Consider the following 144,179-nt stretch of genomic DNA (forward strand, 5'->3'; position numbering starts at 1 on the left):
CCGAGCTCACTGGGAAGTCAGAGGGAAGGGGGTTTGGGGATGGGTAGGTTCAGGGGATTAGCCCAGGACAAGCTGCCAGCCAGCTGCCCATCGCCTTAGAGTTTAGGAGACACGTGCCTGCGGGAAAATATGTGGGGAAAGGAGAGGGAAATGGATTGGCGAGGGCTGCTCCCCAGAGGGAGAGCACTGGGTCCTCTGTTTCTCTCTCTCTTTTTTAAATTGTTATTCTATTACAGTTGTCCCAATCTTCCCCCCTTTTCCCTCCTCCACCCAGCCCACCCCCTGCTCCCACAGTCCACCCTCACACCATTGTCCATGTTCATGGGTCGTTCATACATGTTCCTTGACTAATCCCTTCCTCTTCCTTCCACCATTGCCCCCTCCCCTCAGCATGTGATCTCACCTATGAGAGGAATCTAATGAACAAAATAAGCTAACAAGCAAAACAGAACTGGAGACATGGAAACAGGGAACAGACCGATAGCTGCCAGAGGAATGGGTCCTTTGTCTGGAGGCTTCTCTCTGATCCTGCAGGCAGGAATCCTAAGGGAGGTCTCAGGGGAGAGTTCAGTAGAATAGTCATGAGTTCTCCAGGTGTGCCCTTTCAGGTCACGGTCTCCACTGGTTGGTCCGTGACAGGGCAGCGGGTATTTAGTCACTGCAGTTGGTTCTGGCATCACCCACCTGGTTTTGCTGATTTTCTGGGCCTGGAGCTGAAGCACAACTGAGGCCTGGATGTTCTCTCCACGGAGGAAAGCCAGAGGAGATGTTGCCATGGGGGTGAGGTCCCTGTGGTCTCAGTTGTGCCCCCTGCCAGGCACTCAGGGTCTTCGCCTTGGTGGTCCTCTGCACTTGGCTGTAAATTGCTTAGCTGCTGTGTTCAACTCCTGGGTCTCAGTTTCCGTATTCCACTTGCCAAGGATTTTCCCTAGCGCCTCGCTATCCTGTCTCCCACCCGTGTATGCACCTAGGTTTGCCACTAATACTTGCCTGGGGCAGAGACAATGGGAAGGATGCAAGTTCTCGGTTCTCATCCAGGGTCTTCACTGACAGGGAAAGGATTCAGTGTGAGAGAACGCGCATCCCCTAGATGGTAAGGCTTGGAGGGGGCGTCAGCAGGGTTTCAGAGCTTTTTGTGAAAGTTGAGTTCAGGAATATGGAAGAACTTTTAGAAAACGATAAACTTCTTGGCCTCAGGGCAGTGGAGGGAGAGCTGACATGAACTTTGATGAAACGAAATTGGAGCTGAGTTCCCTGCAGTCCCGTGTCTAAGCCAGGGAGTCAAAAGTCTAGGCAAGAGGGAGACCAAGACGTGGAGAAAACAATAACTTTTCTTCATGGGAATTGTAAAGAATCCTGCTTTCCAGCATTGGAAAGGTCATTGGTGACTGAACAAATGATCCCCCATGTGTCTTATCAGCACAGATTATTTCTGAAAGGCACGAACTCCCCTGCCAGAGCCTGGGGCATCCCTTGCCAGCAGGTGCTAAGTGAGCCTTGGAAATCTGGCCCCAGGTCAGGATCCTCAGTGGTTGTGTGGTATGTGGCCTGCACCCTCCCTCAAGCTCAGGGCTTGTCCTCAGTGACTGCTTTCTCCCTGTCATACACAAGGGCTTTGCTTTGGGATAACTGGGTATGTCTTTCCTTTCCTGTCCAGGAGCTGCCTGGCAGAGCACCACTTCTGTCACAGCCACAGCCAAATCATCCCTGACATTTGCATAATTGCTTTGTAGTTCACGAAGTGCTTGCTCTGTACCATCTCATCAGCTCCCATAGCAGCCCTGAGCAAAAGGGTGAGGGTTAGTCCTGCAGCTGATATGCACAGGAATGAAGAAAGGACTGCACAGGGCCAGGCCCAGCTAACTGCAGCGTTTCCATTGACAACAGCTCCCAGCCAAGGTCCTGGCCTGCAGTGGGCGCTCAGTAAATGAGCGTATCGATAAGAGCTGCCAGTGGGGCATTTATGTTCTCCCTGTGCAGAAGAAGTGGGGGCAGAGAAGTAATTTGAGAACAAGACTAGACCAGCTTGTAGATGGGTACCAGCTCAGGCAGAGTGAATGCAAGCCTTTGTGCCTCCAAACCCCTCCCTTCCCATCTCTACAGGCCTCTTGTCAAGAGCCTATAAGAATGAAGGGCCTCGGGCAGTATGGTTGCAGAGGCTTCATCCTCTCCATCCTCTCCCTGGTATTAGCTCCAGCAAAGCAGGCCTGAGGCACCTGTGTGTCTGGGAAGCCAATACTGTGTACTAGGAACCTCCCAGGAACTCTGAGCCTCTTCCCAGAACAGTACACCTGAGACACTGCTTCCCAGGCCAGAGCTATCTGCCTGGGCGATGCAGCTGGCTGGCAGGCCCAGAGATGCCTGGGCTTGCTTTTCCCTCAAGAAGCAGCTGCCCATCCTTGAAGGTCCTTAGTCCCTGGGGACACTCACAGAGCAGGGAGGGTGTGTCTTGGGGATGCTTCTCCAGGGGATGATCAGCAGACCATACACAGATCTCCCTTGCTCTGACAGCTTTCTGGGGAAGGCGCCTGGCCTGCTGGCTGGCTGCAGAGTTGCCTGGCCCAGCTGTCTGTTTGTGAGAAGCTCTGCAGAGGAGTCCTGAAGGAAGGGGATGTGGTGACTCATGGAGACATGTCCCGACAAATGGGCCGGTGGGCCTGGCACAGGCTGGGCTTCCTGCTGACCCAGCAGAGGCACCCAGCTCAGGCTGGCTATGGCTCGTGAGAGGATAGAGGTGCAGGATCCTTGTAGGTGGACACTCCTGGGATCTCTACTCTTCTCTCCACCCAGGAGGGGAACCAACTAGTTGGGGACTGATCAGACAGGTACCTACCCCTCCTGCTGTAGTGGTTGGAGGGGAGGCAAAGCACAGAGCAAAGTGATGGAAGTGCTGAGCTGGAGGGACAGAGAACCAGTGCCTGAAAGGTCTGCAGTAGTGCTGTCCCTGACAGAGGACACATGATGCAGTGCAAGGAGCAACTGAGTCCATAGACCTGGGGTGGGGGAATCCTCGATGTCCCTGCTGGGCCATTTGACATAAAGCAAGTTTCCACATTGCTCTGAAATGTAGACCTCATGTGTGTGTGGGGTGTGCTTTTTCCTTCCCTTCTCTTCCTTCCCCTTGGCCCTGGGTGAGTCCAGGAGTGTAGCACAGTGACCTTGTTGTGTTATAGTTCAGATTTGGAGGATAAGGTAGGGGTTTTCCCCTCACTTCCCACAGCCTTCCCAGCTCCCCCAGATCACCTCGTAATGCAGCCTCTGTGAATACTGACAGGAGCCCCCAGCACTCATCTGGGCACAGGCAGACAGACTCCCAAAAGAGACCAGGATGACGGACACTTCCGAAAGCAAATAAGCCAAACTGGGGGGTGCCCTTCTCCTATGACCTCCCTCGGCCCCAGGAGAACAGGATTTACTGAGCTATTTCCTCTGTTGACTGACCTTCCTTCTAAAGGTTTCTGAGATGTTGGCCACCCTGATGCTAAGAAAAAAACTCTCAAAAAAGTGTTGGTGGGGTGGGCGGTAGGGGAAATGAGGAAGATTCCTGTGTGAGAAAGTCAGGGGTCTAGGTTCAAGAAGCACAAACTGCCAGTTATTACATTAGACACGGAGATGTAAAGTACAGCATAGGGAATGGAGTCAATAATAGTGTAATAACGGTGTATAGAGCCAGGTGGGCATGATACGTATCATGGGGATCACTTCTCGTAAGGCATATAAATGTCTAATCACCATGCTGTACACCTGAAACTAATATAATATTGTGTCTCAACTTAATTTGTTTTTTAGAAAAGAATCTGTTTCTTGGAAACAGCATGCACTGCTTGCAGGAGATTGTAGAAGACAGTGAGGTGTGTAACACTACAAAACAAGACGTCAGCAGCCATGTCTGTGGGTGAAGATGGGAAAGATTGGGTGTGAAGTAATTAAGCACACAGAGCCCTTGTACTGCAAGGAGGATTGCACAATTGCACAACCATTTTCAAGTGAAATGGGGGCGGCACCAGCTTTTATAGCGATTACTGTGCCTTTCTCTTTTGTTCTGCTGAGATGAGACCTGGATGCAAGTTCTGTGCTGTCCAATATAGTAGCCACCTGGCAGAGGCGGCTTTAAGTTTAAATTAATGAAATTAAATAGATTCACAAGTCAGTTTCTCAGGCCCACTGGCCGCACATTTCAAGTGCCCTGGAGCCACATCTGGCCAGTGGCTTCTGTTCGAAGAGCACAGATGTGGAGCATTTCCATCATTGCACAACGTCCTTTTGGACCGCACATCTCTAATCTGCCAAACATTCCTGTTTGGGGATGGGAGGCCACAGAGGAAATGAGAAAAGTTGTTTAAGAAATGCGAAGAGGAAAAACAACTTCATATTCAGCTGTTGACATTCAAAATCTGATCCTTCAATGATAAAATAGCAGTGCAAGTTGGGCTGTTGTCTTTAAAAACAAACTGCCACATCTTTTTACCTCCCCTTTTACCTTTCAGCAGCTGAGCCTGCACAGCTCAGCTTGGAGGGTCCCTGCAGCACAGAGGAGAGCCAGGCTTAGATGGAGTTGGGGAGAGGGAGTGAGTGGGGAGAAGCAAGCTGCAAATTACAGCTTGTGTTTTGTGAAGTACAGGCAGAGTATGCTCTGTCTGAAGCATGTGGACAGGAGAAGACATGAAGTGAGAACTGGGACAGAGCTTGGCCTTTGCTAGCTGAACTGTCCTTTCCAGGTTTGGGCTGGTGAAGCCTGGGGATGGGGAGGTAGGGGTTGGGAATGGGTGGGGGGTACAGGAGGTGGGCCACACGGAAAACAGAGCTTGTCACAGATCAGCCTGGTGCACAGACACATTAAAGTCAACCTGTGGCACAGAGTGGGCTCGCCTTCTCAAGGTACCTTTGGTCAGCATGTGGTGTGGACCCTGAGCTGATAGCCAGGGGTCTGCCATGGCATCCACAATGGCAGGTAGAGATGGTCCACCACAGTGGAGACTGGCATTGGATTTGCAGAGCGCTGAACTAGATGGTGGATGGGCAAAGATGCAGTGTCTGTCACTAGGGACAGCTAAGGTGACGTTGGGCAATCTGAGGTGGGTGCTAGATTCTGACCAAAATAAGCAAGACCTGAGAGACATGCACTCTGTAGACTTCTCCTGGGTAGACAAAGGATAGCATCCAGATGCTAGAGGAGGCTGAGAATACCAAAGCCAAGCCCTGTGATCCATTTGCGCTGACGTAAGGGTGAGCAAGGCCCCTTTCCCTCATGCACCCAGAGACCATCTTCTGAAAAGAAGCAGGAGGAGGGGAAGTCCTGTGCTAGCAACTGAGAATTTTTATCCAAATGAGTCTGTGTATTTCCTAAAAAAAGGCTGTATGCTTGATTGGATCAGAGTAAGTTTAAACTGGGTTTAGTTAATATTTTCTTGCTAACCATTGGGTGGAGACCCCAGAGGGGAAAAATCGGGTCAGATGTTGCTCAACTAGAAGCATTACATATTCTATGTCTCTATGGGTCATGGTGGGAATTGAATCTAGAGACCCCAGTGTATAAGCAAAGACTGAATTAACGCTCAAGAATCAATACCCTGCAGAAGATCAGACCAAGTAGGACAAGAGCAACATGAGGCCCAGCAGAAGGGGCCTAAATGGATATGATCAAAAGGGACCACACTAATTCAGAATCATCTCCTCTGTCCTAGTGAGGAAGAAATGGAGCCTGATGTCAGAACCTATTGGATAAGTCATCACACATGTCCTTTATGGTGGGTTGCATCATACCATATCAATTGAGATACTGCACAGAAAACCCAATTCAAATGAGCAAATTTACTGCTCTATGGGACTGAAAGTCCAGTAACATTCTGTTCCAGCTTCAGCTATGTTTATATGCAGGGCCCAAATGATGCCCTCAGGTCTCATTCTGTTACCAGACAGGGGCCTGGCCCTGGGGTGGTCTGCCCAGGGCCAGCTGTAGTGTGCGGGTTCTTGACTTCCTGTAGGAAAGATTTCACAGCATGAGTCTAGGTGGCTATGAGGATTCATTTATTAAAACTGGGATCAGTGAAAGAAGGAAGGGCTCAGTGTAGAGGAGCAGCAGGAGAGCCTGGGCTGGGCTGCCCGAGCTCACTGGGAAGTCAGAGGGAAGGGGGCTTTGGGGACAGGTAGGTTCACGGGATTAGCCTGGGACAAACTGCCAACTGCCTATTGCCTTAGAGTTTAGGAGATGCCTGCCAGTGGGAAAAGAAGTGGGAGAAGAAGGAAAAGGAACTGGTGCGGGCTGCTTCCTAGAGGGAGAGTGCTCACTCTGGGTTCTTTGTCTTGAGGCTTTCATCTCTCTCGCAGGCAGGAATCTTAGGTGAGATCTCAGTAGAATAGTCATCAGTTCTCCAGGCGTGCCCTTTCAGGGTATTGGTGTTCACTGATTGGTCAGCGACAGGGTAGGGCTTCTTTAGTCACTGTGTTAAGTAGATTATACAGCAAACCAAGGCAGAGAGGAGGAGACATGTCTCACCTACTGACCCAGGAGTCCTAGGCCTGGTCTGATAAGATTGCCAGGTGTTCCAACATCACAAGAAACTCCATGCTAATAGGAGGAGGGCGGTCCTTGAAATTCTATATGTACCATTTCCATTATCTGGGAGAGAAAGCTTTTGAAATTGTGTTTTTATCCCAAGGTCTGAAAGGCCAGTAAAGGGCCCACCCCCAAAGGAAAAAGCCCATTAACACCTTTTGGGTAGTCACTTCCCCCACTCCAAAGCTGTCACCACCTTTACCTGTGAATCAATATGTAACTTCTTCACCCCCATTGTGCCAACTATATAAGTCCTCAGAACAAAAGACTCCTCTTGGCTTTCTCTGGCCGCCCAGCCTCAGGCCACCAAGGGCTTTTGCTCTTGTCACTGCTGTCCTTGCCACCCTTGCTCTTGCCTTTCTCCCTCACCTCAGCAAGGCCTGTTCTCTTCCATGAGAACATATCATGAATAAACCCTGCTTGCATGTTAATAGACTTGCTGATCTGTAATTCTTTACTGTGTCAGCAAGAAGAACTGAGTTTCTGGGAGTTTCTCTGGTAACAATTACAGTTGTTTCTGAAATCACCCACCTGGTTGGCTGTTTTTCTGGGCCGGGAGCTGAAGCACAACTGAGGCCTGGATGTTATCTCCGGGGAAGGAAGGCCAGGGGAGGAGAAGTTAGCCTGGGGCTGAGGTCCTTGGTGTTTCCAGCTCTGCTCCCTGGTGGCCATCTGCACCTGGCTGTGAATTGCCTGGCCACTGTGTTCAGCTATCTGCCTCATTTACCATATTCCACTTGCCAAAGACTTTTCCTAGCTCCTCACTATCCTGTCTTGATTCTACATTCTTTTCTCAGCTGTGCTGTTCTTCACGTTGGCTTCTTTGCAAGGTAACTCTATGGTGGCAATATGGCAGCTTGCAGCTCCACAAACCCAACTGGAACAGCTCATGCTTTGCTCCTGAAAGTCCCATAAACTGTCACCTTGTTTGTCATTGTTCCTGTGTCTGACAACCATCTTCCACCCAATTTCTGTTTCCTGGAGAATTCAGTGCACAAATTGACCGGATTCAGTTCACATGTCTGTCAGGAGGCAGGGGATGGGGGGCAGTTAACCCCACCTGCCATCCATGGGCTAATGGAGGAGGGAGAGAGGATGCTCAGCGGTACAAAAATCTTGTGAGGTAAACTGTATGTGGTAGTTATTATACAGGGCGTGGATTTAATTATTCTTAAAAATTATTTTATTATCATGAAAAGGACTTTGTTTTAGTTTTTGGTAGTTGCAGGTAAAGGTCTACCTGAACTGACTTGACTTTTTTCAGTATCGTGGTCAAGATTCTGATGCCTGAAGTAGACTGAAGGGTGCTCCCGCTCACAGGGCGGGTCAGAGCACAGGGCGTGTGATGGAGGTGGGCTTCGCAGTGCCTGTTTTCCTGAGTCTGTGGGAAATACTGTGGCCAAAGCGGCCATTAATGTCTAACCTCCTGTTTTATTTTTGTTGTAATTCGAAAGCCCAGACCACTGGTGTCCCCTGGAATTTGCCCTTGGGTCACAGCAAACTCGAAGATATTGTGGAAGTGCATATTTGCATATACTTTCAAGGTGAAATATTTTTAGTGTTTTTGTGTGTGTGTGTGTGTGTGTGTGTCTGCCATTTGATTTTTTTTCTTTCTTTTCGTTACCATTGATTCGAAGCCCTTAAATCTGAAGAGGGCATAGGACCAAAGAAACCCCAAAACTTGGGGAAATGCAGTAGTGGAGACCTAGGGAGAAGTCCAGAGCTGTGGTCATAGGATATCAGATGACTTCAAGGTCCCCATTATTATGTCCCTCAGACTTCGTTTATAGGAGAGGTTGTGGTCTGCATATTGTCTCTCAAAATTCATGTCCACCTAGAACCTTAGAACATGACTTTATTTGGATATAGAGTTTTGCAGATATAATTAGTGAAGATGAGGTCATACTGGATTAGGGTGGGCCCTAAACTCAATGACTAGTGTCCTCCTAACAAGAGGCGAGGTCACAGAGAGACATGTGTGGTGCAGAAGGCCATGAAGCCAGAGGCAGAGATTGATACTATAAGCAGTCTTGGCAGCTATAAGCTAGGGAACAGCCAAGGAATGCCGGGAGCCACCAGAAGCTGGAGAGATAAGGAAGGATTCTTCCCAAGGGCCTTCAGAGGGACCACGGCCCCATCGACTGTTGATTGCAGACTTCTGGCCTCCAGACTGAGAGTACACATTTCTGTTGTTTTAACCTGCCCAGTTTGTGGTGCTTTGTTACACTCACCCCAGGAAACAAATACCAAAGCTTTTAAAGAAATCTAAGATTGGAAATGTTGACAAAGAGGTCCCCTTGGTGATTCTTTGACAGGGCGTGTTTGAAGGGTTAATTTCTGCTTTGAGACCAAGTTGGCTTTCCTGTGCCACATTCTTTTACAAGGCCACTGCGTTTGGTTCTGCAGGTTGCACAGCCCAGGGGTGAGAAGCCCTGCAAGCCTGTCTGGGCTCTATCGGCAAAGCCTGGGGTGCTGATGAAAGCCGCACTCTCCTAGAAGAAGGGGTTTTCTTTCCTTCCCTGCTGTGTCACTTCCTTAAGCTGCATGCTGTGGGGCTGAGGTTGCCCAGAGGGGGTGCACCATTGGCCGATTCACATGAAAGCAGCTTATAAACCCACGGTGGTCCTGATGTGGCCATACACGGCCCCAAACGAGGCCAAAACTCGGAGTCATTCTTTCCATAAGTGTGTGCACTCACACACACTTTCAGTATTTGGTGGATACTTGTTATTTGCAGATCCTGTGTTTGTGAATCTATATACTTGCTAAAATGTATTTGTAAAGCAAAATGAGTACTTGTGTAGATGGACATTTGTGGACATTCATGGACATGCCATTGAAAAATTTGGATTGTTTGCTCTTCCCAGCTGAGGTCAAGCAAGGTGATCCTCTGCCTTCTTGTCTGATACTGGAAACAGATGTCCTTTCTGTGATCTTTTCGGTGCCACATTTTTTTTTGCATTTTTGTGATTTTCATTTGTGATTTTGCTGTTTAAAACGGCCCCCAAGTGCAGAGCTGAAGTGCTATCCATCGTTCCCCCGCACACGGAGGCTGTGATGAGCCTTCTGGAGAAGAAACACATCAGATCAGCTTCACTCAGGGTGAGTTGCCGTGCCGTTGGCCAGGAGTTAAGTCGATGAATCAGCGATAAGTGTTTAACAAGTCACGTCTCAGTTGATCAGCCTGGAAAATGTATTTAAACTGAAACAGACATACAATGAGGTTATGTATTAGTTTGTTGATGAAAATGTTGTGACCAGAGCTTGCAGGAATCTAACCCCATATTTCCCTCGGGGAGCAAGGGTTCAGTAGTCGGTGATTTCGTGTTTGACCTTATAGATCACAGCTACCATGAACAGCGAGAACTGGCTATGTGCATATCTGGGCTCTGTGAAGGGAATAGCAATGAACTCATCGGCATCCCTATCCCCAAGTGCCTCTTTATAGTACAAAACGAAGAAAGCCCTAGAGCACTGAAGCTCTAGAAAATTCTAGCTTCACAACTGTGAAGACCATTGCTCTCATTTAGCAAACCTCTTCAGAATACCCAGGACCTGGGAAAAGGCAGTGCCAGTGTGAGGCGGGGGTTTGCCCTGGAGAACCGAGCGTTTTCTCTGCGGTAGTGATTTATTCAGCCCACATCCCTGCCCCCCCTGAAAACCCCAAAATGAAACAAATAAAACTAAAAATCTACTCACAAATAGGAAACAGAAATCGGCAAGCATAAATAATAAAAATGAAACTCTGCTTAGCATTAGGCATCTCATGGGAAACAATTATTTGCCATTGGCCCAGTTCAATTATATCAGCACAGTGTGGAGAAATTTCAGAAAAGAAGTCATAACGAAATTCATTCACTTTTCTCTTAAATATGTATTGGATTCACTTTAATTCTTTTGATCCTTATTAAAAACAAAACAAAACAAAACAAAACAGCAAGAACAAAAACCAAAGAAAAAGGGGGAAATGAAAAAGTATCTCCCTGTTCATCATACCAACTCACTGAAGGGCTTTACAAAACATGCTTCAGAGCAACTGTGAAAATTGTAGGGCTGGGAACTCTGGCACAGGTGAGCTGGCTTAAAGGAACGTACAGTAATTCACCGACCAATAATTCTCACTTTGAATAATTTTAAGGGGATCAAGGCTGAAGTTTAACCTGAAGCTTACCTGAAAAAATTTAACCTTAAGAAATGACTCATAATGCAAATTAATTTTGGAAAATTATTTACTTAAGGGGAATGTTAAAACTATGAAGGAGAACAAATTTAAAATTAGCCGCAGGCAACTGGGGACCAACCAACACATATTTATGGTATTTTTAGTGCCTTCACATGCAAAGTACTCTGTAGTTTCTCAACTTAAAACCAACTTTTGGCACTAAGTAACCTCGGGTGAGTTACTTCAAACTATCTTTGAGCCCCAGTTTCTTTACATGAAAACTTCTAAGTCACAGGGTCCTTGCGAAGGTCAAATGACAATTTACGGAAATTATAAAAGGCCATGCAAATGGTAGTGATTACCGTTATTGGAGCCACCTGAGTGTGACCCCAGGCTCGCTTCCCACTCGCTCTGCGCTGGCCCTGCGTTCCAGGCGAGCCCCCCCACCAGATGTTCCAGATGTTTCTCTCTGCCCTGGCTCCGCCGTTTCTCTTCTTTCTCTGTGTATCCAAATGCTACCATTTTCTCAAGACCCACTTCATATTTTATTGCAGTTACGGAGACGTCTTTTGATCCCTCCAGCTGGATGAACGCGCTCTCTCTCTGCGAACTTCCGCAGCGTGCTGTCTACACTTGGTTTGCGCCCCGTGCCACCTTACGCCCTATGTGGCAGCCATGGTGTGTGGAGTTTCAGTCTTTATTGGCCTGCAGGCCCCTTGACTGTGTCTTACGGATGCCTCCCTCCCACACGTTCCTTAGTCCGGCGACTTCCACGAGGCGAGTAGAACGCGGCGTTATACATTTCCAGGCTGCTCAGCCCAGCCAGCCTCCTTTGCCGGGGCTCTAGCTTCCCAGGGTTCTCTGAGAAGTACCATTGCTTCAGGATGCTCAGCCCTGCAGACGCGGCCTGACTGCGTGTTTCGGGAAGGCTCCCACAGCGTCCGAGTGCAGGCTGCAGCCAGGATGGGCTGAAGACAAGGGCAGGGCTGTAGCTCTCACGGATTTGGGCTAAAAAGGGTCAGAACCAGTGTGGAAGACACCAGGAAAGTACTTAAGGGGACGATTCTTGTAAGAAAGGAGGTGTCCAAAATTGTGTCTTTGTAAGTATTGTAATTATCAAAAATTGTTGGTTGGCTGTAGAATGGATAAATAATATTCATTCCCTTTCACCCACCGACAATCATTTTTGTGTTGCTTCTGAAGGAGAGAAATGTATGGAGAAAGAAGCAACCCCCTCCACCATCTAACCCACCCAGGCCCCCCAAAAATGTGGAGGGTGGATTTGTTGTTAGGGAATCTGTTCCCTGTCAGGCTTGTGCAGCCAGTTTAATCTTTACGGATGGGGGACTGGAGGTTAGTGCCAGTGGCCGATAGAAATACTGGAGAGCTTAGGAGACTGTGCTCAGACTGAGCTGCTTAGGGCGAGCCCACAGCAGGGTTGCTGGCTCTTCTCCTGCCATCCAGGGACCAGGCTTCCAGGGAGAGGAATTCTTGGGAGAAACTGCAGTTGCCCAGACAGAGACAAAGGGCAGGGGTGAGGCAAACCTACTCTAAGAGGCTTTCTTGGGGGCAGCACAGGCAGGTGGGAGGACCAGTGGGAGCAGAAGGGTGGGCAGAGGTTGCAGAGATGCGGACTGGGTTTGATGGCACCGGGAAGCTGCCCCCCAGGGCTTTCAGAAATGACGAGGCACTTCGGGGCACTGAGTTCCTGCTACTGCTCGTGGGGTAACTGTGCAGCTGGCGAGTATCTGGGGGCCATCTGACTTCCAAAAGGAATTTAGTGGGGCTCAGGATCACAATGAAAGTGTCACTTATCATCAACAATTGGGGCAGTTGATTACAATGTTTTATTTAGTTTGGTGATCAAAATTCAAATGGTACAAAAATGACACACAGTGAAAAATCGGCATGTAACCCCTCTTTGCAAGACACCCAGTTTTCTTCACCCCAGGTAATCAAGGTTGAGTTTCTTGTGTGTCCTTAGAGTTATTCTATGCATATAAAAGTATCTGTGTATATCCCTGCCCTCCTTGTGGGCACAGATGACAACACAGTGTGTTCTATCCTGCACTTTGCTGTTTTTCATTTAACCCTATGTCCTTAATAGCACATAAAACGTTTCCCTAAGAATTCCCTCCGCTGAGCCCTGACTGGCGTAGCTCAGTGGATTGAGCTCGGGCTGCAAACCAAAGTGTTGCAGGTTCGATTCCCAGTCAGGGTACATGCCTGGGTTGCAGGCCATGACCCCCAGCAACCGCACATTGATGTTTCTCTCTCTCTCTATCCGCTTCCCTTCCTTCTCTAAAAATAAATAAATAAAATCTTAAAAAAAAGAATCCCCCCTCTTTTTTATAGCTGCATACATAGTATTCCATTACGTGGATGTACCACAATTTACTTAAGCAATGATCCTTGTTGATAAACATTTAGGGTTTTTTCCCCAATTCCTTACTATTATAACCAGCGCTATAAAGAATAATCTTATACATATATTATCTCATGTGTATATGAGAATGTATGTATTAGACAATTTTTTATGAGTGGAGTTGCCAGGTCAAAGCTGCGTAGAGTTGTAAGTTCTATGAATATTGCCCAATTACACATTAGAGAGGTTGACACCAATTTATATCCCTCCCACCAGCTTATGAACTTGCCTTTTCCCACCCGCTTGTTCACAAAGTTGCCAACAAGGTATGTCGATCCAAGTTTCTTATGTGTGTCCATCTAAAAGGTTAAACATTTTACATTGCTTTTCCATTATTATGAATGGGGTTAAGCCCACTTTCCTGTATTTAAGATCCACTTCTATTTCCTTCCCTGTGACCTGTCTGTTCCTATCCCTTTCCTGTTTTTCTGTTGTGGTTCGATCTTTTAATTTTGCAATGCTTTTTGTATATTAGGAAAATCTGAACTGCAAATTTTCCCATTAATTCATTGGTTGTTTTATATCATTCTAAATAACTTAGCAAAACATAGTACTGACCTAATTTAGCTACTTTATTTACTTGAAAATTATCTATTTACATTCCTGAAATAAAATACTGCACAAATTAAACATTCATGACTGCGGAGACGTCCTTTTTCAGATGCAGAGTGTCCCATTAAATACTGATGAAAACAGTCCAGAAACACAGAGCACCTGTGTTTAGCACTCTGAGAGACACAAACAAGTAGATTTCAAAACCCACGATTGAGTCAGAAGGGATGGACCAGTAAAACGATGGGAACCGGGGGTGCGGTGTGGGCAGGGCGAGTCTGGGCAGAGAGAGGACAGAGGTGAGAATCCCTTTTGCCGCCTGGAGGAGAACAGGCCACGGAGCAGTGAGTGTTCGGGAGTCCCTGGGAGGACAGGACAGTGCAGTGATCTGGGGGCCGTGCCAGCTGCAAGGCAACGCCTTCCAGAGGCCAGCTGGCAGCCAGTGTGCTGGGTGCTAACAAAGGAATTAAGGCCCCCTCAATTGGCTTCCTCAACAGCAAACTTTCTTTGTCTCTTCTGTGGCCGGAGCCACAGATAAATTTGTAACCTCTTTCCCTGCTAATACCAGTTCAAACCATTGCCTGGAGCCCCCAGACTAGGCTTCTAGAAGCCCCAGCCAGTGCCTAAGTTGCAGGTCTAAGCCAGCTTGGGGGTAGATGGTGTAACTTCAGGCTGCCCCCCACTCCCTCTTCAGCTCCTGCTTTGGGTGGTCGTCCTCTGTTACAACACTAAGAGAAAGGAAAGAAGAAACAAATGAATTTGTTTTTCTCTAAAGGGTAAGACTGACTGGCAGAGCTCAGGCCTGCTAGGCATTAGGCGTGGTGGGATCAGACACCAACAGAGCTTAAGGAGGCCAGTGCCAAAGGTAAAACTAAGATGTGTTGTCTGAAGCTGTAGCAATCAACCAACGATTTTTGATAGCTGTTAGACTTATAACTCAGTAAATACTTTATTGTTGATTCGCTTGGTTAACTCATTTGGCCCATTCATATTCTAGCCCTGAAGAATTTCTGGGGTCAGTTCTAAAATGTTGGACATCTGCCTCTTTTATGGTCTAGGAATACATCCTTCCATGTTCTCACTGTCTGTATTTCCTATGCTCCTTGTCTAACTTGCACAGATTTGGATACAAATGCAGGTCAAATTCCAGCTTGGATGTGTAGAGTATTAGAATAGTCAAAGTCATCTTCAAGTGTGGCATCAAGATCATTAATATACAAGTTGTTTCCATAACAATGTGATGATGGCCTACTGATGGCCTACTTGTGCCAAACACTGCGTATAATCTCCCTAAGTCTCCCAATTGTCCAAGCAAGGTATGACACTCTCTGTTTCATACATGAAGCCACCCTAACTGAGAAAGGTTAAGTAATTGCTTCAGATCATACAGCTAGTTGGTAAGTGACAGAACTGGGATTTGAACCTGGCGGTATCTAAACCCAAAGCCTGAACACTTACTACTACCCTCTGCCCCATCAGATTTAGAGCTCTATAACACCTCAGGATTACTCCAATTCTCTAAACCAGGTCTTGATCGAAATAATAAACATTGTTCTAAAGATGCTGGTGACCCCACAAAAGAGAATAATTACCTGCTCAATGCAACTGAAAAGCAATTAAACACACACACACACACACAACTGCTGAACGGTAGGCTATATACTTGGCAAGTATGTTAGAAGCTTAGATATGAGGTGCATTTACTACCACGAACCGAAATCACAGAGGAGAACTTTGTGAAGGAGAAATGTTCTGTTTTAGACTTCCATAGGTGATCAGGATTTTAAGAAGCTGAAAAGAAAGAGGAGGCTAAGTTTAGCATCTGGCAATTAGATAGACTAGGTGTCCTAGAAAACCTCCCCACTCAATACAGCTAAACCTGCTGGACACAGGATTCCTTTAAAATGCATCCCTGAGCTTGCAAAAAGGTGAGAGTCATTGCCAGAGGCTTAAAACAAAGAGAGTTGCTGGTGCTTTTGGTCATCCTGGTTGTCTAAAGCAGGGGTTAACATGCACTTTCTGTAAAGGGTCAGCTAGCAAATATTTTTCGCTTTATGAGTCCATATGGGTCTTTGTTGCAGCTACTCAGAAGTGCAGCCATAGGTAATACATAAACAAAAGGGTGCAGGAGGATTCGATTTGCAGTAGACTTGAATTTGCCAATCTCTGACCTTGGAGTTTAATGTCTTTTATAAATCTTCTGATGCTGGGCCCACACGCAGTGAGAACATAGAATGGAGACAGTCCTCACACACATAAAACAGGATCCCCAGGGAAAGTGTGGACTGGGAGGATGTGGCCTCTGGCAAAGGAGAGTGGTCAGGGAAACTTGCTTTATCAGGTTGGGCTCTAAATGAAAAAAGAAAACTGTCTCCCCTGTGAATCTGTTACTGTAGCTAGGTCTACTTACATGGGACTGGAGTTTAAATTTATATTATTTGTATTGATTGTACAGGAAACTTCAAACTAGAAAATTAACTTAAACTGGTTCTTGATTGGTAGTGCCTTATGGCATCTTACCAAATACACGATTTGTTAATTATCCAGAATTACAAACCACACGAGGAGGCCAGCCATTGCGAGAAAGAGTCAGCAGAAGCAACTACAAATGGCAGAGCATTCTCTCCAGGATTTGACGTATCACTGTTATTGGTTATAGGAAATGACTGTAGAAGTAAAAAGAAGAATAAGAAAAAAAAAGAGAACAGAATATTTCAGGGAGGAAAAGAGAAGCAAAGGTTCAACAGTGGGGATGAGAGTGTGTTGAGGGGCAAGGAGGTAAACGCCCCAGATAGGGTTCACGTGAGGGTGTTATTGAATGAATTCATTAAATATGGACTCAACTCCTGGAGTGCACCCCTCAGGGAGATTCCAGTCTAGGAGAATCAGGGAAATAAATAAATGCCACAAAATGTGATTGGTATTTTCATTTAAAAAGGTACAAAACATAGCAGAGATAAAGGAAGAAACTATCCATTCCACCCAGGGGAGTCAGGAGACAGGAGGACCTTACGCTTGAGCCAAGCTCTGAAGCATCATCCGTTGGAGTTCGGACTTTGTCCTGGAGGTGATAGTTATTGAATAGTTTTAAGGAGGGAAGTAAAATGATCCAACTTACAGTTAAAAAAATAATTATGGCCCAGTAGAATGAACAGAATGGAGAGTGAAGAAATGGGAGATGGGAGGACCGAGTGTAACATTGTTTGGATGGTCATGAAAAGAAGAGGAGAAGTGCAGGTGGATTTGAGAGAGATTTTAGAATTTTGTTCATTTGGGGGTAACAAATAGGAATGACCCAAATTTAATGGCAGTGCTCCCCTGATCACCCCGTGACCCTACCCCACCTCCTCTCCAGTGTTTCTGAGAGTTCCCAGATGGTCTCCCAAGTGCTCATGCGTGAGTGCACCCCTGCATGATTCTTCTTACCCTACAGGCCGAACCCTAGGCTGTGACCTGGGCAAGGTGGGGGTGGCGCATCTCTTCCTTTTGCTTTGGTGTTAAGTGTGTTGGAAAAGTGCTGCTTGTTCCCTAATTACTACCCAGCTTTCGTGAAATGGTTCTTTGAATTGTTATTTACAGGTTCCCTACTCTCCAGGAGCTGCAGGGGAGGGCAATGGGGGAGAAATTCGACTGCCAGAGCCCACCCTCACAGTGCCCCTTGCTTCTGACTACCCAGCCTGCTGTGCCTGGCTACCTCTTCCCCGAGAAGATGCTGCAGGAGCTAAGCAGGGATGTGAGGGAGGGGATGGTTTTGGTTCTCCCAGGGTGTTGCTTTGCTCCCATGAATGGTTTCATTGAGCCTTCTCTGTCATTTTGCCAGAAATGCCTGTCCTGAAACCCAAGTGGGTGGCCATTGTGCGGTATGGAACCTAGAGCTCAGAGTCACCAGTCCGCTGGGGGCAGTGAGGAGGCTGGAAAGGTTTTCTGGGCTAATGGGAAAGACCACTGAAAAGATCAGGCAAGGTCTACAATGCTACCTAATGAGTCCATTTCCCCCACAAGTTAGTGTTTCTCCGAGAGCAGACTGGTTTATATCAGCGTCTGCAGTACATGGGGAGTTGGCTCAAAATTTCAGTTTTGGGGTTCTATCCGAATCAGAAGCCCTGGTGAGTGGAGGATGGGAAACCTGCAGTTTTAACAAGTGTTCCCTCCGTGACAGTTTGAAAATCCACACACATTTCTGTAATTGGGTTCATATGTCACTTCCTTTGGTAAATTAAAGGCTCCTGGTGCAGGTGCCGTGTCTACAGTTTTTCTTGCCTTCCCACACGCACAGGCACATGGTCAAAACGCAGATACATTCACTGAAGTTGAGCGAAAGGATGTGAGACTGGACGTAGAATGACCATGCTTATAAATGACCATTCCAACAGACGTTTGACACTTGTTTCTCTATTACCCTTTTATTCTGTAAATGCTTATGGTGCTATCTCTAGGCCATGCTCTATGCTGGGTGCTGAGTCCCAAGAGAGTTAAAGTGACAGAGAGGCAAGGGCCCTGGAGAAGGAAGCAAGGGAAATGCAATGATGGGGTGAGACTTCTCAGAGGAAAAAGCTACCCCCAGAGCAGGGAAAGTGAAAATACTAGGATTGCTTTGTGAGGCTTTCCTTGGGAGTTATAATTTTGGCATTGTGCTGTCTCCCCAAATGAAGAAAGACACCTCAATGCCTTCCTAATTCCCCAGCTTCGGGGCATGGCGGGCAGTCTGAAGATTCTTGGAGTCAGGAGATAAAGGAAAGCATTATGTTTCATTGGGTCCCGTTTGATCTTTATACCATCAACACAGGGGCTCCGAGCTCCCCTGTTTCCCTTTTCCTCCAAGTTCACCCAGAAGGCCATGGGCTCTTTGATGTTCAAAGATAGTTTGAACGATGTGCCTGGTCCTTTGTGCCCGAGCGTGCTGCTGGCAGACACTTCTGACTCAAGTCAGGGCAGATGAGAATTCCTCATCTCTTTTGGAGGCAGATCCCCATGCTGTTGGGAGGAGGAAGAGCATGTTCTTTCATAAATTCCCCTTTCTCTGGGTCTCACATGAAGTTTTTGACCTTCACTCATCTCCGTTCTCTCAATCTTATTCCTGAGCAGAAAACCCTCTCCTCAATTTTGGCTTTCTCAAAGTAGCAAGGAAGGCTCAGGGGGCAAGCAGACCTTCAAGAACAGCTATGCACTCAAGCAAAACTCAGGAAGCAGCACTAAGCATGTATCTCTGAAGCCTACAGCTTCAGGGACCTCCAAGGATCAGATGCCCACAATCGCAGAACGAAACAAAAAGCAAAACGCAGAACCGCTTATCCCTTTTCCATTAGTTAAGTCTTTTAGCACTGTTTTGAGGCTGCCTCTGTGTTGTATGAAAATGCCAGGCACCTGCACCTTCAGCAGTTGTGACTAGAGCTCTCCTCTTGGGTGCTGGAGAGGCCTCAGGACACTGCTGGCTCAGGAGAAATGCTTGGGCATCTCCCCTGGCCAGGTTACAGTAGGGTCAGGAGCCGACTTTGCAGTCTCTTGACCCAAGAAAAACACCATGTAAGGGAAAGAGGATGTGTTAATTTGCCTTCTTTGGTCACTGGGTGACTGAGGATATAGAGCAAGGATACGTATGCAATAAGGGAGACAGGAATGTCACGGTATCCCTGGAGAGGGCCACAGAGCTGGCCTCAAAGACATGGGAACATAGTTTGGTAACTGGAAAGATGCAGTTCCAGTCACTAGGTTATCTTCTCCCTCCTTCTCCTCCCCAGCCTGGGCCCTTATTGGTGCCCTACAATTATGGCGACTCAATCTCTGTTTCTAGCACTCAGGTGACTACCAATCATCTATCTCATCCTCTACTCTTTGTGCATGTTTGCTTCTGTGGACTCAGATCTTTGACTTACTCCCTGATTCTGCTAACTCTTGGACTTCCATGGCTTGTCTTCTTCCTGTGTTGCCTTTCTGTGCCCTTTTCAAGTACCCTCCCTTTCTCCCCAAAACTAGCTATTGATCCTCTTTCCCTATACCTCCTGTTAAAATGCAAGAGAAAGAGAATTTGATTGGCTCAGGTGAATCCTCACTCTCCTTTCTGGGTAGGTTTTTTTTTTTTTGGTCTGAGAGAGTCAATATGCCACTTTTCAGCTTATAGACTGGCCAACCTGGCCAGAGGTACCAACAACCTGTTCACAGCAGGGTGACACATGCAAGAAAGCATCGAAGGTTTATTCCTTATGTGGGTGCAGTGGATTGAGCAGTTTTCTCAAGGAGGGATGATGAGTATTTATTCTGAAGATTAGTGTGCTTAGTGCAATGAGTTTTGGGGGGAAATAAACCTGGGTTTGGATTGTAATTCTGAGTACCTTTGTGACCTTGGGTAAGTTACTTAATCTTTCTAAGCTCATTTCCTCACCTGTGAAGATGGGGATGGAGATACTATACTGTGGTGATGTATGAATTAGAGAGAGATTATCTAAGGTGCCTAAAAATGGTGGGTGCTCGGGTTCACCATAAAGAGCTCTTATTATGGCAATGCTGCCTTGGTCTGTCTGATTCTGGATTTTGCATGTCACTGGCTTTGACATAACTTTGGTGTCAGGAGCCCATATCAACTCATATCCCATAGTTTCTACAATGACAACATTGGTGGTAAAAATGAGAATAAAATAGGTACAGGAGCATCATTAAGGAGAATTCAGAATACATTTTTAAGGGAGATTTTTACATGTCACTCATATATCCTTTTTTGTTCTTCCTTTTTTTTAATCCTCACCCTAGGATGTGCTTATTGATTTTTTAGAGAAAGGGGAAGGGAGGGAGAAAGGAAGGGAAAGAAACATCAATGTGAGAAGGAAACATCAATTGGTTGACTCTTGTATGGGTCCCAAACCAAATTGGCAACAGACATGTGTCCGGACCAGGAACTGAACCTGTGACCTTTTGGTTTGCAGGTCGATGCCCAACCAACAGCCACACCAGCCAGGGCCCAGAATGTATTCTTGATTGTGTTGTAAAGTGTCATCTAAGTCTGACTGGAACTAATAGGCAATATCTGAGATGTTTTCTCTTTAATAATTCAACAAGAATGACAGCAGTTTTTAAATCTGAAATAAGAAACCAGATGCATTTTCTTAAGCTAGTCCCCTTCAACAATTCATCAGAGGATATCTGCAATGCCTTTGTAGTAAGATGATTTGAGCAAAGACTTTAAAAAACAATGGCGATAGTTCAGGGATACATCTGTAAGATAAATGCAGATCCGGTCAGAAACCACAATGTCTTGTTGTCACTGGCTTAGCGATTGATACAGCAGGAGCTATACTCAACCACAATCAGGAGCTGTCTGCCAGAGAAGCAGATCAAAACCAAGACTTTCTTCCCCACTTCTGATCCCTGAGAAAGAAATAGAAGTGATTGCCCCAGGCTTCTTGATCACTTCCCTTGGCTAGTTTGGTTCAAACTCCACTCTCCTGCCTTCTCAATTTCAGGATTAAATCCTGGCCACCAGACAGAGCTTCTCACCAATTCTTTCATGTGAAGAATTCCTGGATAAGCTGCATATAGCATAGCCCAGCCTTCTGAATATCAATGTAATTCCCTGTAGAAGGAATCCTTTGTAGGCAAATAGCTCATGTTGATCACTTCTGAAAGGTTTGCATTTCATCAGGCAGCTTCTGTCTGCACCCAGTTGGAGACACCGGGACCAGGGATTCCATGCAGCTGACTGCAGTGGCTTATCCTGAAGGGTTGGGTCAGGGAGGTCTTCTAGCATCAATGTCCTCGCTGAAGTTTTCTGGTTGTGAGTTGGGATCTGTAGTGCCGCATGGCCAGCTCTCAGGATCTCACTCCATTCATTCAGGCTTGTTGACAGATATGGCCACAGAAGTACGGGCACTTGACGCCATAGTTAATAATATATAACCAGGTTAAATTTTAGAAAATGTGGTTAGTTTGGTGAAGGTATGTTTTGGTGAAAAATCTGTTTTGGGAGGAATTATTTTTGTCCAGAAGGCTGCAAAGACTATTTTTGGTAGAAATAAAGTAAGGCAGAAAAATGAGTAGCTGCAAGAAAGTTTCTTTTCACTTTGCAGTAGAAGAGATAAATCACAAACTACTAGACCTTAAGGAGGTAAATTCCAGATTAGACTGGCCTAAGAGACAACACTGGAAGTTCTATCAAAAGTTCTTTTTTTCCCATTTAGGTTTCTGATGGATGGAGGTACGTGAGAATGACTTTCTGCAAATTTGTCCATTTTTACATTGATGTATTGATTCAACAAATATTTACTGAACAATACTATGTGCCAGTTACTATTCTAGGTATTGACTTTATTAGCAAATAAGACAGATTTCTTGGAAATTTAGACTATTTCCAGTTTTTCCAATTACAAATAGTGCTGTTAGAAATGTTTTGCACTTCCTTTGATCACACAGAGAAACCTGTGTGACAGTTTTTCTAAGATATATCCTTAGAAATGGAAGGACTGGGATGCAGAGTACACACACCTTCAACTTGACTATGTATTGTTAGGTCAAGCTATAAAGTGGTTGTTCAAATTAAACTCCTGAAAGCAAGATATTGCTCCATAATGTTGCCAGTTCATCATATTATCAGTCATCAATTTTCATGATCTTCTAAGTATGCAAGTATTCCATTATGGTTTTCATTTTTATTCCTTTGACTATAGGTGTGTGGGGCATTTTCATATATTTGTTGGCCGTTTGTATTTTCCTTTTCTCAGATTCTTCATGACTTTGGCTTATCTTGTTTAACCTTTCCTATGTTCTGAGGACTGAACACTCTGTCCCAGAACAAGTTTCCGTGGCTGTCTGGGGCTGCCTCCGCACTCTCCAATCTCGTCTACACTTATCTGTTCCTGTGCCAGCACTTCTCTTTCTTAATTAACATAGTTTAAAATAAATTTTCAAAACTGTAGGGCAACCCCCATCTTCACTTTGTTCTTTAAAATTTCCTCAACTATCTTGACTGCTAGTTCTCCCATATAGTACTTAGAATTAACTTTTTAAGTCCATTAAAACAACCTATTAATACTTAGACTGGTATTTCATCAACTCTATAAAATAATTTGGGTTGAATTAGCATGTTTAATACATTGATGTTATGAGCCATCATCATGGTGAAATGTTCTTATACTTTCCTTTAATTCTTTAGATATAGTGTCTTTTGTTTTTTTAAAGACATATTTATAATAGCTGATTTAAAGTCTTTGTCTGTGAAGTTCCAGTTTCTATTAACTGCTTTTTTTATTTCCTGTGTGTGGACTGTCCACTTCTGTTCACTGGCATGTCTTGTGTTCTGTTGTTGAAAACAGAATATTTAAAATAATGTAACATAGTAACTCCGGAATTCAGATTCACTCCCCTTCCAGTGCTTTATCATTATTGGCATTTGCTTTGTGACTTTTCCGAACCAATTCTGTAAAGCCTGTATCCTGCATTGTGTGTGGCCACTGGATTCCTGGCATGGTTGTTTAGGGGCCAGCTGATGACTGGGCAGAGATTTTCTGAAAAGCCACGGGCCAGTGTGACCCCCATCTTGTTGTGGGATTCTAGGCGTATGTGTCTGAGCAAATTTCAGTGCTCCAGTCGGCAGTTCACAACTCTGCCTTAGCCTTTTCTTCCTGCTCGCACAGAGCTTTCAGGTCAACCAGACGAAGGCCTCCGGCCATTCTTGGGCTAGTGCACAGACCTCTGTATGCCTGGGGCCTTCTACATTCCAGGAGTTATTGGAGTTTTTTTAAAGCCCCCTATGGACAACTAACTCTTCAATTTTTCCTTTAAGATTTTTTGTTTGCCTCTTATTACAAGTGTAACACTGCCCCAGGCAGCTGCAATTTTAAATAATTGCCACTGATTGTTTTTACAAATGGCCTGGATAAGGCTGTTCAAACAGAGGGGGCTCCAATCCAATCAAATAAAGACAATCTCTGAGAATGGAGCTTTTCAGTAAGCTGCCAGACATGTCAAACTGTGACAGTTCTCTGGGGGCGGGACAGTTGAGGAGCTCCAGACTCATTCTGCCCCAAGTATTAGCTGCCAGGCTGATGGTGTTCCCAGCTACCATAGTGTGAGACTACGGTTTTCAAGCCTGTAGCAGAGCTGGGAGAAGAGAATGGGGTCAGGGTAAATTAAAATGGCATAAAACAGAAGGTTTTTCTTACTGAGTTTCAATTGTTTTTCTTGAATTAAAAGTTCCTCTGATTATGCAAGCCTTAGTTAATTTACAGAGTTCTAAAAAGATTGATTTTGACATTTTTCCAGTGTTCTCATGGAGAACCAGGTTTCAGAGGTTATTATCCACCATTCTGGAAGTGCTTCTAGTCTCTCCCTCTCTTTCTCTGCCTCTTGTCATATATATATATATCTATATATATATATATAGATATATATATATATGGATACATATATATCTATATATCTATACATATATATATCTCCATCCATCCAATTTCCTAGATAATATATATGTATATATTATGTATTCTTTAGCAGTCCAATTAGCTCTTCTGTAATTGTCTTAGACAAAATTTTAAAATCCCTAGGAAATGTCACTCAACAAAATTGTCTCAGAAAGAAATATAAAACCTGACTATGCCTGTAACCTTTATAAAAGTTGAGTCACTATTTTTTAAAAATTACTCTCTTTCACCACATGCTCCAACACACACACACACACACACACACACACACTCACACACACACTTACCAGGCTCAGTGACTTTATAGGTGAATTCTACTGAATGTTATTTAAATTTCTCCATAAAATAGAAAAACAGAATGACCCTCTGCTCATTTTATTGAGATTCCTTCATTTTTAATATCAAAACAATATAAAAACAATATAATAAAGGAAATTTGGGACAATCTTACATGGGAACATAGATGTAAAAATTCTAAGTTAAATGCACTAAATATATATTCTAAATAACTTTGGTCTATCCTAGGAATATAAGCATGGATTAACATCTCACAATCCATTAATGGACTAATGGATATTCACATGTAATTTACATCAACAGATAAAATGTGAAAAGCAGTATGTATTAGTCCACTAGGGCTGCCTAAACAGAATACCACCGACAGGGTGGCTTAAGCAACAGAAATGTATTTTCTCACAGTTCTGAAAGCCAGAAGTCCAAGATCAAAGTGTGAGCAGGTTTGGTTTCCCCTGAGGCCTCTCTCCTTGGCTTGGAGATGGCCCCCTTCTCATTGCCCCTTCGCGTGGTCGGCTCTCTCTATGTGTGCATCCCTGGTGTTTGCTCTTCTTATAAAAACACCAGAGTAGATGAATGGCCTCATTTTAATGTAATCGTCTCTGGCTATCTTTGCATCAAGCTCAGGCTTATGGACCAAAAGAGGAAGGGTTTAGCCACCACTATACGCTGACCTATCCCACCTAGGATGCCTCTGCTCCTCCCTTCCATCCATCCACAGCCCAGCTTAAATCCATCCCATCCTCTTCAGGGTACTGTGGACCAGTGATGCTACCTTCTTTCTCTAAAGTCCTTGAAAATTTCTGGTCTGCATTATTCCTTTACTTTTACATATATGTTTCCTGTGTCATGTCTTGTATTGTTAATTTAGCATGTTCTAATTATAGGTTTTCTGTTTTCATTAGGTAGTAAGTTTAGTAAGTTTTTCCAGAGTAGGGACCGGATCTTTATATTGTCTATAGTATGTGTTCATAGTAATTACTCAATAAATACCACTTAAATATATTTATGAATAAATTTATCAATGAACAAATGAATAAATGACTGGAATACAAGAAGACTGAGCACACTCTAGGTTTTGGGTGCCTCTTTGTGATGATTCGGTACTAGGGCAGGAAGAAATACCTAGCCCCAAGGACACATCATGGCAGCCCTGCAGATGAAGCCCCTTTTCTCCCAGCCCTCTAGGGCTTAGTCTACTAAGGCATCTGTCATGTCATTAACTCCAACTCTTTTCCAAGGACAAGTGTTGCCCCTGATGACCAGGGTCCCGGTGACCCCTGGTTCAGTTGCCGAGCACAGCTCCATGTTTACTCAGATCCCGTCTCCAAGTAGCCAGTAGTGAGGTGCTGATTAACAACTCTTACTATACATGGCAACAGTACTTAATCACTTCCACATGCTCCTGAACTTCATGTTATATTGTTTCAGCCGCTAATTTTCAAAATCCCAGAGAAAAGACCTCTGCCTGGAAACATGTGCTTCGGAGCTGTTTCTTTCTGTCGTGCTCTTCCAGAAAGCTCACATGTGGTTTAAGTCAGCAGTGGGACTGAAGGGGAGACACGTTCATAATTTTTCTCCTGCTTTTCCTCCTTTGAGTCCTGTTTCTGCCAAAGCCCTTGGCCAGGATTCAGAAATGGCACATTCAATAATACCCAATGTGTTTGGGTAATATTTCATAATTACATTGTTGTTGGGGAAATTGTTGCCTTGAGAATAATTGCTATGCATAAACAGAAAGTCTAAGACCCACGTGCCCCGTCACACCCCCCCACCCCACCCCCCACTAAGGAGAGAGGGAGGCGTGAAGGTAGAAGAGAAGAAAGGAAGGAAAAAAGGAAGGAGAGGGGACTATGAAATGTGTCTGTTTGGCTTTAGTAAGAGGACACATTAGAGAAGATTTATAAAATAGTGAAGGATGAGTATTAACAGCTTTTAGGAACCCTGCCAATTCTATTCTTGGAACTGATTTTCTTCAGAGGGTAAATAGAAAACCCACATCCAGGTTTCCAGAAGATGGAAGGATGGAGGGTGATGCGGCCTGGAAGCTTAGCCGGCCCTGCTGCCCGCACCTCCTCCTTGCCACCTCCTCCACAAGTGAGCCCCTGCAGACAGCTGTTCCCTCAGACAGCCACTCTTTCTGGGCTCGGCAGCCCAGGGTTCTGAGACTCAAAGGGGATGCACTGGGAGGCTCCCTTCTGGTGGGTGAAGGGAAGGAAGGAAGGCTAGTGCTAATGGTGGCTTAGGTTGGGAGGCCCACAAAATGGCAGCGTCTTAGTCTCAAGAGTCTGCACAGGCCAGGGCTGTCCCTGAAGCAGCTGCCCCCCGGGCTGGGGAGGAAACACGAGGGGCGGTGTTCAGCGGGCTTCAGTCTGCACACCTTAGCACAAGGAGCTGCACTGAACTTCAGGAACTAGCGAACTTGTGAGGAAGGAGATCGTGCAGATACACCCTCCAAGGGGTCATCTCTTGGTGTGAGGTGCCAGGGCACAGCTCAGTCCCCAGGGAAATGCCATCACCCCCCAAAGAGACATCTGTCCAGGGCAGTCACCCAGACGAATGCTCCATGAGGACCACGGCAGAGCCTGGCAACGGAGAAGCAAGCACAGGCGGTGCGTGCGGCGTCAGAGGTCACTGGCAGGTTACTCTTGAGCTCTGACTTGAACTGGTGACAGCAGCTTATGTGCTCATCTTCCTGACATTTCCAAACAGTTCGGAGACATCGTTAGAGCAATTTCAGCCAAGAGGAGCTTTTAGTTACAGTCCAAGATGTCATTTATTAGGAGCAAAACAAGTAAAATTCACGTTTTAAAAGAACTATACCCGCAACCACCATCTTCAGATGCCAGTCTTCCAAGACGATAAAAAAAAAATCAAATCCCTCCAACCAAAGAAGCCACCACATACAATGCAGCATCTCCTGGCATGCTCCGGAGATCTCTGCTTCTCACCACCCCCCGGCACTGCTGCCTCCCGGGCTGACTCTAAGCTCCAGGAGGACAGGAGCTTAGAGTCAGCCCGGATCTGGCAGATTTTGCTCTCCGTTGAATTCCCAGCACCTAACACAGAAGTTGGAATATAAATAGCTCCTGAAAAACTTCTGAATGAATGAGTAAATTAATGCATGAAAAAATAATAAATTAGAAAAGAGACCAACCAAACAAGAAAACAAAAAAACACCAGGAAATAAGATCTAAAAGAGCATTTTCATCTTCATTCAAACAACAGTGGTTGGCTGGGTTGAGTATTCATTCTGCTTTTAAGCACGTGGCCATTGAATCTATGTGTGGGCCCCACTTAAATCTGGGAATATTCCTAAACTGTAATATCATTTCCTTTCGCTGATCTTAGCTGTTTCAGGTGATTCCTGGGGCAACAGGTGTTCAACGATTGTCAGTTGCCTGGCCCTTACCTGTGGTGAGTTAAAAGAAACAATCCATATTTGTTTAAATAAAGTTTTACATTTGCATTCAGAAGGCCTTTACAGATACAAATTTGAAGTTCTCTTTGTCTTCAAATTATGTCTTTGTCTTCCATTAGCCAGAGCTGTGGGCTGAAGGCTGTTGCCACCATTTGTTATTTTCCATCATGGCTGCTCATGAAGATCTTGGGTCTTCCTGAGAGAGAACAGAGAGCCTGCCTACCCTGCCGAGGCCTAGAGCTTCCCTAGTGAAAGCCAGAGGGTAGATGTTGATCGACCCAATTTATAAGCAGTAAGGCTGGGTGGGACTCTCGGTGACTTCTCCTTGCATCTGACCAAAAGCAAACTCACTAGACGATGCTTCGATGCTTTGTGTCCCAGACCCTGCCTCACTTTAAGCCTTGATAAGGTGCCTTTCTCTCTGTGTCCCCTCCCCAGTTCTCTGTTGTCACCCCCTACTTGACGGTTTAGGGAAGCCGGCGGGCTGGTCTGTGAATGGAGACTTGAGACCGAGTCACAGCAGCAGGCTGCTGAGCTGGGTAAAATACTAAGTGTGACTTAATGTACAGGAACTTGGGAGGCCCCCTGACAGAGCGAATCCACTCCCTTTAATTGAACTGGCTGGAATTTTTGCCACAGAGATTACAAAACTGGGAGCAATTAACTGCAGATATTAATAGATTCTGTCATGTAAAGTATTTGTAACAAAGCCTTCAGTGGAATTCCAAGCTGAGAATTTTTACTCCTGGAGCCAAAGAGGCCTTTGTTCTGGGGTCGACGTCATGCAACTATTTTTAGAGTCCAAGTCTTCTGCTCTGGCTGGGGTGGGGGGAGTGGCCTGAGGGTTCACTGTCCTCCCCTCTGGCCTTCAGAGCCAATGCCCCCCCCAACCCAGTTTCTTTTCTCCCAGAGCTGGGCACCTGATCCAGGTGTGACCAGAGAGGGAGGAAGGCTTCTAGGGGGTCAACCCAAAAGGGCTGCTGTCTCTGAGTGGCTCCTGAGGAGTGGGGACAAGGATCATCACTAGACCGAACCCAGAGAGACAAACTGACCCTTGGGGAAACCATGGTTGGAAGTTTGGGAAGACTGAAGGAGGTCATCTATCCACTCCTGTCAAGCGGAAACAGAAGACATTGGGTTTTGTGTCCACACGAGTGCCTGTGACTCCCTGGCTTCCTCGGGATGCCCACGCTCTCTGTGCGGGACGGGTTACAGGAGCAGGTGCGAGGGAAAGGGGAGGGGGGGCCCGGCTGCGGCAGGGCTCCTGTTCCCTTCTCGTTTGCCTTCCTGCTGTGTGTGCATGATTTTCATGTCCCCTTTATCGGTCTCAGTAAGTGCATCCTCTAGTTACTCAAAACAAGACTTGGTATTCCAGTGATGGGGAAACCGAGCACCAGAGAAGAGAAATTATGTATTTTTCTCATTTAAAGGTCATTTAAAAAGACAACAATCCAGGTTTCTCCACTCCTGTTTCTGAGTTGTGTGTGAGTGTGTGTGTTTTTCCAGTAAGCTGAGCACGTTGGCCCAACTGTAGAAGAGGTTTCCGGGAAGGGACTGTCCCCAGGGAGAAGTGTCCTGCTTTGGCCCCGCTTGACCCACCACAGAGATGGCTGAGCCAGGCCCCAGCCTTCAAGTACGCTGGCCGCCCTCCATCCTGCCGGGCTGCGGGAGGACGGCTCCTGGGGCGCCCGGGCCTCTTCCCATCTCTCTCTTCCGCTTGGGTCCCCTGTGCTGAGTGTAAATGTCACAGAGCTCGGAGCAGTACCTCCAAGCAGTGACTGACCTTGTCTAGGTGCGTCAGGTGCTGACACCCGAGGGGCATACAGACCTCTGGGTCCAGGGCTGTCCCAGTCTCCAGGCAAAGGCTGTCCCTCAGCAGGGCGCAGGGCTTGGGGAAGGGGCCCTGATTTACACGGGCCTCCCCGGCTCCCCCAGTCAGCGCCTTTGTGTGATGACCAGGAGGGGACTACAGCTGGGATCTCATGTGTTCGCCCACTCCCCCCAGGGCACAGGGAGTCGGGGAGATCACTGCTGGGAAGGAGGAGGCTGTTCCCCTACACAGGGCTCACCCATGCAGCCTGACCTGAGGAATTCATTCCCTCTTTCCCCTCCTCCCCCCCACTCCCCTATCCAGGCTGTAGGAGCCTTCCAAAAGAATAAGCGGTATTCCCCACCTCCTCTCCAGGACAGCCGGGCTCTATGCTATGTGGGGCTGGACTTCCCTGGCCCCAGGTTCTTGAAGCTCTCTTCTTGGTTTGGAGGCAGAGGGCCCAGACCAGCAGAGGCCCCAGTCTTAAAGAGGGTCACACTGGCTTGGACATTGAGCATCCAAGAGGGGACTACCGGGCGCTGAAGACAAGAGGCCCTTCCCCATTTCCTGGATTATGTAAATCCCAGGAATTTTTTTTTTCCCTTTTGGGACCCAAAAGGAATTGAAACTCTCTTGGAAGCATGAGTTAGGTATAAGCTCATTTAGAAAAATTTAAAAGTGTGTTGTTTTTTGAGCTCAAGATTTGTGGAGTAAATTCATACCGTGTCCAAGTCTGAGGCGAGGCCAGCCCTTCACCTCCAGTCAGTGCACGACCCTCCCGGCCAGGACCACCAGACGCATCATGTAGGATGGCCTCTCACCTTCACTTGCACTTGCTCCAGCCCCAGCAGAACATAGTGGGCCGTCCTTTTGGAAAGTACTTCTTTTTCAAAGCAACCACATTAAAAAAGTTGAAACCTGATTTCACCTGTAAAGTGTGTGTGGGGGTGCAGGGAAGCTCACAGAGAGATTGGTTCTCTCAGCTCCTGGGAAACCTGCTTGTATCTCTGGTTGCTGAGATGCAAAGTCTCTCACGGGCTTCTCCAGAGTTTTGAGTAATTCTAGAATAATGAGAAAATTGTCGGGCTTGATGAGAGTGGAAAACGAGGCTTGTCTCCCTCTGAAAGTCAGGGGGGCAGAGTCTGGGAAGGCGGTCCCCCTGAGAATCGTGCCTGTAAATGTCCTGTCTTGTCCTCACGTCTTTCTTATCACACCCTCGTCTTCTGGGCGATATTTCAGGGCTCCTCTGCAGCCTCACTCCTCAGCTGACGGCGTGGAGCTGGGGTCTCTGCCTCCCCACTTTCCCGGATAGCATAGCAGAGGAGGCTACACTGTGGCCTCGATTCTCATCGGACCGTAATACCATTTTAAATAGAAGATGTTGTAAGAGAAGAGGTTCTTCTTTCTATAGAGAAGAGGCTGCAACAGATCCAGAGCGTTACTGCCCTGACACCCTCCTTCTCCCGCAAAGCCTGGAACTGATTCGGGAACTGATCAAAATAGGGAGAATGTGGCCCAGTTCTATGTTCTGATGTGAATGGTTTCAAATATTTGTTCTTGGCCTAAATGAAACTCAAACCAGGGGAACTTCAGGCTCGCTTCAACCATCATTTTAATATCAAGCCTCTGATGCAGAGAAATGGGAGACTCCCTTTGGACTCTCTTTTCCTGTTTCAGCACCAATCTCTCCCTTACCCACTCCCTTGAAAAACACGAATGGTCAGGAGCGAACTTTGCAGAGCAAAGATTTGCCACATCTCCCTCTGCTGAGCCTCACATAGGTGCTGGGTCTCTCTAGTCCCCTCACCACCAAAGGCAGCACTCCTGAGCTGTCCCCATGGACGGGCGGTTCCTGGCCAGCTCTGCTTGCCCAGGACTGGCTGTCTTCTCGCCCACACCCTGGAAATCGCTGTCCAGAGTTCTTCATTCCCTCTCCACCTGTTGATCAGAAGCTGCTGCTCTCTCATTAGGCCTGGCTGGCGGAGGCTCCTTTCTCTTTTCTGGACCTCACAGGGCACTCTTGAGGACTAACCCGTCCAGAGACCTCTGGCTCTCTGGGCCCCCCTGGCCAGCTGGCTGCACCTCCTTCCTTTGCAGCCATCGCTTGCTCACCGTGGCCCCAGACCGCTCGCTCCAGCCAAGCCTCTGCTCTCTTTCAGTTTTCTCCTTGGCGCCTTCCCCTTTCCTTCTGCACTGCACCGTTTGTTTTCTCTCTCTTTTACCCAAGCAAGGTTCCTGTTCTTCTCCATCGTCAGCAACAGGAATATCAAAATAAAGAAGAGGGAAAGTGGCCAAGAGTCAAGAAATATGCTGCTGAAATGCTGTCAAGGTCATTATTGGTGCTGGGTTGGCTGCCTTTGCTGGATGAGACAGGGCAATGCTAAATAGTGTTCAGAGCCGGTACATTCACAGAGAGAAAACCCAACAACAACAACAACAACAACAACAACAACAACACCCCTGGGAAACATAGCTATTGCCATGGTCATTTTGAGATCAAGTATGAAAGTGCTGAAATTTCCCTCTTGACCAAGGAAGAGGTAATGGGGAATAGTCTGGTGAAAATCAAGCCTCTGTGAAATTGGCTTGCCTCAATCTTTTTAGCTTTCACAATGTGGGGGTAATCAATGTGGGAACAGCTGCCCTGGCCTGGCGTTGGGTGGGAACCTTGGGAGAAATGAAGGAAGGAGGATGTCGGGCCTTCCCAGATAAATGCCTCAGCTATGAGGAAAGAAGATTACTAGGGGAGAAATACCAGAAAATAGCCGAAGAGATTCCATGACATGTGACGGTCCAACCAATGACCAGAAATAATAGCAATGGAGAAGAAAAGAGAAAGCAACAGAGAAACCGTGGAACCACCTGGAAAGCTTGCTGGTTAGCTCAGGTTTTACCAGTGGTCATGCAAAGGATGGTGGAAAAGGCACATGACCTGGCCAGTCCATGAGAAATATGTCAGGGAGATTCAAGATCACAGTGAGTTGTGGATTGTGAAATGTGCCAAACAACAAAATGGACTACTTGGAGTAAAGAAATGACAACAAGATGAAGTCAATACTTAGGAAAGATTGTGTAATGCCTGTTTGAAGAGCCAAAAAGACTTTCAGGATCATCTTGTCTATGGCAAACTCTCTCTCCATGTTTATTCTTTCTTTTTCCTTTTTACTAACAGGGCCCTTCTCCCTCCCCTTTCCCCACTCTCAGCATGGTCTCCATGCTGGCCACCCAATTGCAAACTGAACTCCCGGCCTTCCTTGCAGCTAAGTGGTATGTGGCTATGCTCATGGGCCAGTGGGACGTGAGTAGAATCAGGTGAGCAAGCCGGGGTACTCTCCTTTAATCTTCTTGAAGAGGAACACCCTGGACATTCTTTCTCCCCCTTTCTGCTGCCCTGTTATCAGGGTGGAAGCCACACGTGATCACAGGAGAGGTGGCCCACTAGCCTGGCTCCCTGGGTGACCTTAATGAGTGGAGTTGACCTATCATCCCTAAAGTGCTCAAGTTTAGATTTTATGAGAAAGAGGCACAAACTTCTAATTTATTTAAGCCATTGTATTTTGGGGTGTTATTGTTATAACAGTTTAGCCCCAAAAAACTTAACATGCAATCAAACTGTTCCGTTTTGTAGGAGAGGAAGAGACCCAGAGAGTTTAAGTGCTCTGTGAAGGCCAAGGCTCTGAGACATGAGTGGCAGAGCAGGACCAGAGCTCAGGTTTACTGTTGTTAGTATAATGTTTCTCTTTCTACTCCATCTTCAGACTCAGAGAGCACCGAGCTGGTCACCTCCTAGTTAGCTTATCTTTTCTACTAAAGAGAATGATCTTCAACCTGAAAGTGGTAGAACAAATACTGACTAGAAGGAAACGAAGCCAAAGATAGGGTTTCACTTCAGATCAAATGAAGACTTCAGCTTGTCAGGTGTTTTGTCTGGGGCCCAGGTTGACCACAGGCCAGGACAGTGTACACATTATCCCCCCTGACAGCTGCGGCCTCAGGGAAGCTCTTCCTTTTTCTACAAGCCACTGGTGTATTTTTATCCAGAGCCAGGTCAGTCAAACAGACTGCAAGATTGAAGAAACCGCTCTGCAGCCCAGGGTTAGCCAGCCCCATGCGGCCAAGCTGGAGCCCGAAGGCCGCCTTCTGTGTGGCTCGGACGAAGACCCATCTTCCCAAAGCCTGCATGCGTGTGCCTCCACACCAGCACCCACTCTGAGAGATGACTTCTTCAGCTCTTCAAAGCTTCTGTGTCTTCTAGAACTCTCTTTTTTCTTAAGGCTATTAGTTTACACACACAGAGAAAACTCAGTGAGATGAGATCCAGCAGGGCAGGCCCCCAAATAAACTTCACCCACTGCCAGTGTGCTTAGCCCAGCCCCATGGCATGCATCCTGAATTTCTCGAGCCCTGGTGGTAATACAGACTGTAGGTAGGACCAGATAGTAACACCAGCCCAGATGTACCAGGTCCCTGGCTCTCACCAAGGATGTGACTAACAACCCAATGATTCTCCCTACACGTTTCACACATTCCGAACTCTGACCCACACAAGCTTAGACCATCCCTGTATCAGTCAGGGCTTCCCAGAGGAACAGAACCAATAGGATGTGTTTGTGTGTGTGTATGGAAAGAAAGTTATTATAAGAAATTGGCCTACGCGTCCCAAGATCTGCAGGGTGAGTCAGCAAGCTGCAGACTCAGAACTGCCAATAGTTTATTTCCAGTCTGAGTCCCAAAGCCTGAGAACCAGGGGCACTGATGGTGTAGCTGTAGTCCAAAGGCTGCAGGCTGGAGACCCAGAAAGTGCCGGCATTTCAGCACGAGTCTGAAGGCAGGAGAAAAGCTGATGTCCCAGCGTGAAGGTCACCAGGCAGAAAAAATTCTTTCTCACTCAGGGGAGGGTCGGCGCTTTGTTCTGTTTAGGCCTTCAATGGACTGGGTGAGGCCCACCCACATTAAGAAGGGCAATCTGCTTTACTCAGTCTATCAATTCAAATGTTAATCTCATCTAAAAAACCCTCTCAGAAACCCCCATATTAGTGTTTGAGAAATAGCTGGGCAGCTCATGGACCAGTTCAGTTGACACATAAAATTAATCCTTAGAGTCACCACTGTGTTGTCATTCTGTTGGGAGCGTGGGAGTGAGTGGCATGCAGTGTACAGGGGTGGGGTGGAAAAGTACTATAAATGGTTTTTGACTGTGATATCCAAATTTGGTGCGCAACAGCTAACATAAATTAGGATTTTAAGTTGAGAGGTACAGAGAAGGAGAACTCTGGGTTTTCCAACATGTATGAATTGAACTCCTTATTATTGCTCTCTAACTCTGTCCACACACACACACACACACACACACACACACAAAATCTGCCATTCCTATCTGATCTGCAGATCTATGAGTCTATGTTGTTTGAAGTCACTGACTTTTGGAGCAATTTTTTTATGCAATGTTTCTGCAACAATAGGCAACTGTTACAATTACATACATAATAAATGAATTCTAATTGTGATGTTTTAATAAAGGAGAAATATGAAAGTATATAATAGAACAACTTGACCTTATCTAGAGGATCAAGTAAGGTTTTTATGAAGAAGGAATATTTATGCCGACATTGGGCTAAAAGGCAGAGGGAACAGCAGTTATAAGGTCCTGAGGCTGGCAATGTTTAGCACACATGGAAAACTAAAGGAAGGCCAATGTAGCTGGAGCTCAGAGAGAGAGGAAGGGAAGAGTTAGGTGGGATGAAGATGAAGATGAAGAGGTTGGCAGGGGTTCAACCATGAAGTGTTTGGGAGCCACATTAAGCTTCTTCTTCTGCTTCTCTTTCTCCTTCTTCTTTCTTCTCCTTCCCTTCCTTCTTCTTTTTTACTAGTAAGAATTGGGACCTGGCAATTAGAGAGGGACATGATCGGATTTGCATTTCTGCAACAGTTCTCAACATGGTGTGAAGAATGGACACAAGTAAGGCAAGAATGGTGTTAGGAGATTGGAGAAGAGGGTATTTTATTAGTCTTGGGGAGAGGTAATGGTGATTTAGATGATAGTCCTTGTGGTGGAGATGGAGAGGAATATTTAAGAGACAGAAATGACAGAGTCTGATACTTGATGAGATGAAGGTAAGGAAAGAGGCGGTGTCAGAGTTGTTTCCTAAGCTTCTGGCATGAATTATTGAGCAGTTGCGTGGGTTCCATCATTGGTATGGAGAAAACTGAGGAAAGGGGGAAAGTTTTGGGTTCTATTTTTTTTAAAGATTTTATTTATTTATTTTTAGAGAGGGAAGGGAGGGAGACAGAGAGAGAGAGAGAGAGAGAAACATCAATGTGTAGTTGCTGGGGGTTATGGCCTGCAACCCAGGCATGTACCCTGACTGGGAATCGAACCTGCGAACTTTGGTTCACAGCCCGCACTCAATCCACTGAGCTACACCAGCCAGGGCGTTGGGTTCTATTTTTATGACCTTCAGCAGGTGATAGTCTATCAGCTTCTGTTTTTAACAGTGAGTGGAAATGATGCCTCTGTTTTAAGATTCTTGAGAAGATCAAATGAGATCATGCATGTGCAGGAGCCTTGTGAATCAGAATGCACAGTGCAAAGTAGGATCTTAGTGTAGCAGAGACAGAAGGGCTAAATGGGAGAAACAGAAGTTGATGAGCTGAAAGGTATATAAGACCTCGTTGACCTTGAACTGTTTAGTCTTTCTGGGAAAAACCAGTGAAAGAAAAAAGAGCTAAACCTTGAGACTTCATCTAAGATGTTTCTCTTGAAGCAGCTGCAGGCCCTGGGTTCTTAGTGGCCCTGCCCTTTGTAATTGCTTCAGGCTGGGAGCCGAGAACAGTTCCCACTCCTGACTACCACCATTCAGATACACTGTCTCCATTAGTCCAAATTGGGACAAGTCTCCAGTGGGCCATGGAAAATCCTTGAGATTAGACTCTATGGTAAAAATCTGGAGTGGGATGGGCATGGGGGCCAAGGGACTGATGAAGCCCTGCTGTTAGGATTATACAACTTTCACCTGCTTAAGTATAACAGTGTGGGCTGCTTACTGTGCTCCACAAACCAGAGTTTCTTGTGAGACCAATTCTTGATAACTTTAATTATTTAAAAACATTCATTGGCCTACCCTTGCCATGGTCTGCCTGATTTCAGCAAACAAAATTACTGTTAGTGTAGTTACTGAGGCCAAAAACATAAAAGTCCTTAATTTCTTGATTTTTTGCCTCCCACACACCACCCATTACTAAGAACTATAAAGTCCACCTCCAAGACATACCTCAGTGCCCCATCTCCCCATACCCACTGCCATGCCTCAAATACTCAGCCAGCTGAACTACTACAGACATTGACACCCCCACCACCACTGCCACCATCCAATTCCCAAATAAAAGCTCATGCTATCTTTGTAAGTATAAACAGTCCACTCACCTGCTTAGAAATTTCCACTGGCTTTCCCACCAAATTTAGAATAAATTCAGTCTTGCTATGGTCCACAAAGCCCTACGTGATATGACTCCCATTCCTTCTGACCTCAATTCATATCACAAGATGTGATACTGGAAATATTCACTATGCAGTTCTGGTACATCTGTCCTAGTAGAATGGATAATTGACCAATCAGAACAGATGTTAGCTAAGAAACAATCACACTGGTGCTAGGGCCCATGGCTCAGTATTAGGCGTGCTCATGCAACTGGGCTACAGACACATGTGCCCCTGTTACTCGGACCTCAGTCTCTCCCTCTCTCTCTCTTTCTTCTTTCTTCTTCTTTTCCTTTCTTTCTTCCTTTATCTTTCTTTCCCTTTCTTATCCTTCATTTGTCTTTCTTCTTTCTTTCTTCCTTTTTTTCTTTCTTTCTTTTTCTCTCTCGTCTTTCTTCCTTTCGCTTCGTTTCTCTCATCTCTCCTCCTCTCCTCTCTATATCAGTCTCATCATTTCTTTCTTTTCTTTCCTTCTCTCTCTCTCTTCCTTTTTTTCCTTTATTTTTATTAATTTATTATATATCTATCCTCATCTGAGGATACATTCCTTGATATTTAGAGAGAGAATGAGGAAAAGAGAGAGGGGAGAGAAACATTGATGCAAGAGAGAAACATCCATCAGTTGCCTCCCACATGCACCCTGACCATGGTTTGAATCTGCAGCATTTTGGTGCACAGGATGATGCTCCAACGGAGCCACCTGGCCAGGGCTCAGTATCCAATTTAAAAGGCCTTCACTGTCCCTCTAATCTACAGGGCTCTCCCATCTCTTGGCCAAAGTCCTCTTATCATAGTGTTCTGTGATGAATTACTTGGTTGTTTCATTTTTGTTTGCTTGTAGATGTATTGCCTGCCACTCTCTAATAGCTTATAATTGGAGAATTAACTATTACTTAATGGATGTAGGAATTATGTTATTATTATAATAGCTTATAATTGGAGAATTAATTGGAAATTGCAATCCAGTTAAGTTGCAGGAGAAGAGGGTGTGTGGCACATCAGTGTATCTCAGGGTCTGTCACAGTGCCTGGCACAGAGCAGGCACTTGACAAGCATTGGTTGGATGATGAGGGAGTTAATGAAGCAGTGTGCTTGGCTTGGCGTGTGGACAGAAAGGCGGGGACCGTGCACTTGCTAGAGGAGCTCTCAGCTGCCACATCAAGGAGGAGAACACAGGGTGGGGGGAGCGCAGGCCAAACGTGCAGTGTCCCCACAACCCCCCTCAGGATTCTCAGTCAGAACACTGGGTGATAGTGAGGATGAGCAGCTCAGTTACTTTGTTGAAGTTGGGACAGTTGACCTGGGTCTGCAGGCAGAAAAGCATGGGAAGGGGCTTTGGACTTTATTTTAAATTAAGGAGCAGGAGAGTAGGTAGTCAGAGAGCTTACTTGGAAAAGTAAATCTCATCCTGCCACAGAGGCTTTTTTTAGCTTTATCCTTAAAAAGTTCCGGTGCCAGTTCCAATGTGAAGGGAAGAAAGGTTCCACATACCAACAGTTCTTGGACATGAGCTGAGTGTCCTATAATTCAACTCAATTCTGACACTGCCTCCCTGGAGATAGCTTCAGATGCCATGGGCTAAGGGTGCAGTCCCACATGACTGCTTTTAACTGACCAGCTATAGGCCAGAGATCCCAATGATGCCCTTCCTTGGGTTTGATTAATTTGCTAGAGTGGCTCACAGAACTCAAGGAAACATTTTCTTTTCTTTTTTTTTTTAATTTTTTTTTATTTTAATCATTGTTCAAGTACAGTTTTCTCCCCCCACTCCCATTCCAGCCCACCCACCCAACCCTCCCCCCTTCCCCCCCATTACCCCCCACCCCTAGTTTTTGTCCATGTGTCCTCCAAATTTGTTCCTGTAAACCCTACCCATTCCCCCCTGAAATTCCCTCTTCTCTCCCCTCTGGTCACTGTCAGACTATCCCCTATTTCAGTGTCTTTGGTTATATTTTGCTAGTTTTTTTTGTTTTGTTGGGAAACATTTTCTTACTAGCTTACTGCTTCATTACAAAAGGATATCACTTAGGAGCAGTCAGATGGAAGACATGTGTAGGGCAAGGCATGGGAAAAAAGCACAGAGCTTCAACGTTGGCTCATTCATTAAACCATTGGCTGGCCATTGGTAGTAAATTCAACCTCTATCCCCTCTCCCCACCCTTGAAGGGAACTAAAAGTTTCAAACCTCCAGTTAGTAGTTGACCTCCTTGGCAACCAGCCTCATCCTTTGGTGACCTAAGAGCATTCCAAAAGTAGTTTCGTTAATATAAAAAAAAGACACCTTCTCACTAAGATCATTCCAAGGGTTTTAGAAGCTCTGTGCCAGAACTGGGACCAGGACCAAATATATATTTCTTATTACAAATCACAATATCACACAGCCCTTGATGAGGATTTATAGTCACTAAATGACTAATCATATTGATTCTTTTAACAGCTCCCTAGATGGCGACCCAATCTTTCTAGCCCATCTCGTAAATGGATTCCAGATGCTCTTCCAGGAACGACTACTTTTATCACATCGCTGCTCGACTGGAAAGTCCCAGTTACTGTGAGCTCAGGCCCAGACGTCCCATCCTGGTGCTGCACCCAAACATAAACGTGTCCTGGCCTCATCAGGTGGGGGGAGCACTGGGCTTTTTAGAACTGTAACTGCACGGGAGCTTGATTTCTTTAATATGACTTTTTCCTTGATTAAAGCTAGCTTTGACCAGTCCAATAGTGTTAGTAGACTGAAAGACTTCCTTCGCTTGTGTACATTAAAGCCCAATCAAATGTGAATAGGAGTTTGCTGCCAAGAAAGTAAAGGCTTATTAGTCGAGGAAATGGTGCCAAGCCCAGAGTCATAGGTTAAGCTGGTGCTCAAAGACCTGGCTCCCCAATGGCTCCCAGGAGGTGGGTTAATGGGTTAAAAAGGGGGAAAGTCATTAATCATAGTGGCTAGAGGAGTAGGGGTCATCACTCTGTTGGTTGGTTGGGGCCACAGTAGGGTGTACTGATCATTGTATCAGGCCCTGATGTCAGCCATGGCATTGTTCTGTCTGGTTTCGTGTGGGCCCTGCTTTGATGGGTGTGGGTCCATCTGAAGTCAAGCTGACTGAAGCTCTGTTTCTATGGCTAGCAGACCTGAGGCTTTGTTTTGAAGAGAGTTTGATGCTGACCAGAATCTGATGTCCTAAGGACTCAATGATTAAGGAAGGGAGTGGGCAGACAGAAAGGAGAAAGGGTCATGTTAAAGAAATGGCATTTCAATGTGGTTCCAAAGCACCATGACATACTACATGTCCACTCCCTTAATTGTTAAGCCCTCAGGACGTCAGGTTACGGTCAGAGTCAAACTGCCTTAGAACAAAGCCTCAGGTCTAATGACCACAGAAACAATCAAGCTAAAGAAAACATCTTGACTTCAGCTGTGTTTCAACCCCAGGCCCATGAAAGCAGATGACGCTGTGGACCACACCCTCATGAAACCAGACAGAACAATGCAGTGACTGGCATCAGGACCTGATACAACGATCAGCTGTTCCCTTCCCCCACCCAATCAGTAGAGCCCGTGACCCTAGCTCCTTCCGTCACCATGCCTAATAATTTTTCCTGTATATACTCTGCCCCCGTGTAGGGCACTGAGGAGGCAGGTCTTTGAGCACTAGGTCACCTATGCCTCCAGTCTTGACACTGTTTTCTTAAATAAGCCTTTATTTTCTTTGTAGCAAACTCCTGTTTGCATCTTAGTGAGCTTCGATGTGTGCAGGCAAGTGAACCCCCTTCAGTTGGGTAACAGAGTCAAGGCTCACCCTTGTGCCTGTGTGGGACCTGAAGCAAGCAATGTCACCTCTAGGAGTCTCACTCTCTTCATCTGCCCAAAGGGCAGTGATGCTTACATCACCCAGTCTTGGCCGAACTAGACTCCCCAGAACACCTTGCAGTGTGTGCAGAGTAAAGAAGGATCAGCACCAGTGGACTCAGAGCTTTTTGAGAGCAGGAATCAAGGCTTATGTTTTCTATTCTTTCACAGAAACTCACACTATATTGAGCGAGGAGTTCATGCTCAAAAAAATCTTACTGCGTGATTCATACCCTCTTAATCTTCTCCAATACTTCTCACCCAATTCTGAGAAGTATGAGCATGGCCCTGCTTACATGCCCCCGCTGCTCCTGTGGTCCCACAACCAGAGGCAGGATCGCTGTGAGGAGTGGAGGTGGTTGGGGGTGGGGGGGGTGGGAGGGTGGCACAGGGCGAGTTCTGAAGGCAGAGGGCTTCCCTGGGAGTCTGGAGTTCTGTGAATAAAGAAATAAATAAAGAAGTAAGTAAATAAAAAGGAATCCAATCTTTGAAAAACTTCTGAAGAGCCCCAGGACTGCAAAGCCAGGTCCAAGTTGCTTCAAAGAGCAAGGGGAACAGCACTAAATTCAGGGTAAGACAGCATTGCGGCTGCCCTGGTTCTCTCTGAGTGAGGGTATTCATAGCGCTGCCAAGAGCCCAGCCCACTGCTTCCTGGTTGCTGCTGGAGCGTCTGAGGGGCCAGCGTGTCCTCCAGAAGGGCTGAAACGTGAGGGATGGTTGGGGAATGGCTCCTTACACAGAACCAGCTTGTGAAGGAGAAGCTTCCGGACCTACTCAGAGCTTCCTGGAGCCACGGCTCTGTCCCTGCACAAATACTTTTTTTTTGAGCAGGAAAGCCTTTGGCAAGCACCAGTCTCTGGTTCAAGTTCTGTTGAACTTGTTGAAGGAGGGTTTAAGACTTTAGTCAGGATGTACTAAACCTCAGACGAGTAGCTCAGTTGAGAACAAACCCCTGAAGTAGGACGTGTGAGTCCCAGGAGGCATGTGCATACTGTGCAAGATTGATTCCTATCTGGCACCAGCCATGGTTGAAATCAAGCTGGGGTAATGTTTGTCTTAGGAATGCCCAGGTCCCTAGGTCTGGCCCTCTTCCCACCTCCATCCTCTGGAGCCTTTCTCTGTGTTCACGTTTGTCATCAGCAAAGAATTTGAAGCTAGGAATCCATAACTCTTGCTTTTCTAACTCTGTCCTGCCTCCTCTGTGGTTTGTCCTTTCTTGTAGTGGCCATGTTTCTGCAAACAAGTGGCCTGGGGTATATGGAGAACTGCTTCCAAGTGACATGCAGAAGTTTTTTCATTAAGTTCCCTAACACCTTTTTGAGGGAAGTGATACTATTCCCACCCTACAGATCAGGAGACCAAGGCTCAGGGCGCTCAGCAGCATGTCCAGGATCCCAGGCTGGTAAGCAGTAGAGCCAGCATTAGGGCCCAAGGCTGTGCAAGGCTGTGAACTGCATCGCCCATCTCCTTTCTGCAAAACTGCAGCCTAGCAGCAGGTCCCTAAACATCAAACATCTTGGCACCCTGATTCTGTCACTTGTAAAAAGAGAATAGTTATGTGCCAATGCCAGCTTTGCACATCAATGAAGTTAGTTGGATGGTTGCATCAAGAAAAAAACATCAAGGAAAAACAAGCAAAATGATTCAAGGAATGAGAGGGAGGAGCCAGAGACTCTTCTTTCTGGCACATAGTAGGTGCTCAATAAACATGTCAATTGGATGAATGAAAGTCTAAAGCAAACATCACTGAAGTCTAATAAACTGATGAGTGGGAATATGCAAAAGAGAGACTTTCCAGAATACTCAATTTAGGGACACTCCTGGATGAAGTACAGTTTAGCATAAAAAAGGGAAGTATTGCTGTTTGAAAGGTAGTACATTTAGAGACCTCAGGAGTCAGCATGGATTAAAAATATAAATCTCTGCAGAAAAAAATCAATTTGCACATGATGAATCCATAAAAAAAAAATAACCAGGGGCAGCATCTCTTGCCTTGGGGTCCAAGGTCAAGTAGAAGAACCAGACCATCCCCACAATAAGCCTGGGCCGAGTGAGCAGCATGCCAAATCTTGCTTTCTAAATGCAGTGTTAACTTGAAAAAGTTTCCCTCTCCTCCCTCTTCAGCTCCTTGGCACACTCTTGCTCTGTTTTCTGGTTTTAGGGAGTCACCAGCTTGATAAACTACAGGAAACCTGCATGAATTTTACATCCAATTTATGGAGCTCTGACTCTAATAGTGCCTAAATAATCCACGGTGAAGTCTGCTAAATGGGCCATGTAATCCATTTGGAAGCGATGTGTCCTGGCTTTGGAGAGTGTGTGTGCATCTGTGTGTGCTTTCCTTTTCAGTGTTTGGGTTGTCTTCCCCCAGTGTTGGAGGGAAGGGGCGAGGGGCACGATTTGGTACCTTGCTTGCCCGTGACCAAAATCTTAGCTTTCTCCCCAGTACATGCCACCAAGGGAAAAAGACCTTCTTTCTGAGATCTGGTAACAACTATTTCTTGTAGGTTTCTTCAGCCTCTGGCTCTTGGCCTAGGGCCTTGGGTCTGGCCCCAGAGGTAGGATGGGACTTGTCAGTGACACCAGGCCCTGACTCTCACCCCACACCCTCTTGGGAAGAACTGCAACCTTTTGCTGACTGCTCTACAGATGTTGACATTGACTGAAAGTCTGTAGCGAACACTGGGGTCCCTTTGGGGACACACCTGCTCTCTCCCACGCTCTGAGGTAACCCTCAGTTATTCTCTCCTCTGCCTCTGTGGCTACAGCTGGCAGGCTGGGGGCAGCTTCTTTCTCTATTTGGAGTGTGGGTTTTCCTGGCCTTTGCACAGAATCCGGACTATATTTCTTGGGCTTCCTCTTCTTGCTAAGAATGGGGTTGAGGATTAGAAGTGGACCACTGCCACACACACATCATCTTTCTGTCTCCAGATGTGGCCTCTTTATCCACTTCTTGTGGGCCCTTTCCCCCCCACCCTCAGGGCCTGATTCAGCATCTCCTGTCCAACCCACAAGGATCAGCTCCCTCTCCCCCTCCAGAGTTTCACAGCACAGACAGCCCTTGACATTCATTTGACTTGAGCTCTACCTTGGCTGTCGGGAGCCCAGCGGCAAACAGATGGCACACTGAAATTGGGTAATTTGAGGGGTGTTTAATAAAAGGAGTCTTGCAAAGGTATGGGAAGCTTAGGAGTCAGTATGGATTAAAAATATAAATCTCTGCAAAAAAATAAATTGGCATGTGATGAATCCATAAAAAATAACTAATGGCAACATCTCCTGCCTTGGAGTCCAAGGTCGAGTAGAAGAAACAGACCCTTTCCAAAATACTCCAGGGCTGAGTGAGCAGGACAGTAAGTCTTGCTTTCTAGATGCAGTGTAGGAAAGGCATGTAAGATACTAAAGAACCCCAGGGCTGGCATCACGGGGTACCTTCACGACCCTTAAGAGTGAAGAAACAATGCCTGGGGCAGTATCAGAACCAGCCTAGTAGCCAGTATCCTCTGCTAGAGGAAAGCAGTCGGTTTGCAGGGACCCCCCTGGGAGGGACAGTAGAGAGAAAAGTTCCTGATCCACCTTTCCTCCCCACTTCCTCCCGGTGAGGAACCCAACAGGACGTCAGAGAACATGAGCTAGCTGTTGTAGTTTCTGCCGTTCATTCTCTAGGGGCTTAGGGCAGGGCAGAGAAGGGTAGAAATTGGACCTGGATGCAAAGACAGAAGATGTTCCACATGACGTGTGTGTGAAACCTCATGCACGGCGTTTCATGGGACTCCTGGGAGATGTTCGCAGAGCCCTTCCGCTGCAGGTGATTAGCTTCTCTGCACTGCCCCGTGTGGTTACGGCCTTCTCAGGTGCGTGTTGCTGACCTCCCCAGTAATGACACCTCTAGGGCAGGGGCTGCACCCTGTGCAGCTCTTTGCTTGCAGAAGGTTTGGTCAGCAGGATCTACGTTCTGATTGGCTGGCGGAAACATATGTACTTTGAGGTCAGGAAGTGTCCAGGGTTTTTTTCCAGATGGAAAACCTACTGATGTGAGTGACACCTGAACTGGCTCAGAAACAAGTCTCTATCTGTGACCCTGAACAGATGTCAGTTTTGTGGGTCTCAGTCTCCCCAGTGCCAAAATAAAGTGATTTGTTTAGTCCAACCCCTGACCCTGTTTTTATAAATAAAGTGATCGGACCGTAGCTACATTCCATTTTTCACATATCATCTATGGCTGCTTCTCACAGCAATGTCAGATTTTAGTAGTCCCGATGGAGACCACGCTGTGCACAAAAGCTAAAACACGTACGATCTGGCCCTTTCCAGAAAATGTTTGCTGATTGGATAGGTGATTTCCAAGGTCCCTCCTGGTTGTAGGGTTCTGAGGTCAGGCATTGTGCCTTACCTGGCTTTGCACTTCACATGGCCTAGACAAGGGCCAGGGAGAGAGTCTGTGGCTGTCCCTCGACCTACCTTAGGGGCTACCATGGTCGCCGGTTTCTGGCACGAATGCTATAGCCGAGGAATCACAGCTCGTGGGCAGGCCGGAAGTGCTGCTCACACATCGCCCCCCTGAGCAAGTTCAAGTGAGGAGACATGGCAGCTGGGGGTGACTAACCCAATTGCCTCACCACTGGTGTCCCCCACCTGAGGTGTGCCCAGGGAGCTGAGAAACTGATCATCAGCCCCCTCTGTTTCCTTCCTTTTCTGTCTCACCACCACGCTCCTTCTGCACATCCTGACATCAGTTCCAAATCAACGTAGGTTGCTACATGCTTTGAGTTGGCTCCAAATGACAGTGACCCAATGAATGAGTGGTGTCCACAATGCCCTGTCCTGTCCTGAACAGCCCTGTTCAGCTCCAGTGGACTCATGCCTGTGGCTTCTTTGACGGAGCCAGTCCCTCTCAAACTTGGTCTTCCTCTTCTCCGGCTGCCTCCTGTTTCTGCCAGCAGTATTGTGTTGTCCAAGGAACCCTGCCTTCTCACGATGTGCGCAAAGTAGGACGCCTTCCGTTTTGTCATTTTTGCCTCCAGTCATCTTTCAAGCTTAGTTCACTGTAGGATGCAGCTGGTTGTCTTTCTGGGGGTGCAGGGTATCTGTAGAGCTCTCCAACCAACTGCTTGCACTCAAATCCTTGTCTAGGAGGCTGCTTTAGGGAAAACCCAAAGGAAGATACAGCACATAGTTAATATACACATTCTCCTTGTCAGCCTTTGTCTGCCTCGTGTTACTATGTTTGGCTGCAATGACTGATGTTGTTGGAAAATTTAGCTAATTAAAAAAAACCTTGCAACTACAACAGCAACATGTGGTTCTAGGAGACGGGGCTGAGTCGTGTGAACACAGCAACTCGCGGACCTCCGTTCCCTCTCGGTTAAAACTGGGGGATCAGATTGCACAGTTCCCTGGACACCTCGCCATTCCCAAATGCTGTGAAACTGGATCCAAGGTTGTCTTGCTAATCTTATGGCAGTAAGTAAAAGCAGACATATTCACAATCTGAGCTGCTGAGGTGTTTTGTGATAACAGATTGTTTTTGTCTTTTCCTGAGATGACAGTGGGGGATGGTGGGAGGGTAGTCGGCAGTGAGGAGAGACCAAACCTCAGAGCTACCCAGTAACCTGTCCGTTTCCTTGTCTCCCATCATCGCCCAGTCCCCTCTCCGCTCTGGACCTCGCCTCTCTGTTCTTCTGCGTGCCCCTTTAGAAACTCACGGTTAGCATGTGTCGAAAAAGAATGGGTCCAGTCCTGTGTGGTTTGGCCTCTAGAAGTAGGAAAATTTAGGGAAGGCTGCCCACAAAAATTTAAAAACTTCTTGGTAACCTGGAACATGGTTACTATCTTCGTAAACTGGATCCTTTACCTCAAAACTCAAGAGTTTGAAGAAAACTTTTGCACATGTAGTTATAATAAACATCAAGTGCAAATATTTATTAAGCACCTGCCATGCACCAGACACTGTGCTAAGAACTGGGAATACAATGGGGAGAAAAAGACAGCTATTGGGCAGGGGTCATGGAGTAGGTAATCCCTCAAACACCAGTGGCCTGGCAAACCATGCCGAACGCTGTGAAGGGAAAGGACGTGGAGATACAACATGTGTGATGGGGGCCTGACGTCTCTTGGGTGGTGGGTGGTGGGGAGGGGCTTCACCGTCAGGAGGAGCAGCTGGGGCTGAGACCTGGAAGGGGGCAGGTGGGCGAGGGAGAGTTAGGTGTGCCCAGAGCCTGACGGGTGAAGGGTGAGCACAACTAAGACCAGAGCGGCTGGACACGGAGGCCCGGGGGAAGAGTGTAGGAGATGCGGCTCGAGACAAGGAGGTGCAGGAGCAACCATTCATTTGTTCATTCATTCATTCATTCACTCATTCATTCGTTCATTCAACATGTACTGCGTTCCCACTGTGTCTGGGCACTCTTCCATGCTCTGTAACTGCCATGGTACGTGAGACAAAGTTCTTGCCTTAAGAAACTTAAATCCTAGTGGAGAAGACAGATCATGAAAAAGCAAATGAATACATACATAAGTCAGGCAGAGGTAAGTAAGTGTGGTGAAGAACAAGGAAGCCAGGGAGAGCTAGTAAGAGCCTGGGAGTGGGGTGGGGAGGGGGGGGCGAGGCTGCAGTGAAGACCTGACTTCTGTGGGGCCGCTTCGGTTCCACGGGGGATCTGGACGTGTCCCAGGAGCCGTGCTGGCCTATTTCCTTATTAAGCCAAGAGAAGCAGAGAGCAAGAATCCCTTACTCATTCTGGCCAACAAAATTATTGGAGAAGAGCAAGATTATAAATCTTCTGATTTAAAAAAAGTTATGTCTTTATTTTCAGTTCCAGAAAATGTAGGACCTTGGTGAGAGGGAAGCCCCAATGGAACAGGTTATGGATACAAGTTTTAAAAACAGAGAGAGAGAGAGATTGCTTCTTGGCCTTTTGGCTAAGATTAAGTGTAAGAGAGAGAGAGAGAGAGAGGGAGAGAGAGGGAAAGAAGGAGGGGGAGAGAGATGGGAAATGTTTCCGCACCGTGGCCCTGGCTTGGCTCGGAGGGAGAGGTGGACCTCGGCAGCTGTCCTGAGCTGGGGCCGAACAGACAATAAACCAGGAGATGAAGTGGCTGTGGCTGAGCTTCCTGACAAGCTCCTTGATTTCGGTGCGGCAGTTCCTAGGGCTGGAAGCTGCTAGAAAAGGGCATCCGCCTCAGGGGCTGTCGGAAGTGGAAAGTTCCTGGCACCGGAGGGAAGGGAGGTTTCATACTGCCATTCCTTTTTCATGTTGGTGTTACATGGTGGTGTCTGTGTCTCCACCCCAAGCCCCAGCCTGCAATCTTCAGGCATCAACGTGAAGGCTAGGGAGTTTGGACCGTCTCTGTCTGCACAAGCTCCTTTCTCTATTCCCTTCCACTTGGACAAGCACCGCACGAGTCTTGGGAGAGAGAGAGCACTGGAGCCGAGGCCCCTCCTGCAGATCCCTGGAGCCCAGTTCCTAGGTTAAAGGGTGTGTTCGTAAGAAGAGTCTGTGTGGTGTGCGTGCGTGTGCATGTGCACACCCCCATGCACATGTGTTCGTGGGCTTAACAAATATCTGTAGAGCACGGTGCCAGCACCAAAGAGGAATGGAATCCAGCTGCCTTTCTCAAGAAGCTAGCAGTGCGGTGGGGGCCCCAGACAGTGAGCTTGAGATGCTTTGAAGCACGCCACACTGAATATTGGGGGGTTGGGGAAGGGTTTCTGGGGCTAAGTGACCAGTCAACACCTGATTGGAAAGACAGGTGTGTGTGTGTGTGTGTGTGTGTGTGTGTGTGTGTGTGTGAAGTGGAGGGTGGGGGGAGAGAGAGGCTCTTAAATCTAAAATCTGTCCTGGGCGTGTGAACTCACAGCTCATCTTGCAGACGAGCCCCTGTGGGCTCTGTGCATTTCTGTGTGATCGCTGGCGTGCAGTTCGCATGTACTGGATTGATTGTGTGGTTTGCAAGTCAAAAGCGTTTGTATCTTTTCAGTCGTCAGTAAATTGTGTAAAGCTGTGTTCCTTCCTTCTTCCTCCTTCTCATCGTCAGAGGCTCCATGGGTCGGGGCTGTGGCCACACACAGCACGGGTGCCTCTGATTTGAAGTCAAGATTATTCAATGTCCTCTGATTTGTGTGCCCTCAGGGAAGAGAGGCCAGTTGCAGAAAACGAACGTACTGTGTAAATTCCCCCCACCCCCTATCTATTTGCTGAGTGTTTGACAGGAAGACGTGTTCGAGTGGCTTTTGGGAGAAAAAGTTGTAGGATTTGGGAAAACGTGTCTTCCGGGGCAGAGGGTCCTGTGGGCACCTGCTCCCCCTCACCTACCATGACCTTGTTCAGGGACGACTGAGCAGGTGCCTGACGCTGAGGCTCAAACCGGCAAAGCCGGGGTGTCGGGGGTGGGTACTCGGGGTCAGATGGAGGTGGAAGAAGCCTGTGGATTTGGGGGAATCTGGAATTGCTTGTTCCTTCCTGGGCTTTCTAGCTGAGATCCACCTCAGGGCTCTGCTTTGCCCTGCTTATTACCTCTCCATCCCTCTCAGCACCCAGAGGTGGTGTGTCCTTGCGTACCAAGGAATGAGTGTGCTCTGTGCAGCGTGGGGGGCAGGAGGACACAGCCTGGTGTAGGGATGCTGCCCCAGACACCCCAGCCTCCCATGACTCCCTCCGGATAGAGCAGCTGGGGGCCGGGAGTCCTGTCCACGCAGCGTGGCACACTCCGTGGGAGAAGGGCGGCAGCAGCAGCAGGGTGTGCAGCTGCCCTCACAGATGCCCAGGCCTGGGTGACCTGTGGAACCGTGGTGCCATCTGATGGCCAAGACAGGGAATGAACTGGGAAAGAGTGAAGGGACAGACCTGGACAGTCAGCGTGGCCCCTTGCTCTGGCTGGAGTTTGTGACTCGGATGGTTTAACCTCTCCGCATCGCAGCTCTGAACTTGGAAGCTCTAAATGTGCCGCCGTAGGGCTGGGGTCCACGGGCTGCAGGGTGGGCAAAATATTTGGGAGAACCCATTCTGTCCTTGGTTGGGTAGGATTGGAGGGGCAGGGAGGGTGTGTGGTGGCTCATCAGTGAGTCTACACTCCACGTGAGGAGACAGGATGAATTCACTGAATATATCAAAATGACGTAACTGAATGTGGGTGTGTTGCCTGCAGCATCCAGGAAGCCCCGTGGTTGCTCCTGAGGGGGGAGACCAAAGAGGGGAAACCAAGGTGGCACGTAGAGGGGAGTGAGCCCAGAGGCAGAGCTGCAGGGGGAGGGGAGGTGGGACCTGCACCGTTGGCTGGCAGAGTGTGTGTGAGAGAGAGAAGTGGCGCCCTAAAAATGCAACAATGTTGGATGATGAATTCCTCCTTGTGCCACACAGTCTTGCTTTTTCCTGGCCGTAGGGGAGTCTTTAACAAGCCTTTAAAGACTGTCATGTCACCGTAAAAGTGACACCTTTGAAGGGCGTGCTCAGGGGAAGCACTGAGGCCGGTGGCCGTCTTGGAGGGCCGGGTTTCCTGAGCAGCCTCGGAGTGCGGGTGAGGAGTGAGGTGGCGGGTAAGGTGGAAGGTGTCCCGGGCCAGAGCACCTGAGGTTTGTTCCTTTGTTTGCTTTTAACTGAATACATTTCGCAGGTCTCTGGTCCTCAGGAGTCACTGGGGACGGGTCCTGACAGCCACAGGCAGGGGACAGGTGGATGACGGCTGCACACAGAGCATGGCCCTCCAGAGTCAACTAGAGGACTTCCTCACCTCGAGCCCCTTCTTCCCCTCGCCGATCCTCCTTTCTCTCTGCTCCCCTATTTTAGATCCAAGTCTTGCCTTCTTTCAGGAAAAAATCCTGGCACCTGTCACTGGAAGGAAATTTTAGGCCGCCACACAGCAAGTTGTGATGAACCTGCTCTTTTGGTTGCAGAAAAGGTGTTCATCTCCAAAGTGACCCTTGTCCGTAGATCCGCTGGGCACGAGGTACGGGCATCCAGGTGAAGGTGGGGAAGGGCGCGGCCCTTGCTTTCTGAAGAGGTGCTTTTGGCTGTTAGACCTTGGTAGATTCAGTCATATTTAATTTGCTTGGGGTACTTCATTGTTTGAAGAAAACTGTATTTGATTTTTTAATAATATAAATAGAACTATCCCCTCATTAAGCTGTTGTGTAAATGTAAATCCTGAATTTACCAAACATTGGACACACTTACATAGTCTACATTCTAGAATGAGTGTGCAAGGCACTGGGCGTCCAGCACCCTCTCTCTAAGTGAGTGTCTAGTACATGCTGAAGGACAGCTGTTTTTGTCCTGCCAGGAACAAATGGCCATCTGGGGCCAGAGTTATCTCCCAGGAGTTGGATGGATCCCATGTTCTGGGGCAGGTCAGACTTTTCCTCCCGCTCTGCTGGTCACTTGGCGAGATGTAGGGGAGAGAGAGCCAGTGCGTGAGGTCACGCCTGGCTTTCCCCAGGGGCCTGCTGAGCGACCTCTTGCAGGCCTGTCAGCTCCCGAGCCCCACCTCCTGCATCTACACCGTGGGGTGAGGACCTCATTAGGGGTGTTGTACAGACTTTGGATGATGCTGGGTTGGCCAAAAAGTTTGTTTTGTTTTCTCTGTAAGATGGCTCTACTAGTGCTTAGTTGTCTTTTAACTTCATTGGAAACAATTTTGTTAGATTGCGTCGCATTGTGATTGCTGTCATATCAATGTGCATTTAAAAGAAAACATCAAAGTTGGTAAATTTTTGTGTAGCCATTTTAATATTGAAGATGGAAGAAAATAAGCAACATTTTCAGTATATTATGCTTAATTATTTCAAGAAAGGTGAAGCTGAACAACTGAAACACAAGAAGAGACTTGGGCAGTGTATCAGACATGTTAATAGTGGTTTGCAAAGTTTCGTCTTGGAGATTCTTGCTGGATGATGCTCCATGATCTGGTAGACCAGCTGAAGTTGATAGTGATCAAGTCAAGGCAATAACTAAGAACAATCGATGTTATACCTCATGGGAGATAGCCAAAATACTCTAAATATCCAAATCAATGAAGTTATGAAAGATTTGTCTCTAATTTTATGGAAAAAACCTCATGAGCTTCTTGGCCAACCCAGTAGATGTTATGTGGGAAAGTTGGAAGCGCATGAATGGTGCAGAATGTTTACATTCAAGTTTTGACCCAGATGTAAATTCTAGATGCCCGAATAAGTAAGTGTGAGAACACCTCAACCTGGAGGAATCTTTAACATACTTATTCCAGAACCCATTCCCTGGCTTTTGATTCCTTCCTGCTTGATGGAAGTATGAAAAGGTCAAGAGCTTGAGAGCGGAGGGGGGCATTTGGGAGGGGTTTGTGCTGTGGACACTTGTGTGAGCCCTGCCCTGCCTCCTGTAAGGTCAGGGATGCTTGGTGCTTCCTCCTTCACTTGCGCTGTGTGAGACAGAGGAGACGGAGAGGAAGAGGGACAGAGACAACTTCTGTAACAGGACGACTTGCAGAGCTTCAACATGCTCCCTGCATTCGGGGAGGTCCGTGCCTTGGGGCTCGGCTTGCAGCTAGGAGCACTGAGTGGTCTATGGCAGGAAGGAGGAGCAGAGGCTGAGTTGAGAAAGAATGATCTATCCAAAGAGGGAGCAAGGTGCAGGTAAGTTTTTCCTTTGGCTGACAAGGGGGCGGTAAGGACCCATTCTAGGTCCTGTCCACGAGGATCTCCTGGGTGTAGCATGTCCTGCAGGAGAAGGGTGGGCTTGGTGGGCAGAGCGGCCTATCGAAGCGGAGCCTAGTGCACATCTGAGTCCATGCATCTGGAGGGCTCCTGCTCGGGAATCTCCAAAGAACCCTCAGAGATGCCCCTCAGAGTCAGCTCTCTCCAGCTGCTGGGCTGGAGGGCATGTGTGCATGCACACAGGTGAAAACGGTCCTATCCCTTGCCCCTCCTCCGTAATGCTCACTCAATTCCCTCCCCAGCCTGGAAGGATTCAAAACAGCAGCTAGTGAATGCAGGAGGATCTGAGAGGAATAAGTGCACAGAAGTGGCTTAACCCTTTTCCGAAGGCTGGCCGCCCACCTGCCACAGGCTCAATCAAGCAACGAGAATGGAGGGTGAAGGCGGGTTAATATCTTGAGCAGGACACCTCGCTTCTGAACTGAGAGCATGCTCTGTGTCTGAGAATGAACACCTGACTATCGCTAAGCTAAAAGTGGAGAAAGTCATTAGCTTGCTGAGCTGTCATCTAGAGGCAGAGGGAAAGCGTCCTTGGTGAAACTTTAGTAAGTTAGAGGGAGGTGAAAAAATAGGGGTGCCTTCTCTTTTTCCACCAGTGGAGCTTGCTCAACATACCCATCCTGTGGATACCAGGCTGTGTTTTGTTCTGAGGGGCAGGCAGGGATGAGAATAAGGAGCACACTTAAGTAGCTGCTTTGTGCGCAAAATTCTTCTCAAAGTGGGTCTATTGGTTGTTCCTCTGAAGAGACGGGAAAAGCAATAGAGTTTGGGGCATGTTATCAACCCCCTTGGATCACTGCTGGTGGAGAGAGTGTGGCCACCACTTGAGGTAGCTGGCTTTTAACTTCCCTTCCTGTAGCGTTTCCCAGTTCCATTTTTATTGAACACAATTAAGTGAGCACCTATTATCATAAGGCTCATTCCACTACCAGGGCTCTCAGTGTTTTAGTGCTGGACTCAACCCAGCGTGGCTTAAAAACAGGCTCTGGTTAAAATATACTCATACAAGGGATTAGAGAGTCCGGTGTTGAGCTTCTTAAGAATATATATGTATGTAAGACATCTGTCCAGAAAGTACCCTGCCATGTAATAAGAAAAATAGAGACATTTATTGAAAAAGATACAAGATACAAGAAACACTGTACATAAGACAATGATGCCTCAGTCCCCTTCAAAGTAGCCACCCTGGGACCTCACGCAGTTCTCCCAATCACCATCAGCTGCCCTGTTGTATTTTCCTGAATCTCATTGACGGTCTGAAATCTCTTCCCTTTCAAAGGTGATTTTAGTTTTGGGAAAAGCCAGAAGTCACAGGGTGCCAAATCTGGGCTGTAGGGGGACTGAGTCACTTGGGTGATTTGATGTTTTACCAAAAGACTCTGCATGAGACGTGATGAGTGAGTGGGCACATTGTACTGATGAAGCTGATACAATTACTAGTTGCCCATAGCCGTAGCCTTCTGAATCATCTGAATAGTTTCCATGGAGGAATATTCAAGCTTAATGCAAAATTTGATGCAGATTCATTGGTCTACTGGTTCAGTCATTTGGAATGTGACAGCCACACAGTACACAAGCTCACTCAATGGTGTCTACTGCCCCTACTGACTAGTACAGTGGAGTCATCATTGTTCATGCATGTGCATTCCAGTCCACCCTCCATGGCTGCCAGGTTACATCAATGTTGTTCAAACAGTTCTTGTTATATTAACAAAGGCTGAACTTTTTCCAGACATGCCTCACATACACACACATATATATGTACACACACATATGTATATATAATCTTTAGTGTACTTCATATATGTATAATGTACATATGCATATACAGTATGAATGTGTATACACACGCATATATGTATGCACATATACACATACACACATGCCTGTAGAGCAGTAGGAGTTTAATACCTAAAACAATTAGATGTCACTGAAAAGCACCAAAAGCAGGGGGAAACCGTGACAACCCAGCAGTGGCCCCTTAGAGTGGGCATGCACTGACTCTGCTCATGCAGCATTCCCTCCTTCCGGGGCCCACCCTCCCTCTCCCCATGGTCCTTCCTGCTAGAGCTGTCAGTCCCTGGGCCCTGCCCATAGCCTCAGCCGTGGGTATGTGGTTCAGAGAGAGCACGGAATTTATTTTCTGCCAGGGTCGGGATCTTTGGTGACTATATCAGGAATACAAGTCAGCGGGAGATGACTCATTCTGATGTCAGCAACATAACGGGAGTGTTCGCGGCTCTGTCTCCGGAGATTCTCCCAATCTGTCCCTCGCACCTTCTGATCTCTTGGTTTTCCACTCAGTGTAACAAACTGCTCTCCCTTGAATTCTTAGAGTAGATTTTTAAGGTTTACAATGAAAGACCTGAGTGGATATGCCCCTGTTACACGTTAGCCAGTTTCTTCCCAGTCCTTTCTCCACCGTTTGCACTCTTTGGTGCAATGTGGGAGAGAGCTTAAAGCAAAGGCTCCAGAGGCAGCAGCCTCCTCGCACGGGGGAGCACATGGCAGGCGTAGCTCCGGAGCTGGAGCAAGTCCCGGAGGTCATGCTCTGCCGGCTGAGGGAGTGAGGCCCACGCAGAAGGGCTGCGCCCTGCTCGCCTCACAGTGGGGCTCCGGCTGCTGATCCTCGCAGTGTCCAGTGCACACAGCGGAAGGGCTCTCGGTCTGCAAGTGCGATCGTGTGCACTGGCGCTTAGACTTTCAGAGGAGATGGTGGGATTTTATGTTTTCTTGCTGACCCTTATCACCAATGAAAACACAGAAGAGGCAAGGGCTCCTAATATGTCAGGATGAAAAAGCAGGGCTATATATATTTTTAAAGATTTTATTTATTTATTTTTAGGGAGAGGGGAAGGGAGGGAGAAACAGAGGGAGAGAAACATCAATGTGCGGTTGCCTCTCATGCGCCCCCTACTGGGGACCTGGTCGGCAACCAAGGCATGTTGCCCTGAGTGGGAATCGAACCAGAGACCCTTTGGTTCATAGGCTGGCACTCAGTCCACTGAGCCACACCAGCCAGGGATGTATATACACATTTTTAAATCTCCTCAGGGAGCTACTGATGTGAGAGACAAAGCGAGGAGGCAGGCACATGGTGTGTGATGTGATGTGTGTGCGTGTGAAGGAGCGAGGGGGAACTTGAGAGTGGGTCGTTTTAACACCAAGGACTCCGAAATCCCACCCACAGGTTCTCCTTCCAGTCCCTGTGTCTCAATAAGCCCTGAAAAGTAGTTAAATTTAAGGAGGCTGTTATTGCCCTCAAAATCCTCCTTTCCTTCCCCAGCTCCTCGTTGGAAGTCAAGATACCACCTTTGTTCTTGCTGTGCATTTAGAATACACTTTTAGAGAGATTTTAATGGCCTGTTTATAGAAACTGTCTCTTTTAAGACAGTGAGGCTGAGATCAAGTTGAAACCATCTGCTTTTAAATGTAAGGAGAAAGGATGACTAAGGACATGTAAAATACGTCCTTTATAGCCAGCCAGGCCTTGGACTGCTCAGGGTGAGGAGGCAGAAATCCCCTCTCCATCTGGAGGCACGGGCACGGGCCCCAGCCAGGGAGGGAACAGCTCCTGTTTGAGGAGACACCCTGCAGGGCCCTCCAGTCTCAGACATTGGTGTCCCTGGAGTGCCGTTCCCCGTCTGTGATGGAAACTGTAAGCTCTTGGTGTGTTTCTGCACTCAGAAATAAACAGAGCACCTGGATTTAATCAGTCAGATGGTAACAGAATCAGGCTCTCTGTCCCCCCTGTGAGTCTCCACTCCCAGGTAAGGGCCTTCGTGGGAGCGGGGGGAGCCGTAAGCCTGCACGGAGAGTCCTGGACACTGTGGCTCCCTGGAGCCTCGTTATGAATGAGCGGCTTGGAGCCGACTTGGGCCCAGGGCTGTCTTCGTGGTATCCGTGGAGTGTTCTCTGGAACCCTGGGTGACCGCAGGAGAGAGGGGCGGCTGAGCGGGGCCGGCAGCACTTGGCGAGCAAAACACCAGCGTCAAGTTCCTGCTGGTCGGTGGGGTATGTGCTCCCTGAAGCGTGCTGGACCTTGAGTCCAAAGATATTCTGGTACTTTCTTTGGGTTTAAAAAATGTTTCAGGAAGAACATTTTTTTCTTCCAAATAAGACTTTTGTGTGTGTGTGTGTGTGTGTGTGTGTGTGACTGCCGCAGATGGGTGAAGCGGAAACAGCTTTCAGAAGGGGAGGTGGGTGAGGGGGAAATGGTCGATGGGACCAGTGCTACAACAGTGAACTTAATGTCTACCTTTGATTAAATTCTAGTACAAAACCGTACGTATAAGCATCTGGAAAGAGACATGGGGTGGCCAGAAATTGAGGGATTTATGGAGAAGTTGGCGCAGACCTGGCTTCTTCCTGTTCTGAAACCGGAGTTTTGGGATAACCTGCGGGTCACGGCGCGTCCCGGGCGCGGTGTGCTGGGCCTCCGCCGGCCCTTTCACGGGTGCTCTCTCTTCCTCTTGTCTCGTTGCAGGCGAGGTGGCGCACTGAGGGCTGATGGGGAGGTGGCGATGAGCTGGAGCGCCCTGACGGGCCAGGGCCACCCTGGAGAGAGAGGCCTGGAGCCTTGGTGTCAGCAGCAGGTCCCAGCCTTTGTCCTTGGAGCTGTAGTCTTCTGCAGCTGCATCCGCTGTTTTGAAGCAGGAGTCGCTTCCCTTTGTTCTCAATTTGATAAAGCAAATCTATAATTTTGCGTTTCTGTTTGAGTGAGCTCTTCAAGATCGGAATGTGAGCTGTGAAGAAAGCATAGCAGTGTTTCCCCACTCTGCTTTTCTCCCCCTTCGTCCCCTCCTTGTGTTGGTTTTCTCACAGGTAGGCGCTACATGTGAAGAACCCAACAACTCTTCACTTCGATTAGTGATGGTTTATTTTTAAAGGTGCTATTAGAATAAAATTTGCACTTGGAGTCAATAGGTCTGGTTTTGCCACTTCTAGGTCATGTGACTCTGTGCTCTCTAACTCAGTCCTTGCCGCTGAGCCATGAGTCAGACACTGGCCCCCAACTTCAGGAGGTTGTTTTGAGAGCCTCCTTATGGACCCAGCATCTTCTTCTGCTCCAGCCTGTCATTCTCTAGACACCACGGCTCAGCAGGGGGAAGTTACTTGCAAAGAGACCAACAAAGAAAATTTAAGATGTTGATGTCTCGTCCCACCCCTCCTCCCCTCTCCCTCCTCCCCTCTCCCTCCTCGACCCTCAGCAACACAAAACCTGCCAACGTTACTCTTCCCTGAGGACGCATTTCCCTAGCAGTTTGGACAAAACCGTCCTGCCGCTGTTGTGGGACAGCAAGTCTGCTGGCAACTCAGTAAGAAGATCAAGAGATTTGGTTTCCTTGCTCCAGGAAACAATATCCTATTTTCCTGCACGACCGTAAACAGTCCGGAAGGGGGATTAGTGGCATCCCTGTCCACAAGAATTGAGAATCCTCAGACTTTTGCTCTCCCACTGTAGCTGCAATTTCCCCAGAGAAGTCAGAGCAAGTTTAAGATTAAAATAAACAAGCTGGATTTGGAAGGTGCCCTGAGGACGGCAGCACTCGGCGACACCACTTAAGCACTTCCCGAAGCAGTAATTCCCGGGGGTGCAGCCCATGTTTTGACTTCTTTTCTCTGGCACAAGAAATCAGTGTTTTCTCACATTACATCTTGGATTCGTATCCTCTGCAAAATGGTTTATCTCAAACTGCTCTCATCTCTGCCTCTTTACTTGATTCCTTCTACTCCTGGACTTGGGAGATAAACATAGAAATAAACCAAGATATTTCAGGGCAAGGGAGGAGGGTCAGACCTTTACTGGATACCTGTTCTGCTGTTTCATTTGCTCCTTACAGCAACTCAGTCTCCCGAATATTATAATCACCTTTCTTTGCTAGCTTGTATATAGTCTGTAATTATATTTTAATTTTGTACCCGCTATCTGCTTCCCTTAACTATAAGCTCTAATAGGGCAGGAGCTATATCTGTGTGCTCACAAGTACATTCACTGCAGCAAACAGAATGCCTGGTATGACCCTTTAACAATGTGGGGGTTAGGAGCACCCACCCCCGCCCAGGGGAAAATCCTTGTATAACAACCTAGAGGTAAAAAAATAACACTTTTAATTAGTGGATAGGAATCCATAGTTGGGAAACTGCTGCTGGGAATGTCAAAATAGTGTTGTCTATATGCCCTTGGTTGAACCTGTGGATGTGAAACCCACATACAAGGGCCAACTGCATTTGCTGAAAAAAACATGTGAGTGGATCTGTGCTGTTCAAACCCATGCTTTTCAAGGGTCGTGATGAACATATTGTAAACACTAAGAAAGAAGATACCTATTAAAATAAGCTCCTAATGGCTAACTGGGCTCAAATATAAAATACAGAGCTTAGCAGCCATTTCTACACCTGGGCCTCTTGCACAGACTGAACTACCAGGAAGAAGCCTGCCTCTGCACTGAAGAGCCAGACCAGCCTTATAAAGGAGGTCCTGGAATCCTATTTCAACCGGAAGAACTGAGGCTTTCCCCATCCAGTTAGTGCTGTGCAACTAAATTGCCATCAACATCTTCACCGACCAATCAGAGTGGCTGCATCCTGACCAATCAGGAGAGTGCCTTTTGGACCAATCAAATAGCAAAGATTTTGAGCCCTCGTTTGCATGATGATGGACCAATTAGGGGCTATGGGTAGGGTTTCCCATCTATATAAATTAGCTCTCCACTGGCTCTGGGAGCACACTTTCCCTTTCTGCAAAAAATGAAGCATGTTTCCCCAGCTGGAGCTGAAACACAGAAGATGTCTTGCCAGAGCAAAGGCGATATAAAGGAGCTGAGCTGTCCAGCCAGAGAGGGGCCTAGCCCCAGGGCTACCTCATAGTGATGCTGTTATTACCATTGAGCTATTTTGTACTGAACAGAGCTTACTTTTTTACTGCACCCCAAATTGGGGGTTCCTATTGGCACTGAGTGGTAGGCCAACAACCTTTGGTTGACAATATATAGAACTGAATAGGCTGGAATTGAACAGCAGCTTATTAATTTCCTCGATGGTCTTACAAATTGTATCTTCTATGTCGCCTTAATGGAACCACTGCCAGGACATGGACACCTTAGAACAATAAACAGTTCACAGAAAGAAAGAACATTTTAACAGAGCCATGAAGCGATGCAACAGACGTCCTCATAAGAGTGTTCTCTGATGGCAGAACGGAGTGAGCTATAAAGAGAAAATTCAAGATGCAGACGGGGTGGGGGACCTGAAGCTTCAGCTGTTCAAGCAGAGGCCGCGTGCCCAACAGGTATGTTGTAGGGGAGAGCCTGGCTTTGGGCGGGCCCTTGGACTGGGTTCCTTCTGTGATGGCTTCTAGTCGCAACACTCTGTGAGCTTCCCACTGTCCTGCCTCCCCTGAATCATGTTTCTGAAGACTCTGCAGGGTTTTAGCAGGAAAAGCAAAGGAAAAAGAGCTAATGTTTGATTGTCTGGATTAAGTGAAATCAGGTGTATTTACTGTATTAGTTTTCTATTGCTGCTGTGGCAAACTCTGACAAATGCAGTGACCTGAGACAACAGGAGTGTATTTTTATTAAAGGATCAGAAGTCTGATGAGTATCACTGGGCCAAAATCAAGGCATCGGCAGGGCTGCATTCTTTTCTGAAGGATCCAGGGGAGAATGCGTTGCCTGCCCTTCCCAGCTTCTGGAGGCCACCAGCAGTACTTAGCTTGTGGCCCCTCTTCTATCTTCAAAGTCAGTAACATCGCATTTCTGCAGTCAGTCACGCTTCTCTGGTGACAGACAAGATAGGTTCTCTGCATTTAAGGACTCGTGTGATTATGTAGACCCACCAGGCTAATCCTCGATACTCTCCCTCATCCCAAGGTCTTCGACCTTACTCATATTTTCAGAGACCCTTTTGCCATTGTAAGCCCAGGGATTTGGATGGGAACATTTGGGGGTGGGTCATGATTCTGCCTACCGCCTTCACCAAGCCCTACCTTGTGGTACATAGTTCAGGAGTTCTTGGGCATCAACTGAGAGTGCTGAATCTTCAGATAATGTTGTTTTATTATAACGTGATAAGATTTCAAAGGAAACTAACTGTTGTTCATGTGAATTATTAGCCTATGGTAAAATTGGTTTCCTTATATGTCACTTTACTTCAAGCCTCAGAACCTACGGACAGTGTTAATTAAATGAATACTTCTATACATTTGACTTTTTAAAACAAATCTAATTTTTATTTTATTTATTAAAAAAGATTTTATTTATTTATTTTTAGAGAGGGAGGGTACAGAGAAAGAGAGGGAGAGAAATATCCATGTGTAGTTGCCTCTCGTACACCCCCTAGTAGGGACCTGGCCCACAACCTAGGCATGTGCCTTGACTGGGAATCAAACCAACAACCCCGTGGTTCTCAGGCCGGCACTCAACCCATTGAGCCACACCAGCCAGGACAAAACTCTAATTTTTAAGTCCTTCTATATCTTCCAAAATTCACTTGTACATTTTCTAGTCATCAGAATGACAAAGATTTTTTAAAAATATTATTACCTGCAGAAATGATTTGCATTCCTGGTGTATAATGACAGCATCCAGGGTATACCTGGCTGAAACTGGTCCCTGCCTGGAAGGCTCAGACTTGCCTCTTGTCAGTGCCAAGGGATGAGCTGGCCCTGAGAGTGTGAGTCAAGGTAATTAATTAAGTAAGTAATTAAATTGGACTTCTGATGGAGAATGTTCCATTAATTATACTCTTCTGTCCATGGCATGCTGTGTACCTGGTCTTGCAGGGCTCTTCTCTTACTTTATTTTAGTTCAATTAATCTTTCCCTCTCATTCCTCATTCCCATTGTACCCCCTTTCCCCAAATGTGTCTAGTCTGAGGTGTTTAATACACATGCCCGGATATGGATTATGATCCCCTGCTGTGCCTAACTAAGCAAGGTTTCTCAGGAGCATATCCCCTAGAGAGGGTTTTCCAACTCAGCCGTAGGCGTTCCTGACATCAGGAAGGACAGCCACACGCAGCTCCGTGTGGCCTTACTCCTACTCCGAGTGGTCCTTACTCCTACTCTGCAGAGCGGCACACGGTGTCTTGATTTACTCTGCCTTTCTTTGATTACCAGGGAAACGGAACATCTCATATACTGTTAGACAACAGAATTGAAATCTTATCAGCTGTGAGGAGAAAATTCAATCTTCAGGCCAGTTCATCTGCTTCCTCTTGTACCTGAAAGAGATGCAGCTTCCAGCGAACTCGTTCCAAGGCCCTTCGGCTAATGTGGGCCTGTCCTCAGAATCATAATGCTGGCTCCTGTCCCTTCACACTCCTCAAATTCAGGGCACGTTTTCTTTGTTCACAGATTATTCCATATTTTTAATTTCTCAGGACTTGATGACCCAGATTCAATTTTTTGAGGGGAATTTTCCCTTTGCTGGATTCCGCGATGCTGCCCTGGTTCCCACCAAGGGCTTCTGCAAACGCAGCCTGGCACATCGAACTGCATGTACCGGCATTGACAGCAGAGATGCTGCGTCCTTCCTGCCCTCCTGTCCAGCCTCAGCCATGTCGTTCCCTCCATCTGCTTCCCTTCCTGGCTGTCCCACCAGGTTAATGGATCTCAGCTCTGTGTGCATGTGAAAGCCAACCAGGGAGACCTTTTCAGCTTGTTTCCTAGGCCCCACTACCATAGACAAGGTCTCAGTGGTCTGTGGTGGGGCCAAGCATGGGTGCTTTTTAAAATAGGTTGATTACCAAGCAGGCTGCTGCTCCACAATGGAGGTGAAGAAGCTGGAATATAGGAGATCCCATAGTGTGTCTTTCCTATCATCATGCTCTGCAATTAAGGTTGATAGAAAACACGCAACACAATACAAGCGGGACTACCAGTGACCCAGGGTCTTCAGGAATGAATGTTTGGCTCATCCCACAGGTAGAGAACCAGGACCAGTTGCCATGTTTGCTGAGGGCAAAGGGTATATAGAATAGGTAGTAGAAGAAGGCAGTTGCAAATACCTGCCATGAGCACAGGACAGCCATAGAGACAGGGACCGTAATTGTCATGAGTATTTCCTCCTTATTTTGTTATGAATATACTATTTGTCATGTGTGCAAAAATCTTTGTTTTCTCTTATCCTCTTGTGATATAACAGATGTATTAACTATACGTCATAGTATTTAAGTATTGTTAACATTACATCATAATGTTTAAATTACAAGATAGTAAGTAGAAGCAAAAACATCACACGGGACTCTGCATCCTCTCCTGGGGATGGGATTAGTGTATCACAGTTGTGTGTAGGGTGGTGGTATCATGGGTGGTTGAAGTAGAACCTTGTTATGCGCTTCATCTGGAGACTCAATATGGTTTAAGGAGAGCACCGAACTGACAAGGGCTGGACTTGGGGTGGCTAATTTTACACGTCAGTTTGGCTGGGCTGTGGTGCTCAGGTATGTGGTCAGCCATTATTTGGGATGTTTCTGTGAGGGTGCTTCGTGGATGAGATTAACACTGACAGATCTGGAGTAAAGCAGACTGCTGTGGTTAATGTGGCCAGGCCTCCTCTAAGCCGCCGAAGGCTGAAGGGTACAGAAGACTGGCTTCCTCAGAGCAAGAAGGCATTCTGCCAGCAGATGGCCTTTGGACTTGAACTGCAACACTGGCTCTTCTCTGGGTTTCCAGGCCTTTGAAACTGAGTCTAGTTCTATGTTGAGAAGCAAAGAGGGGTGGAGGTGGGGGTGGGTGGGGTGGATGCTGAGGAGAGTCAGCAATGCCTTACAAGGGAACTGCCTCAAGTGAGGCCCTCGAAGCTTCTTCAGGTGATTCAGGCTTAATTTCATCTGGGACCCCCTGAATAGGCCTGTAGTTTTCTCTTCTTCGGTCCTAACTGTCAATAGTAGGTTTTCAGTAAGTGTTGAATTGAATAAGGAGCCAGGGAAGAAAGAGATGATTAGAAAATACTAGAAATTCCCCAACCAGTTGCTGTCCATCTCTCCCAGCACAGCCAGGGCCAGGGAAGAGTGGCAATCAATCCTGGCTTGTTAGACTCGGTATCGCATAACCTCCTGGACTCCCTTCCAGATCCGTGAGGATGGTGAGAAGGGGTCAGCTTGGTTGGAAACGCCGGTGGACCTCACACAGTCCTGGGCCGGCGCAGGAGCCACTGCCTCCAGTTCGACCGGCAACAAAGGTCTTCATTGTTCAGGCCTTGGAATGTTTTTCCTTTTCCGATCCTGATCCTTGCGCAGCACCTCCCCTAAGTACTCTGAAAGCCTAACTTATTTTGTGTGCCTCAGGGAGAAGAGAAGCAAGAGTGGAAAAGGGGGTAATTAGTCAGTGCTTGGCCATGCTCCAGGGGCTGATGGGAATGCAGGCCGCCAGCAGAGGCTGAGAGAGCAGCCTCTCCCCACCTTTATCTTGCTTCAGCTCTTGAACCTAGAGGCTCTTGGAATAGGCTCAGCAGGATGTTGTGGGAGGGGCTGGTGGAGGAAGGGAATAGGCCTTGTTGACCACCAGGTTTCTGAAGCTGTGTTAGGGACATGCCCCCAGGTTTTGAATACACGTATATCACAAGGGATTCCAATTCCTGCTGGACTCCCCCACCTCTGTGAGTGGAGGCCAGTTAGAGTGTTAGGAAGCCTGCCAGCTCCTCCGGGACAACTGGAACAGCATTTCAGGTGCCCTGGAGGCACACCACAGTGACCTGGAGCTGGAGTAGATCTTAGAACAATCTGTGGAATGATGTGGTGGGACTGGGAGGGACACTGAGGTCCAGAGGGTGGCATGGCTTGCCCAAGCTCTGACAGTGGCAGAACAGAGGACGACACACTGCCTTTCCTCCTGTCCTCAGTGGACCGTTCAGGGCTATAGCCTTGTTTCTGGCCACTCACCCCCCATCACCCTTGCCTGCGTTCAGTGTTGTAGAAATGCGCTCTAAAAGCATTACAACTCTCAGCAGTCTAACCTAGAGGCAGGTAGAGGGAGTCCCACTACCCGCCTTCACCACCCAGCCTCCCGGACGCTCACTGGCAATGTGCAGGTGTGGTCGAAGTCCGTGCAGAGTGGGCCACTCGGAAGCACCCTCTTCACAAGGCTGTTCCCTCCCACAGTTTTAATTCCTAACCTCTTTTTTTTCCTGGGCACAACACAGAAGAGTTGGATTTATGAAATTATTTGCATGAGACATTCTACCAAGATATAAATAAAAAGATAGCGATGTCTTTTTTTGGAAAAAATCATAGTAAAAGTACAAAGTATAGATAGTTGTTTAGCATTTGAATATTTGAAATCAGGACCGGCCCATAGATCCATTGCAGGTAGAAGACAACTGTATAAATAGTTAAATACATATGGGATGACAAAAGTTTCTTATAAGAGCAGGCAATGTATCTTGGCTCTGATAAACTACCCCCGCCCCCGCCCCTTGACGAGGAGCCCAGGCCGTCCTGGAGAGGGTCACACTGACCCACGTCTCACTGTCTCTCACCTCTCATTTCCCAGAAATATTGCTGATGAAACTGAAGCTGGGATATTTTTCACTGAATCTGAGCCCTGATAAGGTGGTATATTTTTTTCTGTATGTTATTAGAGAATGTGTGGAATATATCAAAATTGCATTCAGGATTCTATTTGGGAAGCTCCAACATGGACAATTTTCTCAGCCTCTTCTTTATGTCAAGAACATCCAAATTTGAAAGCTTTCTGGGAAGAATAAATGAGTGCCCCTGTTCTTGACCCCTTTTCCACTCCCATCCTTACATATATTGGGTGGTCCGAAAAGTCTGTTGTGTTTTTTTCTGTTTTCATTTTCACGAGTAACTTTATTGATTTGGACATTTTGTGTATGTCGGTTATCTCCTGCTATTAGTGTCTAGTGGGGAGAGGCCAGGGGTGCTGCTAAACATCTTCCAATGCATAAGATAGCCCCACAGCAAATAATTATTTAGCCAGAATGTCAATAGCACCAAGAAACTTTGCAAACCACTTTTGACACATTCGATCAGTCACAGCCCCTTCTTCATACACTATACAATTCTTATTTTGTGCTTCAAGTTGCATTTTTACCTTTCTTGAAATAACGAAGCATAATACACCAAAACTGTTGCATGTTTTTATCCATCTTCAATATTGAAAGGGCTGCACAAAAATTCACCAATTTTGTTAAGTTTTTTTTAAATGCACGCCGATATGACAGCTGTCACAATACAACTTAGTAAAATTGTTTCAAATGAAGTTAAAGGCAACTAAGCACTAGTGGAGCCATTGTATGGAAAAAAACTTAATGGACTTTTTGGCCAACCCAATAAATTCCCCATGTAGGTAATGACATCAAACCACCAGATTGATGGGATCGGATGGGATTGGATTGGAAGAACTGGAAAGTCTTGACTGGCCAAGGTGAGCCACTCCCAACCTATCTGGCCACAAAACCAGAAACTCACATGGGCCCAAGAGAATAGTCATGGAAACAAGATTTTACAGAATGAGTGCTTCAAAACTGAAATGTTAGTTTATTTGTTCACGGTTATCTACATTGATTGTAACTTGTTGAGGAAGGCCTTGTTCTTTCTTCACTGTCTCATTCAGAGCCAGGCTCCCCGTACCAGTGCCGGTCAGCACGTGTTCAGTGCTTAGCCAGGTGCCAGGCGCTGTGCTGCTTTACTTGCGCTACATTCTATAGTCCTCCCACCAACCCAGTGAACTGGCTGTTGTTATTATTCCCCTTTTACAGACGGCACATCAAGGTGAAGTAACTTACCCAAAGTCATGCAGCTGGTGAGTAGAGCCAGGATTCAAATGCCGGCAAGGGCTTAAATACTACACAATACCCCTCAGTAGTAGGCACCGATTCCTTACTTGATGAATGGATGACATGAATGAATGAACAAGGAACATTTTGTGGGAGAGCCGAGGTAGAGGAGGGTGGGAAGAAATTAGTAAGGAAGCTAAAAAATCCTCCATACAACTGAATGTTCAGACTCAGCTCTCAGGCAATGTGAACAAGGGAATGTAGCATCTGTAATCTCAGTCTTCCTGCTAAGAAACAGACTTGCTGATTGTTTTATCAGATTAAGTTTGGCTGATAGGACCTGGAGAAGAGGCTCAGATTCTCCAGTGTTGTCAACGGAGATGTACGAAATACTTTTCTCTTTATGGGGAAAGGAGGTTGGAGGGCTGAGAATATCCTCTAGGAAGTCTATGTTGTAGCAACTAGATCAGACAAAGGACCTGCTGTGGGTTGAATCATGTCCCCCAAGAGACAAGTTGAAGTCGTAACCCTCATTTGGACCTGTGACCGTGACTTTATTTGGAAGTAGTCTTTGCAGACACAGTCACATTGGAATCATTAGGGTGTGTCCTAATGCAACATGGCTGGTGTCCTTGTAAGATGAGAGTGGGAGAGACACACAGAGAGGGAAGACTGCCACGTGGAGACACATGGAACTACTCTGCCACCAGCCAAGGGGTGCTTGGGGCTCCTTGAGAAACTGGGAGAGTCATGGAAAGTCCCACACCTAGAAACTTGAGGGAGAACATGTACGTGCTGAGAATGCACTGTCAGACTTCTGGCTACCAGGACTGTGAGAGGACAAATTTATGTTGCTGTAAAGCAGCCAGTCCATAGCGCTTCATTACCACAGGCCAAGGAACTAATACAGGACCTAACATTAGTTTCCATTTCAGTGTCATCATAATTCCTAATGTTGATTTTGCCTCTCACTCCCTGTTGTCCTCCCCGCAGTCACTCCAAGGGATATGCACAGGAGGGTCAGAAGTGCCCCAGCCTGTCTACACCATCCTCCACTGGACAGTTTGATAGTTTGAGGGACTTCTCTGTGTTTGAATGCTGGCTGTAATCCTGGCTAGCTGTGTGAGTTTGCTTGTTAAAAACTTGAAATGGGAAAATATGAATGGCGGCATTTATAGAGTATTTGCTAGGTGCAGGCTTTACAAGGATTTTCTGTAATCCTCACAACTCTCCTGTAAGTTAGTTAACATGAATTTCAGACATCAAGATATCCTCTGGGGAGAGGGACTGCCAAGGGGTCAGGCCATGTTCTGACTGGCTCCAAAGTGGCCCCCACACTGTGCTGCTGCCTTGAGGAACAGCAAGGAGGGGAGGATGGGCATGGTGCAGAAGAGTTGGTGTTTTGTTACTGCCTCAGTGGTGTGCTGTGTCCAGCTTACACTAGGTTGCAAGACCTGAGAGTTAAATGTTTAGGATTTTTGCAGGCAGGTTGATGTCATCAGTAGCTTGAAATTGGCCACAGTGGGAGTATTTACACCACAGAAATTGGCAAGTGCTACAAATTAGGGGTCTCACCCCCCACCCCCACCATCTGGTTTGCTGGAACACAACTTGACTAGAGAAAGAAAAGGAGAGCTAAGAAAAGCACCTGGAGGCCTTCAGCCTGAGGTTGGCCAAAAGGGGCTGATGTGATCTAGGCCCTGTTCTGAACTGTTGGGGGACAGAGGGTGAAGTTGTCCATAACAAAAGCTACCCAATGTTTGGGTTTGGGAAGGGCTGACCCCTCCCTGGGAGGTTGGGAACTTTCACTGAGGACCTCCCCACTGAGTGGAAAAACAGTCAGAGCTGCCACCTCTCACCCCTGAACATGAGAGGAAAAGAAGGGGGACAATGTCCGAGCTACTTAAAGAACACACTGGGTCTCAGTTCTTTCTTTTAGCATGCTTAAAGGAATTATTTATTGGGAAAAAATGTGTAAAGGGAGCCTTCTTAATTCCTGCTAGGTCAAATATGATTCCCCTACCTCCCAATCTGTGTCTCCTGTTTGCTCACAAATTCTTTACCCTGACTCTTGGACTCCTCCAGCTTCCTTGATCTGAAGCCAGAGCCTCTATTTACAATGGACAGAGCTCTTAGAGGCCCCTGGAAACAACATGAAAAATGCTGCCCTCCAGTTTCATATCAAGGGAGGCTGTCTAGAAAGTCAACAAACTAAGGCGCTTCACTTGACATCTTGCCTCAACATTCAATTCTTTAGCAAAGCCTCATTTAGGCCAGAAGGTAAGAGGTTATTAGGTGAAATATCCATGATTTATTGGTTCACTAAAACCAATAGGTGATTCCAAGAAGTCTTTAAATGAGTATTTATGCCAAGAGAAGAATCCACATGGTCAAGAAATAGCTTTCTTAAGAAGATGGGGCTTTTTTTTATTTCAAAGATTTTACTTATTTATTTTTAGAGGTAGAGGAAGGGAAGGAGAAAGAGAGGGAGAGAGAAACATTGATGCATAAGAGAAATATAGATGGGTTGCCTCTTGCACACCCCGGACTGGGGACCTGGCCTGCAACTCAAGCGTGTGCCCTGATTGGGAATCAAACCAGCAACACTTTGGTTTGCAGCCTGGTGCTCAGCCCACTGAGCCACACCAGTCAGGGCAGGAAGATAGAGCTATTTAATCTCAGCATGGGCAGCTGCTCTTCTTTATGTGTTCTGGAACAAGGTAGGAATGAAAGCTCTTGCTTCACTGGAAGAGAATGCAGTTGCCTTTTCCATCTGCCCACCGATCTCCAGTTTCTTGCTGGCTGGCTGTAACATCATCACCTATTCTTTGAACAGCATCCATTTTGGCACATAGATTGGAACCTCTTCTTGATAGTTCCTGTTCTTTCTTTCTTCAGATAGAGGTGCAAATATTTGGGGTCCTTCCTCCACCGCTGTTTTGTATAAGTAACACAAGCCATCAGTATCTTCAGTAGAGATGTCCTCTATGGCATGATTCTGCCAATGATCTCAGAAGTGCTGTATTGAGCAAGGTCTTCATAGCCTTATAGTACATACTGGCAGGACATCCTGCCACACAATTCCAAATCTCCTTAGTGCTGTGCCTGATGGATTGCTTTACTTGCTCCATGGGTCTCTGTTCTGAATCTGCAAAAAAGAGAGATAATAGATCAGTGAGTCCCAGGCCTGCCCCACCATAAATTACCCCTGGAGCTGAAAATAAATCCTGTGTGCACCCTAAATCTGTTCTGGCTATCACATCCTGAGGTCCCTACCTGGCTTATGACTCCCCTTCTCTGAGCCTGGACTCTCAGCAGCCTTGTCTGTCCCAAACGGCCCTGCCCTGCCCTGACTAGTCAATCCAGCCATGGCCAGGACACGGACTTGCCCAGTCACATCTCTGTTCCTCAGAAATGTGGCATTTTGAGCTACGATCCACTGACATCAGGCATGGTTGGTAATGAGCTGGGCTAATGGCAGTGCTCTCGAACTGTGTTGCACAGCATAGTAACCAAGGGTGGCTAGAGTTCTTCTAATGCAGCTAGTATAGACCGAGATGAGCTCTGCATGTAAGTACACCCTGGATCTCAAAGACTTAATATGAAAAAAATTTTCAAAGATCTCATTAATACTTCTTTGATTATACATTGACATGATGATATTTTAGATATACTGAGTTAGAAATATTAAAATTAATTCCTCCTATCTCTTTTTACTTCTTAAAATGTATCCTCTAGAAAATTTGAAATTACATGTGAGGTTGGACTCTTATTTCCTTTGGAGAAAACCACTCTAGAGAGAAGTTCCAGGAGGCTGTGGGGCTGGTGGCTTCCAGCCTCAGCCAGCTCGAGTTATTCAGCTGTCTTTTCTCCCTTGAGCCTACCCAGCTTTCTTCCATTCTGTTTTCTTTTTGGTTTACACTAGTCTGAGTAGCTTGAATTATTTGTTACCAAAGAGACTACAACTGATAGACTAACTGAACCAAAACCTCCTTGGGGAGTTGTCTAGATGATTCTGTAGCTCTGCCAGAGAACCCTCCCAATGCTCCCAACAGGTCAAGTTCAAGCACAATCTGAAATGATGAGATCACCTGGACAGCATCATCCTGCTTCACCAGACCCTGCTCCAGCCCTTTGTCTTGAGGGAATGTTAGCTTTGTCCACAAGAACTGGATTTGGACTAGGAGGTTCTGCTGGCCAGGAGGGACAGCTGAGCTCCCCAAGGTGTCTGGTTCGGACAGAGGTTGTGCTTAGGAGCTGGACTGTGTCATCGGAGCCTGGAGTTCAGAATAATAACAGCTTTGTTGGACTCTCCCTGAACCTATAGGAAATAAGGGTTGAAACAAAAGCAATTTCACAAAGCCTGCACAACTGTTGCTCCCTTCCCCCACTTCCCCTTCCATTCCCCATCTGGCACGTCTGGTCTGTTCACCCTCATGCAGGGTGATCAGGCATTTCGTGTCTCTGCACCCAGCCTGTGAACTCTCACTCTGGAAATGTGGTTTCCCTAAGACATTTCAGTTGTTCCAAGGTGTGAGGTGAAACTCCCACAAAAACCTGTCAAGGGCGGGCTTCGGAGTGAAATGCTCAAGGTTAACTCACTGGGGTGAACAAGAATCATATGCCAGATTCCAAGTAATTATTCCTTTAGGAGCTGCCCGCTCCAAACACTTTAATGAAAAATGATAGAAAGAGTTATTGACCTTTGAGACATTCAATTCCACCATGGAACGAAGCATCTGCAGTGAATCCGGCTGGGGAAGATTACATCTGCCCCATCAGGAGACGTTGCAATAGTTTATCTTCAAAATAAGCAACGAAAATGTGTCTAATGAATCCCTAAAGCATGGTATGTACAGATGGGGTTGAGCACTGCCTTCAGCAATTTTTCATCGTCATTGTAATGGGAGTCCCTTGGAAAGAAGTTTGAGATCACATGTGAGTTTGACTTGCTACACTTACCACATTCTTGGGAAGACTAGGAATGAGATGATAAATGAAGACATTGCAAGTTAATAATTTGAGAGAGAAACCCTTATTAAAATTAAAAAATGAGCTGTGTATGTCATACTCACAGGAACTGTGTGGTTTAATAAAATGAAATGAGCGTCCAATGTGTTCCATATGGCTCTGTGTTGAGTGGAAGACAAATGTGGGTAAGGCATGGCCCCTTACCCTCTGGGAGCTTGCAATCAAATTGATCGTTGAGACAAGAATTGATCGTTGAGACAAGACTTAGTCATGGAGAAGCTCAGCTACAGTGCCCGAGGGCCTCAGCCAGAGACAACGAAATGGTCTGATGGTTGAATGGGAAGGGGGTGCAGTGTGCAAGGGAAAAGGAACCAGTTCCCAGGACATTTTTGTTGTTATTAAGTTTTCTAAGGCAGTTAATGGCTAAATTCCCAACTTTTGCCCCCTCATCCCATTCCTTCCCTACTTCCTCCCTTCTCAGAGGTAATTACCATACTGTAATTGGAGTATATCCTGCCTCGGGATACATATTTAAATAAAGAGCTGAAACAAATGTGGTGCAATGTGAACATGTGTTAAATCTGGATAGTGGATGCTTTGCTTTGTTTCATCATTTTCTGTACTTTTAAAAAATATCCTTGCAATGTTTCATGATTTAAAAGATTGTGGGGTAGATAGTATGTTCAATGTGTAACTAATAAAATGAAGACATAAAGAAAGAAAGGAAGAAGAAGGAAAGAGAGGAAGGAAGGGGAAAGAAAAAAGAAGAAAGAAGAAAGAAAGGGAAAAAGGGAAAAAAGGGGGGGGATAAAGAGAAGCAAGCAAGAAAAGGACCCTAAGATTTCCGAGTACTCCTGGGACTGCAAGGTCACTTCGCATGGAGAACGTCAGGAAGGACTTGGCCAAGAAGGTGAAGTACGGCCTGGGTCCGGGAGAATGAAGAAGGGGGAGGATGACCTGAGTGGGAGGAACCCTGTTAAGGAACAGCTCTGACCTGTAAAATGAGGAGGTTGGACTTCATAGGTTCTAAGTTCCTGTTCAAATCTAACGGCCTGTGTTATGTTCATTGGTTCAATCCACAAGCAATGTCTGCACCCCTGCCAGCAGCAGTCGATAATGCTAGACACCGTCTGGGGATGGGAATGTGGCAGGGCGTTTGGGGATGGGAACACTGCAGGGTGGCTGCCCTCTTGGAATTACCATGTTCATTTTCATCATTCATCATCCTTATACATGAAGGATTTACTCTAACTTGTCATGTGTCCATTGTTTGTCTATTGAGTCTTACCTGTTCTGTTAATTTCTAAGCTCTAAGTAGAAAACTATCTCTCATATTTCTTTGTATCCTCCACAATGTCAAGACAGGACTATATGAATAAGCAGATATTCATTAAATACTCATTGAATGTTTGATTAATTTATTCATTTAAATAGTAATCATAAAGCTATTATGTCCTAAAGCGCAAAAGGGACGGCTCTGGAGATGCGTAGATAAAACAATCTCTAAATTTTTCAGTTTGGTACTGGAGATGAATTAGTATAACTCAATTACTGCCAAGGAGGAGGTGCTGAGAACCAAAAGAATTGTACAGAGGGTTATATGGGTTAACTTGTTGCATAGAGTGACCCATAAGTGTCACTGCTCCTTGTGTCTGTTAGAGGTGCATTCAGGACTCTGTTTTACATAACAGACCTGTTGCTTCTGGGGGAGGGAGTGCTTAACAGACGTGTGGTACCACTTGTTAAAATGGTAACCTCTGCCTTTCCCACCTCTCCCTCCTTCCTGTGCCTCCATCACAGATTATTTGAATTTACTTTTTAGCAGGAGAAGAAACAGGAATAGGAACAGACAGCATCAATTTAATTTTTGAAGTCTTACTCCTTCTTGTACACTTTTTGAAATTAAAGGTTAGAACACAACCAAGAAATTTAAAGTGTAATGTGGTAATAATTTATTCTTAACAAGCCAGATGTTGAATTCAGATTTAATGCACTAAAGTGTGTGTCTTCTAATAGTTGCAACTACATTCTAAAAATGAACAAAAGCCTGCTCCACTAGATGTCCTGGGCAGGCTCCCTCGGCTGGAGTGACAGGCTTTCCAGCCTTGCACAGAATGCCAATACAGGTCAACGGATGTCAGAATGATGATGACGATAGTAACAATAATAGACACCATTATTTTGTAGTGCTTTCTTTGTGCTTACACTGTTCTAAGCATTTGACACAAATTAACTCATTTATCCTAAGAACAAGCTTATCAATGGATACTAATGGATTCCTTTTTGAAAAACAAAAGGGAAAACAAGTCAAAAAGACTTTTTTGGTGCCAATGTAAAGGTCACCATGGAACATTTCATATTTCTCTTCTCTAGGTCCTGAGTCAGTCCACATGCATGAAGACTTACATGTTCTTCCTGTGTGTACCTGGGTGGTTAAATTGATTTGAATACACACATGTCAACTTCTGTTGGGGGAAAAAAACAAGGGTTGATAGACTGCGCTGGTAAATGCCAAGAAAGGTACCACATTTAGTGGGAGTGGAATGCCCCCTCCCTCCTCCCTCCCTCCCTCCCTCCCTCCCTCCCTCCCTTTCTTCCATCCTTCTTTCCTTCCTCCCTCCTTTCCTTCCTTCCCTCTCCTCCTCTTTCTCCTTCTTTTGGCAATACTCTTCTAGAACTTACCATTATACAAAGCAATGCTTTGTAATAATTGTTTGTAAATATTTTAAACTCTTTATGACTTAGATATTCATATTTAACAGAGTTTTTTTTTTGTCTTTTAATCTAACCACTGCATTTGGGAACAGATAATTTAATATATTTGGGACAAGAAAAAGCCGGATTTGCTTTTTGATCAAGGTGATATAAAAAGTTTTGTTTTCTTGGGAGAATCAAGCATCACAGCCCTCTGTAATCTGACTGACTTGCCTGTTTGAATGTCCTGGGTGGGTTTGTTTATATCTCTGTGTGTGTGTGCGTATGTGTGAAACAAGATCTTTAAATTAATTGTTGTTATTGATCCTTACTTACTATTTATAAATTATCACAAGATATTGTACTTGTCTGTTGATTTGTATATTTGCACAAGTAATCACTTTCCAATGTTTGCATCATGAATTTCTTTGGTCTGAAAGTTTGTCAGGAGAATGAGCTCAGGTTTGAGAGTTAAACCCATATCCCCAACCCACAGCCTCAGGGTTTTTTCACCTATAAACCAGAGAAATGCTCACCTCGCTGGCAGATGTGAGGAGGAAATGGGGTCAAGCTTGTAGTGCACCATCACAATTTAATAATACTTACTTTCTTTTGTTTTCCTAAGTTGCTTTCTCTGTAAATGTAGTTCTTGGTGACTTTTTATCTCCTTAAATTCCACTGCAGTACTTCCACAAGAAGCCAAATTAAATAAAGACCCCATCTCCTGACCTTCTCACATTATCATTCCAGTTGTTCCCACCATTTCCAAACAAGGAAAATAGTGATTACAAAGTCATGATTGTGTTTTATAGCAAGTAAGATAATTTTTTTTCCAGAAAACAGGATTGCTAGTGAAAAGTCTCTTTAGTTCCTGGAATTGAAGCATATCGTTTTACAAATCTGGTTTTGTAAAATTTGCACAGTGGTTAAGCATACATTTGCTTTTGGGGTCTAGAAATTCTGCTCACCAGGTCTCACCAGCTGAAGGACTGCAGGGCTCTGCCTAAGTGACCCGCCTTTTCTGAGCCACAGTTGCCCTATCTGTATAAAGGGGGCAGCTTCTACCTTGAAAGGTTGTCAAGAGGACTTACTGAGGTAATTGGCACATACCATTATTGTTTTATGTAGTAAACCGTAATTTAGTGTTTCAATTTTTCTCAAGAAGTCACTTGTGTTATCTTAGAGAATGCATGAGAAAAATAAATCGCCTAAATGTGGTGTAGCAGCCAGATCAGATCACTGATTTAGAGTCACAAAGTAGGGCTCACCCCATACCAGCACTCTCTAGCAACCTGACCTTGGATTGGACCCTGCTCAGCTTCAGTTTTCCCACTTGGAACAGGGTATGACATTTGCCCTTCCCACTTTGCAGTTTTGTGGCTGTCAGAAGAGGTCTTTGATTTGAGAGCCCTTTGCAAATTGTTGCATACTGAACCAAATACCTAGTAAAACATCTTCCCAAGGTCTGTTTTCCATTTGAAGAAGAACTTGGACTTTGGGGCCAGGTGGTCTGAAGTCTGGTGCCAGTTTCTCCACTTGGTGGTTGTATAATCCCAGGTAAATTTCTGAACCTCTCTGTGTCTCAGTTTGCTCATCTGTGAAGTGAGGGTAATCATAGCATCTCATGGGACTGTGGTGCAGATAAATGAGTTAATGCAGGACAGTACTTAGGATAGTGACTGATATTTGTAAGAGATAAATGATGCTAGTTGTTCTCTATTTTAAAACAGAAGCATTAGGCTACCTTATCTTTAGCGTGCCTCCTGGTTTAAACATTATTTAAGGTTAAATATGTCTTACTTTCTAGAACAAAAGTATTTTGAATGTTTTTGTAGTTTTTGCAGTAATATTTTCTGCTGATAGCATTAAAGTTCAGATGTATAGATTTTTGGAAATTCTTACTAACTTGGTATGAAGGTGAAGTCTCATAATTCCCATCATCTGCCACTTAATACCATGTACCCAAATTTCCAGGAACGTATGTCTGGCCTCAACTTTGTCTTCGAGTAGCTCTGTAATTCCCAAACTGTGCTCATCACAATGAATTCAGAGGGAACTTGTGGAACATTGTGAAATTTGGGACCAATTTGACATCTGTCAGTCACCTCATGATTTATTTATCTCATAGACTGGATACACTTTCAATATGGCTGCACTGATTTCTTTTGATAAAATCTTACTTGTGTTTTCTGGGGTAGCTGCTGAAGGGTAGCAGAATGTGCCACTCCAAAACAAAATATGACTTCAAGAATTTAGGACATGCTATACCCAGATATGCCAATTTGCCACATTGATTATTTTTAAAAATTTATGTTGTGAATTTTAGGGAGAGAGGAAGGGAGAGAAAAACATTAATTTGTTGTTTCACTTATTTTTATATTTATTAGTTGATTCTTGTATGTGCCCCCACTGGGGATCAAACCCACAACCTTGGTGTATCAGAATGATGATCTAACCATCTGAGCTATCTGTCCAGGGCCTCACTGTACTGATTACTAATGTTATTTGAGTTTGTTCGCCTGTATGCACTGGCCCAAATGAAATGTACGAGCATGTGTTTGCAGTACAGGAAAAGGAGGTTTACCAGAGAATTAGCCAATTGGGAGTGTGGGCAAGATAATGGTCTGAAAAACCCAACTCCCCAGTGGAGTGTAGGTTACGGATTATACAAGATGGTAAAGCCACAGAAGGCTGTGGGTTAGGAGTTCAGGTGTATGCTGGGAGCTGATTCGTTGGAGGTGAGGTAAGGGCAATAAATCATTTCTTCAGGTCTTGAGGATGGCTCTGAGGTGTTTTCTGGCACCTTTGTCTGATTTCGTGGAAAGGTAGCCAGGGGTTTGTTTTACCTTTGGGCTCTGTATCTGAAACATAACTTAGGTTGAAGTGTTGTCTTCAGCCTACCAGAGGTCCGGACCTAGTGACCACTAGTCAGGTTCGGGCTACTCTCTCCTGCTGTCTTGGGTTGCCAATTATCAGGGAGAGGCCGGGTCTGTGAGGGTTGAAGAGAGAAAGTGAGAGATGTGGTTTCTAGAGCTAGGATTCAGAGCTAAATTTAGTCAAAGTCACGAGGACCCTTGGTTTCATGGAGCTACAGGAACCTGAGAAATAGCAAATGTGGGGAGAGACCTTTCTCCGAGCTTCCCTTACCCACCTAGAGAAAGATCCTCCAAAAGGAACCCAACTGTTCTAAACCCCTCCCTGGGAGTTCCGTCAACCAGGAAAGACTGGCTCATTCCAGAAGAGGAGACTAGAAGCCAGCACTGCACCCAGACAAACTTTGTCACAACTATCTACCTCTCCTCTATTCTTGAATAGAAGGGCCCATTCGTCTTTCTTAAAAATCATTTATTCTCTCCTAATAGACCTACATCCTCCCTCCCTTTTTCCTATTAATATGGTGCTGAAGCCTGAATTCTAAGCCACCTCCTAGAATTACTTGTTTTCCCCTGGGTATCTCCCATTGTAACTGCACAGGAACTTCATTTCTCTAATACGACCTTTTCCTTAATTAATGCTAGCTTCGTCCCATCTAGTAGCGCCGTGACTCACTTGGCTCCTTTCAACCAGATCCTTCTGCCTTTGCATGTACTGCCCATCCACCCCATTAATCATTAAGCCCTTAAGACATCAGGTTCCAGTCGGGTCAGACTGTGTTAAGAATAAAGCCTCAGCTCTATTGATCAAGGAAACAGAATTTCTTGGTCACACTAAAGGTAATATCTTGATCTCAGTTGTGTTTCAGCCCCAGGCCCAGGAAAGCGAAATAACTGTACTGACCGCACACTCATGAAATCAGGCAGAACGACACCGTGGCTGACATCAGGACCAGATGTAGCGGTCAACAATTTCTACCTTGGCCCCAGCCAATCAGTAGAGCTCACGACCCCAACTTCCTTAGCAACCATGCCTAATGATGTTTCCCCTCTCTAATCAATTCCCTAGAGGCCACTGGGGGCCCACGTCTTTGAAAGCTAACTTATCTGTGTCTGCTGGCTTGATGCCATGTCCTTAAACATTTCCTTTCTTTGCAGCAAATGTCAGTTTGTATTTTATTGGGTTTTGATGCATGCGGGCAAATGCACACTTTTTTTTTCTTCAAAGGAACACTTTTAGTACAGTAACATCATGTACACCTGAGACACATGCTGACAAAATTTTGTTTATTTTTCTCTTGTTAATCGGTCTTTATTATAGGGGTCTTAGCCAAGCACTCAGAAGGGCAGAGGCCATGGTTTTCTTCCTCTCTGCACTGTGATAGAAATGAAGGGCCGTGTGAAAATGCAATGCGGAAGAGGGACTGAGGGTGGCAGCGCCCACCAACACATGCGCCCGGCTGAGCACACATCCCAGTACACTGAGTAGTTGAGGTTAAGCAGGTACTAAGTCAATAAAACGTAAGTGTGTGTCAAACTGCACGGGACATGTTACAGAACCCCACCAGTGCTGCTCTGGAACAGTTGTGGGTTTCAATTGCCCACTGCCAAGAAGTGTGACTCCCAGTGCAAGAGTTTGGTGGAAAAGGAAAGGGGTTATTTATTTAAAGGTTAATACAGATTTAGAATAATGCTAGACTTCTGCCATTAAGCCACACTCCCTTTAAAACTCCCCCAAAACACACAATCCTGCCTCCCTTTGCCAAACCAGGCAGGTTTCAGAATATGCTGGTCAGAGGTGCTGTCTTTCGGAAAAGCAGAACTCCGCGGCTCAGCACTCCTGGTCACAGTTCAGCTCCAACATCCCTCACGGATCCACGCTTGGCTTGGTGGGTCCCTGCACAACTCCATCAGCTCTGCCGCTGTCTTCTCCAGGCAGGCTTCCCAGCGGGCCTCCTCTTTCCTACTCCAGACCCCGTGACATGCTCTTATTCCACACCGTGTGGCTTTCCCCTCACACACCAGACCCCATGGAGGACCCCTTCTCTTTCAGCCCACTTTCGTTTTAAATGCTCAGCCCAGAACTTCCTATGTGACCCTCATATCTGGCCCCTCCTGTGATATGTTAATGTCCACAGTTTTTGCCATTTCCCCAGTATCTTTTACCTTCTTTCAGCTGCCATCTTTAGTCAGGGCAAGAGTTCCCGGTGACACAGGGACACCTGGGTTAGGCATCTGCCTTCCCTGGCTATGTCATGAGTCACTATATGCTTTTAAAGTCATATACACCTTTCCCCCTGGGTGGCAGGCCTCTTCCCTTCAGGAAAGGCACAGCTGTTAACTTGCCATTGTTACACAAGCTATCTTAAATGCCACATCATCCACTTCCCCTTCCCCCCAATCAAGGGCTGTGGGGAATAGGTTCTGTTATTTTCGGGGTACCCACCCCTCACCGTGCTCTGCACTCCATTACATAACTAGTTAATAAACTGAATTATTAGTTACTTCTTTTGTCCTGGAATGCCAGAAAAAATTTACTGAGACACCAAGGGCATCATAAACCTAGAAAATTTGGGAACCTCTGAGATGGATGGTTCAGTTTCAGCATTTTCTTTGAAAAAACGCACACAGGCATGAAAGAGGGTAGTGCCTACTGTTCAACAAGGCTCTGCAGGCTAATGAGGGCTGAGAGATTTGCGTGCCCCTAATGAAGCCTTGCACACTCAGATTTACCTGTGTGCACACCCTTTGATAGTCTAAGGAAAGACTTAACATATTTGGACATGGTAGGGAAATCATATTTTCCATAATCAACTTGAGAAGTGGTCTTTTTTTCTTTGAAGTATGTTTACTCTTGGTTTCTGGAAGTTTCTCTGCATTAACAATTTGTACTGATTTTAGCTTCTGATGAGCAACATTGTTTTGCAGAGTTCTAATTAACACATGAATACTCCACCATGGTCTTGAGGGAATGCAAAGCAGCCACATTTGCAATTGAATATCCACTTAACATTTGGTCTAGAGTTTGAAGTCTTAATCAATTTCCACATTCCCTGCATAATCTGCTGGGGCACTTACCCAAGTGTGCATCCCTTGGGATGTGTTTTATACAGTTTTGTCTACAGTTTTTTGTGACACCCTTTGCAGAGAATGGGGAGAGTGAAGAAAGAACTGCCCAGTGAACTACATAAAAGTATGAATACCTTGTCCTCAGTCACTACAGTGGGTTTCGTCTTCCTTCATTTCTTTCATTTGCTTCTTAATGAAAGTAATTAATATGTACACATCAAGGAATCAGATACTATGGAAAAGTTTATGGTGAAAACCAAGTGACACACTCCACTTCTCCCTTCTAATCCCATTCCAATTCCTCCAAGAAAATCTTTTGAAACTATTTTTTGAGAGCATCTACTGGTTACCTTCACAACCATAGACAGCATGTTTATAATATACTTCCTGATTTCTTGACTTACCAGTTTTAGACAATGATTGATGTCTATGTTAGGAGAAAAACATCCTCTACCCATTTAGGTCTCTGTGGTTGGGATCGGTGAATTAATTGACAATACACAGATTAACAGGAGAAAAGTTTATTATTTTAGGAGTGGTTAATAGTAAGTTGCTGAATAAACAGAGGTAAAGGTTTATACACCAATTTAACAGTAAGACTTTAATGGGAAAGTATGGAAGTGTTGACAGTGGAAGGAAGGCTCCTTCACGGATCAGCAGGAAAGCATCCACGGAACCCATGCATGGGGGCTTGTGGTGTGGCAAGTTTTATTCCAGGGCAAATAGAAGCTGCTCCTGTTCCATCCCACAATAGAAAAGTCCAGCCATGTCTTCAGCAAGGCCAAAACAGAGGCCAGTGTCCAGAGTTTCTGTTTCATATTAAAGCTGAGTCCTTTGGAGCCTGCAGGCGGCTGCTAAGCAGTCTTAGGCATTTCCCGATAGCTTCGCTTGTTCCTGGCTGTGCTGTTGCACCCAGGCTCCTGCCTGAAGCCTGCATTTGACATTTGTGAGGCTACTAGATCCGCATGGATATGATGGAGAGAATGCGTGAGTGAACGGGGCAAGTGTATGTTCATGAGAAACAGAGCTTCTTTGTTAAGCTGTTATTATGTTATCTTGGGCTTGGAGAGGACCAAGTGTTTTTTCAAAATAACCAATCAACTTCCTAAGGTTTCAAGGGCTTCTGATGTGGGCACCTCCCAACCAATTCCTTCTTTCCCCAAGTTAGACTGATAAGCCTCTATGGCTGCCATTCTGCAGCATGTGCGTACCTCTTCCTGCTCTCCCCAACAACCTAGTACCAGAGAGCGGCTGCTTCCTATGTGGGGAAGGGGAGAGGTGTTAATCTCCTTGATGGGCCAACAACCATGATGCTGGGGAGTGTGTGAAACTGTAGCTTGCTAGCTAAGCAAGAAGGCTATGCTCCCCAGTTTATTAAGCTCAATGTCTAATTTCCTTTGCTCCTGTCCTTACTAAAAACTAGCTAACTACCTATGGCAACAGGAGGTACTACTGGTTGTCTCACTTCCCAATGTTAAGAGCCAGTCTTCTCCCAAACAGGAAATTCCATCAAGGCAGGTTATTGGGAGCTGTACTTTAGGGAGGCTGTGCTTAAGTTTAGAAAATGTTTCTGTGGCTACCTATAGTTCAGATATTTTTAGTTTAAAATAATTTACATGCCACATTCATGTAATAAAATGTGGGACAATTTCATGTCCCCCATTTGAAACTGCCCAAGACGTTTCACAAACAAGGAGCTGGTTGGTTGCTATGGAGAGAAGGACCTGGTTAGAAATTGGGAAATGAGCAGTCTTCAAAAGGAAAGGAACATAGTTTAGAATGAGAAAAAACAAAGATTAAGGGTTGGAGTAGACTGTAAACACAATTCCTCAGTCCAGAGGATTAAACATGTGGGTTCAAAGCATTTTTAGACGGAGGAGTGAGGATGACAGTGACAGTTGTGGACTTTCTGGTTCTTAGTTTGAATGTCTTTGGTGATGGCATCCCATATAGGGATGCCACAAGCTGTTGTGGTGATCAGTCCTTGAGGTTCAGCTCAAGTCAACCAGCTTCTCTTTGCAGGGCTTTTTCAGGTCGGAGGGTAGAAGGGCAGTTACAAGACTATTATCTGGGCGGCCAGGTCTTAGTGTTCAATCACACCAAGCCAGTAGGGTAGGAGAATATTTAAAAATGTTAATTTTGAGGGTTGTAACCAGATATTGAATAAAGGTAGAAGAATAAAGAATTTGGTAAGGACCAACAAAATGTATAAGGTGGCATGATCCAGTTCAGTTTACAGGCTGGTAGTAAAACCTCAGAGAAAATCAACGAGTCTGATAACCCACAAGGGTGTGTTATCGTATTCTGCTGAAACATCCAGCCGCCTCCTTCTTTCATCGATGTTAATCAGAGTAACATTATTCTTGTTTACTTATTCTTAATAAGTCTGGTCTCATCAAATATGGCATGATTATTTACATAAGTGCAGCAAGAATAGTGACCGGCCACACAAAACTTTTTATGTTTGCTTTTCTGGAACTTCTATAAAAAAATTCAGATTGAACTTGTAAAAGCTTCCTGAGGTTAGGAAGCCAAACCAAGAACTTGCCATCATACTTCATCAGCAGTCCCTATAGATTTGGGTCAGTTCCTCTCTGCTTATGGTCCCCCAAATATTTTAAAGTTCTTAGGCCAGCCAGGAAGGGACTTCCCTTACTTTCTTCTAAATCAGGTACCAGGCTGATACTTCCAGGAGGACTGTGTAAGCATTGTCTCCATAAAGTCAACCTTAATTCCATAAAACTGTCTGGACATATTTGACTCTATGAACACTATTCTCAAATATGACTTTCTAGTTAAAGCCTTTATTATGTAAGTAATGTTTCTAATGTCCTAATCCCAGGAACGTATACTCTAGTTGGACCTATACAAATAGTTACATTGGCATAGGAATACTCAATAACAGTTTCTGAATTCTGGAAGAATCGGGCAGAGAGAAAAGAGAAATGTTTCATTTATGTTTATAAATATACAATCTACTAAATAGTTTTGATTTATAGATAGCTTAAAAGAGAAAGGGGTTCCTTATATCCAGAAATAGAACACTAAGAACCAGCAATGTTTCAAACAAAAGTCAAAAAATTGTCATAATTCATCAGTTCATTTACTTCTATGTAATCAATTCTTATTCTGCTTGATCTTGGATTAGCAACTGCATGGACTCATTGGCTTCATCACTGTAATTTTTGTAAATCCTGACTTAGTCCAGTAGTATGATCTCAAGGTTTTTATCCAATCTCACCAGAAATCTGTACCCAGGGTACCTGGCACAGTCCTTTCCATGGGTGGCTGAGGCAGATGCTCTTTGCCACAGGCAAAGTGCTTGGGCTTGCAGCTGACTGCACGTGCTTTCAGGGAAGAACCAGAGGAAAACAATATCTGTGAATGACAAAAGACAAAAATGGCCATGGTTGAAGATCTCATGAGATTTCATTATAAAGATAATGCAATTGGCTAAGAAATTTGTTTTTTTTCATGATATACAACATTTTCAATAGTAACTGGAATTACGACTGATAGCATTATGCCATTGTTTTCCACTATCAGACAAAGGAGCATAAGGACATACCATGAATAGCAAGGTCCTTGACAAAGTTCTCAGAATTCCATATCATTCCTGAAATATTTATGTTAACATTTACCCACATGAATATAACCCGGGAAAGGTTATCTATCTCTTCTTAATTTGACAGTGCTTTTTCATACAATTAAACATGTTAAATAAATCTAGTTATTTTCTAACATTTCTCTTAGAAGGTGAAAGAACAGATCCTTTGATATTTCCCAGGAATGCTCTAAGAAATCTCAAAGTCAGCATGAGAGGAGGACTGCACTGAGGGTTAGATCGTGGGGAGTGAATATATCAAAAGTTGTCAAATATGTCAAAAGGTTTAAATACTTGATTAAATAGGTTTGCAGCTCACTGTGAAAAAATACTTAGTTATCTATTTAACCAAAGTGACAATAAAGATTTAAAGGTAAATATAGGAGTTTACATGTTTAATTAAAAAAATACCTTTGCTCTTTAAACAATGAGAAAACTTGTTTCTCTTAAATAATTGAAGACATGAGAAAGACAACACAAGAAATTATTCTGATAAGACAGAATGTTTCCTAGATGGATTACTTAAAGAGTAAAGAAAAACCTTTTGCAATCTCTTATGAAGATAAGACTAGTAACCCAAGAAATTTAGTTATTAGAGAAAGAAAAGCCTAGTTTTGCGTCAGTGCACTGTCGATATCAAAGCTCATTTCAAAGCCTCATCAATAAATAAATGCATGTAATCTTCGCCAGCTTGACCACTCTTTGTTTCCTCATAGACCTTTTACAACTCTTGTTATCCATCAGATTATTTTCCTCTACTTTCCTCTTTCTCACTCTGGAACAACCTTTAAACAATCTCTAAAAAATTGCTTTAGTGCAAAAATATTATTTTTCTTTTAACAAAAATGCATCTTACATTCCTTGCATACCAAGTTGTTTTCCTCCACTCCTACTATTTCTAGTTTAATATGCATGTATTAATTATAATTTTTTAAATATATTTTATTGATTATGCTATTACAGTTGTCCCATTTCCCCCCTTCTCTCCCCTCCACCCTGTACCCCCTCCCACCCACTTTTCCCCCCTTTAGTTCATGTCCATATGTCATACTTGTGAGTTCTTTAGTTTCTACATTTCCTGTACTATTCTTGCCCTCCCCCTATCTATTTTCAACCTACATTCTGTGCTACTTATTCTCTATACCTTTTCCCCCTCTCTCCTCCTCCCACCCCCCTGCTGCTAACCCTCCATGTGCCCTCCATTTCTGTGGTTCTGTTCCTGTTCTAATTGTTTACTTAGTTTCTTTTGGTTTTGCTTTAGGTGTGGTTGTTAATATTTGTGAGTTTGCTGTCCTTTTACTATACATGTCTTTTCTTTATCTTCTTTTCTTAGATAAGTCCCTTTAGCATTCATAAAATAAGGGCTTGGTGATGATGAACTCCTTTAACTTGACCTTATCTGAGAAGCACTTTATCTGCCCTTCCATTCTAAATGAGAGCTTTGCTGAATAGAGCAATCTGGGATGTAGGTCCTTGTCTTTCATGACTTGGAATATTTCTTTCCAGCCCCTTCTTGCCTGTAAGGTCTCTTTGGAGAAATCAGCTGACGGTCTGATGGGAACTCCTTTGTAGGTTACTGTCCCCTTATCTCTTGCTGCTTCTAGGATTCTCTCCTTCGTTTTTACCTTGGCTAATGTAATTATGATGTGCTTTGGTGTGTTTCTTCTTGGGTCCAACTTCTTTGGGGCTCTCTGAGCTTCTTGGATTTCTTGGAAGACTGTTCCCTTTGCCAGACTGGGGAAGTTCTCCTTTATTATTTGTTCAAATATGTGCTCAATCTGTTGCGTTTCCCCTTCCGATTCTGGTACCCTTATAATTCGGATATTGGAATGTTTAAAGGTGTTTTGGATGCTCTTAATCTTTTCCTCAATTTTTTGAATTCTTATTTCATCATGCTTTCCTGCTTGGTTGATTCTATCTTCCTTCTGGTCCACTGTATTGTTTTGAGACTCATATTCCTTCCTTTCACTATTGGCTCTCCTCCTCGTATCTTCCTGCATCTCTTTTATGGTAACCTGCATCCTTTCATCTAGATTTCATCCAAAATCTACCAGTTCCGTGAGCTTTCTGATCACCAGTGTTTTGAGCTGCGCATCTGATAGATTGGCTAATTCTTGGTCGCTCAAAAGGATGAGTCCTGGGGGACTGATCTGCTCTGTTGAAAACATATTTTTTTCTCCTGTCTCTCCTTTTTTTTTTTTCCCGGTCTGGTTGCTCTTGTTACGGTGGGGGGTCAGAGCCTTAGGTGCTCACCAGTCGCTAGATTGTGACATTATATGTGGGGGCGGGAGCGGGAGCGGGGATGGGAGGGAACAATGGCGGTAGTTCCGTTCCCCGGGACTCAGACCCTTGTCTGGGCTTCCGGGCCGCGAGTTCTGCCCTGGTCCACAATCGCTACCCCTCTGGGTCCGCCAGCCGCAGCTTGTGTACTCAGGGATCACCGCTGCGCTCTTGCGCCCCTGGATGGCTGTCGCGCCGATTTCGCGCCAAACTTTCCCCGACCTCTGCGCGCCACCGACCTGAGCCAGCCCCGTGCCCGCCTGCACGGCTGGTCTTCTCCTACCAGTCCGGATGAACGCGTCTACTTCAGCTTCTTGGCTGCCCGACTTCCATTCAGATAAATCCTCTGCCGGATCTGGGTGTTATTCTGATAGTAAATTATTGTTGTAAATTATTGTTTTTCTAATCTTAGTTGTACGAGGAGGTACGGTGCGTCCACCTATTCCTCCATTTTGCTGGAAGTCTCTAATTATAATTTTTAACCACTAGTAATCTTTATTATATGGTGAAAACCAGGCAGCTGACAATCATGACTCATCTGTCTTATCATCATTTTGTAGCAGATTAACAAATTTTATGAATATATATCCCATCTCACAATTACTATAGGTATATTCATCTTTAAAGTAAGAATTTTTATTTTCAGTGTAGGAAAAGAACATGTCTAATACATTTCAATATCTGTAATTTCTTTTTAAAAATAAGTCAAAAGTATATAAACTTTAAAAAAATTATTGGTTTTTAGAGGGAGAGAGGAAGGGGGGCAAGAGGGAGAGAGACAATCAGTTTGTCATTCCATTTATCTGTGCACTCACCGGCTGCTTCTCTGTGTGCCCGGACGGGGAGCAGACACACAGCCATGGTGCGCTGGGGTGATGCTCCAACCGAGTGCCCGGCCGGGGAAAGGTATATAAACTTAAACTTATGTTTGCCATACATGAACACAGTTTGTTGTTACAGTAGTTCGTTGTTAGAAGTGATTTACGTATTTAGTGAATATCTAATACTTAACTTGGCACAACTCTGATATTAAAGTCACCAAGAAGATTTTGAAAACTTTTTAGGCAGATGTAATAGAACATAATTATTTTTCAAATAAAGTGTTTCAGAACAATGACTCAATTTGATTAGATTTAAATTTATGAATTTTATAATCTTAAACATCTAGTAGAGATACTATTCCCTTATTCTCTCATCAGTAAGTCAGGTAGAGTCAAGATCTCCCCCTGACATATTTAATGCTGACAACTCTGGAGATGTACTTGCTTTTATTAAATTAATATCAAACTAGTCATAGTTATCAAAATCTTGTGAACTTGAAAAAACATTTGGGCTAATTTATATATTTTTGAGAATTTTAGGAATACTTTATTTATATAAGAGCTTATTTTTTCTCTAAGCCAATTAGAATAGTAGGAAAATATCACATATACATAATTACGTAAACATATAGACAGATGCAAGTAGAGATCGTATGGTTTTCATTCTAAAATTTTAGCCGTAAGTTGGGCATAGACACAGTAATGCAAAACTCACTGGTTTATGTAGGAGTTAGTTATCATCTTTGCTCTCCTGTGCATCTTCATGCAGGCTGTGTTTCTGGCAGATGGAACGTGTTAAGGTTATCTGCTCAATATGAAGGCTGAAACTTTTTTTAACCGATATTTGTAGAGGAGGTTTTAAGATTTTCATTTGCCTTGATATGTAATCTTGTGGAGAATGGGGACACAAATTTGAAAAAGGGCCTGAGGAGGCATCACACAACTGTCTAGGTATCTCCAAAGCACATCCGAGTGACTAGAACATCCAGCCTGTTTCCAATTAGTCTCTTTGGTTTGGGTGGCTGTTTTGAGGGGGTGCCTTGAATCTCTTGATGGAGCAGAGGGGCTAAAACAAGTGACCACAGGGAGTAGAAGTGCTGAGTGGGAAAAGAAAGGTATTATAGGAGCCACTTTGAGATCTTAAGTTTTCTCAAAGAAGCCATGTAAGTGCTAAATTATCCTTAGTGAGTTGAGTCAGTAAGGAGGGAAACAGTGAACGCTGGAGTGGGGAAGCAGGAGTCAGCAGGAGTATGAAGGGAGTGGAAGGTGTTAACTGGAATGTATTCAGAGGAGACGATTCCGGGTGGTGAAGATTACATCTCAGAGGAGAAGAGAAAGGGATTATAATTGCAAGCTTCATTTGAGCAGATGGTTGAGGAAGTTGCACCCGTATCAATTAAAAAAACATGCTGTTCCTGATCCTCTATTTTTTTTTTTTTAATGATAGGTTCTGGGTGTGCCTAAGAATTGGCTGACTCTGCCAATCACCCTCAATCATGAACCCGCTAAGCTATGATGCCAAATGGGTGATGCTGGGAAGGTACTTCCCAGTGCTGCAAAGGCAACGAGAGAGAGAAGGATGTACATTTGGACAATCACAGGAGCGCCGGTGACGGCGAGGATGCTCAGGTCCCCGACCTGACAGTTGGCTGCGTCCAGACACAGACTCAACAATTTAGACCCTGTAGCCAGGAAAGGTCAGCAAGAACGCTCTCTCTGGCTTTAGAAGCCAGGCTTTCAGGACACAAGAACTTTAGATGGTATAATATAAAACAGTCATTACCTACATTTAATTAAAAAACATATTTTTTTTTCTTTCCCATGATAAAGTTGGCTATTTTTACTCTTTCTCTTTTCTTTTCCAATAATAGTTCTTTGAACTGCTTACAGGGTTTAAGGCAGACCTCTTTTCTTTTATGTAGCAGTAAAACCGAATAATCAAATTTCACTGGCTTGCCACTCTGCTCTTATCCAGTCCACATCACACTGGCTTCTGGGGCCTGGCCAACGCGATGGCATCAAACCATATGTCCTCTCCACCAAGGCATGAGCCCATGGCACAGGTAGGGTTTTACTTACTAGCGACAGAAGGTGTTTAGACTTGTAGGGATTAGTTTCCAGCTCTCCAAAATGTCCATTCACTTTGCATCTACAGGCTTGTTCTGGTGGACCAGCTAGCTCTTTGTTAATAAGGGCCTTTGCATCTGTAAGTTCAACATGCAGGCTATCCATATGTAAGATGTCCATTGTTTTTGAATACTCTGAAGCATATTGGGTGCCATCATAAATTAAATCTCTTGGGGAAAATGGTTTTAAAACACAGAAGTACCCTAATTTGAACTTGTAAAATCAAAGCTGGAGTCCAAACAGGTTAGAGTTTTAGTGAACTGGGAAAGTTTGATTTCCCTTGACTGCTCAATTGGTGGTAACAATTTTTTGAGTTCTGAAATCGTTTTGTTCTCCCCAAAATGAGTCTTTTTTTCCCTATATGACTATTTAGTGCATCCTCCATATAACATCAAACAGCTCAGGCACAGTTACTTCATCCTTTTCTGAGGCCCTTGTGGCCTCTTCACAGATCATTAAACTGTTTTGGAGAAACGGCATATAAATCTGTTTTACGACAATCCCCATTCTCCATTCTCATCTCCGTTCTCATCTTTTTGCCATTCTCATCTTCCACGCATTTCCAAATGGAGAAGGACATGCTTCTTGTCCCACATCTAGAAAATAGGGTTTTACGGCAGGCTCACCTTTTAACTGGCTTTCTGTGGCTGGCAGCAGTGACAGCCGTGCTGCAGGAAGGGAGACACTTCCCTCTACTTACATAACGTCGAAAATCTGATTTAGTGCTTCTGTGTGTTTTGAAGAACGTGAAAAGTGGGGAAAAAACACCTTTCACTATGAAAGCCTCAATGTCAGAGGTAAGAAAATCACATCTCTTTTTTCCCATAGTTTCTGTGCAAAGAGTGGAGGACGTTTAACAGGTAAGGTCTTTTCATTTTCGTTGGTAGAAGATTTACAGACTGAGTGGAATTTGCCAACATTTACATTGGTGTGGTTTGGCAAGTACAGGGTTTGACACAAATAACACCCCTTTTTTAATTACAAAATCTTTTTTTACAAACTCATTAGCGTGTAATTCTGTAACATAACAATATCACACTCAAGTGCACCATGTGACATTTTAGGTGAAATGATCAAATTAGAACTATAAATTATTATACTCCAAAATTATTACCCTACCAACCACACTCACACAGGCGTTACTTCTGCCGGACCCCATATACAGATACTTGAGCAAAGTCTAGTTTTATTTGGACAAGATTGTTGATGAAGGTGCTTTGACATTTCATTTTTAAAATCAAAGTACTTAAGAGGTAGGGGAAGAATTTTTTTAGTTACTGCAGTTCAGTGCTTCATTTGATACACAGGAGAAAGCATGTCACTCGTAAGATTTACAGAGTGGGTGCTGCAGTATAAGGAACCAACATAAAGTGTATCAAAATTTCCCTCTAGTTCACCCACAGGGCATGTAAGTTGCATCTTCTCAATCAGAATGTGCAATTTTACTACAATACTTTATTCAGTTTCATAGCACAATCAAGGGAAGGATACAGTAATGTGTGTTTGTTTCCATGGCATACTAAGATAATTCAGCAGCCACTGTTTTAAATTAAGCATTGGTGTCTTTCTGGTAAACAAAAAATTTTTGGCTGACTTAGAAGTACTTGCCTGTCTCATTCCAGCCACTGAGATTCAGTTTCCGTGTATTTTCACGCCCACGTCTCCACCATTCCCGAATCCCTTTTGCCATACGGTGCAGTACTCCGTGTTTGGGTTATTGACTTCCCTAGTCTAATTGTATGTCCTTCCGTCTTCCATTAAAATAACCCAGCTGTTTAGCCCTGTTGTTCAGCGGTGCCTGGGTCATGGGGGTGCGAGTATTGCCGTTGTTCTCATTTTGACTATGTGAACTCTTAGAACACGATCGCAATATTCACAGTGTGAAAAATGAAACCAGCACTGTCTCAATACAAAGCGCAACACTCACCCCACAGGCAGAGTCAAAGTTTTAGTGCCCTCACAACACACACTTAAATCACATCACGGGAAGTGATGAAACAATGAAGGGCCACGATATTGTGAACATAAATCACGGTTATTAACATGAGCAGTCAGGAGAAAGGACAGTGGCAGTATCTGGAAGGTGAATAATCTGTGCCATAACGATTTGACACTAAAGATAGTGTTGCATTCAGCATCGATTTCTTGGGCTGCTCTATGGGTCTTTAACTTTCTGCCCGATCTCCCGTAGTCATGGTGGAAAGCCAGGACTCCTCACACTGGAGCAAGTGAGGCAGGTGGACACCTGGGAAAGGCCCGCTGTCCCTGCTGTGCAGGGAGGGCATGGGAGGAGCAGCACGGCTGCTCCCCGGCAGACTGTCACCAATCCCCGGCTGCAGCTCCACTGCTCCCCGTTCCCCTTTGAGCGGACTCAGCCCTCTTGGTGTCCAGGAAGAATGACAGGTGGATTCTTCTGAGGTGTCATCTAGGCCAAAGGTTCTCAAATGAGTTGGTCTCTAGACTCTTTATCTTCTTAAAAGGTAGTGAGGACTCCAATGAGCTTTTAATCATCTGGGGGATGGCTATTAGCATTTACTGCATCAGAAATGAAAACTGAGAAGTTTGAAAACTATTTACTCATTTATTTTAGAAGAACAAAAATAAACTCATTGCATGTTAATTGAAAAAGCTTTTTTTGCCCACAAAAACCCCCTAAAGTTTTGAAATCAAAACAAACGATTTAGTGAGGAGAGAAGCATTGTTTTACACTTCTGCAAATCTCTTTATTGTCTGGGTTAATAAAAGGCACCTGGAGTTTCATATCTACTTCTCTTCTTTTTCATTTTCAAAATATTTAGTTCTTTGGCTGACATATGGGTTCTTCTTGGGAACCGTTTTGACTGTTGCTTTAGTTAGTCAGTCGGGCCACTTTTGAATGGGGAAGGAGTGTTTCTTCCATTCAGCGACTGAGTGTCTGTTCCTCCTGTAGATCTGCCCTATCATGGTTCACATCTACTCTGCCTTCCATCTGCTGTGTCAGCTGGAGTGGTCTTGGGTGAAGTATGTGGAGAAACTGGACTTCACACAGATATGTAGCTGGAAAGGGGAGAAGCATTTTAATAGCCTTTCTAGATAATTGTGTACATTCTTTTATTTTTACACCAAAACTTGAAGGTCAAAATTAAAATGAATAAAATTAGTAATTTTATTGTTTTAACACACAGTAACTGTTACAATAGTCTTAAGTGAAATTGATTTTTGCTGTCTTGCAAATGCATGGGAGTAAATAAAATGACTATTAATATAGTTTGGTGCTATGACGAGATTCATTATTAGACCTCTGTAATTTTGCCCATTGTTACTTTTGGACTATCGGTGCAAATGTCAACAAAAAAGAAAAAGACCAGTGATGTCTTAGTGTTATGCAATATAACAACGGCTTGTGGCCCCTCTGAAGGGATCCGATAGGGTCTCAGCGTTCTGCAGCCGTCGCTTTGAGAACCTCTCAGCGAGGCCACGTCTTTCTTGGCCTAGGTGACCCATCAGCTGACTCCTGTCCACTTTCAGAGATACTTTGAATTCTCTTTTTTTATAGGTTTTTTCATTTTATATTTCCAATCCTTTATACAATAGAGTCCCATGGCATTTAGAAAAAGCAATAATGTGTCTGCCTTGCATCCCTTTAAAACGTATGCCCTAAGAGTCATAACACTATCTGGAAAGGAGGCGACAGATACTGCTTTGCAAACATGCTCATTTCTTAAGTAGACAATTTTAGAAGTTCAATGTGAGGACATTATCTGTTAGTATTGATGCAGGGTCTATCCTCAGCCAGAATTGGCTCTCATTTGGGAGGTTAGGTGGGGCCTTCTGAGAAATCCCCTGAGGTTGGTCAGCACGTGAACCTGTGGTGAAGAGTCTGTCTTCCTCTTCCTTTGATCCTGTGAGATAAAAGGTTGGCTCACCAGGTCCAGGAGTTCACACTTCACACATTTTAAAGAAGTTCCAGCCCTTGACTGCTCCTGAGAGAGAACTTATAAACCCTGGGAATATCCTGCCTGGTGAAAGTGCCCATTTACCTGTGGCCTTAAGCCATACCAGACAGTTTATGCTCACAGTGTGCTGAGGGCCTTAGGCCCACAGTATGAGTGTGAGCTCCGGAGTGGCTGGAGACTGAGAAACTGTGATCAGCTAGGTGGACACCCCTTGTCTATGTGACGGACCCCACAGTTAAAGTCCTGGACACCAAGGCTCAGGTTCTCTGGTGGTGTCGTACATCGTTTGCTGGGAGAAGTACGCACTGTCTGCGTAACTCCATGGGGCGAGGACAGGAGAAGCACATGTGTGGCCTCTCTCTTCTGGACTCTGCCTATGTGCCCTTTACAGTCCTTATTGCAGTCTTTCTATTTTTGCTATAGTAAATCATAACTGTGAGTATAATAGCTTTCCTGAGTTCTATGAGTCCTCCTAGAGAATCACTGAACCTGAGGGTGGTCTTGGGGGTCCCCCAAAACAGGTCCCTTCTGCTTACTCTGCTTTGCCCCAAATTGTTTTAAAGAGAGAAGTTGGACGTAGATGCTGCCTACAATCAAGGCGAGAGGTGGTCAATACCCCCAAAATATAATACAAGGTGCACAGCAAGAAATACTATAAGAAAAATATACAGGGTCATGTGGCTTAGAAAAGAAAGAGGATGTGTTTAGCTGGGGTATTTTCACACGAAGGTGGAGGGGCTAGAAATATATGAAAACTCACAACAAGAAATTTAAATTGTGCTTGGAAATGGGGTCGGTTGTCAGCCAAATCCCAATTTGGAAAGTCCAGCGTCTGTAGTTCTTCCTCCCTGGCCATTTCTTCCCCTATGTTTTCTTCTTTCTTGAATTATTTGCCATTTGGCTAGCACCCTCAAAATACAATGATAACTGATACTTTTTTTACACTTTGACAAAACTTATCCACGCCAACAAGTTCTGCCTTCTAGGTTTCTGCTCATAACAGCCTTCATCTGTAACTGGGGTCTGGGAGTGCTCTGTCTCTGGTTAGGGCAACATCTGGCAACAACAAGATAATATTTTTAGAGAGATGGGGATAGACTTCTGCAGGCCACTGAACTCATTGCCAAAGCTTCTCGGAAACCTAAGTCCGTTTCTTTAGTTCATTTAGGGGTGGAGGTGGGTTAGGAGAAGCAGTAGGGTATCAGGCCATCATTCCCTTTCCTCTTTCTTCCCTAACCTACAGTTCTAACCCAACCAATCTTATTTCTTGGATCCAGGACTCCCATATGCACAGGATTCTCCCTGTGCCAACTCCCTGCCCTTCCGTTTCCTCTCCTTTATGTGATCATGACCTCTAGAAAGGCCACTTTGGTGGACCAGAGCCCAAAGTTTTTGATGTCTGGGATCTCAAGCTCTTGAGGGCCCTCCTGCCTGGGGAAGTGAGCTGGAGGCAGCCACTTGAGGACAGTATGTGCGTGTGTTGGAAAGTGTTTGGGGGTTTATGAGAAAAAATCTTCTGTGTTAAGCAGAGGCTCAAATAGAATACCACTAAGCTGCCAGTTCAGCTTCAAGAGTCTAAGAATACTTGATTAAGTGAGAGCTGGGAAATACAGGGGAAAGGGTCAACATTGATGTCTGTTATACATAATGCAGAATAGCAAGAAAATAAAGCTCTGAAATTTGATGTTCTGGGCAGAAATATTAATAGCAGTCATTTATGAGCATGAGTGAACATTTCAGCTCATTTCTATGCAATATGGTAACACTTATGTATAGTAGTCAACGTGTCACTTTCTTGGTTACGTTTTTATCAATAAACTCTACATGTCTGCTTACTTTTCATTAGTTTCTCTTTTGGATGTAGTGGCTGTCAACTCACGACTTAATGTCAGTGAACAGGAGCATAGTCTGGGAGCACTCTAGTGATGGATGTGCCATTTTGGTGCTCTTGTGGTTTTTGCATTCTAGATAGTTTGCAAATTCCACACAATCATTCATTCAGTGGCTGCCTGCTATGTGCTGTTTCCCTCTGCAGAGAAGTCAGGGGCAAACAGAGACGGGTTGTGCCCGAGAGGAGTTCTCTCAGACGGTGAGGAGGTGGCTGCCTGGATCACCCTCCAGGCCAGCCACCCAGCACATATATGACTCTTAAAGCCAGCCACCAACTCCCACACAGCCACTGGCAGGAACCACCGAGGACCCGCTGCTTCTCCCCCCTTGACCTTGCTCTTGGAGGGTCCCCGTCCAGTCCCACTCCCTCCTGGCTCTATCTTCACTTGACCCTTTGTTCATTTCAGTTCCTGGCAGCAGTTGCCTCTCTCCTGTATAACCTCCTTCCTGCCTCAGTGGCCCTGGGGCTGTACCAGGCCTCTGGCTACGGACTCGCAGCTCTTCCACCAGCACTGATGCTGCCTTGTTTTCCCAGCTCTGTTCGTCCTGCTTCTACCTCCCAGACCTCCCAGAACTGAAGCCCTGACTTCGTTCTACCACCAGGGCCACCCTCCCGTGTATTATTCCTACTGTGAGGGTGATGTGGACAGGCTCTGAGGAAGCCCTTGGTTGGAAACACCGTGGGGCCTTTCTCTAACTTGGGAGAATTCGAATCCTCTCCTTTCCCCATCGTCACTTTGGCCTCTTCTGTTGCTCTTCCAGCACCTACCTAAGCTCTCCACAACCCACGTAGAACACCTGAGCATACTCAGTCCTCGTGCAGCATCTCAGGTCACTCAGGGACTAGAGGAAAGAGGCTAGAAACACACTCGTACCTGTCCTAAGTTCCCAGTTTATTTAGTTGGGATTATTCCTTTTAAAGAAAATGAGGTGGTTCACAAAGAAGGGGTGGAGACAGTGTATCTCGGGCTGGCTGTTTCTTGGAGCTGAGGTTGTAATAAGACACACAGCTGCTGGTGACACCTTCCCTGCAATTAGGATCCTCCATAATTGAGAAAGCAGGTAGACTCTTGTTAAGCTGCTGCCATTTAGGGCTTATATTACCTCCCCAGAAGAATTTGTATTGACAATCTGCACACTTTCATCTAAGCAGTGGTTCCCAGCCCTGGCTGCATGTCAGAATTACCCAGTGTTGGGAGGTAGAACCCCCACAGACGCCTAGGTTTCTGGGTGTGTAGAGCCAACAGTCTCTGACAAAGGAGCAAATGTAATTCAATTGAGGAAGGAAAGTCTTTTCAATAAATAGTTCTGGCACAACTAGATAGACACATGCAAAAAAAAAAGAATCTAGGTGCAGACTTTACACCCTTCACAAAAATTAACTCTAAATGGATCATAGTACCAATGTAAAGTGCAACACTATAGAACTTCCAGGCAATAACACAACCGAAGATCCAGGTAATCTTAGGTTTAATGATGACTTCTAGATATTGCAGTAAACATACAATCCACGAAAGACAAAAGAATTGATCTTTGATTTCATTAAAATTAAAAACATCTATTTTGCAAAGGATACTGTTCAGAGTGAAACTATAAACCACAGACTGGGAGAAAATATTTGCAAAACATACATCTGATAATGTGCTAGTAGTCAAAATATACAAAGCACTTTTAAAAATCAACAATAAGAAAACCACCTGATTAAAAAAATAGACACAAAATCTGAAGACACACTTTGCCAGAGAAGACATACATGTGCTTTTTGAAAATAAGGATGTGAAAAGATGGTCAGCGTCATATGTCCTTGGGAGCTGCAAATGAAAACAGCAACGAGATGTACTACAAACCCCTCAGAGTGGCCCAGACTCCAAACACGGACAACACCAGATGCTGGTGAGGACGCAGAGCAACGGGAACTCGAATTCAGTGCTGGTTGGAATGTGAAATACTGCAGCCACTTCAGAAGACAGTGAGGCATTCTCTTACAAAGTGAGACAGACTCTTATCAAACGATCTAGCACTCATAGTTCTTGGTATTTACCAAAATGAATTGAAAACTCATGTCCATACAAAAACCTGCACATGAATGTTTAATAGCAATTGTATTCATAGCTGCCAAAAATTGGAAGCAGGATGTCCTTTAATCAGTAAATGGATACACAAACTGTAGCACATTCATACAATGGGATATTATTGAGCTAAACAAAGAAATGAGCTATCAAGCCATAAGTAGACATGAAGGAATATTAAATACATATTATTAACTGAAAGAAGCTAATCTCCAAAGCTGCATATTGTATGATTCCAACTATGTGACATTCAGAAAAAGGCAACATTGTGGAGGCAATAAAATATCCACAGCTGCCTGGAGTGAGGGGAGAAGGAGGGAGGAGTAGATGGAACACAGGGATATTCAGAGCAATGGGCCTATTCTGTATGGTACCATGATGGTGGGTACATGTCATTAATAGATTTTTAAAAACTTAATACACAGTACTAATTGAACCCTAATGTAAACTATGGCCTTTAGTTAATAAAAATGTGTCATTATTAGCTTATCGATTCTAATACGTGTTCCACACTAACACAAGATGTTGTTAAAAGGGAAACTTTTTTAACAGCAAGGAAGGTCACGACACATAGATAACACAGCAACATACAGGGTCCAGGAGAGGTAACACCATTGAGTGTGGTTGGTAGGGAACATGAACGTCTCACATGAGATGGACAGCAATTTGAACCTTTCACCTAAAATGTCATGTGGTGTGCTCGAGTGTGATGTAGTAATGTTACAGAATTACATGCTTATGATTTTTTAATAAAAGATTTGGTGTAGATTGCCAGTGTGTAAAACAAGGGGCATTATCTGTGCTGGACCGTGTGTGTGCACGCGCACGCATATACAGAGGAAGTTGCCCGTGAGAGGAGGAGAAGTGAGTGTCCGAGCACAGGGGTTGGGTGGAGACTTGTTCTGCTGTCCTCGTGTACGTTTTTAATTCTCTGCCATATACGTGTAATGCCTGTTTAAAATTAAATAAGATTAAAAAAACAAAAGGAAAGAAAACCAAGATGCCCAAGCTGCACCCCAGATTAGTGAATCAGCATCTTTGAGGATGAGGTCCAGCTGGAACCATGCAGAAACGTCATTTCTTTCATCAGGCCCTTTCTCCTTCTTTCCTTTTGATTCAAACTGGCCTTGTATTCAAACAGCCAGGAGCACCCTGACTCACCCATGGCCCTCTCCCTTGCTCGTCCACTTCCTTAATCATGAAGCCCTTGAGACAACGAGGTTCAAATAATCTTAGGAACAAAGCCTCGTGTTTGTTGACCACAGAGTCAGGATTTTAGTCAAACTAAAATAACATCTAGGCCTCAGTTGTGTTTCAGCTCCAGGCCCAGAAAAGCAAAATGACCCCACTGACCCCATCCTTGGAAAACCAGACAGAATGATGCTGTGGCTGACATCAGGGCCAGATGCAATGATCAGCTGCCCCCGACCCAAGCACTGATCAATACGTAGAGACCATGACCCTGACTCCACTACGATTAATGATTTTTACCTTATATAACCCACCCCCAAGAAGCCACTGGGGAGTCAGGTCTTACAGCAATAGCCTACCTGTGACTCTCAGTTTAACAGCATTTCCTTAAAATAAACCTTTACTTTCTTTGCTGCAAACTCCTGTTCTTATTGGATTGGGCTTTGAAGCTACCGGGCCAATGAACCATGTTAGCCTGGTAACAAAGGCATTAGCAGTTTCTAAGGCCCCTCCAGTTATCCCTATGAGAACTGCTGTTTTAGAGGAAAGTTTGCTAACCTTGGGACCCCTGGTTCTTGCACCAAACTTGGCATCAGCAGGGCCAGACCCTTATGAGTATGGGTAGACTAAGCAGGGTCAGTGCCCAGGTATCTCTGAAACTCAGCTTATGTCCAGTTTTTAGTAGTCTGGAAACCTATTTCTTCAAAAGTACCCACTCGCACCACCCTCCCTGACTGATTTCAAGTTAGCCAGATTAGCTTCAGGAGCAATGACAAATCCATTCTCTTGCAGCTAGCTATATCGATTCTAGAGAATTCTGAGTCACTCTGGCTGCAACTGCTCACCATTCAACTTTTTGCCAATTGTTTTTATTTTCAGCTTTCCTCACTCCCGAGGGGCTGGGATCTGCGATCTTGAAATGCTGGCAATGGGAACAGCACAGCATGGCTGTTAATTACTCAGACTGCCTGGGGTTTGAATTCCAGCTGCTGCTCTCCAGCATGTCTTTGAGGAGCTGTGTTCTCTTGCTGGGGAAATGCTGGCAGCACCACAACTTTCTGAGGAGTACCGTGACAATCAGCAAGAGTTCAGGGACAGTATGGGCCACAATCACATTGATCATAACCTTAGATTATGTATGTGAAAGCTCACTAAAAATTGTGTTTTTAATAAAAATGAACAAACTCGAGTCCTGTGGGCTAGGCACTGGGCCAGGTGCTGAGGGTACAAAGACAAGAAGATCTTCATCCTGAAACCAGAAAAACCGGCAATCGGGCTGCCTGCCACCTACCAGACCCAATAAGCAGAGACAGAGATTAAATCTCTATGGGTGCTTTATTCAGATGGTCAGCGATCTGAAAAGACGGTGGGTTTATACCCAAACAGACCATCTTAAATTCCATTTTAAACCAGCCCTTTTTAGAAGGAGAAGAAAACCATAGGTAAGGGATTGGGAATTCAGGAATGAGGTTAATTGGATACAAGCTGCAGTCTGCCAATCTCCCTGACATCCTTTCATCTGCTGACTGGTCATTTTCTTTATCTGTGTCCTGTGTTCTGTGTCCTGTGTCTGGGTGATTTCCTGTATCTGTGTCCTGGGTGGCGGACTGTCTCTTCCTGGCACACAGTGGCTCCAATACTACCTTGGTGGCTTATGGTCTCTTCTGGAGCACAAAGATCAATCGCCTGTGGTCTCCTGGAGTCTGGGTGGGCCGTACCTGCAATTCCTGAAACAATAGCTTTTTACATGCATTAACTAACAGGCTTATTAACTGGTACCTTAAATAAAAAATTTTTCCAACATTTGAGTTCCCCATCAATCCCTCCACTTCCCTTTTAGTCTATTCTAATGTGAAAAGCCAATAGGAAACCAAAGAAAAATTTGGAGAGTTATGAAAAAGATGTCTATTTACTACTTTTCCAGCCTGTTTTCTTCCTCTCCTTATTTACCTTCCTCTCTCCTCCCTCCCTTCTTTTCCTCCCTCTGTTTACACAAGTGTGTCCTTATCAGCCTGTCATTCTCAATCTAGAACGTGATGAGAGGAGTCGGTTTGAAAGTCTCCTCTGCCTTTTGGGTGCGTCCTGCCCAACCATCGTGTTTGAAGGCGCCTGTGCTGTTTAATGTGCAGTTCCTGAGAGTGAGGATTTACTAAACCCAAGAGGTGAAATGACGTGCAAGTCTACGTAAACAGAACAGAAGCTGTGCCGGAGCACCACAGACCCTTGGAAGGCAGCAGTGAGCCCCACTGAGGAAATGTTTGCTGGGTCTCCACCATGTGCCAGGCACTAACCGTGTTTGGTAACGTGGTGAATACACAAAGGAGGCCATTGAGTCTCTGCCCTCAGGAACTGACTGACAGTCTGGATGGATCAGTGGCCACAGATAACCCTAATGTCTCGCTGGCATCCTCACCTCTGCCTGCATTGCAGCCCCTGGGAGCCTGCAACCCTCACTGCGTGCTCGGGGATCCAGGCACAGAGAGGCAGCTGCTGTTGTCTGTGGTCACTCAGGATGTTAGTGGCTGTGCTGACAGCAGATTCCAGTGCTCTGACAGTATTGTTTTTCTTGGGTGAGAAAAGAACAGTTGAGAAAGTCTACATACTGTATAAGCCCTCTTCACTTGAGGGCTGGTGGGGCTGGATTGGTCTGTATTGATTGAATATTTGTAATAGAAAACATTTGAAGCCAAATTCCATATTTTCATTTTCAGATACCCATGGGTTGGACTCAGTTGTCGGAGGAGAGTGTGAAAACGGTGAGGCTGCCCTCCCCTAGAGCGTCTTACAAATGCTTTAAGGACCAGGACTCATTCAGTGGGTCTGCATTCTCTTTCCCCTTGGCTCCCTATTTAATAAGAATAGTCGAGGTTAACCTCATCCAGGAAGAGTTTTCACTGCTGAGTTTGGACTCTAAGCAGTTTGGAACCAGGCATCCTGCCAATGACATCCGAAATTCTTGTCTTGAACTGAAGCATCTCCCTTTAAGGGGAAAAGGGGAGTGGGCACCTTCTGCAGAGACAGACAGCTGTCTTTAGGGATGTCCTAAGGGATCTGAGTTGATTGCAATACATGTATTATTTTTGTTAGTAAGACTACTAAAGCATTTGGGGAAAAGGCTAGGGGGAAGAAGATGTTTGTGCTGATTTTGGGACAATGATGTTTTTCTAAAATTTCTGTGCCAAAAATCACTTTGGATTACACTCAAGGCCAGTGTCATGACTCTCTCTCTCCCATCACTCCCCAGACCAGTTCTAACACTCCAGCTCCTCTAGTGTAAGCTTGGGAATTGAAGCAAAGCTTTCTGGGAGCCTAGTCTCTATTCTGCAGCTTGCCGAGCTCCAAGCAGCAATTTACTGGGAAGTTTAACATTTGGAAGGAAGGTTGTATTTTTTAAAAAATGTTTTTATGGTAGGACTAGAAAACATCAACTATCCTGAAGGAAAATCATGGCTTTGGGGAAATAATACTTAGGGGATTAGAAACTCTTCTATCTTAACACCACCTCCTCCCACCCCCAAACACACCCCCCTCTTCCACATTGGTCTCATACTTTCTCTTGTGGCTTGTCTCACCAAAGTCCACAGAGAGGTGGGAAAGATGCTCCCTACAACCCCCAAAAATAAAATTTTAAATTAAAGTAACTTGAGATGCATGTGTCGGGGGCTTTGGGCTGAAATATCTTCTGACATGGAGCGAGGCTTTGCATGGTGGTATCTTGTGCAAAGGGGTACCTTGGTAGCAGAATCGATACTCTCGGTACAGGAGGGACAACTGTGTCTCACACTGCTCCTGGGATGTTCAACATGTCCTCATTTCACCAAGACACAGGTAAAATGCTCTTCCTGTTCCCTAAACTATTGTGATTCTCAAAGAGGAGTTTGGAGAAATTCAAATGACTTTAAGAATGTTCTAAGGTAACTTTCAGAGTAGCCCAGGAGAAACATTCCTGCTCTTGATAAGGAAGAACAGAGCATTACAATTGTAATACTGGGAGCCAGATGTGACCTGGGGTATGACAGGTTGAAGGCAGAAACAGCTAGCCACCTATATTAAATCTCTCCATGTGGGGCACCAGGGAGGATGATAGTTGTTGGTCCAGCTGGGCAGGGAAGACAACTGATAATGTGCACTCCTTATAGGAATGGAGCTTGCTTGAGTGGAGAGCAGAGAGCAGATCAGTTAGCACCCTTAATCGTCAGTGGAGCTGATAAAGGTTGAGAGGAGTAAAGGGGCTTTCCCGGGTCGTTGGGTCAGGGCCAGGGGTCAGAACTCAGCCATTTGGGCTGAGACCATTGCCATGTTCACTTCACTATTCTGTGTCTCTGCATCAGTGCTCTTCTCCTTTGTCCCAAGAATAAGACTGATATCCAAGGTGTGGTCACCCTTGATTTGAGTTTCTGTGGGTCCCGGCACCATCCAGCTCCTATTCCCTGAAGAGAAGTTAGTGCTTGGGGGTGGGGGAGGAGGTGCTCTGTGGTGCTTTGACGACATTCATCTCAGCTTCTGGATTTCCCTGCTCTCCTGAATCTCCTGGTTGCTCTTCTGCCTGTTTAATTGTTGCTTTCTGATCTCACTCATAGGTTCTTTTCTTTCTTTTTTTTTTTTTTATGACTGGCTGCTCCCAGCTCGGTCATTTTTCAACGAGGAAGATTTTCTTTTCTTTTCTTTTTTTAAAGATTTTATTTATTTATTTTTAGAGAGGGAAGGGAAGGAGAAAGAGAGAGAGAGAGAGAAACATCAATGTGTGGTTGCTGGGGGCCATGGCCTGCAACCCAGGCATGTGCCCTTACTGGGATCACTCATAGGTTCTTGATTTTCTCTACACTCCTCATATATTCTATTCCCTTGCCGGGGGTGGGGTGGGGGGTGGTTCTCGGACCTCCATGTCCTCATCAACTTCTTATACCCTGATGATACCCAAATTATCTGCAGTCAAAGCTTCTTCCCTTGGCTTCCAAAGCCAGTGGGGCATCCAAGCATATTCCCCAGTAGGTGGCTGACAAATCTACATCTCCCTCACTTCCCTCCTCATTATCTTTTAGCGGCATTATAACACTTCCAGGAACAACTAACCTGGTACACAAGACTCTCCATGATCAGGTGTCAGTCTCATTTTCTACCATTATTTCTTTACAGTTCTTGCCTCTCACTATATATCCATGATGCCACCAAATGTCCACTGCCCTCTTCCATCCCCCTGCACATTCACCTGCCACAGCTTGTAGTTCTCCACTCTCTCTGGACCAGCATGGCGAGACATAGAATGTGCTACTTTCCATAACATTTTTTCATAAAAAGAGTCTCACATGAAAAGGGGCATGTGTGTTCCCACAGAGTAGGATGTAAAGTTTGCAAAGGCCCCCGGAGTCATCTTGTTTGTCACCCCCTCTTTCACAAGAGGATTTTCTTCCTCACTGGAGATAGCTGCTTGAGGCGATAAGACACCCCCACTCTCTTCCCGTGTGAAACAGACTCTTCATTGTCCTCGGTGGATTTCTGCTCCCTTAGACAAAAAGCTCTCTCTCTCTGTTGCCCCTGAGACAGAGTTCAGTCTGGAGCCTGAAGGTTTCCCTGCTGCACTGAGGAGGCACTAATAAAGCTCACCCTGTTCCTTGGACTGCAGACTTCCCATGGCAGGACCCGCATATCACTTTTATGCACATATTAAATTGCAGCCCAGGGGCCAAATCTTCTACTCCTTGTGAACTTAATGGAAAGCTAGGGAGGCAGGTGGTGGCAACAGGTAAATGATGAACAAGAGCCATTGTGTGTCTGGAGTTATTAAATTTTCTTTGGGGAAGTCTCAGAAAAATGCTCCCAGGCCTTATCTTAGAGTAATAGATATTGAATCAAAATGGCCCTTAGAGGTTGTCAGAATCTCCTGCCCAGGGTAAAAATCCTGTCTGCAGTGACCCGGATACATGGCTATATCCAACTTTTTAAAAACAAAAACAAAAACAAAAACAAAAAACATTCCCCATGCTAGGGAGCTCACTGGGGCTTGAGGCAGTCACTCATTATCAGAAAATAGAAACTTAGGCTAGCAAGTACCCACTTCATAGCTGGCTAGCAACATAATTGGCTTCTAGAATAAGCTTCTGCATGGGGCCCAAAATAAATTTTCTCCATGTTCATTTCTTGTGAATGTCCATAGAAACTAAGTAATTCAATAGGAAGACTCCAGGAAATGGAGGGGCTCAGGAAATGGTGCCCATATACCCTAAATCTGTTTGAAAAGCATCAGTCGCAACCATTTTGTCCCACTGCTAGGGCAACTGTCACGGCCACAGGCCCCAGTCACTTCTGAGCACGAGGATACCCAGGATGCTAGTTGCTCCCGCGTCAGTAACCACTGATGGGGAAGAGGAAGCGTCATGGCAAGAAGACAAGATGAATTCAATAACTTTAAAAAGAATCTCTTTTCTAAACCATGACAGCATTTATATTCATTGAACGTTTATTTGTAAGTATAGAACAGTATTCATTTATCAAAGGTTGATCCCTGATATATAGACAAATTCTTAGGTCTCTTGTGAAGACTCTGAGACCGGCCCAGGCATCTGAGTTCTGCATGTTAGAGAATAATTACTGTGTTTGATTTGTTTGATTTGGACACTGGGTCGGTTGACACTGGGGCTACTTCTTAGTGTGGATGACAGATCTTTTCCTCTACATTTTCATTTTCTTACCTCTAATAATGTTTCTGAGAATCCCCTTTCTCCGCTATTGACCACTCTGTACTTAGTGCGCCTCCCCATGTACTCTGGTGCTGAGTAAGGAGCCAGTTTAAACAAAGTCAATCATGGCGACAGCAAAGAGTCTCAGGCTTTCTCAGACTCAGAAGGTGCCATGGGAGGCAGTCTGACATGGTCACCACAGCACAGGCTCAGGACATGGAAGAATGGGCTATGCCTGAGTGTTCCCATTCCTTGTGTGACCTTGGGCAATTTACTATTTGCAATTTAGCCATTGTACCTTCCCAAGCTTTGTTTATCTCATCTGTTAAATGGGACAATGATAACATCTATCTCACAGGGTGATGTGGGGATTTCCCAGAAGTTCCCCATTTCCTTATCTGTTCATAATCCAGGCATGCAAACAGGTCTCCATCCTCTCTGGAATGTGCACTGATGGATTTCAGAGTCACCATCCTCTCACAGCCACTTTCTCCTTCAGGATCTGGGGTGCACTGTTCTCAGTCTCCATGTAGCAGTTCAGGAAACCTTGTGCCATGTTACACTGTTCCAGAGGGTGGAGCCCAGGTTGGCAAACGTCCCTACATAGGACCCTGCCTCTGGGAGTGAGCTCCCATCAATGCGGGGTCTAAGTCCCTGGTGGGCCCCACATATCCTGGGCCCAGGAGCACTCTCATCTGTGCGGGGGGCAGGGGCAGAGGCCCAGAACCTCCAAATGCCGAAAGCCCAGGGAGAGACGGCTTGCACCAAGCTCCAAAGTCCCATACCAAGAACCTCCATACCAAGAGAGTGACTTCTCCAAATGTCCTTTAGGAAAGCAGAGTCCTGCAGCTCAGCATTGCAGGTCACGGTTCAGCTCTAAGCATCTCTCACAAGTCTGGTGGCCAGGCAGGTCCCCGCAGCTCTGCCAGCTCTGACACTCTTCTTCAGGCAGACCTCCAGACCTCCAGGCAGACAGACCTCGTAGTTCCTCTGTTACTTGGCCCGCCCTAATTTAAATGCTCGGCTCAGAACTTCCTGCATGAACTCACACCCAGCTCTTCTGTGGTGGTTAGTGTCTGCCATTTTTGTCAGCTCCCCAGTGTCTTTGACCCTCCTTCAGCGGTGGTCTTAGAGCAAGAGTTCTCAGTGACACACAAGCATCTGGGGAGGGCATCTGCCCCTGTGGCTCGCGTACACACTGTATGAGCTTCCCTGCCTGTGCAATCCCCCAACCCCCTGGCTATGTTATGAGTCACTCTGATGAGTGTACATTCTCACAGTCATGTCACAGTTTTGCAGCTTCTGCAGACCTTCCCTTCAGGGAGGCACAGGCTATTAACCTGCCTTTGTCAATGTGTCTTTTTTTTTAAGATTTTATTCATTTTTTTTTTTTATTTTTAGAGAGGGAAGGTAGGGAGATAGAGAGAGAGAGAGAGAAACATCAATGTGCGGTTGCTGGGGGTTATGGCCTGCAACCCAGGCATGTACTCTAGCTGGGAATTGAACTTGCAACACTTTGGTTCGCTGCCCATGCTCAATCCACTGAGCTACGCCAGCCAGGGCCCCAATGTGTCTTAAATGCCATACTTTCCACTCTGTGGGCATTCCCCATCACACCTTTCTTGCCTCCCTGAAAGATTTGGGGGTCTCCCCCACCCTCAGGGGACCCACCCTGTTACACTGGAACAGTGCCCACAAATTCTAGGTGCCATCTTGTTATTTTTCTTTTCCTTTTCTGTCTTCTTCCCCATCTTCTCCATCATCATCGTTACCATCACCATCATCACCCATGCTCAGAGTGGCACTGGGCCCTGCCCACGTCTATCCCCAGCAGAGGATAATTGCAGTACCCAGAGCCCCATGATTGGAAAAGAGGGTTCCCTTGAGGAGACAGTGACGGGAGAAGTGAGTGGTTTGGATAACAGCTAACAAATGACACCTGAAACTCAAAAGATTGGATCTGCATTGTAGAGCACTGTCCCTCCACTGCCGAGGCCAGAGGTCTGCAGACTTTCATTGAAAGGACGAATGGCAAACATTTTCCATTTTGCAGGTTGTACTGCTGCTGTCGCCACTACACAGCTCTGCCACGGAGTCAAAGCCACCGCAGACGGTTTGCTCCTGGGTGGGCGTGTTGGTATTCTTCATTTATGAGCACCCGAATTGGAATTGCTAATAATTTTTACATGTGATAAAATATTTTTTAACTATTCAAAATGTATTTAATTATGAAAACTGTAAGTCATTCATAACTCATGGGATATGTAAATACGGTCTCCTGACTGTGTTTGGCCTGCAGGCCAGTTTGCCAGCTAAGTTGCTTTAGCTCTTTTCAGTCCAAACTTCGGGTGCCATTCTTTTCCTACTCAAGGTACTTTGGGTGTTCTTCTGGAGAGAACTGCTGGGGAAGGAAGGGCTGTTCCCTGGGGTTAGCCCGGGTCTCCACGCTCCTTTGGGGAAGGCCCTCGACTCAGCTTCAAGGGCAAGGTGGGTCAGGGCACAGCCAAGTGCCGGGTCAGGAGGACGGAAGGTCCTCTCAGGCTCACACAGGAGGACTTGGACAACTGTGCCACAGCAGATCCGAAACATCCTCCTCTGCCTTTCTCTAGAGACTCCTCCCAGGACTGCTTTCCCAACATCATTTCTTCTCATTAAAGAGGAGGCTTTTAAGGGGGTGGTGGGAAGAGAGGAAAAGCAATATTGAGCAGATCTTTGCATCCCGTCAGGCAGTTTCACCAGGACTTTGCGAGAGACACAACATTCAGTCTTTAATATCTGCCTCTTTCCTATTCCACTGAGAAGGTTTTCCTGGCTTGAAAATTGGAGCAAGTGCATTGAAAGCTGAGATCTCCTAGGTGCCCGGGCTGCCAAGGTGCGGGTGAGGTGTCTGAGGGCAGCCAGGAGTCGCCTGTGGGGTTGGCAAGGAAGCCAGGCTCTTCCCACGAAACCTGGCTTTTCTTTAGGGGAGGAAGTGGCTCTGGCTCTGTCAGCAAGCTGCTCTTGTTCGGTCCAGCCAATTCCAGGCAGGTGTGGGCTCAAATAAAGTTTTTCTGCCCTTTTTTAAAAAAAGAAACAAAAGATAATGCACTCCCAGCCTGTGACACATCAAGGGTTAGCTTCAGCCTTGACATTCAGCTCAGATCTGTCATTTGGCTTTGACTGGAGCCTTTGGAAACTCAGGAAGCCCCATCTGACGTCAGGGTCATTTCCGCCATTTCTGGGTTTGCAAAATCAGTGGTCAGGTGATCACATTCATCAACACCATATTTAATGTTTCACATATTCAGATGGCACAGGATTTGAATTTATTATTAATGAATGAATACTCACTTTCATAGAAAGGTAAGTGTTCTCCAGTTAACTTGGAGGAAAGATCTCTTCCTATACTTTATATGTTGAAATTCTGTTCGGCCAGTAAATGCTGTAATAATATTTGGGAAAACTCTTAATTTTATATAAAAATTATCAAGTATTTTCAAACTCTTAAAGAAGCAGGGAAATAGACTGACCCTTATCCAAGTTTAAGAGACAGGGTGTGAGTAGCATAACATTAGGAAGGATATTTATGTGGTGTTTTGTGGCAGCAAATGTTTGTAAATATTTAGGTAATCATATAAGGCAGGTCAATATATTTTAACATTTTTTATTGATAATAATAAGATATTTTATGATATCCTAATTTTTATATAATTGATTGGCATTCTAGCATTCAAAACTTTAAAATCTCGGAAGACTATTTAATTTTTGCTATTTAATTTTATTTAGGCCATAAATTCTTTTATGATATAGTACTGTATGGACTTTTTTCATATTTTGTGAAGAAGAATTTAAGAAAGATTGTGATTTTATAAATACAGAACTTTGTGAGTAGGAAAAAAATCTCCCAAATCATACATTGTGACTCCCACGATAGAATGTCTTTGATTGAAACATAATAAAAGGAGTAAAAGGGAGTAAAAAATAAAGTGTGAGAGAAAAAAAGATACTCCAAAATACCTTGCTTCTTCCTCCACCAACCTTCTTGAAAGTGAAGGTCTAGTTCGCAAACTATCATTCCTGTGTTACAGTATTACACTTTTGAGATTTACTACTAAAACTTCTAATATAAGAACATAGTAATTTATTTTAAGAATAATATTCCAGACTAATCTTATATCTCAGAAGTTCATTCTATGAGGATACCTTTTTGACTTTTGTCAAGTGTTGATTTTTAACAGCCAGTCATTTGATATTTGACCAAAATCCTCTTGGCTTCCTCTGGGGCACTGAGGACTCTCTTCCGTGTCACAGATGCTGGAGGTCGGGGAGCTCCACCTCTAACATCTTTCCTGGCTGCTCTCCAGGCACATTCTGCCAGTAGGAGGCGCTGGCCGGAGGTGAGAATGTGAAAGGCTGAGAGAAGCCTTTGTCAGATTCTGCTTGTAGGTCACAGGCTCTCAGTGACCACAGCGGCAGCCCTGCCTTCTCAAGGGTGCTGGGCCCAAGGACTCCTGACCTGGCAGCAGCAATGGACTAGCTGTGAGCTGATGCATTGGTCGTGACAGTGACAGCGGAGGTGACTGCAGGCTCCAGCAGCGTCAGCGGGAACATGTCCATGTAGGGAGGATTGGCAAGGGGCCCGTGTCCGTGTTCATAGGGGAAAAGAGTGGAAAATAAGGTTGCAAAAATAGGATGTGGTTAGACATGGAGAAGGTAACAACCAGGAGAAGAGTCCTGCTTCCTGCATCTGAGGGAGGCAGGGGGTAGCTCTGGAGCTAGTTTTTTTTTTAGTTAGATCCAGAACTTGGATATTTGGAGACCATAATGATATATTTGTCTTTCTCTTCACCTGATGAGCCATATCTCCCAGGATATTCTACTCTCAAGGTCCCCTTTCCCACCGACATGTTTTCTGGATGTTATAGCCTTTGACTGGGTATAGAAAGGGTGGTAATGGATGCATCAAAAAGGGCTGGTGCAATAAATAAATAGCTTACCTGGAGTTCTTGAGTTTCTTAGGCAGGGCAGAGATGAGGAACCCGGCCACCTTTCAGGAGGATGGGATCACTCTGTTACTGTCAGCAGAACACTGGCAGGGGATTTTCTACATCTTCTCTAAAATTAATGGGAATTCTTCCCAGAGTCTGGAAATAAATCAGCCTTCAGTTCCAGCTTTCAGTGTTGTTTCAGGTTATCCTCTTTTCCTGTGTCTTTGTGGGAACTTTGGAGGACACTCTGAGAGGCCATGTCAGAGGCTGCTGACCTCAGGCACTTCATGGTGGGCTCTTCTGGGTCTGCCACTGTCCCCCCGTTGACACCCCGCATTTATGCTTCTCCTCCTTAGATCAGATGTCTCCTCATTGTTGGTAAACCATGACTCATGGTCCCCACCTCTGTACACTCCTGTTTCTACTGTTGTCCCCAATTCTGACCATCTTACAAGTCTCTATTCTTTCTTGAGGCTCCTCTGGCCACTCCAGGCTCTCTTTCTGGAATTCCCAGGCTCCCCACCATCTGTGCTATGCAACTTATCAAATAATTATGAAGGGTCTTAGTCTGGTGCCAGAGTCACATCTCTCCGCTAGCCCATCAGCTTCATCAGGGAAGGAGTCTTGTCTAATTCATTCTTCTCTTTTCCCTACAGTACTGGACGTGGTGTTAACAGTGCTCTTTTGTGATAGTCACCTATGGGAACTATACTTCAGAACCACAACTAGAAGCCATCGGAACATCAATATTTACTCCAAAAACATTACACATTTCCATAGCAGTGGGGTCTTTTTTAGGGATGGGTGGGCACACATATTTGAAGTTCACCTGCCTACATATGGGTTCACCCATATGAACTCTTTTTCTGAAATATATGTAGTGTATTAATGTGCAGATGAGGGTCATGGTTAATTCAAGAGCGTGGATTCGGGTGTTAGGTGGCCCGGGGTGGAATCCTGTCTCTGACGTTGGTTAGCTGCGTGATCTTTCTGTGTCTCAGGTTCCCCTTCTGTAAGAAAGGCAAATGTGGTATCTTCTCCATAGTGTATCTGTGAGGATTAAATAATATCATTTAACTACTAGGCTGGCACATGACACATACTACGCAAGCTTCCTTCCTTCCTTCCTTCCTTCCTTCCTTCCTTCCTTCCTTCCTTCCTTCCTTCCTTCCTTCCTTCCTTCCTTCCTTTCTCTCTCTCTCTCTCTTTCTTTCCCTCCCTCCCTCCCTCTCTCCCTTCCCTTCCTTCCCCCCTTCCTTCCTTCCTTCCTTCCTTCCTTCCTTCCTTCCTTCCTTCCTTCCTTCCTTTGTCTCTAAACATTGCTGGTCTCATGTTTGGATGTTTTTGTCCCCAAAGTCAAGAGTCACTGAAAAAGTGTCTTACAGAAGCCTCTCCCTCCCATCCTTCCTCACCAACTTCTTAACCATCTTCACCTGGGACTTACATTTCCATGGACTGCCCCACCTACCAATTAAAACTTGCTCACATTTTATTCACTTAATTTCTTTTATGTTCTTTTTAGAGATAGTCTGATAAGGGATCAGGAATAATACATTAACAGTGAGGTTAGTGGAGACTTCCAGGTAACATTTTTATTTATTCTTCTGGCAAGCATTCCCTATAAGCCTGCTAGGCCAGGCCCAGGACACACTCCCGGCCCCCCAAGACTCCCATGCTGCTGTGCTCGTGCTGTGTGTTGGGCGGGAGTCAGAGGCAGCCCTCTCCCGCACCTGGAAGTGGCGTGGTAGTGAGCTAGTTGCCCTCTACGATGGGGTGTTACTCCTGGCGATACTGGAAACAATTTTAGGAGGTGGACAGACATGACATTAAACTGGATAACATAATGAGAAAGCTGTTCATTGTTTAACTCCTTGCCTGTCCTTCCAGTTACCTCAAGGGGAAAGCCTTATTTTGACACCTACAACATCTGTCTGATACTGGCTAATTTTTCTTCTAAAAAATGGAAGAGGAGGCCTGAGGCTTGGCTCATTAGGCAGATAACAGTATCTAGCTAGAAAGTAATAACATTATTTCATTTTCACTTTATCATCTTCATAGTTATCTTCTATTTATGATAATTGATCCATAAATGGTTTTCCATTTATTGAGGAAATATCTCTTAAAAGTAATATATTGCATGTATTAAATATAAACACAATTAAACATGTAAAGTATATGGTAAAACCAGTGAAGTGTTATTCAAATAACCAGTTTGAGAGCGAGTGTGCGGTATAAAATACTTTGGAGATGATGTGAATTATTGTGTCTTGGTTCTGTCCTTTATTAACTGTGTGATCTTTGGAAAATTATTCAATATCCTTTTCCAGTGGGGACTAATAATAATTACCCTTCAAAGTTATTCTGAAGTTTAAAAATGGACTGTTCCCTCACTTAGCACACTCTTCTTTACTTCTCTCTTCCCCCAATTATACCGCATGCACCGAGTCCTTCTGCTACTGTACTCTCTAGGTAGCTCTGCTCTCTGCCGCACCCCACTCCCCAGCCCCCATGAAAAGAATCTGGAAGAGGCTTATTTCTAGTTCCCTTCGCATTAGCAGACATCCCTAAGAGGTTGAATGAAAAGGCATCTGTGCTAAAGTGAGGAAAAGAAGAGGCAGAGCCATCACGTAGGGTGGGCCTGGGCCTTCCCATCCCTGTTGCAGGTCTCGTTTTACTCCAGCCCAGCTGAAAACTCCGAGGGCCTATTGGTATCACTCAGAGTTTTAGACTGACCAAAACATCGAATGGCCTTGTTGGAGCTGTGTTTGGGGTGCTGTCTCACTCAGGCCTGTAGGAATGGTCCCGAGTTGGAGCCCAGATCATAGTAGTCTGGGGACCGTTGTAAGGAGCTGCTCTTACAGACAAAGATAAAGAGGAGTAGGATGACCGTGCCTCCTGGGGCAGAGAGAGCTATGTCTTCGTCTCTCCTCTCCTTTGCTTCCTGATTTAGACAAAATAAGCTGGGATGCTCAAGAGAGAGATAGACCTTTTGGTAGGAGAAAGGTTCTGGGGCTGTCTGAGGTTGGCAGCCTTTGTCTCCCTCTCTCTGTCTCTCTCTTTTAGACTAGGGATACCTGCTACCCGGTGCATCTGTAGTTCTGGGGAACCAGAGAGGCCTGAGCAGGCCACAGGAATGAGGGATATTGGCTGCTGATTACCTCCGCTGGGTTGCATGGCTTCAAGGGGTCAGGCACCTTCACGAGTCCTTGTTTGTGTAACACGGCTCTTAAAGCAGTGAGGATTCAGGATCAAACTCGTGTTGAGGGGGAAAGAGCAGGAATTCTTCTTTTTTCTTCATTCACTTACAATTGAATGGTATCAGGGATATGCTCAGATGCAGTGTGGTCTTTGTTACAGTGAACTCCTGAGGGGAAGTAGAGTATCTCACTATCACACATGGGACGTAATTGCAACTCTTGAGTTTTGGGACTGAAGCAAATGCTGTCTTGGGTCCCTCTTAATGGAATCAGAAAACCAACACAATGTGCTTCTCCAGTCTGGCACTGGCACTCTGCCTCCACTGCGAAGCCTTTCCCCGTGGCTCCAGCCAACCACAACCTCCATAGTACTTGTTTGACCCACTTGGCATTTATTGTCTTGTGGAATCTCTTATTTTTCTATATTTGTCAATTATGTTATTCTTTCTTCTCTAAAAATTTCATAAGTCCCTTAAAAACAAAGGAAAAACCCAAGATATTTATTGGGTGATTCCAGGTACCTCGCTCAGTTCATTTTGCACTCATCGGGCGGTTCCAACTCTGGAATGGATGATTTGTTTTTTTTTCTTTTTCTTTTTTATACTGAGAAAATGATGGCTCAGAGAAATTGTGACTTGCCTAAGGTCACTTAGGCCTAAGGTCACTTAGGCAAGGGCTGTGGTCTGGTGTCCTCACACATAGAGCTCATGAAGAAGTCATTGAAGAGAACGAAACAAAGCTGGTTTTGGACAGGGTGTAAGAGGAAATGTTGGGCAGTGTGACTAGAGACGCATGCATCCCCTCACCTCTCATTCCAAGTCTTTCTCTCTTGCTCCCTGTGATGCATGATCTTTTGTGACAAGCTGATACCAGCCGTATCAACATGACTAAGTTGTTTGTTATACGAAAACTTTCCTAGGAAACATAATATAAGCTTATAAACAACTTTGCTGTTTTCTTTTATTGGAAACAACTGTCTGCTCACCTGGGAGGACCACCTACTTATCAAGTAAGACTCTTTGTATTAAGCCTTGCTTCAGGATTCTTGCTTCCTGCCTCCATCACTCCTAAACCATTTTATCACAGAATCTTCCCAATGAGTTCCGTGCTTTGAAAGACCCAAGACACAAAAGCCCTATAAATAGCCCAATGCTAACTACACCTTTCTGAGACGTGGCTAACACTCAGTCAAGGTGGTATTCTTCCTTATGGCAGTGACTTACAGTGAGCTTAGTTTTATTTTATTATCAGGTTCTCTGGTGATATTTAAGGAGCTAAACAGCCCTCCAGTTTTAGCTTCTTTTTATCTTCAATGAGATAACAATCCCAGGTTTGCTGGTTGGAATAACAGACTGCGGCAGCAAACCTGAAATAAGCATTTGAGGAAAGGTACCCAAAGTGGCTGGTGATGGGGACTCAGCTGGGCTCCTTCTTCATAAACTCGGCGAGGGCTGTTAGCTGCCATTAGTGTCTGGCCTTTGTTCAGAAGCCACTATCCAGAATAAGTCAAAGGCACAACTTTTACTTTCTTGGAATTGGGCTATGATATGTTCAAAGCACAACCTTTTGAAAGAAGGCTCCTTTTGAATAGCTCCTAAGCCTATAACACAGTTATTTTTCTCCAAAACTGGCATACCTGTGGTATGAAGGGGTTGTAGGGAAATCTTCAGTATTTCAAAATTACTCCCTTCTGCCACATAAGCATTTTCACCCTCAAGGCTTTTTAATGATATAGAGATGCACTTCATGGGTATGGACGGTTGCGTGTAGAAATTCTAAAACAAGTTGTTTATATTACTCAGATTATTGTATTTGATATTTTTAGTTGTAGGAACAGAAAATCTGACAAAAACTGGCTTAATCAAAAGGAAATTTTTATTCCAAATGTCAAGAGGTCTGGCTTCATCCTCAGTCTGGAGCAATAAGGCAAGGGTAGTTCCTCCTATCCAGACATGACCAAAGGGGCATTTCTCCTTTATCTCATTCTTGGAAGTGAGAAATTCCTTCTCAGAAGGTCCCCAATATATGTCTCATTATGAATTACTGGCCAGAATTAAACCATGTGCCTATTGTTAAACCAGTCATTGGCTGGAGAATGGAATTACTAGAACTAGCTCAGACTGAGTAGGATCTACCCCTGGAATTGGGATCCCCTTTCTCTGAATTACATGGTGTAGATACTTTAACAAAAAAAGTTTCTGTTAGGAAGTAAGAGGCAGGAATAGTAACTAAGTGCCTATTAAGTATGTATGTTCAGTATAGCCTACTATACCCATACTATATCATTTTCATAGATTCTCATTTGTGGACTTCCTAAGATGATAGTAGAGAGAGAATTAGCTAACAAAACAAGAAAAAAAGAGAAAAAACTCATGGACACGGACAGTAGTGTGGTGACTGCTGGCGGGGGGAGGTGGTTGCGGGAGGTAGAAGAGGGTGTAGGGGAATAAACAGTGAGGGACTCAGGCTTGACTTGGGGTGGTGAACACACAATACAGTGTGCAGGTAATGTGTTGTGGAACTGTACACCTGAAACCTGTATAATTTTGTTAACCAGTGTCACCCCAAGACATTCAATAAAAATGTAAAAAAAAGAAGGACATAAGCATAGATTAGGTGTTGAGACCCTTCCCAGAAGAAATGCATCAGAGACACTAAATAACAATTATCTGCTAAGCCAGGGGGTTCTGCAGGGCTCAGAGAAAATGGCGTCTTCCCTGGTGGCCCCCGAGACCTACAGGGAGGTCGGGGCTGGAGGCTCCTGACCGTCACTTTGCAAACCGAACTGTAGACAACTGAGTAGAAAAAGTCCTCGTGCAGCAACTGTGAGACTGAGCAGCTTCCAGGGCTTCTTTCTCCGAATTCTACAAACAGCTGCCCTCTGTGCTCATTTGTCTAGGAGCCCAGGCAAGGGTGAGCAAGCCAAGAGCCACAGAAGGGGCTGCAGCCTTTTCAAGTTCCTGTTTTCTATTCTTAGAGTAAATAAAGATGGGAAGGAGAAGAAACGATAAAAATCTTTTTAAAAATGCCAAGTGCAGCTGCCTTCGTTCTCAGTTTGGTCCCCAAATGGCTGGGTACAAAATTGTCTGTTGCCTGAGGAAACCATTATGAGCCTAATTTAGGGTTTTTCATGGTACTTACAGAGTGCTCCCAGGTGATGTTCAACTCAGTAGTGAAGGTAATTATTTCCTCCTTCCTTCACCCCCTCGTGTCTCACTGCCACAGCCTGGAACGTCTCTACATCCGGGTTGGTCACTAATCTTACCAAAATGTGTGATGTGATGATATCTGTATATCTCTGGCTGGTTTGTCTCTGGTGTGTGTATAAACATTATTCACATTTTTATGGCATTTCCTACTTTCTAAAGCACTTTCATGTTTCATTATAACTTTGTAAGTTCTCCTGAGGTAAGATTACTATTCAGCTTTATACGTGAGAATCCTGAGCTCAGAGAGATAAACCACCTTCTCCAGCACATGAGAGCAGACAGAGAGGCGGGGGCGGTGAGAAGAGGAGCGGCGTCCGAATGTTCTGACCTCAGTCTTGATTCCCTTGACTGCACATGAACCAGGTGCTCCTCTGACGTCCGCTGCAAGTAGAACCCCTTCTCTCACTTGTCATGAGGAGGTAAAGGATTATCATTATATTTGTCTTTAATTAAATTTATTGTGGTAGCTTTGGTTAACAACACTACATAAGTTTGAGGTGTACAACTTTATAACGCATCATCTGTGTATTTCATTATGTGCTCACCACCCAAAGTCTAGTCTCCTTTCGAAACCATGTATCTGACCCCTGTTACCGCCTCATTCTGATCCCGCCCACCCATCTCCTTCGGCAACCACCGCACTGTTGTCTGTGCTGATGAGTTTGTTTTTGCATTTGTTACTTTCTGTTTTCCGTCTCACATAGAGTGAATTCCTGTGCTTCTTGTCTTTTTCCATCTGACTTAGTTCACTGAGCATGATACTCTCAAGATCCAGTCATGTGGTTGCAAGTGGCAATATTCCATGTTTTCTTACGGCTGAGCAGTAGTCCGCTGTACATCTGTCCCACATCTTCTTTGTCCGGTCATCCGATGAAGAACCCTTAGGTTGTTGCCGTGTCTTGACCATTACAAACAGTGCTGCAGTGAACATAGGGGCACAGATATCTTTATGAAAGGATTGTGTTGGAGGGCCGTGGGGGAGGAGAGGGCGGAGGAGAAAGAGGATGGGGAGGCACAGACGGTTCCGGTGGAATCTTCGAAACCTGGAAGTGCCGTGCACACAGAAACCATCTCTTTCTCTAGCTTAGGGGATGGCTGAGTTCAACCACTCTGTGTAGCTTTCTCCTTCATCACTCAACACATCGTTATACATGAGGCCAAGTTAAAAGTTTTCAGGAAAAGTTTTGAAATAAAAAGGAGTCTTTAAAAGTCAGTATGAGGAACTCCCAGGTGCTTCTAAGATAATGGCGGCTGCCGAAATGGGCACCTCTCCATGTGTTCTGTGGAAACTACACCCCACCAGGAGGACAGCCAGGGATGGCACCTGTAACCCGGGTCTGCAGCACAACCAGAGGGAAACAGGACAAACTTCGGTGTGTGTGCAAATAGGGATCAGACAACCGAAACCAAGAGAGTCCGCCTGGAGCCCTCGCCGCAGTGGAGAGTGGAGGCTGTGCAGGACAGGGACGTGGGCCTCTGGGTCCTTGCGTTGAAAGAACTCAGATAAAAATCACTCTTCGAAGGGAGAGAAAAAACCTGCAGCAGAAACATGAGACCTGCAGTCAAATACCTGGCTGCTGGGGAATCAAAATGGAAGCATATGAGCGCATGGGGGCCCAGAGCTGGCGGACCCGGGAGACACTGACTCTGGCAGGGGACCTAGAAGAGGCGGGTGTTCCTCAGAGGCTTGGTGGGGAAGGGATGAAGGGTGCAAAAGGTAAAAATTAAGACTCCCGTAGAAACAACAGAGCACCATAGGACTCAATGACACACCAAACCCATCTCCATAGAAAAGATATCATTAATTAAAAAACCCTGCATCTTGTTGTATTAGGAGGAAAGTTAAATTTAAAATTAAGAAACCCAGTAAGTCACCTAAATCCTTAATTCCTGCCTACTTACATTGTTATTGCTTAGCCAGGAAAGTATGACATTTTAGAAGAACAGAACATAAAAGACAGCATCTATGTAAAGCTGCTATGAGATAAAAATGAAAAAGATGACAATATTACTCTCTCCCCCATCAAAACCAACCATAAAGCCCAGAACAGCATAACTCAACACCCCATCTAATGTATTTATATTTAAATAGAACTTCCAGACATCCCGTGTTCATGGCTTGGCAGGCTTACTGTTAAGATGGCAATACTTCTAAAATTGATCCACAGATTCAACACAATGCCTATCAAAATCCTAGATGACTATTTTTTTTTTTACAGAATTTAATAGGATGATCCTCAAAGTCACAGGGATATACACAAAGGATGCAGAATAGTCAAAACAAGTTTGAAAAAGAAAAAGATGGAGGTTACTTACTTAACTTATTTAACAAAACTATTTAGAACAGTGTGGTACCATCACAGGCACACAGATTAGGAGAATATAACTGGCAGTCCAGAAACAAACCTATACATTTATGGTCAATTGATTTTTGCCAGGGATGTCAAGATAATTCAATGAGAAGAAAGAAGAATATTTTAAACCAATGGAGCCGGGACAAGTGCATATCTACATGTTAAAGAATAAAGTTGGACCTTTTGATTAGATAATATACAAAAATTAGCGCATAATGAACCACTGACCTAAAATCACAAAGGCTTTAGAGGAAAACATATGTGTCATCTTCATGCATTTGAATAGGCACTCATTTCTTAGACATGACAGTAAAAGCACAAGTAATGACAACAATAAAAATAGATGACTTTGGACTTACTCAAAATTAAGAACTTTTGGACTTAATCAAAATTAAAAAGCCTCAAAGGACACCTTTAACAAAGTGAAAAGACAACTCACAGAAGGGCAGAAAATATTTGCACATTTTATATCTGGTAAATGACTAGTATCCAGACTATATAAAGAAATTTTACATCTCAACAGTAAAAAGACAAATATTCTACTCAAAAATGGACACAAGATTTGAATAGAAATTTCTCCAAAGAAGATAGAAGTGGCCAAGGAGCAGATAAAAAATACTCAACGTCATTAGTCATCAGGGAAACGCAAATCAAACCACAACGGCACGCCATCCACATCCGCCAGGACAAGTGCCGTCAGCAGAGAGGTGATAACAAGGGTCGGCTGAGGACGTGGAGAAAGAGGGACGCTCAGGTAGTGATGGCGAGAGGATAGAATCATGCAGTCACTTTGGGAAACAGCCTGGCCGTGCCTCAAACATTCAAACAAACAGTTACCATATGACCCAGCCACGCCACTGCTAGAATCTGAAATAGGGATTCCACTCAAAAGAATTGAAAACACGTGTCCACACAAAACTTGTACATGAACAGGCACAGGAGCGGTATTCGTAACAGCCCCAGAGTGGAAAGAACCCAAATGTCCATCAGCTCAGGAGCAGTGTCACGTGACGGAACTAGAACAGTTTGTAACAGTAACAAGTTTGACGTCCTTTTTCAAGGGAAAATGGCCCATGGGTTGGGGAGGACAGTGCCTTACAAATGGTGGAACGCTTCCTGCGGGATCTGGGGCAGGACTGAGTTTTACGGAGCGTTAGAAGGGGCAGGCAGAGGCGGGGCCTGACTGGCTGGGAGGGTGGGCACTTCCTCACAAGGCCAACAGGTCCTGCGTCCTAGAGTAAGGCCAGCTAGCTAACGTGAGTTGGACAGTTGTGGTTGGTGTGTGGCAGGTTTTCTGGGCAGGTGTTTCCCGTCAGTGCCAGTGATTCAGGTTTGGAGGTGTGACGTGGGCCAGGCCACTGTGGAGGCCAGCATTTGTGGGTCCTGATTCATCAGTTCACCTTATTGGTGAACACAGTGTGTTGTGTATTTATACAAGGGAATATTATTTGAAAATAAAAAAGGAATGAAGTACTGACATATGCTACAACATGGAAAAATATTAAAAATGTTGTTATAGAAAAGAAGCAAAGGCCACATATATTGTGTAATTCCACTGACATGAGATGTCCAGAGTTGGCAAATCCCCGTGTTCTGGAATGTTCTGGAATATGACGGTGAGGATGGTCGTACCACATTGTGGCCACACTAAATCCCACTACACTGCCCACTCCAAAGTGTGAATGCTATCTCAGTAAAGGCATTACTCAAACAGTTACCACACACAGAAAACAGATTAGTGTTTGCCGGTGGGGGGGGGGGGGCTGGGGGTGTGCAAAAAGGGTGAGAGTGGTCAAAAGGCACGGACGTTCAGTAATAAAGTAAGTCCTGGGGTGTGATGTACAGAAGGTGATTGTGGTTAACGGCATTGTGTTGGATATTTGAAACATGTTAAGAGAGTAGATCTTAAAAGTTTTCATCATGAGAAAAGAACTGTAATTATGTAGGAGAAGGACATTAACTAGACTTACTGTGGCGATCATTTCCCAATGTACATACTACTCTGGAATTGTATGGTACACCTGGAACTGATAAAATAGTATACGTCAATTACATTTAAACACAAACGTTATCATGGTGGAAACATGATGTATCAGAATTTGTGAAATACAATTAACGTAGTGATGAGAGCCATATTCATCACCTTACATATTTTAGCATAACAAGTGAAGTGTTACAATTAAATTACGTCCCCAGCTCAAAAAGTTAAAAACCAAACAGCCAATTAAACCAAAAATAAGCAGAAAAGAGAAATAAAGATAAAAGCAGAAATTAATATAATAGTAAAGGAAAAATGAATAAAAATACCATATCTTTGAAAACTATAGCCCACTAGTTAACCCAATCAGAGAAAAGAGGATGCTAAATATATAAAATAAGAAATGGCAAGAGGGAAATAACTATTTGCACAGAGGAAATTATAGATCATGAGGGTGTGAGTTGTTTTTCGCCCCCAGCACCTCTGACCTAGCAGGTGTGCGGGCCTTCCGCCCCCGGTGCTCCCTGGAGTTGGCGCCCACGGTGCAGGTGAAGGGTGCATACTCACAAGGCTGTTTTTCCATTCTTGGCGCCAATCCCAGGGCCTGGGCCTCCTGGCCAGCTGGCTGTAAGTTCAGAGGTTTCTATAACCCCTTTACTAAAGTTTGATGATTTGCTAGAATGTTTTCCAAAACTCAGAATGCTGTTAATACCTACGTTTACCAGTTCATTACAGAGGATATGGCTGAGCGACAGCCCAGAGGAAGAGATACATAGGCGAGGTATGAGGTATGGAGGGGCGTGGCTTGGCACCTCCATGTCACCTCTGGGTGTGCCACCTGCACACCGTTTTAGTGTGGGCGCTCTCTAACCCTTGTCACTCACGGGTTTTATGGGGCTTAATGACGCAGGCACAATACATCAGATCATGGGCTACTGCTGATGGCACTCAGTCTCCAGCCCCTCCCCCATCCTCGGAGGTCGGGGTGCGGGGCTGAAAGTGTCAACTCTGTCACGAGGACTAGGTCTGTTTGGCAACTAGCCCCCCCGCCCCCCCCACCAAAGGCATCTGAGGAGTGTGCAAAAGACACCCCTGGCACTCAGGAGATGCCCGGTGCCTGTGGAGCTCTGGTGTCAGGACCTGGGGACCGAGAGAAAGAGGATCACAACAGATGCCCCCACACCCTGTTGCTCAGGAAGTTGCTCTAGGGGCTCTGCTCCGGGACGTGGGGTGAGCAGTAGATATAGATTTCTCGTTATATTACCGTTCACGAGGGGGCTAATACATCACTTCATGCAAATCCACTTAAACACCTTGATGAAATGGACAATTCCCTAGGAAAATACCATTTATTAAAATTAATTTCAATAGCTATACACTATTAAACAGACTCATTTCCATTAAAGAAGTACAGAAAGTCATCAAAAACTGCTATTAAAAAACACTCACCAAGTCCAGATGGCTTCGAAGGTGATTTCTATCACACTTTTAGAGACCAACTTTTTTCAGTTTAAAAAGGACTACTTTCAAATTATTTTATGAAGAAATATCACATTATATTAAAATGCTACAATATTATTACAGTATGGTATTACATTACTGTATTATAATACTAAGTCTGCTAAAGATGTTACACAAAGAGGGCAGAACAGGCTATTCTTACTTAGAAATTTTAGGCAAAATCCTAATGGTAGCAAGTGGAATTCAATATCGTGTTAAAAGAAAATATTATGATCAAGTAGGATTTATTTCAAGAATTAAAATATGGTTTGACACTAGGAAATAGATGAATGCAGCTCGCCATGTTAATTAACACAGGAATACAGGGTTGATGTCCACGGACCGCTGCCGGCCTCGGCACAGTTCCGAAGCCGAGCCCGACGAGAGCCCACGACAACACAGTGACCGATGGAGGCCGCTCTGACGTGACACCTGTAGCGCTGCACTGCAAGGTGGGTGGACCCCTGCACCCTGGGCCGGAAGCAGCAGCTTGCTGGTGAAACATCAGGGGCTTTTCCATACGCCCAGGAACCAGGAAAGATGTCTAATCTGTCCGCTGGGATGGATACTATATTACATACATTAGCCAATTCAGATGTAATAAAAAAGATCGACATGTTGGATTACATGTAATTACAAAAAACTTTTTAACGCCCAAAAATGCTGTAACAGATTGGGAGATAATATTTACAATGTACTTCACAGGTTCTGGACTAGTTTCCCTAAGGACTTGTAGAAATTGAGAGGTGTACGGGATCAGAAACCTGATAGAAAAGTGAGCAAAATGAACAAACCGTTCACAGAAAGACATGTATAAGTGACCACTAATCGCATAAAAGGTGTTCAACTTCACTGTCAAGAACGCAAAGTAAAACGACATCGAGATTTCGCTTCTCACCTATCGACCTGGCGACAATACAAAGTGTTAACAGCACACCCTTGGCAAGGTTTGCGGGGGTGGGCGGGGCTCACACTGCTGGCGAGTGTGCGACGTGGGATATCCTGATGGCCGGGAAATTGGGAAACAGCAAACACAGATGACGTATGCAAATGCATACATAAAGTTATCTATTCTAGGTCACTGTAACGGCAAAATAGTGGATCCAAGCTAAAAGCCCAACCCCGAGAGACTGGTGGACTCGACTGCAGTACGTCGACGTGGGGGAGCACTGTCGTCACCAGACACAACTGGCGGAGATTTCGAGGGACTGACGCTACGTCATTTTTCAGAGTACATTAACGGAAAACATGGTATGCAAAACTGCTACATTTATTTTGTTTGTTAACTTCTGTGTAAGAAACATGGGGAAACAAAAATACCTATAGGGAGGCGAAAGCAGGTTTACAGCTGTGAGTCTACAAAACCCAGAGTTTATCCTTACATTACTTGCTAATTATTGTACTATTTTCTAAGCACACCTGAGCACCTGCTTTTGCCCCACCCTACAGTGTGTGTGTGTTTATTTTTGCAAAGAAGAAGTACATGAAGGATAAACTAAACCGTAATAAAGCAGTGAATTTAAGTGGAAAATATGCTGGTTTTCTTGTTCTAGTCTTTCATTTTTTTTGTAGATTTAAAATGAAAAAAAAAGTTGTAAATTAACAAAACACAACAACCCCCTCCCTCCGAGCCGAGCGGACAGGAACCGCCCAGGTTGCGCCTTGCAGATCGGTGAGGGAGGCAGTGACTGGGACACCTCACCCGTGCTTGCAGACCGAGATTGAATCACCTGACCCACATTTGCCTCAGCACGCACGTGGGATGTCCTTGCACCTCTTAACTCTAGTTTCAAGGACACGGTTCTACAGGGAGAAATCTCCGGCATCCTGTCGCTTCCCCTTTGTCTTTTGATTTCAGAGAAAGAGGATGAACTAGGTGAACTGTATCTCCCCTTCTCCTGGTGGTTCTTTTCCCCAGAGGGCTGGCGCTGTCTAGATCCCACAGGGGATTGGAACCAGGTGCTTGCTTTGATTGTTGAACCCAACCCACTCCTCAGTGTGGGTGTCACCTTGGTGGTCTAAGACGACTGAAATGAGGTGGGATTGTCTTTTCCCTGATCATTGTCTGCAGGGGCTTCTATCTATTTTTTGACCTTTGGGTTTTGACCTTGTGCTGCAAGTGCCCTGTGGATGTTGGCTTTTTTAGACAGATGGCTGCAGTTCCATCTTATTCCACAAGGTGGCAGGTTTTGCCTGGAAACGGGGCTCTTTACCGCTCATAGCCCATTCCCTACTCAGAGGCGTGGCTTGACAAAATTATGTTCCTTGACAAATATAATTTATATTGATTACGTTTGTTAATGCATCAGAGAGAATGTAAGTTCAAGATCCATTCTTGGTGATGTTTATTGCTTTTTCTATTTAGAAAAATAAACTAAGACAAGTAAGTCTTTAACCCTTTCAATGGATCCTTATTCTAATGGATCAGGAAAGAATGCTAGAATTCTGGGGAGTACGTGGAAGGCAGACATGCAGGAAACAACTGGATGGAGAGACACAGCTGAAGGGCTTCCCACGCGATTGTTTTTCTCTGTGAGATAGTGAATGTTCCAGTAGTGCCCTGTTTGAAAGTGAATCGGAAAGTTGAGGATGGCTTTTCCGTCGCTCCTTTGTGCGGGTGGAATGATGCGCAGTTGCAGGGTCCGCGTGGGTTTGGTGTCGCCGTGGCCATCCCGGCTGCACAGTCACAAGCGTAGACTCCCGCGGAGACCGTCCGCCGGACCCTCCCCTGCCCCTGCTGCTCCTGGGGCGGCTTTCTTTTCTAGTTGTGGATAATTGTCCTTAGAAACAACTCCCCAACAAGGTACAGAGCTATCAGGTTTGAGAACACATTAAAGCTAAGGAGATGCTGAAATCCCTCCTTCTAATTCCTTACTTTCAGCCTGAAAGATAATAGAACGTGCAAAGGAACACGAGACAAATCAGAAAACCTTATGACGATGATTATGAAACACAGTTTGGTGGGCACGCTCTCTGTGCCAGAAGGTTCTCACTTGTATGTTATTTTTGAGGTTTAAGTCAATTTAGGTGATTTTTGTTTATCATACTGGCTTAAAACCTTATGCACAGGTGGTGAGTTCTCAGGTAATGGAAAACTAAACAATGAAGATGACAGTGTTCCTCCTCCTGCTGCCCGCCCCCCTCCCTCCCCTTTTCTTGGTCCCCAGCCCTGCATCACCTGATCGCAGCTCCTGTTCCCTGGCTGACGACTTCCAGCCAGCTGGTGTGTCTACGCCCAGCGCTCTCAGCTGTGCGACTGGGAAGGCCACGGAGAGCCTCTCAGACCAGAGGCAGAGGCCATGTAAATGACCCCTGGTCAGGGACCCAAGTAGCCGGGGGGGCAGCTTGGAGGACAAGCTTGCATGGCAGGGGCAGGGGCAGTGTCTGCTCTGTACACACGGTCATCAGCCAGCTTGGAGACTGGACTCCTGGCTGGACAGGGGCCAGCTGCTCAAGCTTACTGACAAGCCAAGGAGTCTGGTCTCACAATGCTTCCACAGACCTGCTCTAGAGGTGATTCCCATGGAACAGTATGACTAGGATGCCACGTTTTCAAGACACTCTGCCTCAGGATTCAAAAGTACAATGAGTCCTCCCTCAACGTCATCAGTAGGCTCTGCAACTTTAAGCAAAACCACATATAACAAAACCCACTGCACCATCAGCTAACAGACATAAACAAGAGTTCAGTTCCTATGGCATCTCATCATCGTCATAGCAAAGTGACATTGAAGGAAATGACCGTTCCAGGACCTGCTATAGTTCCTTGGATTCCAAACCTGTTGCTTTTAAAAACTCAACTAGAAGGAGAGGAGAGTGGCCTTTGTGGGGAGGCCAGTTCCAGGTTTCAGCGTCAGTTCGGTGTGACCCCTAAATCTCTGGCGGTGGGGACCAAAAGTCTCTTCTTCCCCTCAGGCTCAGAGGCCCCTGATACCTGGCCTTGCCTGCCCCACCGGACCGTTGAATGTGGCTGGAGAAAAACACACACCTCGAGGCCCATTCCCACTCCACAGTCTCAGCCACGAAGCCTCTGTGGGTCTTGCTGTGGCCAGGCATTCATCCATGGTATATTTGCCAAGTCAAATCACTTTGCTACTTTCTTACATGTTAAAGAAACTCTTCCCTCTCTCCTGATTTTCAACCTCCTCTCCCACCCAGTTTCACCAAGTAAATAGAAGGATCTGGAAGGCAACTTCCAAAATTCTCTCCAGCATATCTCTGCTTGTTGCACCTCAAACATGACAGGCTCCCCATGGCTGATGACCTTCGCTCATTCTGTTCCCTCTGCCTGGAATACTCCTTTCCCACGTCTCCTTAGCTTGCGATCTCTTCACCTTCTTCAAGTTTTTGCTCAGTTTTCATCTTTTCACTGGGTGTGCCCTGGCCACCCCCTTGATGCTGGGCCCTGACCGCCCACCCTATTGTCACCCTCTATTCCCATCACCCTGCTCCACTCTCTCTCTTCCCCCATATCTCCTGTCACCCTTTATTCACATATGTATTCATGTTTATTATTTACTTTTCCCTGCCCAATAGATTGAAGCTCTGCAAGGCAGCGACCTTCATTTATTTTATCAGCAACGTATCCCAAGTGCCCAGAGCAGCGCTGGGCTCAGAGCCACCACTCAGTAACTATTTGTTGTTGTGTAAATGGATGGAATCAAGTTGGTTGGTGTCCATAGCTCAGTCCCTGCCAGGGGCAGACAGTCACATGCTGTCTCCTGGTGCCCTGAGGGGCCCCCACGCACAGCCTTTTCTCATCAACCTCCCGGTCTGTGAGGGAATGCCCCCAACCGCATGAGAGTCCAGGCTGGGCCGGCTTGGGCTGCGTGGTCAGGTCATGGGGTCGGCGCAGGGTCTTGGGTCTAGTGGGTGACAGGAGGTTGCAAACAGGAAACCAAGACCAGGGGGTGGTGTGGAGGACAGGGGTCAGGGAGAGGTGGGTGTGGGGAGCAAAGTGAAGTCCTGATGCGAGGGCTGAGCTGAAGTCCGGGAATGACACTGGCCGCTGCCGGAGTCTGTTCTGTGAGTGCCTGGCTGGCGTGACACACAGACAGGCTCTCAGACTGTTCCCCACAGATTCGCCGACCACGGCAAGTGGCAGATGTGCCCCTGGCTGCCGAGGCAGCCTCCAGAACAGCGCCTGGCAGTAGATGGTAGACAGTAACTAATTCTTTCTGGGATGGTTGAGTTTTTGTCGAAAGGGGTTTTGCAGGATGGGATGGTTCCCAGTCTGGTACCCATTACATGTCCCTGGATCTAAACCCTGACCGGATAGCCGCCCACCCTCTCCCATCACTTCCATCGGAAAGGTGCCTTTATTCAAGGGACGGTTGCACTGTGGCCATTCTGCGGTCGCTTCTGTGGGCTCCTGAGGCAAATCACCAGGTGTGAGTCCCCTTTGTGACCCTGCACACATTGCTTAGCCTTTGTTTAGGGCTCGATTTCTTCACCTGTAAAAAAGGGTGATGATACTTTCTATATTATAACGTTGTTGGGGTTGGCTCATCTTTCACAGTGTCCATTATTTCTGGATGGAAGTCTGAAACCTCGCTCCCCATCTTCCCAGTAACCGGCTGGGTCCTGCATCCACGGAACACATTTCCACGGAATCCCAGTAACACAGACACTTCCTTGGTGCCAGGTCTCAGACAGCGTTTCCGTCTGGGTTGCCCTGACCCTCTTCCTTTCTCCTTTAGTATCCCTCAAACGCTCACACCAACCAGGACCTCACCCTGTCCCTCCTCATGGACCCTGGCCCCTTCTGGGAAAGAGCTTGTTTCGGCCCCAGCTCAGTCGGGAGGGTTCTGATGGGCTTCCTGAGGGTCCGTGGTGTCAGGGGCTTTGTGTCACGTTAGAAGGTGATGGCAAAGGCCAGGGAGGAGGAGTTAGTTTTAGAGATGAGGACCTGCAGGCCTCTGACTCCCACGGGCCCTCCATTCCGGACTGGCCCTGCCCAGCTCACGGCTCATCCTCCCTTCAGACTTTGGGGTGACTGTCCAGCCAAGAACTTGCAGTGACGCAAGCAGCGGCGCGGTCAAAGGTCACGTGGTAGACTGGGGGTGGGGCACTCGCACTGAGTCAGCGCCTTCTGAGCCCGTAAACAGCACCTGGTGCCGCGCGCACGGAAGCCTCTGGGTCTGAGCCCAGCAGCTTCGCCAGGACGAGACTGACCAGTGTCCTAAGTGCCGCTGCGTGTGGAGGTCGCTGGTCGCCACCAGAGGCCGCGTGGTGGGAAGAGGGCTTTTAGGAGAGGGGGGCCGACCAGCCTAATTTTAGCCCATGATCTGCCATTTACTAATCTTACGATCTTGGACAAAGGGTCTTCACTCTTGTTTTACTGGCAGAATCATTAAAAAAAAAAGAAGAAAATATTTCGTGTCGAAGCTACATTTATAGGTATTACAGATCAAATCAAAAGTAAAACTTCCCTAAATGAACAGGGGAGGAGTCCGGCTGGCCCAGAGCCCTGCCTATCGCGAACACGCCCCCAGACCGTGTAAGCAGGCGGCTGCTGGGGCCGCACCCCTCCTGAGGCCCCGCCTGGCACAGCACGGAGCCCCCAGACCTGATGATCCGTAGGGTCCCTCTAGCTCTGCTGGGTGGTGATTCGGTGAGTCAGACTGCCGCCGGGGCTTTGGCCTAGTGGTTAGGGACGAATGAGCTGGCCGAGGGCGCAGAGAAAAGTAAGCAGCAGGGTCTGGAAGGCAGGAGGATGGGGAGCAGACCGCATATTCCCAGGGAAAAGCTCCTCCGAGGACAGCAGCCTTCCCTGTTTGCATATCGGGTGTGCAGCTGGCGGGGTCTCTGCGGGCTCTCCGGCCTCTGGGACCGCTTTCAGCCATCCTGCTCTTCAGGAGGCCTCCCCAGCCCAGAGCCCCCGCTGCAGTAGATGCGCCAGGCATTTGCCAGCTGGTTTTAAAATCTTCTGTCTCTTATTGCCTGCTTTCCCAGTGGGAGGCCTGACAGCGAACGTGGCGCAATGGCACAGCCGTCCTTGAGGCCTGCGGGGGCTGGTGGGAGCAGGTCAGGGTGGTGGGAATTATTTGCATGTCCAGGGAGACTGGGCAAAGGCCACCCCTGCCCAGAGGAGGGCGCTACCCGCTCTGTCTGGGGGTGCCGGGAAGACATCACAGAGGAGCTGCCATCTGATCAAGACTGCGGGCACCGATGGATCAGGCGAAGTGTCGGGGCGGAAGGGTGGGCTTCCTCCCACGCTTGAGCGCAGACGCAGAAGCAGGCGGCCGGCGTGTGCGGAGGCACGGGGGCTGGTCTGCTTCAATGCCAAGTCTCTCTCCACTAGGAAACGCACACACGTACAGCCAGGCGCATGCGCCTCCTGGGGGGCCCACGCCGTGGGTGGGTGGGAAGGGCTGCTCTGTGTCAGACATAGGTTCAACTCCGGTGGACGCTTGGACCTCTGTTACTGAGGAATGATGTCAATCCACTATCAAACTTATTAGAATCTCTTCACAATGACCTGCTCCTGGAGTAAAGGACCACCTCAGACCCGGTTCAGATGCTTCTTTTTGGTGCCGTGTGTGTGTTTCTAACGGTGCCACTGGCTGAGCGTCCATCAAAACCGCGCTCGGAAGAGACTGCTCTCGTGCACGCTCCCGGCAGGCGGCCGGCAGGCAGGAGAGGGGCCTTGGAAGACTATTTCAGAGAGTTGAGGCTTCTCTCGTTTAACCAAAGACGAATCCCACAAGAGTCAGGGCCTGGTTAGAAGGCAGGGCTCCTTCAGCGAGGGACTGTGTCCCACCTCTTCAGCGGGCCAGCCTAACCGCCCTGAAGGAATCTGCGGAGACCTGGCAGCCTCACCTCCGGCGCCTCCCTGCGGAGACCCAGGGGGCTGTCACCAGGTTCTTGCTTTGGCACAAACCCACTCAACACACATTGCCGAGGTCTGACGCCAGTGCCCCTATCCTGATTGCAGTCCTACTGCCTAACGAACAGCAAATCTCGCTCCTTTTGCCCCCCTTTTGCCTCTATGTCTGCCCCCATGCTGACTCCACTGGGGCTTCTGCCTCCTCGCTCCGCCCCATCAGGGCCGCCTGCGCCGGGATCCACGGTCGTCTCTGTCAGTGGGAACGGCCATGCCCCTGGGTCTGCGGCTCACCACGGCTCCTCCCCAGCAGTCCTCTCTGAGGAGGTCCTAAAACCGGGGGTTGGCCCTCGTCACATTTGATACAACTTGTCACCAAACATCAGCACCTTTGTGGTGGATTCCGTATCTACAGAAATATATTTCAAAATACAGGGTCCAGCAGAAGGCATGCCTGCTGGAGTGCAGTTGGTAGGGTAATGATATGGGTATAATAATTTATAGTTTTAATTTGAACATTTCACCTTTAAAATGTCATATGGTGTGCTTGAGTGTGATTTTGTTGTCCTACAGAATTACATGCTTATGATTTTGTAATAAAAGATTTTGAAATAAAAAGGCATTATTTGTGCAGGAACCTGTGTATGTTTCAAAAATATATGAAAATACATGATTATATATTTAATGCCTTTCTAACAGTCCTGCTGTATCTCCATTTCTATGTCTTCTGGGAACTGGCTGGTTTTAAATTAGAAATTGTAAATAACTGCATCGCCCGGGAACAGGGATTTTTGGCGTCCCCACCTGCTGACGAGACCATGGCGGTGGAGGGGGGGGACAGCCAGCAGCAGGCTTGGGGGCGGCAGGTGGCCTCACCTTGCCCTTTCCTGTGGGCGAAGCACAGTGTCGGGCACAGAGTGGGCACTCGGTGATGGTCCAGCTGGTGGGTGGGTCGCTGTGACCTCCTCGATTGATTTAAATCGCTGTGCTGATCAGGCAGGATGAGGAGCTGACAGAAGCTCTGTCTTCCCAGGTGCCCAGGACTGAGGGCCACAAGCGTGTGGTGTGGTTTCTAAAGTGAGGCTCCCGAGGCATGGGAAGTGCCCTTCTGGTGGGACCCAAGACACAGCAGGCATGATGGGGGTGGTGGGTAAGAGGAGAGGGACGGTTCTCCCAAGTCAGTGAAGGCAGGCGCCTACCCCCAGAGGGAGGCCGGGCTTCCGGGCAGCCCTTCCCCTCACGCGTGCTGGTTGGTCCCTCCTTTGCCATCGCCTGCCTGGTCTCCGTGCGAATCCAGGAGAGAGGGGCCAGTCCTGCCGCCCCCACAGGGTTGGAGGCGGGCCTGGTTCTGCAGCTTTGCGTGGGGCTTGCTCCAAGTAGGCAGCCAGCCTCCTTAAGGCAGCTCTGCTTGGACGGCAAGGGGGAGACCTGGAGTTTCCAGCCACTCATGCAGAAGCGGGGGAGTGACCTGAGTGCACACTCAGAGCCCAGCACTGTCAAGCTTTCTCAGTCAAGTGCCAGCTAGGAAACAACTCAGGCTCTGTGGGCTGTGAGGTCTCTGTTGCAACTACTCAGTTCTGTCGTCTTAGTACAAAAGCAGCCGCAGACGGTGCATGGATGCATGCGGGTGGCTGGGTTCCAACACGATGGTATTTATGAAAGAGGCAGCACGTTGGAGTTGGCCCTTGGGCTGCAGTTCGCTCTTCTCTTCTCTAAGTGTATGACTGGTTTGATAACTTGACTTGGATCTCCGTGTTCCTGACCTTTTTATGTGCTGAGTCCCCCAGACCATGACTTCTGTATTTCTGACCCCAGACCAGTCACCCAGCCCCAACTGCATGGGCCAGACTATAGCCCCAACTGACCCTGCCATACCTAGAGAAAAGAGGGACGAGGGAGCCAGCCGAGAGCAACGCCGGAGAAGAGAGTGGAGTTGCTCAAGGGGAAAAATTCGAATGTCCTTCTCTGGGGAGGATTGATGAGAAGGAGAATTCAGCCAAGCTTGTTCTGTGTCAGCTGAGACTGCTATCCAGAGTCTGCCTGGCACCAAACCAACTCTACAGCGGAAGGTGGGGCCCCTGGGAGGCATCCAGAGACCTCTGGTCCAGGCTGGCTGGTGTGTCTTTGAGAGTCTGGGGTGGAATATCTTTGGATTTTTTTGGAGGTCACCTGAAGCTAGTGGAGAGAAGAAATGCATGTTGTTCTGCCCTCCCTCCCCAGAGCCCCTCTCCCTGCCTCCAGCTTGACCAGAGGGCCGTCCTGTCTCCACAGGCTTAAAGCTCATTAGGCTTGGATGGGGCCCTGGAGGCCCCTGGATCCGGTTTTACTGATGAGTAAACAGAAACTCAGTGAGATAAAGAACTCCCTCAACATCACACAGCTAGTTAACAGCAGATCTGGGGCCAGGACCCAGGTCTCCCCACTCCAGCGCTGGTCCTCGGCGTTGCCCTACCTTCTCCGTAGCGCACCCTTCCCGCACATCTCCCCGAATCTCCCAAGTTGTTCCCATTTTCCCTTCAAGAACAGAAAGTCGACACACGTTAAACATGCACACAGGAAATCTCTCGCAACAGCTTGCCGTGGTTCCAACTTGTGCCTGCCTGTTTGCTCTAACCCCATCCCCTGCCCCACCCAGGAACCACCTTGGTTCAGGTTCCTGCAGCAGGTGAAGCATCCTCGGCAGGTCGCTCATGGAGCTCCTAGAATGAGAGTTCATTAGGAAAAGCAATTATTCGCTCGCCTCAGGCACAGCAGAGTCCACCCTTCTCTCACTCCTCAGCCCCTGCAGGTCGGTGGGACCTGGAGCCTCACCATCGGTGTTCCTCCAGTAACACATGCACCCCCGCGGCATGATAGGGCAGCCATGCTTCCTTTATTTTTTTAAAAAAGGCAAACATGAAATGAAAACAAGAGGATGGAGGACATCTAATTAAGACTCCGTGAAGCAAGGGCTGCTATCTCTGTGATCTGGCTGGAGGAGATTGCTGTTTTCTTTCTGCCCTGTCACTGATACAAACGAGTTCTTAATTCCTTCTTTTGTGAAGAACAGGTTATCACACTCCTATTCATTAAGTCACTTCAGGGCCCTGCCGCAGAGCTTAATAGAGGTTTAAATTAGCAGCCTCTGCCTTGGGCATCATCAGCGGGACAAGGAAAGGCAGCCCTGGGAAGGAGAATACAGAATCTCCTGAATTTGGAGGCTGAGGGACACAGAGGCAGATGAATGACCTTGGAGGTATTTGAAGGGCGGTCCCACCCCTCGCTGTCCACTGCCTGCAGGATAACGTTCAAACCCCTGACTGACAATTGAAGGCCCTGCATGCGGACTCCTCTGTGGCCTCCGTCTCCAGGCTTACTTGATCTCCCCCTTCCCTGCCGAGCTCCCCACCCTTACACACTGGCAGCGGTAGGGTGCACCCCTGTGGGCAGCCCTGCTGCTTCATGTTTCTCAAATGCCCCCTTTCTCTCCTGCTCGTGCCACCTGGCACTTTTCAAGATGTACTTCAAGATCCTTCTCTCCACAAACCAAAAAGCTTCTTCACAGCCAAAGAAACTGCCAACCAAACCTCAAGGTGACCAACTGAATGGGAGGTGATATTTGCAAACAGCAGCTCTGATAAGGGGTTCATATTCAAAACACATAAAGAACTCATAGAACTCAACACACACACACACACACACACACACACACACACTCGTTCTTCCCTCTGGGAGGACGTTTCTAACCCCTGACATATAATCATGAGACGCCTCCCTTATAATTGTCAGAGACTCAAACCACGCTGACGAGAAGCCAGTGCACGTCCTTCTAGTCCTGTCAGGACCTTAAACCCTGTGGGTAGGCAGTTCTTCCAATCTACAGGGCTTGACTGGCTGTTTTACGGGGAATGGTTTATACCTGCTTAGGGGGGAAGGAAGGGTCTAGGAAGAGGGGGAGGGGGAAGAAGGGCAAGGCAGGCTGAAAGGGAGGGGCAGCCTTTTAATAGTCAACGCCCTCTGGACCTGGGCATTTGGTGAAGAAATGAGACAATACTCTGCTCCCCAGCTCCATCCTCGTCTTCACTCCACCAGCACTGCCTCTTGGCTCTGAGCGCTTTCCTTCTCTGTGGTTTCTGTCCTCTGTCGACCTTTAGACTTGACCTCTGACGCACCATTTCTTACCACCCCCATCTGTTGGGTTCCTGAACCCAGGACACGCGGATGCTTCCTCAGGTCCACGTAGAAAGTGAAAGAGTTTGAAACTGAATGAGCTCCTCCTCAAGAATGTGCCCTCATTAACCTGCCATGGAAATTCAGAGACTCTTACGTGCTGCGATTCTGTGTCTATTTATTCCAGGTGCAAATCTCTTTAATTTTCAGTAATGTAGCACCTGAGATGCAGAAAGCTATTTTACTACTACTATTATTGTTATTAATTTTGCTATGCCTATTAAATGTGCATTTTAAGTCAGGTTCCCCAGAAGCAGATCGAGAAAGTGCCCCTAGGAGAAACTGGGAAGGGAGCGGGGGAGGCGGGGAGGGAAGCAGCCCTGTGTGGGCCGACCTCAGCTCGCCTGCAGCGGGGCTCTGGAGCAGGAACTACTCCTCAGAGTTGGTCCTGACACAGGCAAAGTGGCTGGGCACACACACTTCCAAGTCAGTTATTGCCAAGTGGGGAGGAGGTGTAAATTCCCAGGCTCTTCAGTTCTCTGGGCTGGTGGACTGACTCAGTAGCTCAGAGGCAGACCTGAGAAGCAGGTATTAGACACAAAGTCCCCAGAGGCATGCAGGAGGACACACGGAAGCAATGCAGGGGTCCAGTGGGGTTGGGCAAACCACCAACATTGTCCACTACAGCGTGCACCTCAAATCTAACATCACTAACAACCACAGACCTTATAAACCCTAGGTTGCCTAGCTTTGCTGTCTTATACAGGGAAATCATGGTCAAGAGAAGGAAGGAGGTTGCTTCAAGGTTGCACAGACTGTGAGGGGCACAGCTGAGACCTGAATGCAGGCCTTTGATCGTGATCCCAGCCTCCTGTCTGCCACTGCGGCCTTGTTATCAACACGGTGTAAGCAAAAGATGTGCCCTGGTAATGGATAAAACTCAGTATATCAGTTCTCCTGAATCAACCATTGTTGCTGAAGTAACTAATGATGGCACAAAAGATCTCTTCTCTTTAAAAACCATTTACAGATTCCATTAAATTCTATTAAATTGCAAGGGGCTCTCATGTCTGTGAAATCAGGTGTTTTACAAGAAACTGCATACATGTTCCTCTGCCCTGCCATGCCCCTCTTTGTCCTGCCCCAGCCTTTTGGGTCGCTGAAACGAGGTCGAGTGACTCTCCCTCTTTCCCAGAGACGGTCAGTGGATGAAATGGCACGAAAACCCAGACCCCACATTAGACCAAGGGCTATCCCTAAGACTAAATTTTTTTGTTTTTCGACTGCAAGTTATAAGGAAAACCTTAATGATAACGTTATATAGGGCTTGTGTGTTTAGCTTCATCAGAATGGATCGTTCAGCTAATTGTTAAGAAATGTGTATCGTGTTTGTAAATTTATCGTAAGTGACATCTGTGTAAACTTTAAGCTTCAGCCTGTAGGTGCTGCCAAATTTTGAACTTGAGCAAAATCTAAATGTCCCTTCTCCATTGTGCTGAAACGTTCAGCAAAGTTTCTCCAGCACATTACCAGCACCAGCTGCTGCAATCTTCACACAACACGTTCACCATCCTCACTACGGGCCTTTCAGGGGACAGAGGATCAGCTTGGCACGAGGACTGGTCCTCGACCCCCCACCGACACTGCATCTTTTCTGCGCCAGTCTGAAAATAGCAAATCTCGAAATGCAATAGGCAGTTGGAGTGTCATTACCGGCAAGGGCTGGTGTTGCATCCCTGATAATAGCATTTAAAAATTAGAGTTTTTGCCACGGAAATTCTTCTGAGCACTATTAACAAGTCATAGGGAAAAGCAATATAGACATTTGACAGAGAGCAATTAGCTTTTACAGCTTGTCTGAGGGAGGAGGATCCCAGCGAGCCGGCAGAAGGCAGGGTGGGAGGCAGGCGGGCTGTGGAAGCCAGAGATGCGTCCCTGGTCCTTGTCATTGGTGTCAGGCAAACCCTAGTTGTGCAGGGCGGGGGTGAGTGGAGGGGCGTGTGGGTGACAGAGTCTAATTGAAAACTGACAAATGCAACGAGCGACTGTCAGGACCACGCAAACATACAGCTTCTTAGGCAAACTTATTGTCTCCGGGAGATTTCTGATTCCCTATCCAAGGCAGAAGTGCTTTTCTGGTTTGGGTGCTTGACAATGATCGAACTTGGACTGTTGTCCATTCGGTTAAAATAAATCCCCATTTGGGGATTTATTTTAAAGAGGTGCTCCTGACGGATCGTCTACTTTTGAGACTTGGTTTCATTGAAGTGAAATTGATTGTGTTTCACTGATATTTGCTCTCCGTCCACTCGTGGCTTTGACAGTCCTTGGACCTGTGGCCAAAACCCAGAAATACACCTGAATTTGGCATAGGCAGTGCCCAGGAGACAGCACCCCATGGGACGAGCTGTTAATCCATGCTTCGCCTGACTTTAAATTTGAATTAATTTAGTGTTGCGGCATTCTTACTAACGCAGTGTGCACAGGGCTGCTGTGTTGCTGAGCATAAGGAAGAATGAGGAGCAGGCCTGTCTGGAGACTCCTATTACAGCTGAGCTGTGGGGAGGTTTCCATGCATGAGTAGTCGTGTCTGAAGCAAAGAGAAGGCTTCCTGCCATTGCGCCTTAGCCTCTCCAGGGGCCTGGGAGAGCAGCAGCCGAGGGAGACAGTGAGATTGGCTCCTGGAGTCCATGCAGCTGCATTCTGGCCTGAGGCAGGTGGAAGAAGTAGGTCTTGCGACCACCAGCCTTAAGATATTGGGACACTGTAAAGGTCAGATTTTACACCGCAAGGCGTGGAAAACCTTCCTCCTAGTAGTTCTGAGACTATTTTCTCATCTCTCAAATGGGAAGACTACTAGTACCTCTCTCACCAGGTGGTTTAAATGCTCTGGGCCGCATGTACCACAGTGCACGTGAAGGTAGGATGCCAGGATGCCTGGTCTGTAATACATGCCCATGATGTTAACTATCGCCACTCTTATGCCTAAAGGCGAGGTCACCAGAACTAAGAGGCCAACATGAAAGACATAGGAAAAGAATATTATGTATTAGAGAAAACCCTTCATTTTCTTATTCAGACAATGGAGTAAAACTACCTGTCTGGCGTATCTCACAAGGTTGCTTTGAGCATCAAATGAGATAATGCATGTGCAAGCACAGATAAGTGATTAAGTGTAATGCACACCTATGAGACTAGTGTGCAACCTCTTTCAGGGCACTCTCACCGACATACAGGGTCACTGTCCTTCAGCCATGTGGGCTCCTTCCTTCTCATTTTCTTGTGTGTGACTTAAAAGTTCCCTGCTCATCACAGGTGTGACCTATGAACTCCCCTTTGGTGCAGACAGGAGCCAGCTGGGGCTCTCCAAGAGGGAGCAGGCCGGGGGCAGGGGAGGCCGCATTCCTCGGTGAGGCAGGTGGCTGGCAGCCCCCTGGCCAGTGTGCATTGGTCCCAGACCCCATTCAGGCTGGCTGTGTTCTGGGTCCCTCTGGGCCTGGGAGAGCTCAGTCATATTTCAGAACTGAAAGCATCAGTCACTTATAAAATGACTGTGAAAGCATTTTGGGTTCTCTGCTTCTGCAGGGTGTTGGGCCAGCCTGGGGGAGGGTCATGTTCACGGTTGCTCAGACGCTGAACCTCCCTCTACAACCTGTTTGGGTTCTTTTCTCAGGAGATGGCCCCTAAACCAAGACCTTGGACTCACCTGGTCACTCCTGTGGGGTCTGTGTATAAGCTGTGGGACCCCCAAATGTGCCTGGTTCCCCACATTGCCTTCTTCGTACACAGCACCAGCATCTGCCTTCCTGCCTGGTCTAGGTCCCTGTGCAGGTCAGACTCGCACTGATCCCTGAGCGCCACACATAGATTGGATGAAACCTACAGATCTCCCCTTTCCTGGCCCCAGGTAGGTCAGGATTAGTCTAGGTTGCTGTCCTAGGAGTACATGCTGAAGGATCAACAAATGGACCATTCACTCACCAGAAATACAGGGTGCCTTGTGTGTCGACAAACTTTCTTTTGATTGTAAGCAACAGAAACGGACCCTGACAAGTGTGGGAGCGGAGAGGGAGAGTTATTAGAAAACTGTAACAGGTGGAGACTGCTGGTGCCTTTGGCTGCCCAGCCAGGGGCAGCGTATCCCCGCCCACCCTTGCAGTGAGGTGTCACCGTAGGTCTGAGTTCTTGCCAAAGAGCATGAGTGGGAGCTTCAGGCCCCACTTCTAGCCCTGGCCCCTGAGACCATGAAAGTTCACTGCTGCACACCTCCCCCACCTCCCTCTGGCTGGGATAGCTTCACCTGGAGTGGCGCTGGAAGGCACCAGGTGCTGAAGATGGCAGAGCTGCGGGCGGTCAGGGACTTTAATAAGCGACTGTGTGGAAATGGCTGTCCCAGTGGACTGCCACTTTACAAGGCGTCAACGTCTGCTTTGTTTGAGCCGTTGCATTTTGAGGCTCTGCACTTCAGCAGTTTAATCTTTACCCTAATGAATTCAGGATAGCGAATTGGGGGAGAATTGCTTACAACTCAGCCTGGAGAAGGCCGGGTGGGGCACCTTGGACACCTCAAGCTGCAGGAATTGTCGGTCTGCTCTTCAGGCACTGCCATCAAGCAGCTGCTCTTCACTGTCACTGCCGGGTCGCTCTGTCCATTCAGGTTCAGATTTCCATGGGGTGGTCTAACAGGGTCAGGAGACCACCCTGTGCTGTGGCCAGAGAGGTAGGGTCGGCATAGAAATGGGAACACTGAGTCCCCCTCCTCTTTGTATCTCAATCTTTTCTGGAAAAGGGGGCTATTGTTGTTTTTTATACCATGCGTATGTATGCCAGAATCAGGTGAGGCCACCAACACACAAGGGGGGCCAGGAGCTTGGGTTTGGGTGGGGAAGGCAGGTAACCGAGCAACACAATTTGGAGAGGTAAAAGCTACACTTGCTCTTACTATGAAATCTCAGGGAGAGGCAGTTCACACGATTGGAGGACGAGGCTTAGGGAGTTGCATTGTGTTGGAGGAAAGGTTACTGCCGGGGAAGGAATCAGACTGTCTCCAGATGACATAGCCACACTCTCGAGTGGCCTCAGGCAGGTGATGTAAATTACAGCTTCGAACACGTGTCCTCATTTGTAAGACAGGAAGAAATACCACAGCCTGTTTGGGAGGGCATAGTTCTAGCTATGCTGGGAATGAGGAGGGAGACGATAGAAAAGAAGGGAGAGGAGGTGATGTAATTGTTCTCTCTGGATGGAGTTTGTGAGTAGATATCCCTAGGTGCCCAATTGTCCATAATGAATCTGCTGCCAGAGACGATTCCCCTGGGACCTGGATGCCATCTGGTGGGTAGTTGGACGTGTCAGATTGGCTGGCCTATGGCACCTGGTTTCTCAATCAAATAGTAACCTGGGGGTTGTTGTGAAGGGATTTTTGTGGATGCAGTTAACATCTGCAATCAGTTCACTTCAAGTAAAGGAAATTATTCTTGATCATGTAGGTGGGCTTCATGCAGTCAGTTGGAAGGCCTGAAAAGCAAAGCAGGTTTCCAGGAGAAAGAAGAATTCTGTCTCAAGACTGCAGCGTCAACTCCTGTGTGAGATTTTGCAGCTTGCTGGCCTGCCCCGTGGGTTTCAGGCTTGCCAGCCCTCACAATAATATGAGCCAATTCCTTGAGTGCATCTCTTTCTTTCCGTATATATATATGGAAATACATATCTATCCATCTGTCTATCTATGTATGTATCTATGTATGTATGTATGCATGCATGCATGTATGTATGTATCCATCTATCCATCCACACATATCACCTGCTGGTTCTGTTTTTCTAGAGAATGCTAACATGCCATATCTTTACTCTTTCTCCCATCCAAATTCACACTGTCCCTGTGAAAGTTCAAGCAGCTTTTCATCGGAATTAGGCCAGTGGTAATGGATCCCTGGAGCAGGTCCTCTGCCTTCTTGCTACACGCCGGTGGGTGAGACCTCTTGGTCTGGCAGTGCCCCAGGCAGCCATGCTATGATTTCTAAACTGTTCTCATTTCAGGGCATCTCACCATTGGTTCCTGCATGGCCTCTATCTTCTTGTTGTGACTTACTATTCATTCCCTTGTATTCTCATGCCCTTTTCTTCCCCTCCTGTAGGAAGTCTTCCAAGCATACTTGATATGTTTTCATTCATTTTTACTCGTGTTGTAGATTATGTATTATATCATGTGCAATATTTTAATGTACCTAAAAATTGGGTTCTTTTCTTTTTTAAGTGTAACAATAGGTTTGCAACATCTCTTCCCATTGGTCTGTGAACTTCTGATATGTTGCTTCTAATTGCTGCCGAGTATTACAACACGTGTGTCCACCATATGTATTCCATCCTTCCCCCAGAAATGGGCCCTTAGATTGGCTCCAAACCTGCCCCCACAGCCCAGTGCAGAGCCTCACGTGGGTACCTCCGAGAAGTTCTCTTGAGTTCTACCCCCGGGAGAGAGTTGCTGGGCCACAGAGTATTTGAGTGCTCGATCTAAGCCCTTCCAGAGTGGTCCCCAGAATGGCTGCACCCGCCCACTCTCACCAGCAGTGCACAGGGCCTCCCACGTCCCCTCGTCCTTGGAAACTACTGGCATCGTCGAGCTTTCTAAATTTTGCCAAGCTGGTCAGTGTTAAGCGATGGAGCCTCATTGTTTAAATTGCTTTTTTTCTAATCACTAATCAACACAAGCATATCTTTATGCGCTTGTTGCTCTTCCAGGATTTCCCTGTTGTGAACTGACTGTGGTCATTGACTATTTTCCTTTGGGGCTTCTGACTTTCTTGGGGTGATTTTTGTTGACTTGGGGTGTTCTTTAAAGGTTTTTGATATTAGCCCCCTGTCTGTTTTAGAGGCTGTCAATAACTCTTCCTATTTTTTCTGTCAGCTAACTTTTATGTGCAAAAATCTTCAGTTTCAATGTTATCAAATCCAGGAACTTTTCACCTTACATTTTTTTAGGTTTTGTTTAACAAGTCCTTTTCTAGCCCTAGGTCATACACATATTTTCTTCTGTTATTATCTATTTATGTTATACTTTTATCTTTTACTTTTAGATATTTGATTCATCTGGTATCTATCTTGAAATGCTGCTTTAGGTATAGTGCTATTTTTCTTAAGCCAGTGAGTCGATTTTTTGACTCCTCATTATTTATTTATTTAATTCTCACCCAAGGATATGTTTTTTGTTGATTTTTAGAGAGAGAGGGAAACATCGATGTGAGAGAGAAACATCAATCAGTTCTCTGTCTACACCCGGACCGGGGATCAGACCTGCAGCCTGGGCTTGTTCCCTGATTGGGAATCACACCTGCAGATTTTCAGTGTATGGGGTCATGCTCCAACCAACTGAGCCGCCTGGCCAGGGGTCCCAACACCTTGTATTAACAGTCTGCTCCAGTTTAATTTGTGGAGATATAGAATTTCTGTGTATTCTCAGAGCTCTGTCTTAGCTTATTTTTCTCTTCCTTTGGACCGTGTTTCTTCGTGCATGTGCCATACTGTTTTTTTAATTATGATTCGATAATACATTTAGTAGGACGTCTTTCCACTTTTTAAATTTTCAAAGTTGATTTATCTTTTCATGAGTTTTATTTGTCTATATAATCTCTGTACCATTCCCTCAATTTTGCTGTGAACCAAAAACTAATAAAACTAATAATAAATAATAAACCTATTATATGTTGATATAAGTAATATATTTTTATGAAAATAACTCTATTTTCCAAAATAAAGAGAAATAATGAAGAGTGGCTTTGTTTTCACATTAGAAAAATCTCATTAATGGCAGATACCTGGATACTCATATTTACTTCTACAATCTATTATTAGTTGTACTTTTGGTTGAAGTATGTGAAGAAAACCTGGCCTCACTCAAATATGTAGTTGAAAAAGGTGGTGATATTTTAGTAGCCTTTTCAGATAATTGTGGATATTCTTCTCTGATATTATATCAAAACTTGACAAGAGACGGTTTCCTAAAGGTTAGTTGAAATATCAAATCTGAAACCATGTAAATGACCTTTTCTTACTCTTTTATATTAAATTTACTGGTCTGTCATATACTTTGAGTGCATCTTTTACACATGCATAATTTTGTAACATCGTTCATTGGTCATTTGCATATGAGTTCACTCAGTTATGCAGATATTATAAATAGTAACACATTTTATTATATTGGGAGATCACATTCAGTAATATCACTTCTGATCTCATTTAAAAAGTCTTTAAGTATTGGGAAGTTGTCCCAGTGCTCATGGAGATGGTTATAGGCTTTTTAAAATCCTAGTGTTTACATGCAAGATGGAATCTTACCATTGGTAACAATGACATTAGTTGTCCCTAAAGGCTCACTTCATTCATTTTTTGAGAAAATGTCTCCCAAATATTCAAGTTTGAATAATGAGAATTATCTGTCAGTATTGTTTCAGATAAAAATTGTTCTGGGAACACAGTGGCTAGTTTAGCTCACAACTCAAAGAACTGTACAGAGGCTTTTTGTTGAGATGAACTTCATATGTCAACACGCTGGTGAAGCGTTTCAGGCACATTTCTCACATGGGATATTGAAAGGATGTTTATCGAAAGTTGAGAGTTAATAAGGTGAATGAATACTTTTAATACTGTTTTCTGCTTTAAGTACATTCTTAGGTAATAATAGCATTTTTTCCTTCTATGAGTACGTGATAGTGAAGAATATACAATGAAAATAGCAAATTATGTCTTATAAGCATTATAATGAAAATACCATAGTTTGACCGGCCAGAATCCCGGAACCGTTTCAGAGACTCCCAGGAGTGTGCGGACCACAGCTGGCTGGGCACCACTGCCCGACAGCGTGGACTTGGGAGTGGCATTGCTGGATAACAGGCATTCATATATTCAAATGTCCTAGGTGATGTCAAATTGGTTTCCAAAGTGATTGTAATAATTTCCACTTCTGCCAAGGATTCTCATTTCTCTTCATCCTCACCACAATTGATGTGACCAAATTTTTCTATTTTGGTCAATATGGTGGGTATGCATCAGTGCCTCTCTGGCACAGAGATGTTGAAACCTCTCTGTGGTTTTCATCTGCAACGCCCTGTCCAGCATCTTTCCTTATCTATTGGCTATTTATGTTTCTTCTTCCATCAAGTATTTGTTTTGTTCAATTTTTTTCTTGATTTTTGGCCCACAGGCATTCTTTGTATAATATGGATTCCACTGTCTTTTCCTCTTTCAGAACTCTTCCCTTTAATTTCTTTTCCCTCTTCTTTTATTTTAGGATCTGTCACCCTTATCTAAAGAAATTACACATTTTCAGGAGGGTTTTCCCCCTAGTTTTGTGAGGTCTGTGGCTGCTGGTTTCGTTAGGCAGTTCACCCTTTCTCTCCTCTCCCACCCACTGCACCAATGGCCACACTACAGTGGGAGGATCTAGGTCAGTGACTGACAGCTCCTGAGGCAGCGGGAAGAGTGAATTCTGCACCCACGTGTCTGTTGTTCAGGCTTTTGTTTTCTCCAAGGTCTGCAAGATTATTTTAGTCGTCATGGATGAGGGATAGCCATGGAGAGAGAAAGGGATGCAGGAGAGATTTTGATGGAAGGAAGAAAGAAGAAACAGATTTCTGGAGACTGGGGAAGTGGAGATGGTTAGAGGACCCTGCTAGTAGCCCAAGTACCTTCAACTGTGGCTGCTCACTGGAGGTGACTGTCAGCTTAGAGGACCCAGGGGTTCCTAGCCTTGGCAAAGATTCCCACACTCCACAGACAGTGTGTAAGAGGCAAAACTGAGATCACCAAGAGGGCACTGTGACCGTGGACATTGTGGATGTCAGCACTGCCCATGACTGAGTGGGCACTGGTGGCCCTTGCACTGTCTCCAGGCATCTCCTGAAGCCGAGTGTTCTGAAGCGATGCTATGGATGCAGTGTGTGTGTGTGTGTGTGTGTGTGTGTGTGGTGGGGGAAGGGGAGTGAAGAAGACAGGCACCTTCTTGCCATCCTGGAAAGATGAGGTCTTAGAATCAGATGTAAAGAGAATGTGGAAATGGATATTTCTTAAACACAGGTTTGGGGACTGATATTTTAATTGCTAAAATTGTAGCTCTGGTTTTATTTATTATGAATGAACATTGCTAGTGTTGTAATGCTGAGAACTCTCGCTTCTCTTCTGGTCCTGAGTTAAATTTCCCAACTTCCTGCATTGATAAATAGTAACGGACCCCAGCCCAAATTAATCAGTGAATTTGTAGATATGTATGGGGTCCAGAAATCTATACTTCAGTAAATCCCCAAGTGATCTTGGTGTAGGAGCCTGTGTTTTATTTGCTAGATTTTCCCTGAGTGGTCGGTGAGGGAAAGAGCTTCATTTGGTCCTGCTTCAATATCTGCTATGCAAACCTGTGGCCAGAATTAAAGAACCTG

Source organism: Phyllostomus discolor, chromosome 11, assembly GCF_004126475.2.
Source record: "Phyllostomus discolor isolate MPI-MPIP mPhyDis1 chromosome 11, mPhyDis1.pri.v3, whole genome shotgun sequence".
Classification (NCBI taxonomy): domain Eukaryota; kingdom Metazoa; phylum Chordata; class Mammalia; order Chiroptera; family Phyllostomidae; genus Phyllostomus; species Phyllostomus discolor.